Below are 111,007 nucleotides of genomic sequence, written 5' to 3'. Positions count from 1 at the left end.
AACCGGAACGTCCACTGGACGGACAGATCATCCACCAGAGACGCCTTTTCGTCTCTTGTGCGAGACCTGTACATCGGCAACTTGTTGTTGTGCCGTGACGCCATGAGGTCAATCTCTGGAAGAACCCACCTGTCCACCAGAAGTTGAAAGACATCTTGGTGCAGAGACCATTCCCCCGGATGAACGTCCTGGCGACTGAGAAAGTCGGCCTCCCAGTTGAGGACTCCCGGGATGAATACCGGTGATATGGCCGGGAGATTGCGCTCTGCCCAGACCAGGATGCGGGACACCTCTACGAGTGCCGCCCGACTTCGGGTTCCTCCTTGCCGATTTATGTAGGTCACGGTGGTGGCGTTGTCCGACTGGACCTGTACGGGATGACCTTGGAGGACCCGATGGGCCTGCTGGAGAGCATTAATGGTGTTGTCCGACTGGACCTGCACGGGATGACCTTGGAGGACCCGATGGGCCTGCTGGAGAGCATTAAAAACGGCGTGGAGTTCCAAGATGTTTATCGAAGCTCCTTTTCCGCCTGAGTCCATCTGTCCTGCAACAGGTGTGGACCCATGACGGTTCCCCAGCCCCGAAGACTGGTGTCCGTTGTCAACAGGACCCAGTTTGCCACCCAAAATGGATGACCCTTGTTGAGATGGATCGTCTGCAACCACCAGGCAAGGGACAGGCGAACCTCCGGAGTGAGCACCATCATCTGTGATTTGAGACTCTGAGGCAGTCCATTCCATTTGGACAGGATCAATTGCTGCAGAGGTCTGGAGTGAAACTGGGCATATTCCACCATGTAGAATACGGACACCATGGAGCCCAGTAACCTCATTGCCGAGTGAAGACACACACGGCGACTCTGCAGACAACTGCGCACCCTCAACTGCAAGGCAGAGATCTTTTCCCCCGTCACAAAGATCCTCTGTTGACTGGAGTCCAACAAGGCTCCGAGGTGCAGAATCCTCTGAGACGGGATCAGGGTGGACTTTTCCCAGTTTATCAACCAGCCATGCCGTTGCAGTACTGCAATCATCAGATCCAAATGGTGTAGGAGCTCCGGAGATCCTGCTACCAACAGAAGGTTGTCTAGGTACGGCAACATTCGGACTCCCTGCAGCCACAGGGAAGCCGCCATGACCGCCATAACCTTGGTGAACACACGTGGTGCTGTCGCCAGACCAAAAGGTAATGCCCGGAACTGGAAGTGATCGTTGCGGATTGCAAACCTGAGGAACTGTTGATGGCGCGAAAGAATAGGGACATGCAGGTAAGCGTCCTGTATGTCCAACGACACCATGTAATCCCCAGGTTCCAGCGCCAGAATGATGGACCGTAGTGTCTCCATCCGAAACCTCGTCACCTGCAAGGACTTGTTGAGTGCTTTGAGGTTGAGGATCAGACGGTACGACCCATTGGGTTTCTGCTCCAAAAACAGATTGGAATAGAAACCCAGGTCCCTCTGGGAGAAATGAACAGGCACTACAACTCCAGACTGGAGCATAGTGTGCAAAACCTTCCGCAGTTCCGTGGCTTTGTTCCGGTCTGATGGAAGACCCGTGGTGAAGAATCGGGATGGGGGCTGTGCCGAAAGGAGAGGGCATACCCGTGAGAAACCACCTTGTGAACCCAACTGTCTGTCGTGGTTACCGACCAACACTGGGCGAACCATAGCAGGCGGCCTCCCACTTTGGGATCCCCCAAAGGGAGGCCTGGACCGTCAGGCCGCAGGTTTGTCATCGGACTTAGGGGCCGGACGTCTGGTACTCCAGGCCTGCTTCTGGGGCTTGGCCGATTTCTTGGGGCCAGTCTGTCAGGGAAAGGACTGTGCTTTAGGCCTACCCTGGGCCCTGTACGGCCGAAAGGACGACGTACCTGAACTGGAGGGAACTGCAGCAGACGGGAGACATGCCGATTTGGCTGCCGCCAGCAAGGCTACAATTTTGTCCAGATCCGGACCAAATAGGACTTCTCCATTAAAAGGCAAAGCTTCCAAGCTCTTTTTGGAATCAGCGTCCGCCTTCCAAAATCGCAACGATAAGGTGCGACGAGCCGCCACCGCTGCCGAAGAAATCCGAGAAGTCATACTGATATCTAAAGCCGCTTCATTAATGTAAGTGGCTGAATCCCAGAGATTGCCTATCAACTCGGTCTGTTCAGCCGAACAGTCGGAATCGAAAGACGCCTCTAAACTATCTGCCCAGCACTCCATAGCTCTGGCTACCCAACAAATGGCCATAGCCGGCCTGGCTGCCCCCCCACGAGGGAATAAACAGACTTTAGGCAGATTTACACCTTATGGTCCGTGGCACCCTTTAAGGAGGACATGGAGGGCATAGGCAACGTGGCACTTCGGACCAGGCATGTCACATGGGAATCCACCTGTGGTGGGGAATCCCACTTAGCAAAATAATTGTCTGCAAACGGATAAGCCACTGCTAAACGTCTTTGAGGCAGATACCGTTTGCCAAGATGTTTCCACGCCTCCTCTAAGTGGTCCACCAATTGACCCGAAAGAGGAAACACTGTGGCATCACCCTTAACATCCTTCAAAAAGGCATATTTGGATTTTGACACCGGAGGTTCATCATCCTCAATAACTAAAGCTGACTGCACGAATAAGACCAGGTATATAAACCTTAGACTTAGCGTCCGACTCTTTAGTACGGAGAGGTTCTTGGTCCGAAAGATCCAGAATCTCCCCATCATCGGTCGTCCCCTCGTCATCCTCATAAGGAGTGGACAGAGACGCCACCGGCCGCTTATGAGGCCGCAACGCAGACTCCCCTTGTAACACGTCTGACAAATGCTGCACAGAACTTGTCAGGGAATTAACCCACGCAGGCTCCTGAGAGACCTGAGGGGAAATAGGGAGACTGTGGGGTACCATCAGTTTTCTCAGGAACCCCTGCATGGGTGACGACACCACTGACTGCTGAGACAATCCCATCTGAGGGAACACAGGTTGCGGAGCTAACTGGCCCACTAGGGTTGTAAGCGCTTTAGCGAAACAAGCCCATGGTGGTTCCTGAACTGGAGCAGTGACAGTAATTGGCCGGGTTAATAAAAAACACTGCCAACATAGCCCCTCCGCGCTACCCTCCCCCTCCACTATAGGTACCTTACACATAGTACACAGAAGCTGGAGAGGAAAATCACTCTCAGACATGATGGCAAGTATGTGACCCCTCTCACTGATACGCGTTAGTACAGTGGGAGAACCGCCCTGCAATCACCGCACCGCAAGGGCTTTAGCAGAAGAAGAGCAGGGACAGTGAAAAGGCTGACAGTAGAAAGTGAAAGTACAGGCAGCAGACGCTAGCAGCAGTCACATACAATGCAAAGAAATCAATCCCTGCACTATCAGCGCTGATCCTCAACTACGCAGACACAGAGTCTGATAGGACACAGCGCTGCATACACAGACCTGTTCCAATGGAGGAGAGGTATGCCGGGGGGGACCCAGACCACGATGCCACCGATCAGCAGCTTCCAGCAGCGTTCACCATGCTTCAGGAAAGATGGCCACCGAGGAGCAGAGAGGCTGGCCTGGGGGAGGAGCGCTGCCACAGAGCCAATCGGGAAGTACAGAGAGGCTGTGTGCAGCGGGGGAGGCGCCGGCTGTGTACAGGGAAGGCGCGCTCCCCTGGCATGCAATTAACCCCTGGGACGCCGCAGCGCTACCGCTCAGCTGCGGTCTGCTGTCCCAGGGGGGTAGTGGAAGTGCAGGTCCGTAACCTGGCTCCACGCTGGTCAGTCAGTCCCCAGGGAGCCCCCTGCCTGGGGACTCCGGACCATGTTCCAGCGGGGACCCACCGCGTGACCCCGCTGCTTACCTGCTGTCCCCCTTAAATCCGGCCATGGTCCCAAACATCTGAGGTCACCTACCAGCATCCCCGGATCAGTACCGGCGTTCTGGTACCAGTGGGGGTGTAGGGAAGACAGCATGGACGTCAAGAAAGACTGTCCATGCTGTACTTCCAGATGTGCAGCCACAGCTGCCTTGTAGAAAACTTCAGGGGCTGTCCTTAGCCCCCCTCTAAACAGGTGCATCCGACTCCGAGCCGGGCACCAACGAAACTGAGATGCCTTGGCTCGGGGGCGGGGTATAGGAGGGGGACCCTAGTGCATCCTGGGAGGCTGAAAACTTAACTCTATGGTGCCCGATGCCTGACGTCATCACCTATACCCCAAGGTATACTGTGGATACCCTATGGACCCTGAAGTAGAAAATACAATGCAATATACATTAACTATTCTTTTCAGAAGAAAGTAACACTTTTTCTATAAACATAAAAGAGTAATGCTCATAAAAGAGCTCATTATTCTATTCTGAACAATTAGCGCTTACAAACCTATAATATGAAATATTAACTAAAGAAATACTATATATGAATGCATGCTCTGCTGAATTCCTTGATCAGGAGAAGATCTCGGAGAAGTCCCAATTACATTCCACTCGGAGAGGACCTTTTCACCCTCCTCCAGAGTGGTGATAGATACCATGGAGCCGTTGCGTGATATCAGTAACTTCGTAGGAAAACCTCAGCGATATAAGCCAGCTTTCCTTAATGCAGAAGTGATAAGCTGAAGGGAGCGTCTTTTAGTTAAGGTAGCCTGAGAGAGATCACTAAACAGCTGAAGATAGACCAATATCTCCGCATTCCTCTCATTCAAAGGAGCAGCTTTCAGAAGAGCCTCTTTTATATGAAAATAATGTAACTGAATGAACACATCCCTAGGTACGCCCTCTGGCGCCCTTTTGGCTTTGGGGAGTCTGTGTATGCGATCTATAACAATGTCCGAAGAATGTGCTGTAGGCAGGAGTTTCCTAAAAAGGGTAAGTGCAAAGTTATTGAGACTACTGTTTGAAATATTCTCAGACACACCACGTAATTTAAGGTTGTTTCGGCGAGATCTATCTTCCAAATCGCTGATTTTATTCTTAAGAGCTGCCACTTCATTCTGCAGGGCATCATGCACAGTTAATTAGATCATTGTGTGAGCTCACCACCTCGCCCATCTTCATCTCGAGGTGATCAGTCCGACCCCCAAGGTCATCAATAGATTGCTGACAAGCCTAAAAAAAAAGTAGTGCGGATCTCAGCAGCAACATCTACCTTAAATTGAGACAGAAGCGCTTTCATAGTACCCATTGTCAAAATGTCAAAACTTCACTATCACTAACGAGCAGCTGTGAAGTTACAGCGGGTGGAGATGTAGTAGCAGCAGTAGTATTATGAGATACAATAGAACCCGACTTGGCAGCTGAAATTACAGTGCCCCCAGACCTGAACTTGGATATGGGTTTAGTTACTTTCGGCCATTTAGGAGCTATGATACACTATGCACTGATATGTTAAGCTGGAGCAACATAAGTAAATTTATAATCACACAAAGGCTCCAATTTCCGACTGTGAATTAGGCCATTGGTTAGGTAGCTGGAGACATATATAGAACAATCAGCTACATGTCTCTGGGCAGGAAACAGCACCAATCGTGTATGAAAAAAAAAAAAGTAAAACGCACTTGGGTAATGGTGCAGTCAGTTATGATAGGGACCCTTCTTTTTGGCCTCCAATAAGGTTTAAAGAAGTAAATGAATGAAGTGACCTCTTTTTGCTGGTGCTTGAAATATTATCAGACAGGAGATAGTAATCATCAGGGGGATAACTCCAAAGATGGCCGCCGCAGCAGCACTGAAGTGAGGCACACACAGACGGACCTCCTTCGCTCTCCACTCGGTCCCTTCAGACTACCATTTACCCTTATTTATATACTGCATCTGGACCAAAGTTTGTTGATTTTATACTGGTTTAAAAATAGTCCATTCCTGGATGTTCCTTATTAAGTTAGGCAGCTGCCGATTGTATCAGGGAGAGAAGTCGAGATAAATAGGTATATTACCAGTCCATGCCGGTGAATCCGGGGTCTTTTAGCAGAAAAAGTCAATGCAGTTTGTTGTCCCCTCTGCTGCATGTTTCAAGATTCACCGGTATGTACTGGTAATATACCTATTTATCGGGAGATGTATCAAGAGAGATAATGTGGATAAGTTGCCCAAAGCAGTTAATCAGCTTTTATCTAGCACAGTCTATGAAATGATAGTTAGAAGTTGATTGGTTGCTATGAACAACGGGCCTGACTCAGAGTAGTACGTAAACCTGACGGTTTGCATCCTACTTCAATTGTGAGAGACCTGTGCATGTGCAGGTCTCCCTCTGCGAGATCACTCGCAGTTCCCCCAAGCAGAGCAGGGGCAGCGTCTGGGAACGTTCTGCAAAAAAGGGGTGTGTGTCGTATCTGTTAGCACTATGTAAAAGTGTAGTATCTACAAGTTCATACTATGCCACAATGAAGTACCTACCAATTTCCATTTTATACCACACTGTAGCGTCTCCAATTTGTATTATGCCACACTGTAACACCAAAAGTTTGCATTTTGCCAAACTATAGCACCCATTTCCCATTATACCTCCCTGCAGAGACCCCATTTCGTATTATGCCTTACTACAGTGAATACAGATCGCAATATCCTCTCTCCCCACTGATACTCACCTCGTGTGTCAGGGGGCTCATGCTGTTCACTTTCTGCTCGTCAAGAATTCAGATTCATCCTGACAAGGCTGTACGCAGAAAGAGCAGCTCTAGTCTTCCACTGGTGCTGCAGAAGTGACATATCACTTAAGGGACTCGGTAGCCAATCTGAAAGCCACGCCCAAGAAAAGGGGCTGCAGGGCACCTGTTTTTGAAAATTGAGCTAGAAACACAAATACAGTGTGTCCCATCTGGAATCTTCCCGGTTCCCTGATGTGACAGACCAAACTTGTTGGGTGCTTCCAATGTGTGTGGGCCCCATGTTGACTGTCCCACTGGTAATCTGCCATTGTTGAATTTCTCACAGGAGCTGTCCCACAGTGGTAAATAGGGACGACAGTTAGCTAAGTAATTTGGTTAATGTAATTCACTGAATAGGAAACAGTGGCAATGCCATTTTGGCTTTTTACTGCTTCTTAAGTAGACCCCTGTATTATATCTAGTGCCAGTTTTGCTTTGACTAATGACTGCGCCTGTGCTATATATTATTAATATGTAATTGCCTGTCATGCAGATATAAATGCCAGCAAATTGTACAACCTGTGTAAGGGTAAAATATGTTTTTTAAACCAAAGTATGAGAGAGGAAAGTTACTTTTTTCTGTTACTTACAAGAGGTCAGACAAACCATAATCAGTGTTTTCTCTTTTATTACATTTCTGAATGTATTTAAAGTCATCTATTTTTCCACAGGGTCTTATTATCCTCAGCTGCACTGTTACAGGAGCTCTTTATCATGACTTGTACGTCTGGTTTTCCTGTTTTGTCGACAATCATTTTTCTTCTGTCATGCCAGTATGAACATCTGCACTGGCGGAAAGGCTTGTGGCAAGTTCTGCTCAGCTGTAGAATTCCTGTGGGTATTATTCAAAGACGTCTGTAAATGTAACTTCTTTCAAAATGCAGTCCGTGGCTCCAGGTGGCGCTAGTTTTGTACATCCTGCTGGTCTTTATGCTTATTTGTACTTACGTAAGTATTTGTACCCAGAGCATAGGATGATGATAAAATACCTGTCTAATTAGAAAAGACATTGCACTCTACAATGTATTCTAAACACAAATGGTGTTTTAGTTTGGAGCAGGGTTATGGATATAAACGGGGCTAAAGAAACCGTAAGTCGCCGCTGCTGCATAGGGTATGTGTGTAGCATCTCCTATCCGTGAGAAAGTCAGATAAAAGAAGATGTGATTTGTGTGACAGGAGAAAATGAAGGTAGTAACCTACAGTAATTCATCAATGTCTATGAGGACACTGTAATAAATTGCAAGTCATAGGCTTGTAACTCACTGAATCTATTTGATTGCATGAATCACAGACCAATAAATGTTGATGAACATGAATACAGATAACTTCATTAGGTGAGGATCGGCCTTTACATTTATATGCATGAGATATTTTCATGACTCTGCACCCAGAGATGTGAAACAAGAGATGTTTTCACCTGAGAGAGAGAGGGAGAGGGAGATTTACAAAGATTTGTTTTGGTCCCGATTTGTCCCGTTTTTCAACTGATAGGATCGATTGAAAACGGACGTTTTTTTCACTTGAAAGAAAATCGGGAATTTACCATGCTCCCGGTTTTGACTGGATCATTTTGATTGATGGTGTATTTGGTCGATCTTGTCCATTTTGAACCCCCGATTTCCCTGCCTGAATTTCTCTCCCGAACAAGCAGGCTGCACATATCAGTGAAATATGTGCAGACTGCTTGGTTTTTTAAAATATTTTAAATGGTTAATTTTAATAAAAAAATTGACGTGGGATCCCCCCCAAAAGGCTAACCAGTCCCAGACAGGTCAGCCAGTCCTGGTACCTAAAATTACGGGGAACAAAATGAGTAGGGTTCCACCATAATTTAAGAACCAGCAGCTGGCTGCAGGGCCAGTGCTGATTTTAAATATAGGGGAAAAAAAATGTATAGGAGAACAAAATGAGTAGGGTTCCACCATAATTTAAGAACCAGCAGCTGGCTGCAGGGCCAGTGCTGATTTTATATATATATATAGGGGAAAAAAATGCATAGGGGTCCCCCTATATTTAAAACCAGCACCGCACCCAAACTGATCGGGGTGTAATGCTACAGCCCGGAGACCCTATTACCAGGTCTTCAGGGTCAAAGCATTCGCAATCCAAGCCAGTCAGGCCAAGCCGGGGATCTCAGGGGAGGTGGTGACCCCCCCAAAAAAAGGGGTGCCCCCTCTCCCGAACCCCGGGCTTGGTCTGAAGCACGGGGCTCTTCCCCCCACCCCTGGAGCGGTTGGTACGGGGGTAATAAAGTGTTAAAAAGTAATAAACTATTGTACTTTACAGTGGAACTACAGGTGCCAGCATGCCTGCCCTTTGGCACTTGTGGAACTACAAGTGCCAGCAGGCGGCTGGCACCTGTACCCCCACTGTAAAATAAATAGTTAAATAAAGACAGAACACACACACCGTATATAGTACAATTTTAATACATACACATATCCCATTCACACATACTTACCTTCTGCCAGATGTTTCTGTCCACTTGTCCCCGTAGACTCCAATGGGAGGACCTGCAACAAAGATCCTATACTCACCTGATCCTCGTGTTGGTCTCCATAGCATCCAGAAGGGTCTTTGCAAAACAATAACGATTCCCTGAAACCAAATGGACAAATATTGTCCGTTGTGTTGTCACACATACCATTACAACGTGAATGCCAGCTGACGAGAGATCACGGAAATTTCAATGTCCCGCCAGCCAAGCAGAGGCCACTTCACATATAGTGGCCACTCATTGGCTGGAACCCACGTGGGTTCCAGACAATGAGCGGCCACTATATGTGAAGTAGCCTCTGATTGGCTGGCGGGACGTGGGAAATCAGCTGGCATTCGCTTAGTATTGGCATGTGTGGCAACACACATACCAATACTTGTCAGTTTGGTTTTCGGGGAATCGTGTTATTGTTTTGCTGTTCTGATTTTAAATATAGGGGGACCCCTACGCAATTTTTTCTGGCCCTGCAGCCAGGTGCTGGTTCTTAAATTACGGTGGAACCCTACTCGTTTTGTTCCCTGTAATTTTAGGAACCAGGACTGGCTGACCAGTCCGGGGCTGGTTAAGCTTTTGGGGGGGACCCCATGTCAAATTTTTTCAGAAAAATTAACCCTAAAAACACAGGATTCAGTAAACATACACAAATCACACTGATTTGTGTATGTTTGATGGCAAACTCGCAGATCAGGAGGTGGTGCATTTAAAACTTCTATTGACTCCCCAATTTGGTTGTAAAACGGACGAAAATAAATTCCCAATTTTGGCAGACATGAATGTAAAGTACTTCCGATTAAAGCCGATGGTGAATTCATTTCTATTGAGAAAACACGGCTGAATTTGCAGCATTAAATCACCTGATTTCAACCCCAAAAGATGAACAAATCACCCGACTTTAATGATAGGAAATTCCCGATTTGCAAAAAAGTGAAATTTTCACCCGAGATAGCAATCTCTGATCAACACGGATCTAAGTAAATTTACTATATCTATATATCTATATATATATCTATATCTATATATATCTATATAGAGGGGCCAATGGGGTCTATTTACTAAGCAGTGTTAGGTGAAGTGAGAAGTGATATAGTGCCAGCCAATCAGCTCCCAACTGTCATTTTTCAAACACAGCCTATGACATGGCAGTTAGGAGCTGATTGGCTGGCACCTTATCACTTCTTAGTAAATAGACCCCTATGTATCAAAGCTGGGAGATATAAAATTGTAACAAATAAATTAGCAAACAATCAGCTCCTAACTATCATTTTTTTTAAACACAGCCTGCAAAATGTAAATTGGAAACTGATTGGTTTGTAGTAGTACTTTATCTCTCACAATTTTATCTCTCCTAGCTTTGATACATAGGTCCCAGAGAGAGAGAGAGAACTAACCAGCTGTGCTCTCTAAATACAGGTGAGAGGAGTCCTACTGTATGTGCTGATGGAAGTACCAGATGTACTGGTGAAACATGTTTGTGTATATATAGTGATACATAACCAGGAGGAATATTTCACTGAGAGAACAAAAGGAGGAACAGAAGGAACCACCTCTTATTCCCTGTTTCAGGTGTAGCCTGACTACTTCAAGGGTCCTGCAGGATAACTTCAATATGGCTATACTGTAACTGTATGCTCACATTGTCTCACCACGATGAGTGTCTAATATACTGCATATTAAATGTTATATACAGAGAGAATATATTATTATTTTGTGAATGCCAAGTCTCTGAGTAAAGCATTACATGTGTAACTGTTCATTGCTCATTAATGTTATACTCACTTTAGAATACCATGGGCCTGATTCTGATGCCACACGCAGTTGGCCGATGCCTTAAGTCTGCGCGTACGTCCCAGTCACACAGCACGAGACCCGATTGTTAGCGCTCAGAGACGCAGTACCGAGTCGGACCCACGGGGTGTGGAATACAGGAGACCATAATAGGACAGAGAAATGGCACCTACCATACGGCTGGTGCAAGTTATGATGGAGCATCCTATGGTATGTCTAAATACACACAGGGATTGAACTGCACTGCTGCAAGTGGGCATCTCAGTATTAATAAAATCGGCCACAACGTAAGCAGAAAGACACGACTGCGGCAAAAGACAGAGAAGCAACTGTGTCTGTGTGTCCTGATAAGGAAATTTCACAATTCCCAAATTGTCTACAACCCTTTTCCCTTCATGTGATTTCCTTGGAAAGGCACAAGGAATCAATGTTGATGCTGTTTTAAATGACACTGCTATGTTATGTTTTTTTTTTGAGTCAACCATCGTTTAAAAACACCACATAATCCCAGTATAGCTCCCCTTATGTGACTTATGAACTAACTAAATAATTTCACTAAGCTGATGATACATCCTGAAAATGTTCAGCATTAGGAAATCCCAGAGTTTGAACAAGTAAACACTGTCCTACAACAACCTTATATTTGTATAAAGACAGCATATTTTGTCAGATGAACTGTGGCTGTCCTCACAGTAGAAATACTGCTATAAGGCAAATGCATTGTACATCTACTAGATTCTGGGCCTGATTCAGAGGTGCAAAAAGCCGCAGGACGAATTTAGATGCAGAGAGAGGCAATTTCGGTGGGCGGTTATGGGTGGGATCAGGGTTGTGGCTAGTCAGACGCGGGTATGTCGTGGCCATCAAATGTCTTAAGACACAGTTGCACTGATCCCGGCAGCCATGTTCAGAAGTAGAAATTGTACCTGCTATAGGTGCTTAATAAGCAGAGGCGGATTAGCGTCTCTGCAGGTGGGTGTCTCTGTATGAATCCCATTGGCTGCAGCATTAGCATGAAGAAGCAGGTGCACTGCGACACAAGACATAGTCAGGGGTGCAAGCTATTGTAGCCACGACTAAGGCCCTGATATTGCATATTGCTAAACTGTTTATGTGAAAAGGGGATGCAGTTTGCCCAATTAATTAAGGGTCAAAACCATACTTGTACCACCATAAAACCTGTTCTGTAATGCCATCTCAGGATGGAAATAGTAAGAGAAAAATGAACCATTTTTTATTAAACTATTTCCCTGCAGGGAATGTAGTGATGAGACGGCCACCGGTCTCAATGCTGACAGTGGAAACCCGGCAAGGCATGTAACATAGGCGTCGAAATACCGACGCCTATGTTAATCCCAACGCTGGAACACAGAGGTCGCCAGCCCGAAGGTAAGTCTGGGGCGCCCCTAGCGCTAGCCGCGTGGGAGGGAGGGTTAGTATTAGGGAGTCTAGCGGGGTAAGTGTTAGGTTTGGGGGGGAGATTAGGGTTAGGCACCCCTAGGAAGGGAGGGTTAGGCACTACCGGGGGGAGGTTAGGTTTAGGCACCCCCCAGGAGGGTTAGGTTTACGGTGCGGGGAGGGCATGTTCGGTTTAGGCACCCCTGGGGGGAAGGTTAGGGATAGGCACTAAGGGGCGAGGTTAGGTACCACTAAGGGAGGGTTAGGGGGGGGACAGGGTAGGGTTAGTATACTTACCTACCCCAGTCGGAATCTTCTCATATCGGGCATGCGCTGCCGGCATTTTAATCCCATTCCCTTTGCAGTGCAGGGCAACTGAACTGAATGCTATGCGTAAAATGGGCTATTTTGTATTTGAATTTCAAGGATCTAAAATATGATTCTTCCATTTAGTCAACACTGCTTAATGACACTATTCACATTAAGGTTTGGTTCAATATCCAGCAGAAACGTTTGTTAAAGGATTCAGTATATAAACAAATCCAAAAATATGGTTTTTGGAACATCCCTTATTTCATAAAGGGGTGAAAAGTTTAGAATTAACAATAAGCAGTAGCCCTTTGTTTTCGGTCTATTAATGTTATTCCTTCAAGAGTTGGATGATAGCTGGTATTCATTGGGTGCTACAAGCATTCTGGGAATAGACCAAGACTTAAGTATACAATTATTTTTATTTATGAGTGTGAACATTTTAATTATGAAATTTTTGATTAGTTTTTCATTTTTCATTCTACTGCTGTAAATATTATATGTATTTATTTGCTTGTGTGATACATCAAGAGTAAGTATTCCAGGTTTTCCATTCTGTCTCCTCAGAATACTGTACTCCACTTTTAATACAGTCCAATATTATTTGCAATACTGTTAAAATTGTAGAAAGAGACAAGATGACAGATTTGCAGATAGATGCCACTTTGTATAAGATTTTATCTTCACAGATGTGGTGTAATAGGGCAGGTTGGTTTAAACACCCTATGCTTAAGTTTACTATTGGCATATATGCCACTTTCATCTTGCCAGGTATTTCTACCATGCCTCCTGTAGTCTGATGTGTCCGTGAACTGTGAATGACATTTCTTGTAGGCTGAAGAATAGTCTGGTGCGTCTGGAATTTTCTGCATTACACAAACAGAAATACACATATGATTAAACACATAAAATGTATATTAAAGTACATTATAATGGCTAATAAATAAAACATAAATGTAGAGTCCAATGTACTACTAGACATACAATTAAGTTGATAGAAAACTTTAAATCATTGTATATGGAAATGTATTCTTTTCCTAACATATCCCGATAGGGTAGGACAAGAGATCTTTTAATGGATGATTTTGTACAGAAGTAAAATCCAACATCGATGTTACAGTAGAGACCCGATAAAAAAAATATATATTTCCCTTCTGAGCATAATTCACAAATTAAGGGTTTGTAAAGAGAGAAGAATACTGATATTTCAAAGGCTTTATTCTTGCCAAATATGAAGCAACGCTTGTTAGTTTTACAGACTTTATGGCTACACAGCTGCTGACTGGAGTGGGACAAGCTTTGTTAACATACCAATTATACTAGAGGCAGCAAAGGATGGATGTTTAAAAATCTATACAGAGGAAAACATCTACATAAAATGATTCTTGAAGGTTGGTTTATTTGGCACACAATCTAATACCACTTTCAGACATGCGACCCGGGAATTACCTTGCTCAGACCCGGGTTTTTCTCCTCTGCAAAATCCTGGGTTTTTGCTCAAGACCCCCTTTCACACTACACCTGAGACCCGGGAAATTGCCGGGTCAACCCCTTTCAGACATGAGCAGGGTTTTTCATTATTTTACACAGTTTCGTCATTTTAAAGTGGACGCTTTGCTGGCACACTATAATGAGGTCATGAAAAGGTGGGGGCTTGCTATAAAGGGATTGGGTGGGGCTCCCATAATGCATTGCTGTATTCATGGCTGACAAATACCTGTGTAGCATGGAGAGTTTGTTTTGTCTGGTGGATTTGCTGTACTACATAAATATCAATTAAATGCTGCAAGTCACAAAAATTAATGACAAGACACTTGTTGATTCAAAATAAAGTTTTATTTTAATTAACTCCTTTTTTTAAGTTCAAAAACATGTGTGAAAGCCTTAATCCATATTTGTTCCATAGGAAAGAATGACACACAAAATACAACACTATTCAGACTCTCCAACATGACCCGTGCCATGAGGTACAAAATGCTCTGCTCCTGGACTTCCCTTTCAATTTATGATTGCAGCCACCTGTGATGAAAAACCTGTTTCATTACCTAATTCAACACAGGTGACTGCAGTCATTAATTAGGTGGGAAGTCCAGGAACAGAGCATTTTGTACCTGATGGAAAGTGTCATGTTGGAGGGTAGGCACTAGCACTATCAATATAGTTCAAAATAATGAACCTATACTTCTGTGCAAAATTGTCACCGTATTTTGGGATGGCCTTTGATCAAGTAGCTCATAACTCTGAAGCATATAAAGGGGAATGAGGTGGCTCTGAGGAATATATAGTGCATGTAGAGCAGGCTGAATATAAAGAAGCGTGTGTGAGCCTGAAACCCCCTGTCCGAGAATAAAAAAAAATGAAAAAGTGGTAACCCTAGCGGACAGCATGTCTGTACTGTATATATCTCATACATGCTACTTCTATGGGAGGAATGTAATTAGCCGCGGGACTTACCGCAGGGTTTTTGCTCCCGGATTAAGTGCCCTGGGCTATTTCATTATTTCCCACGGTAAACCTGCAGCTAACGTGCAGTAACATATAGCTCCCAAGTTAAGCCACCGGGGTTATGCAATTAACGCCCATGGTAAGACCTGAACTAGCAGTGAAAGCACTAGTTAATATGGGTTTCTATTGGCACTTCAGCAGTGTGTGAGAAGAAAACCACGTTAAGTGCACACTCTGGGCTATTCGCAGGCTTACTGTGGGCAGTAACTGAATAGCTCCTGTCATCTAAACCAGGAGGTTAAAACCGCGCAGCAAGTCCCGTGGCTAACTGAATTCCCCCTATGTATCCGAATCCTTATTACATAGGTTAATGCCAGTGTCATATCTATAATGGGTGCTGGGTGTGCAGTGCACGCCGGTTCCTGGATTCAGGGGGCCCACATCACACACCCTGCACCCATTTAGTATACTTACATCTCTGGAGTCTTGCATTGGCCCAACACAAATCACTGGGAAAAAGGCCATGTTTCCAGAAACCTGCGCATGTGCAGTAGATTCACATCTGAGCTGCAGAGAGAGGAGGGGGCCTGCACGGAGGCTGCACACGGGCACCCCCCTCTCCTAATCCAAGTTAAAGCACACCTAAACATGCGTTTCCACAAAGTGAAACTGAAAGGTACAACATGCTTCCAAAATAAAACTACTGGACAAAACCCAATTGGAAAGTCTTTTTGCACAAAAAAATCTATGCAGCCTCCAACAGGGGAAATGCAACTTTAGAGATTTTAAATAATCTTCAAAATGAAATCTCCATTTTGCATATTGATGCAAATTCTAATCTATACTCAAAAGGGAAGAATCACCACATAGAATGTGCAACCTTTTTTACTGTGACAGACAAACCAGATACAGTTGCGCAATAGTAGATATATGAAGTCACATAAGATTAACTGCATCGCGATTATACACGGGTTTGGTTCGGAAATTACTTTAAATGACTCATGCAGTAATAAAATGGAATTCACTAAAGTAGTTTGGATTATTATTTCTAGAACAATTGCTAATAAAAAAAGCTCAAGGCACAAGTCATACTTTTCCAAGGCAGATGAAAAAAAACAAAAACATTGATCCCAACTTTTTTTGGGGGGGAGGGGGGGGCGGGTTGTTTCTTTTGTGATGAATGGACAAAGGGCCATATTAAGAGATGGACGCAAAGTCAATGATGGACGCACTGTGATGGTTTAGAGACAGTGGGCCTGATTCAGACCCGGTCGCGAGCGCACACTGCTCGCAAGCGGGTCGATGGTCCCCCACTGCGCATGCTGGAGCCGGTGTGCGCATGCGCGAGATCCGGCCAGCGACAGGTGCTCCGTCGCTGCGGGTCTTGCACCAAAGAGGGGCAGCTGTCGATTGTGATTGACAGCTTCCCTGTTTTGGAGGCGGGCAGGGGGGGTGGCTGGCCAAACGGAGGCGTTCCCGAAGGAACGCCTGCCGTTTGGGAGTGGCCCCACTGACATCACGAGTCATGTCAGTGGGTGAGCTTCCGGCTCTATTAGAGCAGAAAGTTCACTGGGGCTTGCGGGAACGAGACCCTACCACAAAGGTCTCGTCGCAAGCCCCAATGGTCGTGACCATCGCGACCATCACCTGGCCGCTTGCTAAAGCTGTGGGTGGTCACTCACAGCTTAGCGAGCGGCCAGGAGACCGTCTTTAAAGAAAAGCAGGGCCGCCCCGATTCAGTGCGAGCGCTCTCAAAGAGCGTCCGACTCTGAATCAGGCCCAGTGTTCGCAGAGAGGATTTTTTCGCAAAGTGAATGACAGGTAGTCAGAGTCTGGGGGAGGTAAAAGGGGGCGCTTAGAAAAATGCAGGTGTCTCAGGACCCAGTGTCCTAGGAGAGCTCTTGCTCTGTCTGAGATAGCATAGGCTTGCTTGGAAGTCCAATGTCCAAACGATGTTTCCGCTTTTGTATAGTGGGATGTGGTCATCTCAGTACACAAGACACCACCTAAGTCATTAGCATATTTCCGCTAGTCCGTTGCATACCGAAACGCAGTTGCAATGGGATTTGCGTCCATCTCTGAATCAGGCCCAAAGTAACGTCAACATTTTCAAAAACTGATGCATACATGTTACTCATAACATGGATTAAATGCTTGAATGAGTTACTGAATCGTATTAATAACAAAAAAAAAAACCCAAAAAAACAGGTTTCGAAGCTTATGTAAATAATGACAAACACTAAGTTGTCCCAGTGTTTGATGTATTATTAACAGGTGTCTCTAAGACCCCATTGAATAATAAAAAATAAAAAAAAATTATGGGCACAGTCTAGCTGATACAGAGTTGAATGTATGCCTGATGCACAACAAATGCAGCAGGAGGTGACTGTACGAAACAGACACCTCCATCACCATCGCAACAATCGGTCGCGATGGTTGCCAGGCTGGTCTGGCCAGGTCCAGATCCTAGCAGCTGCAAGGCCAGGAAATCTGCGTCCACTGACGCAGACCCTGGCCTCGTACCTCCCAGAAAATGGGAGCGGCACATACATTACCTTATTAAATAAAAAAAACAAAAACCTGAAATCTTCTTTTTTGATCTAATGTAAGAAACACCTACATATAGGAACCAACCCAGCACTGACCAGCGTAAGACTGATTGTCACAACAGGAGTATCAGCATAACGCTAGCAGGCATGAAAGTCCTTAGGAGGTGAGGAGCTGAAATAGCAACACACCTATTAGAGAACGCTGTAAAGCAGTTTGGTCCCTAATCAGACTAATATTGAAAAGATGCTCAAATCCTATTAGAAATCCTGTCAGGATGTGGTATGATATGTCGACAATCATAATATCGATATGAGAATTTCAACATAGTCGTAATGACGGCATTAATCATATAGACACTTCTGAAATGTTGACTGAATTTCGACATATTGCGACATATTGTCCCTGGTGGCCCAGTGGTCACTTACCTGCTCCTGACGGCTGCAACGGCTCCAGCACGGCTTTCAGGTTCCTGCGGTCATATGACTGTAACTTCTGGGTCAAACAGCTGATCCTATGGTGTTCAGGGAAGCATTTTTCTCTGTCCCTAACCTTAATACCTACCCCTTCCTCTATTGTCTAACTGTATCCACCCCCCCCCACCCTAACTTCCCCCCACAGCCTAGCCCTAATCAAAATGTCAACATTTTGACAATGTCAACACCAAAACTATCGATATTGTAGTGTCAACATTATAAATATTGACATTTTGATTAGATTCCCTCCGGGTAAGGTGGCTGGTCAAATGCAAGTGCTATGTGGGCATGTTGCAGCCAGCTTCTGCGCCTCTGTTCCCAGTTCACTGGCCTCGGTGGCTTCGTTCTGACGGACTTTCTAAGCAGCCATAGGGTCGCTCAGAAATTCAATGGTGCAACCAATGCGTCTTTGTACACAAGTGGCGGATTAGAAGCGCAGCCAATGGGCGTCTCTGTACAAATTTCACCGGCTGCGGAATCAGCATGAATTATAACTACCGCTGCGTAGAAAGTTACAGCCGTGACGGGATTAGCGTCCACCTCTGATTCACGCCTATATTCCTATAGGCTCCTGTCATTTAGTAACATCACACAGAAATCAATTACTCTTCCACCACCTTCCTCTTTACCATATTTTACTTGTAGAAAGTAACATAATTACATCAACAAAAGTACTTACAGCAGGTGTATACTGGTATGGGAGTTTATAGTCAATTGTATAAGTTGTAGCATCAAGCCTGAAAGGAAAAAAAGTGTTGTGAAATAATCTAGTTAACACACACATGCATAGAAACTTTCCTGCTGTCCTGCTGGATATCATACAGATTATTCATGCTAACTATTTGTATGTGCTGCGTAAATAAGTATTTTCCATTAACATAGGCATATAAACCACTGCAGCACGGGGAGATGTATCAAACCTTCTAAAGAGGACAGGTGGAGAAGTTGCCCATGGCAACCAATCAGCTTTTCAATACCATTTTATATAATGTACTTGATAAATGATAGCTAGAAGCTGATTGGTTGCTATGGGCAACACTCAGTATCGGACTGGGGCATGAAGGGCCCACCGGGGGAATGCAGTGATAGGGGCCCATTATTAGGGGTATGGTCAGCCTCCAGATGGGGTCTGGGCCACTTTAAATAAACATAGTAAATACTGTTAGTGAATGCATGATAATGTACTAGACTAATAACAGCAGTGCGTTTTAGAAAATACACCATAGACGCTCACTTGAGCGACCATGGTCAAGAGAGGAAATCAAATTTGTTATTAAATCCCTCCCATTGGAGAAGGCCCCTGGTCCTGATGGATACACTAATTCATTTTACAAAAATGTCAGATACTTTATCTCCACTTCTAGTTCAGCTGTTTAATGAGGCTTCAAGTGTGGGGTCTTTCCCAAAAGAAATGCTACAGGCAAGAATCGTTGCATTTCCTAAACGGGGGAAAAATCCAGCTTTACTACCTAATTATCGTCCAATAGTGCTCCTTAATACAGATGTCAAAGTCTATGCTAAATGAATTGCAAATCGGATTAATCATTTACTTCCTACACTTATCCATCAGGACCAGGTTGGATTTGTTCCAGGCAGTCAGTCTCCTGACAACACGAGATGAGTGATTGATATAGTGGATGCCTTCTTTGAAATAACCCAGCCCCTTTTGTTGTTAGCATTAGATGCCGAGAAGGCAATTGACAGGCTACACTGGGGGTATCTTCATGCTGTTCTTTACAATTTTTTTTTCAAGGGTCTAACACTTTCATCGATTGCAGCATTATACTCCAACCCTTCAGCCGGAATTTTAGTAAATGGTATTTTGTCATCAGTATTTCCAATCACTAACGGTACGCGGCAGGGATGTCCTTTATCCCCACTGATGTTCGCATTAGCGATTGAACCTTTAGCGGAGACTATTCGATCTCACCAATCTATTAAAGGTCCAGTTTTATTTAATAAGACGTATAAAATCAGTTTGTTTGCGGATGATGCCCTTCTGACCCTTACGAACCCTGCTATATCTCTACCATACTTGCATTCAGTACTAAAAACCTACTCTAAAGTATCTTATTATAAATTAAATGGATCCAAAACCGAAGCTCTGGCTATTAATTTCTCTCCAGCAACACTACAATCCCTAAAATCTGAATATTCATATTCCTGGCAAGAGAATAGTATCAAGTACTTTGGAATCCATTTAACTCCCACTACTAATAATTTAATATTGGCTAATTATTTACCCCTGTTGCGAGGTGTTACTTCATTAACGACTGACTGGATGATGCAAAATATTTCCTGGTTAGGCCGAATATCGGCCATTAAAATGGTGATTCTACCGAAAATTCTATATTTATTTCGGACATGCCTATATTAGTTCCCAAAACAACTCTTAATAGGTTTCACACAGTATTTATTATGTATATATGGAAGGGCAAGAAACCTAGATTAGCTACTGTAGGAAGACTATGTCTTATCCGAAATCGGAGGGAGGGGGGGGATTAGCTTACCCAGATTTACAATGCTATCAACTAGCTACTATGATTTCCCAACTTAACCCATTCCCTCTTACAGACTGCCTTTGGCTTCCTTCTTCGGTATCGGTGAGGACGTTGGGAAGGTCAGTGTCTGTTTCCAACTCCCATAAAGCATGGCTTGAACTAGCCACGATAACATCGGACATTCTCCTTCCCTCTGCTAACTTTTCCCTTGAGGGCATAGCTACCTTGATCCCGAATCTATCTTTTGACACTTGGAGGGCCCAAGGAATCTTTACCTTAGCTGAAGTATTGGCTCCTGACTCCTTTTTGTCATATACCCAGCTTCAATCACTATTTTCTCTCCCTTCCAGAGACTTTTACAAGTACCTACAATTAAGACATTGGCTTTGTAGTATTATTCCCTAACCACATATAGTGCAGAGATTACCCAAATTTCTCATTGATCGATTGTGTAGGATTGGAGGCAGAGATATTACTTGGTGGTATTCATATTTAACTAACCCTCACAAATTTACCAAATTTAAATCTCTACTGCAATGGGAAACAGATCTCTCAAGTATAATACCTGAGGAAGATTGGCATATCATATTTCAAACTTGTTTTAATCTCTCTAAGAGCATTTCCCACTCCGAACAGTTTTATAAACTGTGCCATCGTTTATATTTCACACCGGTACTAATGCATACTCTTTGGCCCTCCCAATCCAACCTGTGTTGGCGTAACTGTGGAAATGTGGGCTCTTTGGTCCATATATTTTGGTCGTGCCCTCGTATCAAGGTTTTATGGTCATCAGTGTTTGACCTAATCTCTAAAATACTGAATGTTTCTATCCCATCTCATCCATTAATAGCATTATTTCATCTATACCAGTAGTTTGTGTGTTGTACATTATTGACGGCATTGCAAAAATGTATCAGAAACTTCTATTAATGATCTCACTCCATGGAATCATCTCTAAGACTACTACATCCTTTACTCTCCCTGCAGCTCATCCTTTTGTACATATGGCTGCCTCAGTACTTTCCTCTTCTCTTACAAACACATATGAGCTTTTAACTTATCTAAACACATTGACAATAACATCCACAACCTCTTGCCATAACAAACATTCAGTCAAATCCCACAAATATATTTATATCTCGCTCCTGTTGCTTCTATTAGCTGGTGACATATCTCCAAATCCAGGCCCAACCCACATGCCACACCCACAACGAACTATAAATCCAGCTAACCTCATAAATATTGCATGCCTCCCTTCACCATCCAAGTCACTAAAATGTGCCTTATGGAATGCACGCTCTGTCTGCAACAAACTAACATCCATCCACGATCTCTCCCAATCTTTCATATTCACAGTTCTCCCACAGGTACCGTCACTCACATTTACATCATTTGAAGTACATTCTATCAGGACTTTCACCCCTTTCTCTCTGCGAGTTGCTGTTATCTATCGCCCGCCTGTGCCACCGCACCAATTTCTGGAACATTTTTCAGCCTGGCTCCCTCACTTCCTATCCTCAGACATCTCCACCATCATTATGGGTGATTTCAATATCCCCATTGACAGTCCACAATCTCCTCATGCCTCCAAACTATTCTCTCTAACCTCCTCTCTTGGCCTCTCCCAATGGACTGACTCCTCTACTCATAAGGAGGGCCACTGCCTTGATCTTGTATTTACCAGACTATGCTCAGTTTCTGATTTCACTAATGCTCCTTTCCCTCTCTCAGATCACAATCTTATCACCTGCACACTTTCCTTCATTACATCAACCTCAATGTCAGTGAAATCAACCAAACCTCCTAAAACCCGCAGAAATATTAATGTGATTAACTTTCAACAACTATCTACCTCTCTACAACAACAACTCTCACCAATTTCTGCACTCACTTCTCCTGAGACTGCTGCATCACAGCTAAACCAGATTTTAGTAAAAGCCCTCGATGAAGTAGCTCCAGCTACCCATCACACTCCGCGTAGACTCAGACGTCAACCATGGCATTCTAACTTAACAAGGCATCTACAAAAACTCTCACGTAAAGTAGAACGTCAGTGGCGAAAGTCTCGCACTCCAAGTGACTTCCTCACATATAAGTCTATCTACAACTCTTATCGTACTGCTCTGGACACTGCCAAGCAAATATATTTCCAATCTCTTATCTCTGCTCAAGCCTCTAACCCCAAGCGAATTTTTAATACATTTAAACTGCTTCTTACCCCTCCCTCACCCAAGCCACCTGCTACTATCTGTGCACAAGATCTTGCTTCCTATTTCAAGGACAAGATTGATAATATCCGAAATGAAATGTTATTCTCTTCCTCAGCTAGTGATCTACTCAATTCCCTACCTGAACCCTCTGGCACATTCTCTTCATTTGACCCCACAAATGAAGATGAAGTATCTACACTCTTCTCATCCTCCTACTCTATTACCTCTCCTCTAGATCCTATACCCTCACAAATTCGTAAAGCTCTGTCTCCTGTGCTCATCCCAACCCTAACTAAAATATGTAATCTCTCTCTTTCTACTGGCATCTTTCCATCACTGTTCAAGCATGCAGTGATTACTCCCATTCTGAAAAAACAAAATTCTGACCCTAACACTCTCTCTAATTACCGTCCTATCTCCCAGCTCCCATGCCCCTCCAAGCTACTGGAGAGACTTGTCTACACCCGCCTCACACACTTTCTTAACACCCACAACTTACTGGACCCACTTCAGTCTGGCTTCCGTTCCCAGCACTCCACAGAGACAGCACTGACTAAGGTAGTAAATGATTTGGTCACTTCCAAGGCTAAAGGCCATTACTCACTTCTAATTCTTCTAGATCTCTCTGCTGCTTTTGACACTGTTGACCACTCTCTTCTCGTACAAACATTACAATCCCTAGGTCTTAAGGACACAGCCCTTTCTTGGTTCTCTTTCTACCTATCTGATCGCTCTTTTTCTGTTCGTTTTTCTGATTCTGCCTCCTCTTCGCTACCTCTATCAGTTGGAGTACCGCAAGGCTCTGTCTTAGGTCCTTTGCTATTCTCAATCTATACCACCTCTCTTGGCAAACTAATCCGCTCTTTTGGATTTCAGTACCATCTGTATGCGGAAGATACTCAAATCTACCTATCCTCTCCAGATTTATCACCATCTGTATTGGTCCGTGTCACTGAATGTATTTCTGCCATTTCATCTTGGATGTCATCTCGCTACCTGAAACTTAATATTTCTAAAACAGAATTAATTATATTTCCACCAGCCAATAACAGTTACCAATCTGATCTCTTTATCACTGTTGATAACTCAACAATCCACCCCACCCCACAAGCTCGCTGCCTTGGTGTCATCCTTGATTCTGAATTGTCCTTTGTTCCCCACATTCAATCTGTCTCAAAATCATGTTACATACATCTAAAAAACATATACAAAATTCGACCATATCTCACACAAGACACTGCAAAAACTCTAATCCATGCACTCATTATTTCCCGCATTGACTATTGCAATAGTCTCCTTACTGGTCTTCCCAAAAACAGGCTATCGCCATTACAATCCATTATGAATGCAGCTGCGAGGCTTATCTTCCTTGCCAAACGTACATCGTCTGCTGCCCCGCTCTGTCAGTCCCTCCATTGGTTGCCGGTTTTCTACCGTATTCAATACAAAATACTGTTACTTACACATAAGGCCATTAACCGAATTACACCAACATACATCTCTTCACTCATCTCAAAATATCTCCCAACCCGACCTCTCCGCTCAGCACAAGAACTGCGTCTCTCATCCCCACGCATTACTTGCTCCCATTTACGGTTACAGGACTTTCTTCGGGCTGCACCCACTCTATGGAATGCCTTACCACATACAATAAGACTTACCTCTACTCTTCAATCCTTCAAGCGCTCCCTGAAAACTCACCTCTTCAGACAAGCTTATCAGATTCCAGAACCGACCACATAACCTTCATAGCTTCCATGTCTTATCACATCCCCTCTCACAGTCCACACATAACCTCACATATTGTCTTTCTTTCACATACTCTTGACATTTTGCCGACATTCCTGTGTGACTGGATCATGCAGCCCACCAAGAAACTCTGCATTCTGGCCAGACCAAATTGCAATATATATAGCACCTATCCTTGTGTATCAATGCCTGTTTCCCTATAGATTGTAAGCTTGCAAGCAGGGCTCTCTTACCTCTATGTCTGTCTGTTATTACCCTGTTTTGTTCTATCAATGTTTCCAATTGTAAAGCGCAACGGAATATGCTGCGCTATATAAGAAACTGTTAATAAATAAATAAATAATCTATATCATGGTGGCCTGACCAATAATGACCGTTATATTATGGGTCATGTTCTCCTAGCCACTAAACTAATGTTGGCACGACACTGACATTCACCTTATATTCCCAGTTTCGATGCTATTGAGAAAGATGTACAATCACATTACAAGTTTGAGACAGCGGGAGTATTTTACTCCTCCTCTGTTTCCAGTCCTCCTATTAGGTGGCTTAGATGGTCGAATTTTTGGGAAGCAAAATCTAGGGTTTAATTACTGTGTTCCCCTGTAATCTTGTGATCCTTCGATGTATTGTTATATACAGGTTGAGTCTCCGATATCCAAAATGCTTGGGACCAGGGGTATTTTGGATAACGGAATATTCCGTATTTTGGAATATTTGCATATCATAATGAAATATCTTGGGAATGGGACCCAAATATACACAGAGAATGCATTTATGTGTTATATACACCTTATACACACAGCCTGCAGGTCATTTTATACAATATTTTCAATAATTTTGTGGCTCAAACAAAGTTTGTGTACAAATATAAAATTCAGTTATGTTTCATTTACACCCTATACACACAGCCTGAAGGTAATTTCATACAATATTTGTAATAATTTGTGCCTTAGACAAAGTTTGTGTACATTGAACCATCAAAAATCAAAGGTTTAATTTTCTCAGTCAAGCCAAAAAAATTCTGTATTTCGGAATATTTGGATATGGGAGACTCAACCTGTATATGCTAGATACTCTATTGTACAATGTATTTTATGCCTTGATATGTGAACATTTTGTAATGATACATTCTATATATGTCCCGATAATGTGTACCCTATGCCTGTGTTTTTTCTTTTGTATCCCTTCCTCTTTATTTTTTGTATCCTACTTTATTTTAAATCTTCTTTAAATTCAATAAAAATGTATTGTTGAAAATACACCATAATCCTGTGCAGTATAATTCAAGTGCTCAGTCTGGAATGTGATCCTTAGAGAAGGGGGCGGGCGCTCAGGCAGTGGGGCCCACCGGGGGTTTGCCCTGTACCCCTGTGGGCCAGTCCGACTCTGGTAACACTTGTCCTCTTTAGAAGGTTTTATACATCTCTCCCTTACTTGACACCAAAAAGACACCCATAGTAATGAACATAACACCAAACAGAGGATATAGCTACAGCCTTTCATTTATTATTCACCATATCTAGGGGCATAACCTGGTAGCCAAGTACCATCAAGAGGGTCATGGCATAAACTCAGTGCCTGCTACTAAGTGTCACAAAAGCTGTGTCAACCCCAACTGGTGACCTGTCCCAGTGACAAAAAATAAAAACACATTATAATAATGCAGAGGAACCCCTCAGTATTGCTACCCAGCCTGTTAATGGAGCCTCCACGAAACTAACAGTAGAGTCCTGTTTTTTCACGGACATCCAATAAGCGACACCCCCTAACCGCAACACAAGGTACGACAATTAACTTAAAGCAAGTATGCATATCTACAATCTTTATCAAATACATTTCTAATTATTTTTTTATTTAAAGACAGTGGTTCCCAAACTGTTTTGAATCACCCTGGAGTTTCAGATTTGTTTTCATGGCACCTCTAAGTTTAAGTTTGTTATTGTGAAATTCAGGAAAAAAATTTAGTAAAATAGTAAAGTGAAGTATATTGTGCTTACTTGTCATCCTTAGGCTCAGTTATGTGATGGGGACAGGTTTGTGCTTCTGTTTGTTGACATATTTACATTACATTGAGCATAAATAATTTGATTTAGTGCTGGACCACAGCTGAGACACCCCTGCAAGTGTCCCAAGGCACCCCAGGATGATACGGCGCACAGTTTGGGAACAGACGGTTTAAGATATTCCTTTTAATTTTCTTTTTTTTTAAAGAATCAAGATACCTCATATCATCTTTTGTTTTTGTTTGAGATCTTAATCTTGTATTCAGTGTTTCTGTCATTATTTAGAGGAGAAAATGAAAAGGGTTGCTGCTAACGGCGTCACTGGGGTTTGGCGTCACCCAGTGCTTGACACTCCCATTTGTGTTCACCTTGTGTGTGCAGAAGAAGTGCGCCCTCACGTAAGAGGGTGTGGTCTCAGACTCGCAAAAGCCAAGCCTCCAGCTTTATGAGCATTTGGGGGTGTGCCTGGGCATCACACCCCCATTCTCGTCACGCTGGGGGCTTCCCCAGAGCTCTGGGAGCTGCTGGGCAGACCCAGCCTCTCCAGGTACAGTGCATACTTACCTACTTTTATTATCTGCTCTCCGGGAGATGCCTGGAGAGCAGACACAGCTGGCCACTTTGGGGGGTGGGGTCGGGTTCCTATGTCATTAGGCTCCGCCCATGTCACAGGAAACTGCTGCGAATCGTGGGACCACAAGGAGGGTGCGGGCTAAATGTATTTTATTATTGAAGGAGGTCCTAAAGATGTCAGAGGCAGGACTGAGTGTTGCATCACATTTGATCGTTTCCATGCAAATCTGTGCTCACTTCTTGTTTATAGAAGTGTCTCCAGACAGCAGAGAGTAGAAGTTTATCTAACTGATCGAACAATCTAGGTGCATTTTGGGTTTTGCATCCAGTGCATTTCATAAATCAAGTCTACTGTATTTGTCACTGAATTTTCAAATTTGGTATTTGTTGAAACATCAAATTAATTAATTCACCCATTATTATTATCCTTTATTTATATGGCGCCACAAGGGTTCTGCAGCGCCTTACATAGTACATAAACAAATGAGCGAACAAGAAAACGGTGACTTAGGGCCCTATTTACTACAATCCGCATTTAGAAGGCATATTGTAGTGTGATATTTCCGACTGAATTCGCATTGCAAACTTAGGAAAGATCACAGGGTTTTGTAAAAAATCCATTGCAGGGACAGAACTTGCGATATCCCAGAACTTGTGATGTCCCAGCAAATCCCCTCCGCAGCCTTATCACTGCATTTTCGGAAAAAATACAGTGACAAGGTGCCGCGCATGTGCCGACCGGCCACCGCTGCACCCCCCCGCGCAATCCCTTAATTTCACTTACCTCCGGTCATCGCTGCTCTGGTGATGTCCTCCCTCCAGGGCTCCGGTCAGCTGTTCTATGCAGCAGCTGACCAGGGTCACAGTACAGGGGCAGAGAGACCAGCTGATCGGAGTTCCAGAGGACATCACAGAGCATCGATCTCCCTGGAATCAGGTAAGTGTTAGATTTTTTTTCTTGCAGAGATTAGCTTGTGGTCTGTTTAGACCACACAGCTGATCACTGGGACCCGGCTCCCGCTCTGCCCTGCCTGTTAGAGCAGAGCAGGAGTCGGGGTACCGGGGGAGACCCTGGATAACGCCTTCTCCAGGTGGCGTTATTATCAAAGGGCTTCCCCCGGTATTTTTTCACATTTTATATTTAGTAAATCTCAGGCAGATCACATTTCCCATTACAATTATGGGAAATGCGATCTGCTTACTAAAAATATGTGATAATTAGGGCTTGGAGTAGAATTTTACAAATTGTACTCCAATTGCCTTTTAGTAAATTTAGGTGAAACTAAAATAATGGAAAATAATTTTAGTAAAAATAATGTTAACAAATAGAGCCCTTACAGTGCAAAACAATGCAGGACAAGGACATGGTTTATAAACCTATTGATCAATCTCATATTCATTTCTCTTTTACAGAACTGCTTCAGTTACAATTATTGCACTGCATTCCCTGATAATCAGTTAGGATCTGGACTCTAAACTGTTAAACTTGTGCTTCTGGCTTTCAGTTGTAGTACATGTGTTTAGGATTATTGTGTTGCGTTAACCATTCCATTAAGTATCATTGTTTTTCGGAACTTGCTGTTAAAATGATTTTACCAAATGCAAGCTATCATTTTCTGCAAGCATACAGTTTCTCACGCATGCCAAAAAATTGCACTTTCATCTTCCTTGTCCTAAAAAAATTCTCCCAACAGCTTAAATGATCATACAAGTGGTGATGGCAAGGTACATTTTCTGTATTTTTATTGATATAGAACCTTAACAATGTACAAACAAGAGAAGCTTACCGATACTTAGATAATACTTGTTTTGTTTGTGGCCTATCAGATCTTAAATTTTTTCGTATTTTGGTGGCCTACTACCACTATCACTGGTATCATTGATACAGACCATCCAACATGGCCCCTTCCATCAGGTACAAACAGGCCCATTAAGACAAAAGGTGGTCCTGGGTGAAGCGGAGGGGACGTGGTCAAATGAGGCAGGTATGGCCACGCCCATCTGACAAAATAAATGGAAAATACTATGTGCATCTGCAAATGGGGGTATTTGTCCCACTAAACAGCTGGCACAGGCCCCTGCTAGGCCACTCTAACAAGCCCAGGTAATTAGTACTTGCTCCCCCCCCCCCTCTCCCTGGGTACAAAATGCCCTGCTCTTTAAACTTTCCTCTTAATTTATGAATGCAGTTACCTGTGTTGAAACAACCTTTCTCATCAATTAACTAATTCAACACAGGTAACAGCAATCATAAATAGGAAGAAGTCCAGGAACAGATCACTTTGTACCTGATGGAAAGGATCACGTTAGACAGTCTGATCTCCTAGGACCTAGGTGTATTTGTTACTGGCTGACACACTCTAAAACAGGGGTTCCCAATCACGGTCCTCAAGGCACACTAACAGTCCAGGTTTTAAGGATAGCCATACTTGAGCACAAGCAACTTAATTAGTACCTCAGTTATTTTGATTGAACCATCTATGCTTTAGCATGGATATCACCAAAACCAGGACTGTTAGTGTGCCTTGAGGACCGAGGTTGGGAATGACTGCTCTAAAAGATCCACAGGTCATGCTAATTATTTCAGTTGTGATACGGAGGAGATCTGTAAAACATGTACTGTTAGGGGTCCTTGAGAACTGGATTTGGGAACCACTTTCCAGCCTAAATGTTTTTTAAGCACATTGAGAGATAAAAGATAAAAACAAATCTTGATTGTGACATGATTCACTTCTGGTAGCAATAATAATAATTGGCACATCAGAATTTGGTCACATTTATAGAGCATACAATGGCAGGTTTTCTCCTACTAAAAAAATGCACAAAAATACACCGAGTGTTGGATCAATGGGATCAAAGATAATTTTTAAAATATAGATATTTTGTGTGCACAATTTGATTAATCAGATTATGTTTATCCATTCGTAGAAGATCAGAATACATTTTAGGTAAAATGAGTGCACAAAAACAGTAAATTCTATTATTGGTAAGCATCAACTTAATGGTGAGCAGGGTCTTCTTATAACTAGAGTGCTATGCTAGGTAATACACTGTATATCGTTCGTATCTCCAACGAATGATATATATCATTCAGTCCATCTGGCAGTGTGTATACACGATATATCTGTGAAAGATGTCAACCGTTCTGCATGGCAGATGCAATGTATATGAAATATATATCTTTCACATCTGCTTGTGTGTACACAAGACCTACCCATATTCTGTTCACAGAAACCAGCGATAATTACATCACAGCTGGTTCCCCTGACCAGACATATCGGGCGGCCGATTGATAATACCCCTTTTCCACTGCCGCAATAACTCAGGTTATTGCTGGATCTACCCCTGTCGCGGCTCAGTGGAAAAGGGTCCCTAAAAAATAACCTAGGTTGAGTGACCTGGGATCTGATCCCGGTTAAGACCAGGGTCGAACCTGGCAATGATCCGGGTAATAGTCCGGTGTAATCGGCGTGACCCGGGTCACGCCTCAAACCAGTAGACTGACTGGCTTCAGAAACGTTTGGCGAATACATGATCTCCAAGCGTCCACCTAAATGGCGGAAGACCCGGGTCCTGTGTGAATGGATGGACCCAAGAATAACCCGGATCCAGCCACTGGTTTCAAAGTGGGTAAAACCCGGCTCCAACCTGTCCTTGACCCGGGCTCAGTCCGTGGTCAATATCATGGGTTGCAGACAGATTTTTGGTGGAAAAGGGATATAAGTGTGTATGCACAAGATCGTTTGTGCTTAACCTTGCCAAATCGTTAGATCATTTGGCGGGTCAGCCGATCTAACAATTTGTTGTTCAAGTGCGTTACAGTGCTGTAGATGACAACAGAGGACTTGGGTAATAGAACACTTACGTGTTGGGTCTGGGATCCAACGGTCAGGATGCGGACAGTCAGAAACCCGAAAGTATTCTGTAAGTATTATAACCCTTACCCTAACCCTTTCCCTAAACCACCCCTCCTGCAGCTTAGCCCTAACCCTCCCCCTAGTGCATAAGTCTATCCCTCCCCCTGACCCTAATACTTACCTCCACAATCTTTTACAATTCTGACAGATGGGATGCCGCTGTCGGTATTGTGACCATCCCACACTTAGGGAATGAAATATACTGATGTTGATACAGGAAAAAAATTCTACATGTTAGTTTTAGTATTTTACCGTGTTTGCTAAAAATAAAAAAGGTAGTCAAACATAACCATTTTCCTTTTAATATAGTCACGATACACACTTTATTAATTTAATAGTGTTTAGTTTACCCATCCAATGCTGTTTATTTATAGTGATTATAATATCTCTATGACAATAGTAATTTGTGTTGACAATTGTGCATTTATAAAGTCTCCAATTAATCTGTCTCGTCCACTGTTTTTTTTCTGTGTGATTCATTTTCTACAATAAGCTGTTTAGTTGAGCAATAATTAGAGACATATAATTTAGTTTCCTTGTTAATATTTATTCAGTTACTTGATGGAGTTTCAATATTACTATCATACTTCATAAAAAAAATTCAAGGACAGTATTTTTACTGTTTGTGTCTATCCAAACAATGAGAATTAATTATACTGTTAGACTAGAACCATTAGCATGTTTAGATCATCAGTTATGACTGGTTCAGGCAACATGTGTCTCTGTGGATGTTTTTGAGCTACAAGTCCCAGCAAGACCTGCCAGTGATCAACTGTTATCAACGGTCAAGATTTTGAGAAAAAAAGTTGTATTTTGACAAAAAGTTGGGTTTGCGAGAACCCTTAGCACAGCAGACTTTCTGTTAGTAATACCAGACAATATAAACATAATTAAAATCTGTAACTCATGCCAATGTATAGGTGTATACAACTTCTACATGTATATGAATGTTAGTATTTTTGTTTATAGAATGCAAAGCATATTTCAGATTGGGAGCTTTACAAAAGTATGGAAATATTATAATTATTAACTCTGGCAACAGGGATGGACAATGCATATCATCTGGAATTTACCAGAGACCTGGTAGCAGATGTATCATCTTTATTGTCCTATATCCCTGAATAAATCAAGGATTTCAGTGTTCTATAGGACACAATTAAATAATATCAGAAATCTCCACTTGTATTTTGGGAAATTTGGAGGCCAAGTCAACACCCAGAAATTTGTTCCTCAAACCACGCAAAAATTTTTGCAGTGAGGCACTATCCTGCTGAAAGAGGCCACTGTCATCAGAGAACACTGTTGCCATGAAGGGATGCAACAATGATTAGGTATGGGGTACGTGTCAAAGTAACATCCACATGAATGCCAGGGCTCATGATTTTCCAACAGAACATTGCCCAGAGCATCACAATGCCTCCGCCGGCTTATCTTCTTCCCATAGTGCATACTGATGCCATCTCTACCCCAGGTAAATGAGACACACACCTGGCCGTCCAATGATATAAAAAAAAATGTGATTCATCAGACCAGGCCACCTTCTTCCATTGCCTATTGCCATGGTCTAGTTCTAATGCTCAGGTGCCCATTGTAGGTGCTGGACAGGGGTCAGCATGGGCACCCTGACCAGTCTGAGGCTGTTATGAACTGCTGCTACGGCTCACAATCTTTGCAGCCACAATCTTTGCGGCTATTACTAGCAGCTAGAATATTTCCTCTGTATGTGTAGCGACTCAGCTGCAGTATAAATAAGGAGCCTGTCGCTGTGTGTACAGTTAGCTGCAGTATAATTTAGGAACCTATCTGTGTGTGTGTGCAGCTAAACAGCTGCAGTGTGATTAATTGCAAGGGGCCTGTCTCTCTTCTGGGTTCTGATGATCTTGAATAGTTAAAGCACAGCCATACACCAGGGCCCTGGTGCCTTGCCTTACAGCTTCAGTTTGTCTGAGGTTATCTGCTCTGCTGTGGTTATTGGTGAATTTCTGCCAGCTTCCTGCCTTTATTCATGCCTTGTCAGTCTTTGCTAAATGCTAGCCTATTCTAGCCTTGCCCAGTCCTGCTACCGGTCTCCAGACCCTGTACACTGCCTGGATACCTGCCATTCATGCTACCTTTCTCCAGGCCTAGGACCCTGCCGTGTCTCCTGTATTGTCAGGGTCCATTTTTCCATTTCAGCTAACTCCCAGCTCGTCTAGTCCCATGCTACTCCTTGTTCTTGCATTAAGTCCAGGTGGCATCCTAGTACCGGCCCCGGTGAACTTACTTCAACTGGGAAGGGTGGCTGTTATAGGTGAAATCCAGTCTAGTCTATGCAGGAGTAGAATGGACTAGGAGAGCGATACAGCGGCATTGCAGCAAGCTGCAATACCATGTGCCTTCTGACACATCTTTATCATAGCCAACATCAACTTTTTGGCCAGTTCCAGTACATCAATATCAGGAACTGAGTGTTGATGTGCTGCCTAATATATCCCACCCCTTGACAGGTGCCAATGTAACAAGATAATGAATGGTATTCACACACATGTCAGTGGTTCTAATGCTATGTCAGATGGTGTATACTGAAATGCCCACGTGGACTGACCTATGTGTGCAAAACCATTAGGACCCTACATAGTTACTCATCTCGCTTATACTAAGCAGACAACTGACTAAACACATTTTAAACACTTTTTTGAATATGGGCACCAAATCTCTACCCTGCTACGATATATATATATAATTATCGATTAGGTAACCACCTGGACAGGGTTGGAGATACAGGTCTGGCACTTCTAATAAAAGAAGCAAAGTGGATTCACTTCTTGGATACTGTGGAACCCCTGTGGACTGAATGATGGTTACCCTCTTAAAATGTTTTGTGAAAAGGGAATAATCTGGACATAGTTTACCTTTTTTCAATCTACATAAATAATGATCTTTTGCCCATTTTCCATTGAATATATAATAGACACACAAATAGTAAGATCCTATTAGTATTTTGTATCATTATTTATATGCTCATTATTATTTAAATATTTTTTGCTTCTGTTGATTAAGTGTATTATTATTATTTTTTCACTGTATGGACATTTGACTATATATGTTTAAATACTTGCCTGCTAGTGGTTCAGACATTATTGTGGTTAGAATGACGCTTTTTTAGTAAGCGGATTAATCTGAATCTATGGGGTAGATTTACTGTCCAGGGGCTTTGACTAATAGTTTTAAAGCGGCAATAGTAGATGAGTAAGACGGCAACAGAAATAAATACTAAACCAGGCTTGTTTGTAATTTATACATATTAATACCTACTGGCTTTGACACCCTAGGTATTTATACAGCCACTAGTAGACAGTTGGCCTCATTCATTGGAATGTTAGACTAGTGGGAGGTTGTGATCAATGTCATATGGGGACCAAAATGTTGTCCATCCTCATTGGATGGTCACACATTTACTAACACTTAAAAAACACAAATTGAAAATTGTCTTTTAGTAAATGCGTGATTTAGCCCCAGAATCACAACTAAATTGACCTTTACTAAATATACCTGATAGAGGGCATTTGTGGGAGGTAAAGGGCAGTGGAGGCAAAGAACGCAGGCGTGTAGTGACCATTTCAGGCGTGTGTCACATATTGCGTCTACGATTCCAAACAGAAGAAAAATGTCTCAGTACACCCGGCCATTCTGTGCGACCATGACTATGCTAGACTAATCCTTACATGACCATGCTAGACTAATCCTTACATGACCATGCTAGACTAATCCTTACATGACCATGCTAGACTAATCCTTAAATGACCATGCTAGACTAATCCTTAAATGACCAAGATAGACTAATCCTTACATGACTATGCTAGACTAATCCTTACATGACCATGCTAGACTAATCCTTACATGACCATGCTAGACTAAATCTTACATGACCATGCTAGACTAAATCTTACATGACCATGCTAGACTAAATCTTACATGACCATGCTAGACTAAATCTTACATGATCATGCTAGACTAATCCTTACATGACTATGCTAGACTACTCCTTACATGACTATGCTAGACTACTCCTTACATGATTATGCAAGACTAATCCCTTACATGACCATGAAAAAATGCAACAAAAACAGCACATAACTTTTGTGTTGGTGCATTCAAAAACATTTAAGATATTGCCCATTGACTACAATGCTACTTTGTATTTGTTGGCACAAAAAAAAATGAAATTTACATTATAAAAGCAATTACTATAAACTATAGTATACTGTGTTCTTTGTACTTACATTTTTCTATGATCTTCACTATGGTGTGGCAGAACAGCTCTAAATCCAGTTGCTGGAAGACCAGTTTGCCTGCAAAGAATGTATTACATAAAATTACACAGTACAAGCTTTACATAAGAAACATGGTGCAACAAGTTAGAGCTGTAAGCAGTAAGCTATAACAGTTTTTGTTCTGGACAATGGTATCCCTGAGCTTTACACTTTCTTTACCTGCAATAATTTGTATATACTAAATTTGGGTTGAGTACAGGATGCCGGCACTCAGGAACCCGGCGGTCAAAACCTAACCCTCCCCCTTAGTGCCTAACACTAACCCCTAACACTAACTCTCCTCATAACCCTTACCTTTGGGATGCCGGCGCCGGGAATCTGAGAGGTATCGGGATTCCGGCGCTGCTATTCTAAGCACCGCCAATCCATGTGCTGGTATATATTGACCGGATCCCACTAAATCTAAAGGGGTTGGGAGTGGATCACACAATCAATCAGAAATAGCTCTTTATAAGCACACTCTCTTTAAAATGTTTCAAAGTTGACCGTCATCAAAGCAGCGAGTAATTTAAAGTAGTGATGAGTGGTTATGTTTTGGCTCAGCCCTTCTTGCTAAGTTCAGATCTCAGAACAAGGCAAAACATCATCTTTCAAGGACATCTCATCTCAGCACAGATGTCCATGAAAAATTAAGTTTTGCATCGTTGAGATCTGAACTTGGCAAGAAGATCTGAGCCAAAACCGAGTAAGGTGAGCGTACAGACCTTCTGAGTGTGAACCAGCTTAAGAGATCTTACAGATGGATAGCAGAGTATTTAATACCAAAAAAGTCATAGAACCAAGCAGGCATAATCTACAATACCTGATCATGCAGTAAACACAACTTGAAAGGTAAGCAAGAAAACCCTTTTTTCGCTAAGATGTAAAGCAGTCAAATAAAACTACCAATTTACTGATTTTTATCATCAATGAGACAGATTATGAAACTGCGCATTTTCTTGTGTTCTAGTCCTTAACTCTCGTATATTGTGCTGACCTATGTGCAGATTTCAATGTTGGCCATGGTAGTTATGTAAACAGTACCAGCAGAAGATATCCATATGTGAGAGTACTCTGGCTTTGAGGGGTGCCACAGTGCTTTTTAACCACATAAATGGACTTAAATCACAATAAACACTGGTCCAATGAGTACTTTTTCAATGATCAAATCAAGTCTCTTACACCATCTAGTCATACATAATCAGGGTTGCCAAGATGAGTGCGGGCACAATGCATCCCAAAAGGCCTGGATTTGCCAAAGAGGAGCAGCCCAACATGGTATGGCCACCACAGCGCAGGATACCACAGAGTGTTATATTTACATGATTGCTATATTACACTACAGTATGTTAAATACATTGTTACAATATTTATTTGACTGCAGTCAGATATATGGTATTTGTTAATAAATAATTTTATTTGAGCTCATGGGATATCAATGATAATAATTTTTTAATACTGTCACTTCTGTTAGCGCAGACTCAGAAATACACTTTTTTCTTTTAACCCTTAACCTCCCCCAAGTGCCTAACCTTAACCCCTAACCTTAAAAATGTTGGAAAAACATAAAAAAAAAACCTGTGTGGATCATTTTTGTGTCGACCATTCGAACCTGTTGACCTCCTGCACAGATGGTGAGACAATGATGACGTAATCCGACCTGGCTGCCACCTCTGGGATTCAAGTATGCCGCACTTTAGGGCTGAGCTAGAACATGGCCTTCTCAACTCAAAATACCCGGGCTATTGCCGTGTCAACCTGGGTAGCGGCTCAGTGGAAAAGGCTCCTAGGATAAAACTCTGGTCAGGCTCAGTGGAAACTGGTAACCCGGGTCTTCCAACTTGGGACCCGTTTACAGCATGCCGATTGGGTGCTATTCAGAAGCTGTCTGTGACAGCTGTCCCCAGGGAGGGAGAGATTACAGCCTCCCCCGTATGGTCCGGACCGTTCTGGTTTTTACCCCATCCCCACTTCATACGGAGAGGCTATAATCTCTCCCTGCCAGTCTCCCCAGTGACTTCACATTCTCCCACAAGGACCACCTCCCCTGGTTGCTGGTCAGCTCCAGTCTGGCATTCAGGGGAGAGATGCAGTTTCCGACGCTTGGTGGTGACATCTCCAAGTGCCGGCACTGCATCAGAGTCTGCACCGCAGTGGGAATGGGGTAAATCCTGGGAGAGATGGCTTTTGGTGGAAAAGAGGTATAAGTTTTTCCTTTTACCCAACACCGCAGAATGCTGTGAAGAATGTGAAGAATGCTGGCCAATACCTATGTGTTTTACTAAACATTTTGGGGCTCATGTAGAGTTGGACATAGGCTAAATGCTTTTGGCTGCTTTTCAGTACACACTCCTTACGTTTTACGTAAAAGGTGTATGTAGCGCAAGATCCGTACTGATGGCGATGGTGAACAACTAAATCTGGGAGACAAAAAAAACATGGCATTGTATCCCCATGCCATACTGCCAACTAATTTGAGGTTGGTCAGCATAGGGCTGTATTCCCTAAGGGGATCGGGGGTGCAAAAAAAAATGCAGGATGCACCTAAGAAAAACAATACTGTGCTGACAGCATTAGGGCTAATCCCAAAACACTTTGGTGTTAAACGTGTAAAACTTGACATCCTGGGACCTATAGTGCACTAATGAGATAAAGTTAAAAAAAAAACAGACACTGGTGCAAACTGCCTAATGCAATTTAAGTCTATGTTTTTGGCATAAATAATTCTCAAATCTGTACTATAGGATTGAGTTTGTGCTTAGTGCTACACCTATGTGTATGATGTACTGAGTATCTAATGCAAGAAATGTGGATCTGCAGAGGTTGAGGAAAACAGTGTACCTATGCAATGTCTAAAAATCAAAACCAGAGTTGTAGTAAAAATATCAAGATAGTTTAATGCTAATATATTTAATAAAAACAAGGGTGATAAAACCTGGCACCCAATAACTCCTTCACAACAATACCAAGTGAAGCGTGCTAAAACTCTCTTATAATATCTTACAATAAATCCCACTCCTTAAACTTATAAGTGGCAGCTAGTAGTCAGAAAAATGTGATGGTAAGTTACACAGGTGAGTAAAAATGAGAAAAGTGGAGACTTCCAGTGCCTACTAGTGGTAATGTAAATATGGTGCAATCAGTGCAAATATCTGACAAATTGAAAAAATAAATATAAATAGAGAGGCTTATCTTATAACTTTTTCTTCAGACCAGCTCTAGATCCATGCAAGTCAGGTATCATATGAAAAGGATATAAGCAGAACAAGATAACTAAGAGCCCGATTCAGACCTGCTCGCGAGCGCATAAATAAAAAAAAAAAACGCCCTGAAACAGAGCGAGCGCTCACAAAGAGCGTCCGGCTCTGAATCAGGGCCTAAGTTGGTTACTCCCTACAAAACACCTATGTATATATATGAGATAGATATTTGAGTAAAGCTAAAATTAAAAGTACTTATCTTGCACTGATTGCACCATATTTACATTACCACTAGTAGGTGCTAAAAGTCTCCACTTTTATCATCGCTAATATATTTCAATTGTCTATTGGAGTCACAGTGCTCTGGTTAAAATATATGAATGAGACAACTCTCCGTATGCCAGTGTTTATATGAGAATGTATCAGGCAGCTTGTGGGGTAGAGAGTTGCCAGGGACATTTGTCGGCTCCTTCAGGGTGCCTCTATTGGTAATTCTTGTGGAACTACATTACTCTTGTTGCACCAGTGGTGCAGGAACAACCTACTCTTCCCTTGAGTCCAATGATACCGGGTGATGAATGAACAGGGTAGTGAGTGGGCTCTTTTAGGGGGCTACTTAACCGTATGGTACTGTGGATCTGATAAAGACCAGCTCGCTAGATGCGGCCGCTCGCTCCCAGCGTATTTACATTTTGCAAAGTGACGTCAAGGCAGCCGCTCGCTTGGTAAGGCATAAGAATGCCCACTATGTCTTGGCGAGCGATCACTTTGTGTTTACAGACGCCCACCAGCCTGTCTTTAGCTGCCCATTAGCGTACGTCATCTCCAGGAAGTATATGCAACCATCGGAACATCGGGAACCATCGGATCTGACCGCAACGCTTGCGGTTGACTGTACCCTAGCGCAAGCACTGCGAGCAGTTCAGTGTACAAGTCAACCAGGTGATGTGTACTATGACACTGCCTGTTAATTATGCACGTCTTAGAAACGGCGTGGAAACACTCTGGCACGCCTGCTTCCGCATCTCCACTCCCCCGTTACTACTGCCCTGCCACAACCCACAAACGGCCTCTCCTGTCACTCATTCCACTGGACTGTCTTTGCAGGGCGAGCGAGCAAAATCCAATCGCTCGTACTAGTTTGAGCACATGCACTGCGAACTACACGCATGCGCACATTAGCGAACATCGTCTGCAACGAGCGGGTCTGAATCAGGTCCAGTGTACCTACGTTACCTGTGACAGTTGCTTAACGGCCCCACAGGGCTTGCTGTGCTGTCTAGGGGGTAATCTGCAGGATTTCCTGAGTGCGATGTGTGTGTCACATGACCAACGTGTTTCGGCCAATCGTGGCCTTTGTCAAGGATGAATGTGTGTCTGGGGGAGTTTAATTTATGCTAGCAGTGACCAATGGGAGTGTCACAGTTGGTGCTAGTGAGTTACCTGTATCAGGTTATGAACTGGAATCACTGGAGGCCGGCTGGATGGGAACCATGGGTAACATGAATAGCTCTTTTAATGTAAGAAGTGGGTAGCAGTGAGAACTGCCTTTGGTGATGACTGACTGGAACTGGAAACTGGAGACGTTGGAATGAGACCAGAAGGAACTTGGAGGGACCGGACTGGGACCGGCAGGTAGGCTGACTGAGCTGGTCAGGGTACCAGCAGATGAGCTTGCAGACGGATGGTAGCGTGGAAGCTACTTGTTGTGGCTTGGGAAGCCGTGGGTAGACGCTGGTAGCTGGGTGGTTACGTGGAGCGGCTGGATAGCCGTGGGTAGACGCTGGTAGCTGGGTGGCTACGTGGAGCGGCTGGATAGCCGTGGGTAGACGCTGGTAGCTTGGTGTCTACGTGTAGCAACTGGATAGCCGTGGGTAGATGCTGGTAGCTGGGTGGCTAGGTGGAGCGACTGGATAGCCATGGGTAGAGGCTGGTAGCTGGGTGGCTACGTGGAGAGGCAGGATAGCTGTGTGGAGAAGCTGGCAGCATGGAAGCTACTTGGAGCGGCCTGGGAGCCGTAGGTGAGAGATGGTAGCGTGGAAGCTACTTGGTGCGGCCTGGGAGCCGTGTTTAGAACCTGGCAGCGTGGAAGCTACTTGGAGCGGCCTGGGAGCCGTAGGTGAGAGATGGTAGCGTGGAAGCTACTTGGTGCGGCCTGGGAGCCGTGTGGAGAAGCTGGTAGTGTGGAAGCTACTTGGTGCGCCCTGGGAGCCGTGTGGAGAAGCTGGTAGCGTGGAAGCTACTTGGTGTGGCCTGGGAGCCGTGTGGAGAAACTGGTAGCGTGGATAGCTGAACGCAGCAGGCTTAAGAATAACACTGGTCTAGAAAACAGCAGGAGCCTGGGACATACTGGTACACAGAGGTACAGCTATATCACAAGTAGTACACAACAGGACGTAACAAGATGTTCAAGCACTGAGTGCTATTAGAGGAGGATCTATATACCTAGAGTCTGGCAGCGATTGGTGGATACAGACAGGTGGTCTGGCAGTGGCATTCAGAGTGGAGCAAGGCACAACATGCAGAGGGAGTAATCATCTCTGCAGCCCTTGAGAATCAGGACCACACCTGTGATTCCAATTAAGACTAGCAATGCTCACAGACAGGGCAGAGTCCAGGTGATTAATCAGTGTGGGGAGGAGAGCAGTCTGCACACATAGGGTTGTCACAGCCAGCATGATTCAGCCAGAGCAGATCTCCCAGGGGAACTACAAACACAGATCCATGGAGCAGCTGGCAGAGGTAAGTCTCAAAAGGTAAAAACTAGCCAGGATTGTGACAGGGAGTCTGGTAGGTGTGATAATGCATTTTAATTATCAACACCAGTTGTGTGTGTAACATATATGTCATTACAAATACGGTTTCTGCTAGTTAGACAGATAGAAATCAGAGTATGTAAATGTAGGTAAAGGACATGTGTCCTACTAATCTTTGTGTGGTTGTTTGTGCAAAGATCAGATGTACTATGGATCTCTCATATTATATCCATATACTACTAATGAATCTAGTCTTGATTAGAGATGCTGCATTCTTATGCTCCTAACATCCTTTCTATCATGATTGTCTTGTGTTGCATTTACACAGCTTGTGATATGCAGATATGGGAAAATATTTGTGCACTGTTTGCTGCCAGTATTGTGTTAGACCCATGATGAAATGTGACATTGTGTACTAAAAGCCAGAAAAATTGCTGTTAGAGTTTATGTGATGAATTGGAATATTTATCTGTTTGATAATTCTATGTATCGAAGCTTATTATCATATAGGGACACTCCATTCATGAAATGTATATATATGCTTATGTCTTATTGTCTGTTTAATCACATGATTGCAATATACCGTAATATGCTTGTTCTTGATATATGTATTGGAGGTCCACTCTATTTGTTTTATCTATTTCCAGATGTAATCATGTTTATAAAAGTTGAATGTACCTGGCAAGAGGATGTGAATGGGCATTATGATATGTGTTGTTCTAAATAGTGTGCTGAATACTGAGTTAGATACCACATACTCTATAAAATCAAATGGATGAAGTTTGTCCACTAAATGAATATCATTATGTTTAGTGAGAACACCCGTTCTTCATTTCCGTCTGTACTGTACAGATCTACTGTTCTGCAATATAGTCTCAAATCTGGACCAGGCCTTTTAAGAGAAAATATGTGATAATAAACCTATATGTCTATTGTGGCAAAGCTAAGGACTCACCAAAAACTTTTGTAGGAGATACAGCTCTCATTGCGGGCAGGCTGCAGGGGGAAGCTGCATCCAAGCCAAAGAGATCACCTGTGCTAATCTGTGGCACAGATGTGCTCACCTGTGTATAATGCTATAAAGGGAAGCAGGGAATGGAAAACATGGGTTTAATGCCTGCCAATTAGGACAGAGCTGGGGTGCAACTTAGCCTTTAAAGAGGTGCTGGCTCTTGTGGAAGATCGATGCTGAGAATCAGTTTGATTATGTTATCTTAGTGCTTAGGATCTAGGAAGAAATCGTTTAATTTATGTGAACATTTTCTATTTTGACAAAGACAGTTAAACCAAAGTTAGTTTCAGTGTCATCTTGAAGGTATCCATATCACACTATCTATAAATAAGTTATTGTTTACCTCATTAACTTTCCTAGTTTATGATCACTTATGGGTCCGTTACACATGCAGAAACATTAATAGGGGCCTGATGTGGCCACCCAGTATTCAGCAAACTCTGAGAACTGAACATTTTTGGAGTTTGCCTGTGTGAACACATACAATCTTCAGGCGGTGTCATTCCCGGAGACTGTCCCCTACAGCCCTGCGTCCCCTCTGGCAGTTCTCATGCGTACTAACACTACCAAATTTGTTGCCGGTAGTGTAAAATTCCACCACTACTAATCAGCAGCGGAATAATTAGTTGTAGGTAGAGCAGGGACATCTGTTTTTCAGAGCCATCCCCGCACTGGAGTAATATTGAATTGCTCTCAAATTTTAGTAACCACCACTGCAACTCGCATCGAGTTGGATACTTATTATTATAATGAATAGACCCCCTAATTTTTGTCCCACTGGAGTTCACCTGAACAACAAATGAGAAATAATAAATAATAATGAATGCTCCAGGCCTAATTGCCTAAAACAGACACTAGAAGCTGTCTTGATACACTAACCCAAATTTGCAGAATAGTCCAGTAGAGAGCCACCCATAACATGTTCGCTGCTGTTGCACGGGTTTAAGGAAACCAAAACTACTGAAAATGTGATGGCTATGCCAAAAGGAGAGGATCCTAGATAAAACTATACCACCACAAAGGTGTATGATATCCAGATATTACTGAAAGAAATTAATGTGTAGAAATCCATCATGAGCTAGTAGCTAATTCATCCTGTGGAACAATCAAAGAAAAATATTGATTTCTTTTCATTATTTTATTGAAGGGAAATAAATTTATTTCAGAGAAGTCACTAATTAAGCAACTGTAAAAAGAACATTTATGTCAGTAGGTTTCTGTAAAAGAATCAAAAGAAAAAAAAGTTACCTTTTAACATTGAGTGTATCAATGTTATCCTCATTGACCATTTTTTTGGGAACATCTCTGAGTTCATAGTAATTTTTTAGATAAATCTGAGACAACTGCTCCTTAGTTGTAGTATTCCAGTCCTAAATAAATACAAACATATGAAAAAAAAAGGTAATTACCAACAATCTACTCTGATTAAATTGACAAATTATACTATATTTAAGAAAGCAACCAGAAATAATCTAGAAATCTACTGTACACTGAAGTCCCAAAAGTCATAGAATAGCAGTATGTAAAAGGTAATGGTAGGTGGCGTCACCAATCTGTGACATTTTGGAAATGCCCACACCTGCATCAGTTGTAATCTGACATCTCGTGGGTCACCGGCTAGGCTGCTCATTGCAAGGCGACGTGAATTTTTAGAGTTCAAACGGGGCATGATAGTGGGTGCCCAATGGATGGGACATTCCATTTCCGAAGTTGTACCGACCTTCAACATTTCCTGACCTATGGTGTCATGTGTGTACCGGGAATACCTGCTGGAAGGCATTGACAGCGCTGTGGCTGACCATGGGTGCTTAATGATCGTGACTGGCCAGAATTGTCCATGATAACAAAGAAGCGATACTGGCTCAAATCACATCTACATTCAAAGCAGGATGTACCAGATGCATATCCAGCAGGTCAGCGCAGCAATGTTTATGGGATATGGGAGCAGAAGACCTACCAGAGTGCACCTATTAACACTACGACATTGAACACAGTGTCTCACCTGAGCTCATGTCGTCGCTAATTGGACCCTGGAGGACTGGCAACATGTGGCGTGGTCCGATGAGTCATGGTTCAAGTTGTTTTGGGCGGATGGTAGGGTTCAGGTGTGGCGCAGACCCCATCAGGCCATGGATCCCAGTTGTCAACAAGGCACTATGCAGGCAGGTGGTGGTTCCATAATGGTGTGGGGTGTGTTCACTTGACATGGGTTGGGTCCACCTGAACAAGTCACTTACTGGTAACCACTATGTTGCATTGCTTGATGACCATTTGCAGTCCTTCATAAACTTCATGTACAATCACAAAGATGGAATATTCCAGCAGGATAATACACCATATCATCAGTCCCAAGTTATCCAGAATTGGTTCGAGGAGCTCTTTGGAAAGTTCAGACGAATGGTGTGGCCACCATGTTCACCCGACATGAACCCAATCGAGCATTTATGGGACATGTGGAGAGGTCCATTTGCACCCAAGATCCTGCACCTACAAATATCAGGTAGCTGTGGGAAGCTATGTAGATGGCATGAGTCAACATCTTTCCAGAGGTCTTCCATCCAGTTGTGGAATCGATGCCACGTGGATGTCGCAACTAGTGGATGCTAGCCTGTACTTCAGTATTGATGAGACCCAGTACTGATGAAGCTTGGATTTAGCAGAGTCCGACACACAGGTCGTAGCCATCAGACTTGGTTCCCTTGTACAGGTTCTGGTGTTCTTTGGATAGAGTGGAGTACAATGCAGGCGTACCACGTAGTCGACAAGCAGGGTCAAATGGACAAGATGGTACCAGGGAGCAGACGAAAATATGTCACAGAGGATAGCCAAGGTCAAAACCGGAATACAAGCACAGTACCAGAGAAGAAACGCAATCAGATCACGAACGAAGCCAAGAAAAAATGGAGTATGGTTTGGGAGCCTATAGCCTGGCACCTTCCTAGTGCCCAAAGACTCCCTTTATAAGGATAAGTTCAATTCTTCACGCAAAACACGACGTCACGTTTTGCACGTCTGTCACTTTAAATCTTATTGCAGGTCTGGGCACGCATCCCTAGGGCGAGCTGCGACTGCCTGCACTTGCAGCCACCTGGGGAGGACAAGAGAAAGAGCAAGGACGGAAGACTAGCAGCAGGTGCCGGGGACTCCCCACCCGCTGCCCTACGCTGAAAAGGACCCCAGCGCTGCCGGACCCAGTAAGTGGGCACCAGATTCGGCTGCGCTGTGACATTACCGGGGGGAGGGGGGGTTTGAACAAATGGCTTGCCAAGTAGCTTCTGATTACATTTTCGGAGAAGTTGAGGTGCATGGATAAAGGTTGTCACTATATGTGTTAAAAGGGAAATGTAGGCATGACGTTGCTATACGGATAAAGAGACACCCTAAAGGAGTCTACTTATATTACCTGCAACCTAAGTGTTGGAAGGACAGTGACTCCAACACCAACTCGAGATACAATAATAAGGTTGTCACTATATGTGTTAACAGGGAGATGTAGACACAGTGTTGCTATACGGATAGACACCCTAAAAGGCGTCTACTTATATTACCTGCAACCAAATATAATAAACTGACTTTTTCTCTACTAATACATTACCTTACATGGAGCACTGTGACTCCAATTAGCTTGAACGGAATAAACTAGTTATTTAAATTTTAAAGGCTTATGTATCAATATTAATGCTATTACATATATATAGGAAGACACATATCTAGACATATATAGGTGTGCGCTGGACACCAAACCTTATTTAACTTTAGAGAACCTGTCAACCACTACCCAGATGTTATTGAAACCTTGACAGAACGGCAGATCGGTGACAAAGCCCATGGAAATATGGGTCCAAGGACGATCAGGCACTGGTAATGGATGCAGAGGACCTGAAGGCGAGTGAGGTGGAACCTTATGTTGAGCACAGGCAGAAAAGGCTGCAACGAAGTCCTCAACGTCTTGATGGACAGTTGGCCACCAATAAATCCTAAGAGCTCTAGGGTTCTTTTCACACCTGTATGACAGGTGAAACGCGAAGCATGTGCCCATTGTAGCAGTTCAGACGCTACGAATTTCTTTCTTGGAGGAATTTTGACCTTTGTAGTTACTGCTACAAAACAGGCCAAATTCAGAATGGGCTTATCCTCTCGAACTTCCTCCTCCTCAGAGGAACTGAATGCCGGGGACAATGTGTTAGCTTTGATGTTTTTGCTGCCCGGTAAGTGATCACCAGATTGAAGTGGTCAAAGAACAGCAACCATCTGGATTGTCGATAGTTCAGACAGTGAGTTGTCTTGAGATAAGTGAGGTTCTTGTGGTCAGGGTAAAAACAGTCACAGGGAATTTCGCCCCTTCAACAGGTATCGCCATTCCTGCAGGGCCAGATTGATAGCCAAAAATTCTTTATCCCTGACGGCGTCGTTTTTCTCTGAGAACTTGCTGGGGAAAAGAAACCACCAGAGTACCACTTCCCCTCTTCATCTGTCTGCGAAAGCTCCACACCAACCCTGACCGTGGAGGCATCAAGAAAGGTTGGGCACAATTGGATTGCCTCAGGATTGGACCAGAGATGAATGGTGGAAAGCTTTTCCGGGTCCATTTGGAGACTAGAGCCCAAAATAATGTAACCTTGGAACACCAGGTTTCTTTTGCTCGAAGGAGCACTTCTCTAATTTGCAGGATAGCGGATTATCCCGAAGTCGTAAAAACACTTCACATACGTGCTTATGATGACTCTCAATGTTGTTAGAGAAGATCAGGATGTCGTCCAGATACACCACTACGAACTTGTTTAACAGGTCTTGAAATATGCTATTCACAATATGCATTCCTCTGGAAAACAGCAGGTGCATTGCTTAAACCAAAAGGCATGACCAAGTACTCATAATGACTGTCTCGTGTGTTGAAGGTAGTCTTCCACTCATCACCTTCTTGGATCCTGATTAGGCTGTAGGCCCCATGGAGATCTAACTTGGCCCCCTTTATGCGGTCAAAGAATTGGGAAATTAGTGGTAGTGGGTACCATGAATAATAAACAAACATGAAAAGTGATATACATGTTTGTACATGATATACTTGTATATCACTTTTCATGTTTGTTTATTATTCATTTATTTTTTCAAATTTTTTACCTTTATTACTATTTCCAACACTTATTAGCTACTTTTACACACCTGATACTTTATAACACTTCACTGTCACTCTTTTTTTCATGTGATGCCCTGGGGAGGTCTTTGGCTGGGGTGTCTTTTGGGATGCCCTGCGTCCCAGATGTAAACCCCAGAATGTTAGGGACCTGCTCAATGAGGTGACCTTGATGCTGGTGGGCAGGCCCGTATCATTGGCCACTGATATGCTAACTACCTCTGAAATTATACTTAATTACAAAATACATTTAAATGTGAACAGTAATGATCGCACAGTGCATCTGCAATTTATTTTTCTTTTCTTGCTTCTCCTGATCGTTTTCCCCATCTGCCAGTCAGAGGAGGGGGGGGGGGGGTCAATGGAAGGAAGGTGTAATACCAATCTGGGATGTGTAAATATAGACTGTCTAATACCTGACAAAATGAATACAGGTCTACCAGATCCTTGAGGGAAGGCAGTCTTAAATGACAGAGCACATGGATGCTCAAAGGGGGACAACATTTTATATTATAGCATCTCAGTTCGCCATTCACTAGTTCAAGAAGTATCCTTTGATAAAATGTACAACAGGATAAGTACTAAAATATTTTAACAGTGTGCTAAATAAAATTTATTCCATCCACTTGTCTGGATTTCTGCAGAACACCTTCTGCCACCATGAACAAGTGATGTCTACAAATAATTGTCCATTGGTTTGCCAGATTGGAAGTCATGGAGCCAAGCTCTTTCAGAAATGATCACTGTGCCCAGGCGTTGTTCAAGAGCTCATTAAAGATCTTTGTCAGTGCATCAATTATACCTGGAGCTCTCTTACGTTTTTTAGTTGTTGGAGTTGAAGAGTCTTGGATTTTTGCTTACATATCTTACAGCATCTGCTTATTCTCTTCCAGGGAGGTCTCTCTGTCTACGATTTGATTGACAAAAGCCCACAACGGAAATGTAACCACTGCCTGGAGCATGTCTTTAAGAAACTGTAAGTCCTGTTTTGTACTGAGTGTTGTTAACTATCTGATGATTTTTCCACCGTCTACAGGTTTCAAAGTGAAGCTGGTGGCATGACTAGGGAAGGAGTCTGCAGAAATTGGAGAACCCATCTGTGGAGCTGCCAGAGGATTGTCTGAAACAGTAGAAGGGGGTGAGCTTGTGATGTAATGCTGGTTGTCAGATTGGGCGCACAGGTCCTAATGTTTCATGGCCTCTTTCTTACGTATCAATTTTATTTTTATCCTCAATAGCAACAAAGAAATACAGAGGGCGCACAGTAAATGGTACATGTGTACCATCACAAACTATCACCCCACAGGAGGAGATCTCAAAAAAAGTGCCAGGTATATAGAAAGCAGAGAAAGAATGATACAGAAAGGTAGGACCTCATATGGCCCTACTGAATCCTATCTGCAGTCTGTCACGGGGTGCCACATGGGAACTAGAAAGACAATAAAATCAAAGTCACGAATCACAGACCCTCCTAGAGTAGTGGGTAGAGCTAGTGATATAGCAAAACATACACAATACAATATAAGTGGTACTCCAATGTGAAAAATAGAGGATGCCAGGGATGAGGAAGTACAGAGAACCGCATATTGGGACAACCGAGGTACACAGGTTTCAGTCTACTGTACTATGTGTTTTAATAAATGTATTTTGTTCACTCAATAGGGTGACTGTTATATTTCAAGGGATTTTAAATAATAATAAATGATGTTCACTTATAGAAGCATAGATGATAATTTTCCATAGCAACAAGAAATGCAGAGTTGAGCTTAATGAAGTCATGGGTAGGCAGGATTTAATGACATGTCACTACGCCATGGTGGGAGAAAGGTGGTGATGTGTACAGCACAATAAGGCTGTGTATACTGTCTTGGGAGACCGGAAGATCACCTGTCATTTTGGGAGTCTACAAGATCTTCCAGGGGATATGGTAAGTACATAAAATATGACACTGAGCAGGAAAAGAATCGGCAGAAAAATATGTTTGTTTAAAATTAAATCTTGTTTAATACTGATATGGCAATTTTGAGTTTCCAATTAGCCTTAGAACCTGCAAATTATTAAAAAAATTTATACATTTATTCCAATAAGAGCATGTTTAAATGTTACATAAGCCACCTCTCCGCCTTTATGGGGCAAATCTAAAACAGAGTGGAGAAAAGTAATCAGAATTCTTGACACAAAGTATCAGTGCACCCTCTAGTGACCAAAAGGATTTGTTAGGAAAAAATATCTTATGCTCTTATTTTTCCTAAGCACCAACATATTCTACAGCAGTGTGTAGAAGGGACATACTTTGATTATAACACAAGAATATGAATTGTAAGGAAATTACACGTGAAGATCTTAGAGAGATTACAATCACAGAATGTGACACAAATACCAATTAACCTTAAGACTCCTACATTTATCCATTTAAAAATATACTGCTAAATCAACCTCTTCAAATTAATATAAAATACTAATGAGTATTTAGTCCTACGAAGGAAATGTGACGTTTGTTCAGATCACAGATGCCACCATATAGTTAGTAATTTAGGCTCCATAAAAAGTTAAATATTTATAGGTACCTGTTCCCAAATATCCTGTTTATTTAGGTGCATTAATTATGGTATGATTATGACAAAAGAGAGTCCTTAACTAAACACTTCAAATTGGAATATTTAATCATTAATACCAAGTTCCCTACATAGAATTAGCTTTACCCAAATTAATGCTCCAATCAATAGGGTGATGTACCATGTAATGATCTCACATCAGTAATAAGTAAGAAATGTGTATTTATTATCCTTAAAGTTTAATGGAGTCACAGTGCTCCTGTAGAGTAGTAATACTCAGTCCATGTGGCTGTATCCCTCTTATTACTGTTAGCATGTATAAGAGTGCTTGACCAGTAGTACATATGCCACAATGAAAAAATGAAGATTAAAAAAAATGAAAAAAAAAATAGAAAAAGATATACGATAGTCCAAAAAAATGTAGAGGGTGTAAAACTCTGGAGGGGCGGCATCCCGTACCCTCTGGCCCTTTAACTTACCCTGGTGTGTCCTAAGGCGCTTGAGTCACTGTCTCTGTGCGCTGCTCAATGTCTTTGGTAGTTGGTTTAAACTCTCTGCCGGGGAGTGTGTGCCTAGTTACACACGCCTAGGTGTTACTGTTGTTAGTGTCGGACTGGGGAATGAAGGGCCCACCAGGGAAATACAATGACAGTGGCCCACTGAAGGGGCGGGACCAGCCATTTGGTAGGAGTTGCCATTAACTGTTTTGTGGTTATAGCTTTGGCATTAATTGTTCTAGAATTGCAACCAAACAGGATTCTACATGTAGTTTTTCGCAAAAATAAATCTTTTTTTATTTTGCTAATTTTTGCCATCCCAATTTAAGTGTTCACTATGTGTAGGTTTAATATTGCAGCCCAACAAAGTCTAATATTTTTAAAACTAGGACAGCTATACCATTAAATGAGGGGACCCCTTTTTTATGCAACACTATATGAGGGTTATCTAGGCTTTAGATCCCCCACGTGTGGAAAATTTTACTTCTTGTGTACTGTTTAAGTCATTGTCTGGTGATCACCAGACAAAAGCCACTAAGGGGCACATTGTTTGAAAGAGGAGACTTCCCTTATTCAAACAAACATACCCCCACGTGTGTAGGACAGTATGGGGGAGGTAGGGCACACTATGCCCTCCCCCCATTTGTGGAAAATTTTATTTTTTTGTAGCATTGGGTCATATCATTTGGTGATCAACAAACAATAGCTGCTAATGGGGCACATCCTTTGAAATAGGAGACACTCCTATTTCAAACAATATACATAGAGGGTCTGACACTAACATAAACAGTGTATCACACACACACATGCAGACTGACAGACACACCTATATACATAGAGGGTCTGACACTCACAGATAGTGTCAGGACTGCGACTATTTCAGTACATAAAGATAGACTACTTTTGCCAAAGTTCCATTGTGGTCGTTTGAGGAGCTATCCTGCTTGCTGGCATGCTTCTCATTCGGGGGATAGAGTGTTAAAGTGATCATCTGTTTCCCAGGTGTCGTCAGGTTGTGGGATTCCTAGATTGATCATTATTTCAAACCTGATTCCATTTGGGTCGCGTGTTCTGAGGCTTCCTATGGGTCACAGACCTCTAGTATAAAGCCTGTTACTAACTGTGTCTCAGTGTCTGTGCAACGTTGCTTTCAGGTCTTTTCTTGGACTCCTGCCAGATCCCTGCTGTGCCTGTGGATGGTTGTGGACTTTATTATATTCCAGATGAACTTCTGATGCCAGTTATCCGCTGCACTACAGAGCCCAGCATTCCTATTGTCTAAGTATTGCTTTATGCTCCATCATTGTGCTTTCATCATTTTGCTGCACTTTACCTGTTGTCTTTTCGTTCCTGTGGATATTGAACTCATCCTTGTTACAGTTGTCAACTGCACCGTTACAGTGTCATCTCCGCATCACGGGGCTCAACCCCGCTCCGTACTCTAGCCACACCACAGGGCTCAACCCTGCTACAATCTTCTCCGCATCAAGGGCTCAACCCCGCTACAATCTTATTCGCATCCCGGGGCTCAACCCTGCTACAATCTTCTCTGCGTCAGGGGGCTCAACCCCGCTACAATCTTCTTCGCATCCCGGGGCTCAACCCTGCTACAATCTTCTCTGCGTCAGGGGGCTCAACCCCACTACAATCTTCTCCGCATCACGGGGCTCAACCCCGCTACAATCTTCTCCACATCACGGGGCTCAACCCCGTTACAACCTTCTCCGCATCACGGGGCTCAACCCCGCTCCATACTGTAGCCACACCACAGGGCTCAACCCTGCTACAATCTTCTCCGCATCACGGGGCTCAACCCCGCTACAATCTTCTCTGCGTCAGGGGGCTCAACCCCGCTACAATCTTCTCCGCATCACGGGGCTCAACCCCGCTACAATCTTCTCTGCGTCAGGGGGCTCAACCCCGCTACAATCTTCTCCGCATCACGGGGCTCAACCCCGCTACAATCCTCTCTGCATCACGGGGCTCAACCCCGCTCCAAACTCTAGCCACGCCGCAGGGCTCAACCCTGTTCTGGAATCTCATCGTCTTACAGGGCTTAACCCTGCTCCGACTTCACTACTCCACAAGGCTCAAGTTTGCTTCATCTCTCACTGCACCGCAGGGCACGGCCCTGTCCCGGAACTATACTATTCTGCAGGGTCCGCTCATGCTACAGATTTCCATTACTACAGGGTTCTACCTTGGCAAAAGTCCTTAATGTCATCCTGAGGTGGTATCCTCATTCTGGACTCGGGGTTCCCTACCACGTTAGTTCTTATATGCTAAAGACTGCTTATATGTATTTGGGGATTCTCTCCTATACATATTATTGCAAATGTGAACCTCTGTGCTGTTTGAGACTTTATTTTGAGACCTTGCTGTTTATAATGCTTATGTGAATAAATTCTATTTTACTTTTATCCTGTGCTACTCAGTTTCATGGAAAGGTCATTCATAAGACCACCCCAGTTTATTGTGCCTAGTAGGCCTGCCTCCATCTAGGAGTTTCAAGTGACAGCAGCCATGACAGATAGTGTATCACACATAACACACACATGCAGACTGACAGACACACCTATATACATAGAGGGTCTGACACTCACAAACAGTGTATCACACACACATGCACATAGAGGGTCTGACACTCAGATAGATAGTGTATCACGCACATACACACACATGCAGACTTACAGACATACCTATATACATAGAGGGTCTGACACTCACAGATAGTGTATCACACATAACACACACACATGCAGACTGACAGACACCTATATACAGAGGGACTGACACTCACAGATAGTGTATCACGCACGCACACACAGGCAGACTGTCAGACACAACTATATACATGGAAGGTTTGACACAAAGACAGTAAACCACATAAACACAGGGACGAAGGAGTGCAAAAACATACAGGGCATACCTCTGGATAAATTCAAAATAGCACATTTCTGTATAATGGGATCAACGCGTTTCAGCTCTCTGGGGAGAAGTGTGCTATTTTGAATTTATCCAGGAGGTATGCCCTGTATGTTTTTGCACTCCTTTTCCATGTCATGATAGTTGAACGTTTTTGTATGCGCTATAGACATTTGACAATATTTGTTCTGGACCGCCTCTTGGAATTTGTTATTTTAATTTTTAATGTTTTAAATCTTTTTCTAGCATATTAAACAACGCTGGATGTATTTTGTTATAATAAATCAACTTTTTTTATATACTTCCTGGACTGGACTGATCTTGACTGAGGATACATTTGGATAGATACCTTTATATGTGGAATTTAGAACATTGAAACCGTAAGTTCGGTACGCATGTCACTTACAGAATTAAAGAAACCTTGATATGACTGCAATACTCTCTGTTTTAGTGAGTGAAGGGTATGCCATACCCCATACTATTTAGAACACTTATGGTGTGGGATGGTCTATGCTCAAGATACCTTTACACGATTATCACGGTGGTTTTCTCTGTGAGTAGGGTACGCTCTCCTGTACCCCTATAGTTGATATCCTCCTGTCGTGCATGATCTATCAAGGGACGTGTTGAAAAATAAGTGTCACAACAATATGTTTTTTTTTTAATCTATTTTTCAACACACAACGAGAGAGACGATTACGAACTTGTAACTACGGAGTCCCTAAGAAAGAAGTATACGAAGATTCTTTTTTCCTGATTCAAGGGACGTTATCTGTACCATTTACATAAGTATTTTTCCTGTCAGAGCGCCTATTGGTGCATCTCCTGTTCCAAATGTTGTGTTTTATTTGATTTATGTGTAGGGATGTGGTCATATTCCTTATAGGATTAGGAGATCCTGTGTGGCTGCTGTTTGTTGCGCAGTTTTGTTGTTACCCACCATATTTTTTACTACCTAACTGTATTGTGTTATGAAGCTTGTAGTATATGTTTCTTTTTTATTCTGATCCTTCAGAAATGAAAGAATAATTCATATCTAAGCACTACAATCCTAGCGAAATAGAGAGAGCCTACCAAACAGCCTTTGAGCTAAATAGAGACTCCTTAGTTGAACATATAGAAATATCACAGAATAAAAAAGAAACATATACTATAAGATGGTATATGTAATGAACGACTTCCGGGAACGCTGGATCAGGCATACACACTATACGATGTGCATGATATTGCGTTCCGATCTGCATCGTAACGATATATTGTACAATACATCATATAGTGCAGGGTTTCCCAATTTCGGTCCTCAAGGCATACTAACAGTCCAGGTTTTATTGATATCCATGCTTGAGCACAGATGGTTAAATCAAAATAACTAAGTACGAATTAACACACTTGTGCTCAAGTATGTCTATCCTTAAAACCTGGACTGTTACTGTAACTTGAGGCCCATGGTTGGGAACCCCTGGTACAGCTTTAGATTAAATACAAAACAGACATGGCTTAGCAATCAACTCCTAGCTCAGAGCACATAGAACAGTATCCTGGGAGAAGTATACCTTATCTTCCACGTTCCAACCTACGGGGTTGAACACTTTTAGTTAAAAAAACAATTTACCCAAGGCAGAGCATCAGCATTACCTTGCAATTTTTCTGCTCTACTGTACAATAATAGAAGATTTTGTACACAATATAGTTATACCGGGTAAGCTCATCTGCCAATGTCAAGGCATCTCCTATAGGTGATTTGTTGCAGAGAGATGGATTTTCTTTTGCACATACAGTATATACTGTGTTTCCAATAGATGATGATTGCGCCTAGATCCTCCCGAGTAATGGCAGTGACAGGGAGGCCGGGCTGGTACAGCGTGCGTGACGTCATGACGTTGTGCCGCTGAATCAGGGAGGAGTAGCCAGGTCTGAGCCACCCACCAGGGAAGACTGGGGAACACAGGCAGTGCAGCAGGTAAGTGTTGGCCGGGGCCGGCTGGGCTAGAGAGTCACGGGGTGAGTGGTGGGGAGCTGCAGATGACCAGGGTGGCAGAAACAGGGGCTGCGGAAGAGGGGTGTGGCTGGCTGGGGAAGAGTGGTGTGTGTAACAGATACAGGGGATGGGAAAGAGGGGTGTGTGTGACAGACACAGGGGATGGGGAAGACGGGTGTGTGTGACTGGCTGGGGAAGAGAGGTGTGTGACAGACACAGGGGCTGGGGAAGAGGGGGAGGTGTGACAGACACAGGGGCTGGGGAAGAGGGGGAGGTGTGACGGGCTAGGATAAGGGTTAGGAGAGGGGATAGGGGCCACAAAAACATGAGTGTACTGGGTCCCAAGATTCCTGTTGCCGGCCCTGATTTCATATGGTATAAAAGATGTTATTATTATGAATCTGACTAGTGGTAATGAGACTCAGTTCAGCTTTGCATTACTCAGCCAGGGGCTCAGAGTCTAATGCGGGTCAGGGGCTCACAATGGACCTCTGCAAGGAGATTCGAACATCGCTTCTCACACCCTACAGATCAAGGGTAAGTACAGAGCCTATACAGAACGGTGAGAGAAGAGCAGCACAAGGGGTTAGGACAAGGAAATCGGAGACGAGCGAACAGTCAGTGCTATCAAAATCCAGAAAACAAACCAGGTCAGTAACAGGAATCAGACAATAAGTATGTACAGTACTGGTTGCATGAAGATAGGCAGGAGAACAAGTACTGTGGGCCCGATTCAGACCCGCTCGCAAGCGGGTTGATTCTTAGGCAGTGCGCACTGCGCGTGCCCCGGAGCGAGCGCAAAAAGCACTCGCTCTGGCGCTCGCATCCAAAAGGGGCGGCTGTCGATGTTGATCGACAGCTCGCCCCGTTTGGAAGGCGGGGAAGGGGGGTGGCTGGGCAAACGGAGGGGTTCCTGCAGGAATGCCTGCGGTTTGTGGACGGCCCTACTGAAATCACTCATGATGTCAGTAGGTGCACTTCTTGCTCTATTAGAGTAGGAAGTCCACTGGGGCTTGCGGCAACGAGACCCTACCGCAAGGGTCTCATCGCAAGCCCGATGGTCGCAATGGTCTTGACCATCGCGACCATCACCTGGCCGCCCGCTAAAGCTGTGGGTGGTCACCCACAGCTTAGCGAGCGGCCAGGAGGCCGGCTCAGAAAAAACAAGTGGACGCCCTGATTCAGAGCGAGCACTTGCTTTTTTCGAGCGCCTATGAATCAGGCCCTAACTGTTGAGTTCCTTACAAGCATACAGCATGCAAGGGCTATGGCCAGGAAGTGGCTAAAGACATTCAGAAGATACAAGGTTAACAGAACAAACGGTAAACTAAACAAAAGCTGCTGTAGCTCAGTTTGCAGAACTGCCAGTCTCAAGATCCCAGAATGAAATACTGTGGAGCACATCAGTGCTTTTTATTGCAGGACAACATGAGTCCAACATCGAAAGAAGCTTGCAATCTAAAGTGAGGCTTGAATTCTTAAGTGAATTGTGACTTTGAAACAGAAAAAGGTGAGTTATTATACACAAACAGTAACACATATTTCTGATACAACTTACATCTGAGACAATGTTTGGTCTAGTGCAGTGCAGGGGATGTAATGCATTTGTTTTGCAGGAAGAATGCTGGAGACTCAGCTGCGGTCCAATCTGTAAGCAATTTTCTCTGCTGCAGGATGAGATAGCAAAACTTCATGCTGAGATATGTAGGATGTCTGTGTCCTTGAGGCCACCACTGCCTCACAGAGCCCCCAGAAGACATAATGTCTGGACTACTGTGGGCTCTGAAAGGCAGAGATTTCCAGAGGGTCCCAGACACCTCCCACAATCTGTGACACTGCAAAACCCATATGCTGCTCTTGCAGGGCTGGAAGGTACAGCTAATATAGGCAATACAGCGCAGGAAGATATGGGGTCTTCCACTGACTATAGAAAAAGGAATAGGAACAGGAAAATGACATCTTCAAAAAGGACTACGCTTCTCTTGGGAGATTCCATTATTGGAGGAGTACATCTTGGAAACACTGGTGAAGTAGAGAGACAAGTAAGGTGTTACCTGGAGCCACAGCTCCAAGGGATAAAGAGCGCATGCTGAGATTGTGAAGGCAGCAAGCAAAGATGGAGAGGTGGATGTCATTGTCCACCTAGGGACATATGACCTGGCCAATGCTGAAGTCATGGCAGTAAAAGATGAATTCAGGAAGTTAGAGACGGTTATAAAGCAGGTGGCAACCACTGTAACATTTTCAGAAGTATTGCCAGTACACAGAGGGGGAGATAGAAATCATTTTATCAGAAACTTCAATGTTTGGCTACAGAAGTGGTGTTATGAGGAGGGATTTGCATTGACAGTCCATAGCCATGCCATCTGGCAAGATAAAAGCTTATACAAATATGATGGCCTGCACCCATCTTCAAAAGGAACTAGAATACTGACTGAACAGTTTGAAAGCTTCACCAAGAACTATTTAAACTAGAAAAGGGGGACAGTGAACCAAACAAGAAAAAAGAAATCTGCTCCCCCAATAAAGAGGTATTATTTCTGCTGGCAAATGGAACAGGAAGCATATCCACAGCAACAGAAGATAATTCAGAACAAAACCAAATAAACATAGGCAGAGAGATGAGCATACCCAGTAAACAGGAGAAATAAGCAAACAAATAAAAGTCTAAGAGCAATGTGTGCAAATGCTAAGAGCTTAGGAAATAAAATCCCCGAACTAATTGCAATCATGACTGGGACATAGCTATATCGGGATATACTTTATTTAGGAAGGATAGAATGGGAAGAATAGGAGGAGGAGTAGCAATGTATGTCAAGGAAAGCATAAATACTACGTTAATACATAGTATTAAAGAAAAAACCAGAGTCCCTTTGGGTGACTATAGAAACAGGGGAGAAAGTGATTCTTCGTATTGTGGTGATCTATAGACCACCAGGTCAGGAAGAGGAACTGGACAATAAACTATTGCAGGACATCACTAAAATGGCATTAAAAGGAGAGGTTATAATCATGGGAGATTTTAATCTACCCGATATAAACTGGGATGTGTCTATGGCAAGTTCCACTAGAAGTAGGGACATCCTGAATTCATTCCACGGAGCCACCTTCCAGCAATTGGTGAGGGAGCCCACTCGGAAAGACACAATACTAGACTTGATACTTACAAATGGAGACAGAATATCTGATGTAAAAGTGGGTGAAAACCTGGGATCCAGTCAGGGCCGGACTGACCATCTGGCAGTTCTGGCAAATGCCAGAAGGGCCGCTGCCAAGATGTGCCGGTCCAGCTGCTGAGATGCCGGAGGCCATTTTGGGGGGGATTTTTCTATCTCTCTCCACACCACATAGAAAAATCCCCCCCAAAATGGCCACCACCACATAGTACAAATGTAATGTAATAGCCAGATGGAGAGGGGGCTCTAGTGTCTGTAAAACATGCTAGGCTGTAGGCGGAGCTATTGCTCCCTTGTGTGCTGCACATGGCAGGTGCACCACTAGAGCACCAACCCCCCTTCCCCCGCGATCACAAGAGCATCCCCCGCGGTGCCCCCCCCCTCCCCGCGATCACAATAGCCCCCCACGGATGCCCCCCGTGATCACAACACCCCCCCCGTGGGTTCCCCCCCGCGATCACAACAGCCCCTCCCCCACCGCGATGTGCCCAAGATCAATACACTGCTGCTTCCCCATGGTCACACGTGCCCGATGATCACAGCAGCTACAACCTGCAGGTAGGTGCTGACACTTTAACCCCCTTACAGTGCTTAGTTATGTGTATGTGTGTGCATAATTATATATATATATATATATATATACATACACACACATACACAGTCAGGTCCATAAATATTGGGACATTGACAGAATTTTCATATTTTGGCCGCTATTCACCACCACAATGGCTTTGAAATGAAACAAACAAGATGTGATTTAACTGCAGACTTTCAGATTTAATTTGAGGGTAATTACATCCAAATCAGGTGAACGGTGTAGGAATTACAACGGTTTCTATATGTGCTTTATGGACCCGAGTGTGTGTGTGTGTGTGTGTGTGTGTGTGTGTGTTATATACATAGATATATATATCTATCTCTAAGTGTGTGTGTGTATATGTGTATATATATATCTATATATATATATCTATATATATCTATCTATCTATCTATCTATCTATCTATCTATATATATACACTGTATATGTATATTATATAAAGCCTGGTGTTTAAACTCTTTAGTTACAATGCCACGATTAAAACTTTTTCACGTTTGCTGGATCATGATGTAAAGAGTTCTGTATTGCCACTAATTTATAATTGGAATAATTTGTTGAGTGGTGAGCTTCAGGCTTTAAAGAATCTGGCTTTATACCCTGATATAATAATTGTTATTCAAGACCTTACAGTCTATAAAGCTGAGATTGAACGCCAGTTACAGGATGTTAATGTGTAGAGATGTTTACCTGAAGGTCCTACAGCAGCGTTTTTCAACCGCTGTGCCGCGGCACACTAGTGTGCCGTTAGCGGTTAAGTGTGTTACGCGGTCAGGTCTGACCGTCAGAGCTGTCGGTCAGATCTGCCGTACTGCAGACCGGGCAGCGCTGAGCTCTTCTGGGAGTCTCAGGCGTGCCCGGGCCACCACCTACAGTATGCAGACGCAGCAGCGTGACATCGAATGTCACGCATGCCGCATTTCCAGTCAACCCACTCGCCCGCCAGCCAGCTCCGCGGCCTGCCCTGCATGAAGGCCACCAGCACCCCCAGGCACTCACCCCCGCAGCCACCAGCACCACCAGCCAGCCCCGCGGCCACCAGCCAGCCTACCTGTGTACCAGTCAGCCCCGCAGCCCCCAGCCAGCCTGCCTCAGCATCCAGCTAGCCCCGAAGCCACCAGCACCGCCAGCCAGCCTGCCTCAGCATCCAGCTAGCCCCGCAGCCACCATCTCTGCCAGCACCCCTAGCCAGCCCCGTGGCCACCAGCCTGCATGCTGCACTCTGCTGACAGGTAGGGGCAGAAAAATGTATATTAATATTTTATGCGGGAGCCATTGTTCTTTGTTTTTTGGGGGGAGCAATGTGGTTTTTTTTTTTTCTTTGAAGACCAGCAATGTCTTTTTTTTTTTGTTTCTGTGGGTTTTATTCCTGTAGGGCCATAGTGTGTGGGTTTTACTCCTGTGGGGCCATAGTGTGTGGGTTTTATTCCTGTGGGGCCATAGTGTGTGGGTTTTTCTATGTGCGAGACAATAGGTTTTTTCATACTGCCAGTGTTTTGGCAGCCCTGCTGGGATAACCCATTACCAAATGTCTAGTTTCACCTATGTGTGTAATGGCCATCATGGTGTACGGCATAATATCTAAGGGCCATTAAGGTGTGTGGCATAATGTGTAAGGGACACTACTGTGCGGTGTAATGTGACTAAGGAGCATTACTGTGTGGCATAATTTGAATTGAGGGTACTATTGTGTGGTCACGCCCTTTCCCAGCGAGACTCTACACCCTGTTTATTTTCGAAGCATGCCTACGGTGAGATTTTCCCCTCCTTAAGGTGTGGAGAGAGGCACCAAGGCTCTTTATGTACACAGAGCACCACAATGTGTAGTTATGGTTCTGCTTTGGTGTGCACAGGTGTGTCCTCTGTGTTCAGCACCCCTTCCCTAAAAATTCCTACAGTGATCACTATCTAATCCTCTACAACTGCTAACCTAGGGATTGGTCAATTGGGAAGATGCTTTCTCTTATTTTTGTGTGTGACCTACACCAATGAAGTGCCAGCTTTACATATCCGAACCAACCAAATGTCTGACTATGACACATGTTTGAATCCCATGCAGGATGAGCTCTGTTGTATGTAAGTGTAAAAGCATAGACTAAGAAGTGGGAGGAGTCAGGAATAGTAAGGGGAGGAGTCTATTCCAGGAGCCAGATGTTGACGCCAAGGTGGGCCTGTGTGTTCTTTAAATGCCAGGGCCTATTATTAGTCCCAGTCCGGCCCTGGATCCAGTGATCATCAAGCAGTATGGTTCAGAATAAAGACAGATACTGACTCAAAAACAAAGGTGTTAGATTTTAGGCAGGCTGATTTTGCAGGGATGGGAAGATGTTTAAGTGAATCTTTGGCAGAGTGGAAGAACTTGAAAGGAGTGCAGGAGAGGTGGAAAAATTTAAAAAGTGCAATTTCTCTTTCATTCACTAGGGGACACTGGAGGTGCTTACGCTGGGGTATAGAGGAGTGGATAACTGGAGTTGGCACTTTAAATAATTTAGAAGTGTGAAGCTTCTCCCCCCTCTATGCCCCACCAGCCCTCAGTTTAGAAAATGTGCCCTTGGAGCTGGTCACAACCTGCTGTGCTCCAGCAAGCCACATAATTTATTTCTTTTATTTCATATATATTTTATTTTTAGTTTTTTTCTTCTTATTTTAAGGTGGGGTCCGGGTTACTGGCACCCTATTAACCTCCTGGGTTACAGGAAGGAGTGTGCAGTGCTTAACCAAAAGCATCTGACAGCTCCTTAATGCCGCACACAGCACACAAACCACAGCTGCCTTCATGTGAGTGCTGTTCAGAACGGAGGAAACAGGGAGCCGTCCGGAGAGGGAGCGCAGTGAGTATGGATCACATGCACATCCCCGTCTCCTGTCCCACGGCCAGCGCTGGCTTCAGAGAGCGCGATAGCGCTGCTCATTAATTACACTATCTCCCCGCTGATGAGCGCGGCTAGCGGTTCCTACACAGCGGGGCTTGCACAGGGGGGAGATGATCCTGCAGGCGGGGGCAGCCATTTTCCGTCCCTTAGGGCATAAAGAAAGGGGGCGGAGCCTAACAGCGCGGGCTCCCTGTCTCAATAGAGCGGGCTCCCTGTCTAGATAACACGGCAGTGGCTGTGTGCACAGCGTGGCTGCCGTGTTAAACCTGTTTTAAAGACTGCATCTCTCCACTACAGGTGTATGCAGTATATACAGAAGGCTGATTCTCCTGACTACATCCCTGGCAAAAGGTTGTGAGTAACATTGGGGTGTTTGGCAGGGAATCTAATCTGTGGGAAAGAGTGGGGAGTGCCTCTTCCTCTGTGTCCCAAACCAGCCTTCTTTTTATTTCTAATTTCACTTCTGTCCCTCTGTGTCTGGGTGACTGTGTGTATCCATGTCAAACAGAACAAAAGCGGCTCAAAAGATGTTTGTCTGTTCTAAGTGTAACAACAAACTATTCATGCCGCATGCTGCTGGGTTCACGTTATGTGATGCTTGTATAGCAATAGATCCACCTATGGCTATTACTGCCTCACCTGCTCCCCCATGGGCCGCTGACATGGTAGGAGTAATGACGGATTTAACATCTGAGATAGCTGAGGCACGTAAGTCTCAACCTCCCTGGGTGGCGGGGCTAACTAAGGGCTTTATTCAGAGGCGGCCGTACGGTCTCCGACCGCACGACCGCCTCGATGTTTGTCTAGTGCGCATGCGCACGAGGGAGCCGGCTCCTTCGTGCGCATGCGTGAGACCTGCTACGACCGACAGCACCGGTCGTAGCGGGTCTCTTTCCAAAGGGGGCGAGCTGTCAATGTTCATTGACAGCTCGCTCCGTTTGGAAGGCGTGCCGGGGGGTGGCAGCCCAAACGGAGGCGTTCCCATGGGAACGCCTGCCGTTTGGGGGAGGCCCCACTGACATCACTAGTGATGTCAGTGGTGAGCTTCCGGCTCTGACAGAGCCAGAAGCTCTCCGGGGCTTACGACAAGTGAGACCTACCCTAGGGTCTCGTCGTAAGCACCGATGGTCGCGATGGTCAATGACCATCGCGACCATCACCCTAGCGGTTGTTAGAGCTGTGGGTGTTAACCCACAGCCTAACGACCGAAACAGAGGCAGCCGGTCAGGATGCAAGCGGCCGCCCAGTTTCTGAGCGACCGCTTGCATCCTCCGACCGCCACTGAATGAGGGTATAAGTCTCCAGACACCCTGGTACAGGTTATGGGTACAGTGGTGCCTGCACCCTCCACCTCCTACCAAAGACCGACACAAAAGCGTACTCTGGCGACTGTTCTCCAATCAGAAGAGTCGGACGAAGAATTCCTCGCTACGGAGGAAACAGAAGAAGGGGCGTTACAGGACGCTTCCCCTCAAGAATTAGAGTACACTTCTGCTGGGGTGGAATCTCTAATTTTGGCGGTAAGAAAAGTTCTGAATCTACCTGAGGATGTAATACCTGCATCCCAGGAGTGTGAATTATTTCATGAACAACCAAAGAGCTCTGCGGTTTTTCCGTTCTCACAGCAACTTCAACAGCAGCTCTCAGTGGCCTGGAAGCAACCGGATAAACGGTTCCAAATTCCGCGCCGGTTTCCGTCTAGCTATCCTTTTCCATCATCCATGATGGAAAAGTGGGAAACACCCCCTCCAATAGATGCATCAGTCTCCCGTCTCTCTAAGAAAACAGCACTCCCAGTACCGGGAGCTACAGTACTAAAAGATCCTTCGGATCGTAAGTTGGAGACAACGCTAAAATCAATTTATACTGCAGCGGGTGCTCAACTTAGACCCACCCTTGTTACCGCTTGGGTTAACAAGATAGTGGTCGGCTGGGCTGACCAGTTGATTACCGGTTTGGACTCTGGTACCTCCAGAGCAGAGTTACGTCTACTAGCAGAACACATCCGTGAGTCTGCAGTTTACCTGGGAGAAGGTTCGAAAGATATCAGTCAGTCAGATTAGTGCTCGCATATCTGCTTCTGCTATTTCGGGCCGCAGAGCCCTCTGGTTGCGCACTTGGCAAGCGGGCGCAGAATCCAAGCGTGCGGTGGAGGGTTTACCTTTCACTGGCGATATGCTGTTTGGCCCGGAACTGGAAAAATGGATATCCCAGGCCACGGGAGGTTAGTCTTCCTTCCTCCCGTCGGTTGCTCCAGCTCCCAGAAGACCTTACAATGGACCTTCGTTTCATTCCTTTCGTGCGCCACATTCCTTTCGTGGTAGAGCCAGAGGTGCTCCCACGCAACATAGAGGTGGCAGAGGTCGTCCACACCCTGTTGCACGTAGACTAGAGCCTAAACCAGTGGAAAAGCAGGTGGCATGACGGTCTTCCATCCCACCTGGGACCTCCTGCAGTGGGAGCCCGCCTGCAAAACTTTCAACAGGTTTGGAACCAGACCTCTACCGAACCGTGGATCCGCAGACTAAATTTCCCTGGGGTACCGAATAGACTTCGAAGTCCCCCCTCCACCTCGGTTCTTCACCACAAGTCTGCCAATTCCTGCAAGCAAGGCCAAGGTTTTACAGGAGGCTATCCAGTCTCTAGTAGTATCATCTGTACTAGTTCCGGTTCCGGAGCATCAGAGATGTTTGGGGTTTTATTCGAACCTGTTTGTAGTACCAAAACCAGATGGCTCGGTCAGGCCCATCTTAAACCTCAAGTCTTTGAACCTGTATCTGAAGATTTATCGCTTCAAAATGGAGTCTCTGCAGTCAGTCATAGCGAGCTTGGAACCAGGGGAGTTCCTATTATCCCTGGATATCAAGGATGCCTATCTCCATGTCCCCATTTGGGAACCTCACCAGGCTTTTCTGCGTTTCGCCATATTGAAGGATCATTATCAGTTTCGGGCATTGCCGTTCGGGTTATCCTCGGCTCCCCGCGTCTTCACCAAACTCATGTCAGTCATGATCGCTCTCCTTCGGTCATCAGGAGTGAACATAATCCCTTATTTGGACGACCTGTTACTCAAGGCTCCATCGGTATCTCTTCTATTAAATCAGGCCTTACTGACATATCAGACCCTAATCCAACACGGTTGGATAATCAACTTCAAGAAATCAAATCTCAATCTGTCCCAGAAACTTCTGTTTCTGGGCATGATCTTGGATACGGCCTCACAACGGGTTTTTCTTCCAATAGACAAGGCTCGGGATATCCGGTTGTTAGTTCAGCTGGTCCTCAGAACAAGGAAGGTGTCCCTGCTTCTTTGTCTGCGTCTCTTGGGGAAGATGGTAGCAGCTTTCGAGGCACTACAGTTCGGCCGGTTCCACTCCAGGGTGTTTCAGCTGGACCTGCTATCACAGGGGTCAGGGTCTCATCTGCTTCTTCATCGACAGATCCGTCTGAGCCCGGTTACCAGAGTGGCCCTTCTTTGGTGGACACAATCCAACAATCTGTTAGCGGGCAGAAGATTCGGAGTGTGGGACTGGATCATCGTAACAACGGATGCCAGCCTTCGAGGATGGGGAGCAGTAGTCCTCGATTATCACTTTCATGGTCGATGGTCCCCTCTAGAACTGAAGTGGCCCATAAATGTGCTGGAACTCGATTTACAATGACAGAGGCAACAGACTTTCTAAAGGCTCGTCCGGTAAGAGTTCAGTCCGACAACGCGACGGCCGTCGCTTACATCAACCGCCAAGGAGGGACTCGGAGTCGCATGGCTATGCGGGAAGTAACTCAGATCCTTCAGTGGGCCGAAAAACAGTCAGTAATCCTGTCGCCAGTATTCATCCCGGGTGTGGACAACTGGGAAGCAGATTACCTGAGTCGACAGGATATGCATCCCGGGGAATGGAAGCTTCATCCAGAGGTGTTCAACGCGCTGATACGTCAATGGGGATGTCCTCAGGTAGAACTCATGGCGTCGCGATTGAATCGTCAGCTCCCAGTATACGTCTCAAGAACTCGGGATCCGCAGGTGGAAGCGGTAGACGCCCTGACAAGTCCGTGGATCTACGACTTCGTTTACCTTTTTCCTCCGATTCCGCTTCTTCCTCGTCTTCTAAAAAGGATAAAACAAGAATCAGCCTCTGTAATTCTCGTAGCTCCGAACTGGCCTCGGAGAAGTTGGTTCTCGGACCTTCGGTCCCTATTGTCAGACGATCCGCGGCCCCTTCCTCTACGCCCGTATCTTCTACAGCAGGGTCCATTCGTACACCCCGACTTAGCGCAACTGTGTTTAACGGGGTGGCTCTTGAAACCGATATCCTAAGACGCAGGGGCATCCCAGACGCGGTTATTCCCACCATGCTACGCGCCAAGAAGCCAGTTTCGGCTGCGCATTATCATCGCATCTGGCGTGCTTATATCTCATGGTGTTCCAGTCGGGGTCTTCGGTCTAGAATTTTTCGGTTGTCCCGGTTTCTGCTTTTCCTTCAGACGGGTCTGGATTCTGGCCTTCGGCTGGGAACTCTAAGGTGCAGGTTTCTGCCCTCTCCATTTTCTTTCAAAGAAAATTGGCCCTCATTCCTGAGGTGCAGACGTTTCTTCAAGGGGTCTTGCACGTGCAGCCTCCTTTTGTACCTCCGATAGCTCCCTGGGACCTAAACTTAGTGCTTCTATTTCTTCAGTCGCCCATGTTTGAACCTTTGGAGGAGGTCGATCTTAAGTACATGTCTTGGAAGACTGTCCTCCTCTTGGCTCTCGCTTCAGCTCGTAGAGTTTCGGAATTGGGTGCTCTGTCCTGTAAGCCACCTTACCTTGTGTTTCATGCTGATAGGGCAGAACTCTGGACGGTAGCCACCTTCCTTCCCAAGGTTGTGTCGGCTTTTCATATCAATCAGCCTATTGTGATATCGTCGTTGCTGGAGGACTCTGGTGGATCTTCTACCTTGGATGTGGTTAGGGCTCTCCGCATCTATGTTGCCAGGACAGCGTCCCTCCGTAAGTCTGAGTCACTTTTTGTCCTCTATGATGCTGTTCGGAGGGGTTGGCCAGCGTCTAAGCAGACTTTGGCACGTTGGATCCGGCTGACTATTCATCAGGCTTATGATAGTGCTGATCGTCGGCCTCCTTCGTCCATTTTGGTTCATTGCACACGTTCTGTGGGTGCGTCATGGGTGGCCGGTAGAGGAGCCTCCACGTCACAATTGTGCCGTGCGGCTACTTGGTCTTCAGTTCACACGTTTGTCAGGTTTTACAAATTTGATACGTTTGCTACTTCGGCATCCCGTTTTGGCAGCCTTGTTCTGCAGGCGCCGCAGAGCGCTCCCGCCCGTGGGGAAAACTTTGAGACATCCCCAGCTTAAGCACCTCCAGTGTCCCCTAGTGGATGAAAGAGAAAATGGGATTTTGGTACCTACCGGTAAATCCTTTTCTCTGATTCCACAGGGGACACTGGACGCCCACCTCTGCGCTCTTAGCCTGCCTGTTCGGCTCATTCCGTATGTTGGATGCTTCTGTCATGTGTGTTCTTCTCTCCTTTTTTTTTTTGTTTACTCCGTTTGTTCTCCATCTCCTCTCGGTTTTCATTTTCTAAACTGAGGGCTTGTGGGGCATAGAGGGGGAGGAGCTTCACACTTCTAAATTATTTAAAGTGCCAGCTCCAGTTATCCACGCCTCTATACCCCAGCGTAAGCACCTCCAGTGTCCTCTGTGGAATCAGAGAAAATGATTTACCGGTAGGTACCAAAATCCCATTATTAAAGGCAACAGACCTTTGTATCAAAAGGGTTAGGAAAACCACATGGAAAAGAAAGCCAGTATGGATTGGGAAAGAGGTAGCAAGTATTGTGAATGCAAAAAAGATGGCCTTTAGGAAATACAAGCAGATGCAAAATAATGAAGACAAAGAGGAGTATCTTGTAAAACAGAAGGAAGCTAAGAAAGTAATCAGATGTGCAAAGGCAAAAGCTGAGGAGTAAATGGCACAGTCAGTGGGTAAAGGGGGCAAAACTTTTTTTAAATATATAAGCGAAAGGAGAAAAACAAAAATGTGGAATAAAAAGACTAAAGACAGAAAGAGGGAGTCTTGTTGAGGGAGACAATGTAATAGCTGATCATCTTAATAATTATTTTTGTTCAGTACTCACTAGTGAGAGAGAGAGAGAGCAAGAGACCACAGTTAAGTTGCAGGTATGATCAGAAAAAGGAGGTAGGAACAAGCACATTTACAGAGGAGAAGATCATAACAGAACTCTCAAAACTGAAAGTGGATAAATCAAAGGGGCCTGATGGGATACATCCAAGGATACTAAAAAAGAGCTTAAAGGGGTGCTGGTAATAAAATTAACAGAATTATTCAACCAGTCACTAGCTACTGGAGTCATTCCAGAGGACTGGAAAAGAGCAAACGTTGTCCCACTGCACAAAAGTGGAAGCAAGGAAGAGGCAAGCAACTACCGACCAGTGAGCCTTACATCAGTAGTAGGGAAATTGATGAAAACACTCTTAAAAGAAAGTCGTAGATTATCTCCAATCCAACAATTTGCAGGATCCCAAACAGCATGGATTTACTGGGGGGAGATCATGTCAAACAAATCTTATGGACTTTTTTGACTGTGTGACTAAGGAAATAGATAAAGGAGGGGCCAAAGATATAGCTTATCTAGACTTTAGTAAGGCTTTTGACACTATTACAAATCGCAGACTGTTAAATAAACTGGAAAGCATGGGATTGGATACAAAGATAGTTTAATGGATAAGATCATGGCTGCAGGATAGGAAACAGAGAGTTATAGTAAACGGAGTGCAGTCTCAAGAGGGAAATGTTACCAGTGGAGTACCTCAGGGATCTGTACTTGGACCAGAGCTTTATAATATCTTTATTTGTGACATTGTAAATCGTATTGAAGGGAAACTATGCCTTTTTGCAGATGACACAAAGGTATGCAACAGGGTAGACACACCAGGAGGGGTAAAACAAATGATTGATGATCTAGGTAGACTAGAGGAATGGTCAAGAACGTGGCAACTACAGTTTAATGCCAAAAAATGCAAGATCATGGACTTGGGTCTCAAAAATCCAAAGGCTAAATATAGTATTAATGGCACTATACTGGAAACTACTGAATAGGAAAGGGATCTAGGAGTCACTATTTCAGGTGACTTAAAGGTAAGTAAACATTGTAACAAAGCAATGAGGAAGGCAAGTCAGATGCTTGATTGATAGGGAGAGGAATCAGTAGTAGAGAGAAAGAAGTGATAATAGCACTGTATAGGTCATTGGTACGTCCTCATCTTGAATACGGAGTTCAGTTCTGGAGGCCATATCTCCAGAAGGATATTAATACATTAGAGACTGTACAAAGAAGGGCAACTAAAATGGTGCAAAACCACGTACCAGGAAAGACTAAAAGATCTTAATATGTATAGTTTGGAGCAGAGAAGGGTTAGGGGGGACATGATAGAAAAGTTCAAATACATAAAGGGTTTTAACAAGGTAAAGGAAGGAGACATTCTTCAAAGAAAGACAAGTATTAGAACAAGAGGACATGTTCTGAAACTGGAGGGTGGTAGGTTCAGGGGAAATTTGAGGAAAAATTACTTGACAGAAAGGGTAGTGGACAAGTGGAATAGCCTCCCATCAGAGGTGGTAGAGGCTAACACAGTAGAGCATTTTAAACATGCATGGGATAGACATAAGGATATCCTTCAGAAGTAGTAAGGATCAATAAGGGTTGAGGTAATAATATGTTTAAAAATGGGGCAGACTAGATGGGCCAAGTGGTTCTAATCTGCCGTCAAATTCTATGTTTCTATATGATATTGCAGATTTTTAATGATATATAAACTATTATAAATACACCATCTGTGGTCAACATCAGGGCGTCTTTTGATCCGCTGGATGGACTGGATATCTCCAATTTGGTTAGGACCAGTGGCCACTGGCATCTTAACAGGTAACTGTTACTGAGGGGTTATCTATTGCTAAAAGGTTTTTTTGCATACTGTGAGTAAACTGGACCTTGGAGTCACGTGCAATTAGGAACCAGCCTGGGACTGTGTGAATGAAACGCGGTACTCACTGCTAACGGATCCCTTTACTAAGGGCTGGAAATACTATCTCTGAAAGGAGGGACATTCCTTCAGAATCCGGGACACTAATTAGTATTTATTTCTGCCGTTTAACAACTTTGTCATACCTTCCATATTATATTCCATTACAGTGTGACGTTTAATCAGCTGCAACAAGGTGTTTGGAACTTTAATTTGATTCTGTACTGTTATGAACTATACTCCCCACTGTGCAATGTGTTAGGAGTCTAAGGGGTATATTTATTAATGTGAGATTCTACTTAACATTTAACTAGCACCTTCTAGAAGATAATAGCTAGAATCTGATTGGTTTCTATGTGCAACATCTCCACTTCTAAAACTCTCACTTTAGTAAATATATCCCTATTAGTTCATTTAACTGCACATCAGCACATTTCAACTTTGCCATTTTTCTATATGTTATTTCATGTTGATTGTTTTTATCAGTGTTACTGTTACAGTGTTTTGGGGCTATTAAATGTTTTTAATACTACTTGTTCAGCTCACTTTTATCATTTAATACATGTGGTGTGCTTTGCACTGCTCTTTATTTGTTAACTCATATTAAGGGCACAAAGATTCTAACCTGAAAACATGTAGGACCTGTTTGAGCAACACTGTAGCTGTGAAGAATCATTATGATGTAACTCTGAGTAAATGTGGGGTAGTGGTGCAGAGGTGGGGTGAGGGATTAATATTAAAGGATAACATAATGTTTGAGATAGCTAATGATATCGTGGTAGCTTACTGAGAAAAGGTTAATAATGCACAATGAAAGGGGTTACAAATATGTAGATTGGAGGGGTTAATGATGATTGATACAAGGGTTAATTAATAAGAATGAAGGAAGGCATAATGATGACTGAGGATAAAAGGGGTAATGATGAATACGAGGATTGGGGCGGTAATTATTATGCTTATAATGATGAAAGGGAGATGATGGGGGTAGTTGATTATGAGGTGGAAAGGATGGCGATATTGATTAAAGGGTCATGTTATGATAAGAGGAGGAGTTTGCAAAACTGATGCTGATGAGGGGTTGAATGGCTTTGAGGAGTGAAAGAGAACAGAGAGAATTGACTTGAAGATGGGTTAGAATATGGAGATGAAGAAGAAGAAATGGATTCGGAGATAGAGATAGAATGAGATAGAGAAGGGTTATGATGTGTTGAAGGGGGGAGTGTAGTGTCTGTAAAATGTGTGAGGTGTGTGTAAAGAGGGTGGGGGCTATGTATATGGTTAGCAATTTATAAGTGGCTGTCATGTAAAAATAATCTTACATTTTGCCTGGCTAATACATGTGTATGCTAGCTTCAAGAGTATAACATATTTGCAGAGTCCTGACCTATGCAAAATCTGGTACATTGAGACATAGGCTCAGTACTATAAGTTTCCCATTTAAACCAGAACATCAGTGTGGTACATTTACCTACACCTTGCTCTAACTAACCACATTAAAAAGCCATGGTTTTTAAAATACTGTAAGGCCAGGTATATGGCAAAGTAATGGCTGAAATCTACTTTATTTAGATTTCAGCCATTACTTTTATTATTTCTTTTCCCCCAAAGTGGAACTGCTTAGAAACAAAGAAAAATACTAAAATAAGATACAGAAAATGATGAGCTTAAATACGTTGTGATAGATAAAATGATGTCAATGAATACAAAAAAAAATCAATATAAAGTTAAAATAATTAAATCACAAAGGCTAAAACACAAGATTCTTACCTTAATATCTGAAGTTCCAAGTCTTCTATAGGTAGAGTGACGGAAATTCCCTTTGAGTAGAGGAGACTTGTTCACATCGTAATCTTTAGGTTCACTCTCACGCTCCTCATGCCTAAAGAGAAACAAATATTTATTTATTCTTGTTTGTTTTGATAAAGACAGAAGCCATGTTAGCATATCAGACACCATTTTGTGTGTGTTCAATTCCTAGATTCAGACAAAGACATGTCACAAAGACCCTTGTTATAATTCACTTTAACAAATTATATTCCCCAGCTGCACCTTGTTACATTTATGTGATCCAAGGCCGAAGATATCTATACAGATAATGAAAGCTACCATTTATAAGCTTATTCATTCTAGTTATTTTACTTAGTGTAATACTGTCCTCTAGTGACAATATATTATGTTTGAGAATTATTAATATGTATGCAAATTTTATTAGATAAGTAAATACATACAAATTAAGAGTGCTATAAAGTAGTGAATTGTTCAGAATAAATTCAGAGTGTTTTGGAAGCACAAACCTGTTGACTCCAATCACTTCCCGGTCGGAAACTATATTTGAACTCATTCTAACTTGGAGACTGACTACTTGCTGTAATTCGGAGGTGATCTTATATTCTGCTTTATAAATGCTACCTGAAAGCTATCAAACTTATGGCATAGCAACAAATTTCCCATATACACTACCGTTCAAAAGTTTGGAGTCACTTAGAAATTTCCTTATTTTTGAAAGAAAAGCACTGTGTTTTTCAATGAAGATAACATTAAATTAATCAGAAATACACTCTAAACATTGTTAATGTGGTAAATGGCTATACTAGCTGGAAACGTCTGGTTTTTGAAAGGAATATCTACATAGGTGTATAGAGGCCCATTTCCAGCAACCATCACTCCAGTGTTCTAATGTTACATTGTGTTTGCTAAGCGCGTTAGAAGACTAATGGATGATTAGAAAACCCTTGAAAACCCTTGTGCAATTATGTTAGCACAGCTGAAAATGGGTTTGCTCATTAGAGAAGCTATAAAACTGGCCTTCATTTGAGCTAGTTGAGTATCTGGAGCATCACATTTGTGGGTTCAATTATACTCTCCAAATGGCCAGAAAAAGAGAACTTTCAGATGAAACTTGACAGTCTATTCTTGTTCTTAGAAATGAAGGCTATTCCATGCGAGAAGTTGTCAAGAAACTGAACATTTCCTTCAACAGTGTATACTACTCCCTTCAGAGAACAGCACAAAAAGGCTCTACCCAGAGTAGAAAGAGAAGTGGTAGGCCACAGTGCATAACTGTGCAAGAAGACAAGTACATTAGAGTATCTAGTTTGAGAAATAGATGCCTCACAAGTCCTCAACTGGCAGCTTAATTAGATGGTACCCGCAAAACGCCAGTGTCAACGTCTACAGGCGACTCCGGGATGCTGGCCTTCTAGGCAGAGTGTCAAAGAAAAAGTCATATCTGAGACTGGATAATAAAAGGAAAAGATTAATATGGGCAAAAGAACATTGGACAGAGGAGGATTGGAAAAAAATGTTATGGACAGACGAATCAAAGTTTGAGGTGTTTGAATCACACAGAAGAACATTTGTGAGACGCAGAACAAGTGAAAAGATGCTGGAAGAGTGCCTGATGCCATCTGTCAAGCATGGTGGAGGTAATGTGATGGTCTGGGGCTTCTTTAGTGCTGGTAAAGTGGGAGATATGTACAAGGTAAAAGGGATTATGAATAAGGAAGGCTATCAACTCCATTTTGCAACGCCATGCCATACCATGTGGACAGCCCTTGATTTGAGCCAATTTTCTCCGTCAACAGGACAATGACCCAAAGCACACCTCCAAACTATGCAAGAACTATTTAGGGAAGAAGCAGGCAGCTGGTATTTTGTCTGTAATGGAGTGGCCAGCGCAGTCACCAGATCTCAACCCCATTGAGCTGTTGTGGGAGCAGCTTGACCGTATGGTACGCAAGAAGTGCCCATCAAGCCAATCCAACTTGTGGGAGGTGCTTCAGGAAGCGTGGGGTGAAATTTCTTCAGGATTACCTCAACAAATTAACAGCTAGAATGCCAAAGGTCTGCAATGCTGTAATTGCTGCAAAAGGAGCATTCTATGACGAAAACAAAGTTTGAAGGACAAAATTATTATCTCAAATAAAAATCATTATTTCTAACCTTACCAATGTCTTGACTATATGTTCTATTCATTTTGCAACTCATTTGATAGATAAAAGTCAGTTTACATGTAAACAGAAAATGGTCTGGGTGACCCCAAACTTTTGAACGGTAGTGTAAATTAATACATTGTATCTACAGTATTTATTTAAAAAATTGAAGAAACAAGATGGGTGCTAGAGGTAAACATACATAAAAGTATTTGAAACCGTGGTGCTCCACAAGTATTTCAAACACAGAAAACTGTTTATTTAAGCATAATAACAGCAAAATTCCGGGCAGGAGGTAGCAATTTACATGCTTGATAAAGGGCTAAAGACTGCCCGAAATGTTGCTGTTGCTATTATGCTTAAATTATTATTATTATTATTATCCTTTATTTATATTGCGCCACAAGTGTTCCGCAGCGCCTTACATAGTACATAGAACTAATAAGTGAACAAGAAACAAGTAACTTACAGTACATTACAGTGCAGGACAGGGACACAACTTATATACATTGCTGAAATAGTGATTAAAGCACTCACAATAAGCTGCCGGGAGTTGGCGGTCCCGTGTTAGGTGCCCTAATGGGGAGTAGAGAGTAGAAGAAAATGTAAAGAGAAGCACATGAGGGAAGAGGTCCCTGCTCATGAGAGCTTACATTCTAAGGGGAGGGGCAGACAGACAGGCGTGACACAGAAGGGGAAGATAGGAAGGAAAGAGCATGAGGTGGGTTAGGAGGAGTGCTGGAAGGCCTTGATGAAGTAGTGGGTCTTGAGAGCCCGTTTGAAGATTTGTAGAGAGGTGGAGAGTCTGATAGGGAGAGGGAGAGCATTCCAAAGGTAGGGAGCAGCACGGGCAAAATCTCGGATGCGGGAGTGGGAGGAAGTAATCAGTTGGCAAGAGAGGCGCATGCATTAGTTGAGCGAAGTGGGCGGGTGGGAGTGTGAAGGGAGAGAAGGTCAGAAATGTATGCGGGAGAGGATTTGGTGAGGGCTTTGTAGGTGAATGTAAGAACCTTGAATTGGCATCTGAAGGGGAAGGGGAGCCAGTGTAGGGCTTGAAGGAGAGGGGAAGCAGATATAGAACGTCTGGAGAGGAAGATGAGCCGAGCAGCAGCATTGAGAACAGATTGTAGTGGAGAGAGGTGAGAGACTGGGAGGCCAGCTAGGAGAAGGTTACAGTAGTCCAATCTGGATATGACCAGTGAGTGGATGAGGGTTTTAAATAAACAGTTTTCTGTGTTTGAAATGCTTTCAAATACTTTTACATTTTCAGAACCACTTTGCTGTACTTTATTGAGAGTAGAGTAGTCAAGATGGCAAAGACAGCAACAGCAAGTTCACATCCAGCAGTTCTAAAGAGAATCCTGCGATCCTGTCACTGACTATACAAAGGTCACCTATCTAGTGACCGGCCAAGTAGTTCAGCGCTGATTGCCCCACCCACAACAAACCCCTATTTATACTTCTCTCTAAGCACTAATTAATCAACTAGTGAAGGGAAATCTAGTTCATTTTGGTGATTAGGTCATTATGATCTAGTTCACTCAAAAGAGTAGTTCAAAAGAACAGTTCATTTAGGTAATTGCATCACTGGCTCCAATACATTGCTGATAGAAGTGATTGGAAACAGAACTAGTCTAGTACACATACAGTACAGCATTTCTACTAGATGATTCTTGTTCAAATGATCAGATATGTTTAATATGTCTGATCTTTTAATATTTTAAAAAAGCAAATCACTTATACAGCAAGGTAGTAGTGACATGTTTAGCTCTATAATGTTAATTATTTTTGAGAAAGACCCAAATTAAGACTATTGTGACATGTCACTTTTTTTTGCTTTTAAAACACAGTAATTGGGAAGAAAAACAGTAATCGGGAAAAACATACCTTTACCCCATCTCATTTTTTAATTGCACCCATTAATGTCACTAAATGCACACCCGGGCTAGATTAAAAATGGGGTGGATGGGACTACAGCTCTAGGCCTCCACATAAACATAGGCCCTTCATTACAGCATTATGATACCCAGCACCCTTGATGGCACATGGTTTGCTATAAATCATAAGTATTATAATTGCATTTCTGTTTTCCTCTCAAATATACACAATTTTTTATTTTTCAGAATTAAGGGAGATAATGGGTCTGATAGTGTAGGGGTTGTATATGCCAGCTTCTGTAATTTATCTAGCACTTTCTATAAAATGACAGAAGCTGATTGGTTGCTATGGGCAAATTTTCCAATTGATCAAATCACCCCCTATGTCTTGTGGAATAAACATAACTACAGTATATGGCAAGCAGCACTCAGCACTGTGTCTTGAGCTGATGGGGAATGTATCATGTGACTTTCCACTCACTAGCCTAAACGAACTACTGACCTATATGCCGGGAGAATAATGACTCATGAGCTATACAGAATCCTCACAATGTCTGAGCACAGCAGTGCCACCTGTTGTAGTTTAGCAGTACGGACACATGATGAATGTATGAGAAAGAGCTGATGGGGAATGTATCATGTGACTTACAAGAGTCAATGACCTAATTGAACTGGTGAACTAGATAATAACTCATGAATCATCATGACAATCAGTTCAATGAGTGGCACACAGCCCTCATAAAGTCACATAGTAGTGCCACCTGTGGTCGTTTAGCAGTACCGACTCATGCCTAATGGAGCTACTGTGCTCTCTCTGTCACTGTGTCTAACTCCTCCCACTTGTTTTAGCTCCTGATGAACTGATCTTTGCCAGAGCTGTGAACTGAGTGAACTAGTTCATTTTGAACATAATTAGTGAAATGAAGTGCACCTGTGTGAAATCTAAGTGTCACATGATCAGTCAGTATAAACACACCTTTTCTGAAAGGCCCCAGAGGCTGCAACCCCACTGATACCCCTTTCAGACAGAGAAAAGAACCCAGTAATTTTCCGGCTCTGTCTGAAAGGGTCAACACGGGACCTAATTGCCGGTACTTCGACCCAGGTATTTACCAGGGTTTTACCCGGGTCTTACACGGGTTGGCGGCTGTCTGAAAGGCGCCGACCCGGGTTTTTCAACTCCGGGCATAGTAAACAGCACTTATTGGCTGAGATGGCGGTGCACAGGCTGATTGGCTGAGCGGGCGGGGCAGTGGCGCTGGCGTCTGATGTCACAATTGTGCTGCAGAAAAGGAGAGAGAGAAGCATGGCGCACTGGAAGGATGAGGAGATCCGTGAGCTACTGGCAGTCAGAGGGGAGGAGGAGATCTGCAAACAGATCAGTGGCACAGTGAAGGACGCGATAGTCTACACAAACATAGCTAAGGTCCTCACCTCAAGGGGCATTGTGCAGACCCAGCAGCAGGTAGTGAACAAACTGAAAGCTCTACGCAAATACTACAACAAAGTTCACAACCATAACAGGCGGAAAAGTGGTGCTGCCAGAATGGAATGGGTGTACTACGATCAGTGTAATGAAGTCTTTGGCAATTCTGCACTGGTTAATCCCATTGCCATATCATCATCTAGTTGTGCATCTTCACGAAGTGTTACCCCGGAGAACAGCCAATCCTGCCCAATGACACTACCAATACTCTTTGATGACATCACCGAGATAAGTGACACAGATCCGATGGCTGCCATGGGGGTCCCAGACACCAATACACTGGAGGGTGTGGTTGAGGCGAATGGAAGCAGTAAGAGTGGGATGCCAACTGCTGCACAGACTGAGACTCCGACATTGCGCAGGAACAGTAAGTTACTATACATCCACTATTTTTGGGATGTTAACATTGTCCTGTATTGACTTGTCATTATAGTATGACTATGCTGATTTTACTATGCTGAAATCTAAACTCAATGTATCTGTTGCAATGTGAAGCTAGTGTGCAGTAGGCCGCAAGCACATATATATGTTTACTACTGCTTTGAATTCATTTGTAAATGTATTTTTTCTTTTCTTCTATTCCTAGTCTTTGAAGTACCAGAGCAGAAGAAAAAACTTCCAAGATGGAGCTAGCAACGCACACAATGACCAGAATCCTGGTAAATCAGCTGCGAGATTCTGATGCTGAATCCCAAGCACAGGAGGATGCCCGACTCCAGCGCTTCTTTGACAATGAAAGAGAGTTACAAAATTAATTTGTCAGTCAGCTTGTTGGTCTACACGAACAAATTTCACGTGAAAACAGAGAGGAACAGATGTCCTTCCTTAATGGTCTAGTGTCTAGGTTACACACTCCACAACCTTATGTAATGTATCCTCCTCAGTACTCAGAGGGTCTGGTTAGAAATGACCAACAGCATAGCAGAGGGCTACCATTTCTGCAAAGTAACCCCTCCAATCCACCTCATGCTACTCCACATGGCACAGTGCATAGTTATCCAGATGGTACAGGGAATAGTAATCCACATGTCACTGTACAGAGCAGTCCACATGCCAATACCAGTCCAGAGGGCACAGTGGCTAGCACTCCACATGTCACTGTGCATAATAGTCCTGACGGCACAGGAAATACTAATCAATATGGCACTGTGCATACTTATGCAGATGGCATGGGGATTAAATACACAGGATGGCAGAGTGCATAGTTATTCAGATGACACTCATCATAACACTCCACTTAGCACTATTGTCAGCACTGCCTACAGACAGTTGTAGACTTGTATGATGTTTTACATGTTTGCTGTCTACTTTTTCTACTTTATATTTCTTTTTTGTTGAAGCTTGATGTTTTTGACAATATTATTTATCCTGCTGTTAACAGGCCTAGCAAGAGCTTAGGGCAATGTGTGGGTGCCCTTTAAGTCAGCTACGTGTATATATGGGGGTGTACATAATTTAGAATGTACACACACTACCTCCATTTCTTTTGTATTTAAAATTTGTATACTGCACTTAACAGGCCAGTCGTGAGCTTTCTCCCAAGTGTGGCCGCTGTTTTACAAAATGTATACTGTATATGTGTCGTTTCTAAGGCTGGCCCTGACACACAGTTCTAATAGTAGGGGTGCCTCCCCTATTATATTTTTCAGTTCCATGACAGCACAACCTATTTTTCTATTGTCTTTATATATAGATATAATTATTTTAATTATTGAATGCATTAAGGCCATGTTTTTAAAGGCTAATGCATATTGGTTGAAAAATAAAAGAAGCACTTTAAAAAATTGAATACAGCAGGTGTTACATGTGACATAAAATGTACATAACATGAGGCTTTGAAATAAAAAAAATTTGATTGCAAAACAAGACTTGTGTCGTCTATACTATGTCAATGTATGTATGCAGTGAGCAGACACCACCCACTTTTCATGAACTCATCTCTGTGTGCCATAAAAGCAGTCCATTTATTATGACACACTGTATATTGCAGGGATAATCTGGGTTCTGTGTGAAAGGGGTCTACCCAGGAATTTCCCGGGAATTATGTGCTGTGAAAGGGGGTTAGGAGCAAATTCCCGGGTCCTTCCCGGGTTGAACGGGATTTTTCTGTCTGAAAGTGGTATAAGCAAGAGGCATCACACCATGAAGACCAAGGAGCTCTCCAAACAAGTCAGGGACAAAGTTGTTGAGAAGTACAATTCTGGGTTGAATTATAAAAAAATATCCAAATCTTTGATGATCCCCCGGAGCACCATCAAATCCATCATCATCAAATGGAAAGAACATGGTACCACAACAAACCTGCCAAGAGAGGGCCACCCACCAAAACCCACAGACCGGGCAAGGAGGGCATTAATCAGAGGCAGCACAGAGACCAAAGGTAACCCTGAAGGCGCTGCAGCGTTCCACAGCAGAGACTGGTGTATCTGTGCATGTGACCACAATTAGCTGTACACTCCATAGAGCTGGGCTTTATGGAAGAGTGGCCAGAAAAAAGCCATTACTTAGTGATAAAAATAAGAAGACATGATTTGAGTTTGCCAAAAGGCATGTGGGCAGCTTCCCTAATATGTGGAGGAAGGTGATCTGGTCAGATGAGACTAAAATTTAACTTTTCGGCCACCTAGCAAAACGCTATGTCTAGCGCAAACCCAACTCATCCCATCACCCCAAGAACACCATCTCCACAGTAAAACATGGTGGTGGCAGCATCATGCTAAGGGGATGTTTTTCAGCAGCAGGGACTGGGAAACTGATTTGAGTCGAGGGAAAGATGGATGGTGCTAAATACAGGGATATTCTTGAGCAAAACCTGTTTCAGTCTGCCTGTGATTTGAGACTGGGACAGAGGTTCACCTTCCAGCAGGACAATGACCCAAAGCATACTGATAAAGCAGCACTCAAGTGGTTTAAGGGGAAACATTTAAATGTGTTGGAATGGCCTAGACAAAGCCCATATCTCAATCCAATTGAGAATCTGTGGTCAGACTTGAAGATTGCTGTTCACAAGCGGAAACCATCCAACATGAAGGAGCTGGAGCAGTTTTGCCTTGAGGAATGGGCAAAAATCCCAGGGGCAAGATGTGGCAAGCTCATAGAGACTTATCCAAAGCGACTTGCAGCTGTAATTGCCGCAAAAGGTGGCTCAACAAAGTACTGACTTTATGGGGGTGAATAGTTATGCACGCTGAAGTTTTCTGTTATGTTGTCCTAAATGTTGATTGATTCACAATATAAAAAAAAAACTTCACAGTTGTAGGGATGTTCTGTGAATGAAATGGTGCATACCTTCAAACAATCCATTTTAATTCCAGGTTGTGAGTCAACAAAACATTAAAAATGCAAAGGGGGGGTGAATATTTTTGCAAGGCACTGTATATAGATACATATATATTCTTGTAATACAATTATATTGATAGGGGCCCCCACAAGTTTGTTGCCCAGGGGCCCCCACAAGCCTTAATCTGGCCATGGCGTACAGAGTCGCAGATGCAGGCTGTGAAACTCCCCGAAAACGGTCACAACACGCCTGTGGTATTTACTGTCACTCCCTGTTGCCTCCCCCAAATGCTCCCTGACTGTCAAACATACTGCAAGTAAATCGAGTTTATCGTTCAGCTGCGTAAACATCGGAATAGTGTACCTCTCTGAATCAGGCTCTAGATTAGTATATCTGGACAAGCTTTCTTAGGTAGTTTGGTGAGAGAAGCAGCCTGACTTGGATACCTCTCAATGAATCAGTGGCAGTCAGGGTCGGACTGGTCCACAGGGGAAACCTCCGATGGGGCCCACTGCCTGAGCGCCCGCCCCCTCCTCTAAGGATCACATTCCAGACTTAGTGTTCACTCTAGCTCCGGCGGCAGGCAGGGTGCCGGAGCTAGAGAGGGGGTGTGGCCATTGAAAAGGAGGCGTGTCTATAAGACGTGTCCCCTTTTCGGCACTATTGGGGGCGTGCCCGGAACTTACGGACACGCCGGGAAACCCGCAAGCGCTTCCGACAGGGAGAATTGATGTCGGGCGCATGCGCCCGATGCCTATTCTCCGGCGGTGACCGGGTCACCGCACATTTCCCCACCCGCGGGATGCTGCGACCCACAGGCTGTGAAGGCAGGGTGCTTTTTGCCCTCCAGAAGGAGGGCAGGGCGCCGTGCCCCGCTAAAACAGCCGAGCGGGAACGCTACAGACTGGACACATATTATACTGCACAGGACTATGGTGTATTTTCTACAATACATTTGTCACAAGCAGCCGCACGGACAATGCTGTGCAAGCTGAATGCCGGGCTAGCGTTCAGCTAGCGTTCGTTGAGACTCCACCTACCTCCCGTCTGTCATTCTGGGGCTGCTCCGGATTGGCTCTGGAATCCATATCCTGCTGCTGTCAGCGCTGCTCCGATGCTGGCGATAGCATCACTCGTGTTTACGATTGTGCCAGACTCCTGATTTTCAGTCAAGTTCCCTGTGTCCAGTTTGATTGTAGTTCTCTGCTGTTTGTTCCAACCAGGCGGTACGGTCCGCATTCCATCTGCCGTGTGCTGTTTGTACCATCTAGGCAGCACGGTGTGTAAATCTGCCCTCAGCCGCATGTGTCATCCCAGCGTTCACTACCATCCAGGGCACATGCCAGCGTCCGGCGGCTTGTGTCAACCCGGTGAAATTGGCAGCATCCCAGCGCTGAGTACGCAGCTTTGCATAGCACCGCCAGTGTCAACCCGGCGGCACTGGTCGCAACAAGGGCGTCCCAAGTGCGCAATCCGGCGTACCTCCGCCAGTGTCAACCCGGCGGCATTGGTAACATTTCCTCGTCTTGTGCACACTCCATCAAAGACTCATCAGCCCAAAGGCTGCATCTCACCCTCGGCCCTCAGGCCACAACTAGCCAAGGCAGACCAGCCCTCAAGGCTGCCTTAACACCCCAAAAGCTGCATTACATCCTTAGCCCCTTGGCCATAACTAGTCAATGCATACCAGCCCTCAAGGCTGCCTCTACAGCTGAAAAGCTGCATCATACCCTTAGCCAGTTTCCACGACTAGTCAATGCATACCATCCCTCAAGGCTGTCACCAGACTTATCTTGCCTGATTAACCATCCGTTTCTAACAGCATTGCTGTTATTAGTCTAGTATATTATCATGCATTCACTAACAGTATTTACTATGTTTATTTAAAGTGGTCCAGACCCCATCTGGAGGCTTGCCACGACCAAAAAAATGGGCCCCTATCACTGCATTCCCCCGGTGGGCCCTTCATGCCCCAGTCCGACACTGGTGGCAGTACCCTACCAAAAGAAAAATATATTAAATCAATTTGCGCCAATCAAAAGTGAATGAAAATGTGTACAAAAAATATACATATATAATCAGGAGGAAGCATACGTGAATAAAAAATATATAAATTCAATTATCTAATATACAATGCATACACAAGATGATATCTATCTAAAATACAACAGTCTGTAACCTAATATATCAATCCCAAATAAATGAGTATAACATAAAATGTTTAGTACGTTATCTGCATAAAAATGAACAACTCTTGTAAATACACAACTTAGATTACAATAATAGCCCCATGATATTGTTTCTGATAAGACTAGAAAATTATACCAAATATAAAAGTCTTAGTCCAGATCAAGATACCAGCTTATCGCTCCTGGTACAATGTGGCAAGTAAAGTGGAACAAATCAATAGTCACCGCTCTCAGGATATGACGACCACCAAAGTCCTGTGCGATGCACATGTAAAGTCATCCTGGATGTCCACCATAATGTGGTTTGTGGTTTTTCTCCACATGGGCTCCTCAGGAGAACATGTGGAGAAAAATACGGGACTATCAAGATCACCATTTTCTTGAAAGCTATCACCTCATGATAGGTGTATTATCCTGCACGAGTGCGTTACTATTCTTTTATACGGTGATTTCAGCCAACAGGTTTTGATATAATGTTTCTCAGCACTTAAAGTGGATGTTAGTGCTTACAATCCAAGCAGCATTCGGCAGTGGGAGATACAAGGGCTGGTCACAGATTACAGCTATCTATCCACAAACCACATTACGGTGGAAATCCAGGATTACTTTACCTGTGCACAGGACTTTGGCGGTCATCATATCCTGAGAGCAGTGACTATTGATTTGTTCCACTTTCCTTGCCACATTGTATCTTTCTCTGGACTAAGACTTTTATATTTAGTATCATTTTCTAGTCTTATCAGAAACAATATAATGGGGCTATTATTGTAATCTAAGTTGTGTATTTACACGAGTTGTTTATTTTTATGCAGATAAGGTACTAAGCATTTTATGTTATACTCATGTGTTTGATATATTAGGATACAGCAAGTTGTATTTTAGATAGATATCATCTTGTGTATGCATTGTATATTAGATAATTAAATTATATATTTTTTATTCACGTATACGTCCTCCTGATTATACAGAGCATCCGGAAAGTATTCACAGTGCTTCACTTTTTCCACATTTTGTTATGTTACAGCCTTATTTCATAATGGAATAAATTCATTTTTGTTCTCAAAATTCTACACACAATACCCCAGGGTAATGACAATGTGTAAAAAGTCTTTTGCTATTTTTGCAAATTTAATTTAAAAAAAAAACCTAAGAAATCACATGTACATAAGTATTCACAACCTTTGCTCAATACTTTGAGATGCACCTTTGGCAGCAATTACAGCCTCAAATCTTTTTGAATATGATGCCAGTTTCGCCCATTTCTCTTTGCAGCACCTCTCAAGCTCCATCAGGTTGGATGGGAAGCGTCGGTGCAAAGCCATTTTCAGATCTCTCCAGAGATGTTCAATTGGATTCAAGTCTGGGCTCTGGCTGGGCCACTCAAGGACATTCACAGAGTTGTCCTGAAGCCACTCCTTTGATATCTTGGCTGTGTGCTTAGGGTCGTTGTCCTGCTGAAAGATGAACAGTCGCCCCAGTCTGAGGTCAAGAGCGCTCTGGAGCAGGTTTTCATCCAGGATGTCTCTGTACATTGCGGCATTCATCTTTCCCTCTATTCTGTCACCTGGTTTCTGCCGCTGAAAAACATCCCCACAGCATGATGCCGCCACCACCATGCTTCACTGTAGGGATGGTATTTGGCCTGGTGATTAGCGGTGCCTTGTTTCCTCCAAACATAACGCCTGGCATTCACGATCTTTGTCTCTCATGGTCTGAGAGTCCTTCAGGTGCATTTTGGCAAACTCCAGGTGGGCTGCCATGTGCTTTTTACTAAGGAGTGGCTTCCGTCTGGCCACTCTACCATACAGGCCTGATTGGTGGATTGCTGCCGAGATGGTTGTCCTTCTGGAAGGTTCTCCTCTCTCCACAGAGAAATGCTGTAGCTCTGACAGAGTGACCATCGGGTTCTTGGTCACCTACCTGACTAGGGCCCTTCTACCCCTATCGCTCAGTTTAGACGGCTGGCCAACTCTAGGAAGAGTCCTGGTGGTTCCGAACTTCTTCCATTTACGGATGATGGAGGCCACTGTGCTCATTGGGACCTTCAAAGCAGCAGATATTTTTCTATACACTTCCCCAGATTTGTGCCTCGAGACAATTCTGTCTCGGAGGTCTACAGACAATTCCTTGGACTTCATGTTTGGTTTGTGCTCTGGCATGCAGTGTCAAGTGTGGGACCTTATAAAGACAGGTATATGCCTTTCAAAAGCATGTCCAATCAACTGAATTTACCACAGGTGGACTCCAATTAAGCTGTAGGAACATCTCAAGGATAATCTGTGGAAACAGGATGCACCTGAGCTCAATTTTGAGCTTCATGGCAAAGGCTGTGAATACTTATGTACACGTGATTTCTAAATGAACGATTTTAGTAAACGCTTTTTGTTCATTTTTTCAAAGGGAAAAATGAATAAATATCGTTTACTAAAATCATTAATTTACTAAATGTAATGAACGATTTTTTTGAACTACAAACGATTTTTGCATATTCCCTTACTGAAAATAGTTGAGTTGGTCAGTCTGACTGAACTACAAACGTGAATGCGCATGAACGATAATCGTTAATCGTTTTAACTCAGAAAGTGAACGATTTTTTCAACGATTGAACGATATCGTTATCGATAATCGCTCAAAAAATCATTGTGTGTGTGTATGCACCTTCAGTGATTATTTTTTTTACATTTGCAATAAGCTCATAAAAACTTTTTACACGTTGTTATTATGGGGTATTGTGTGTAGAATTTTGAGGACAAAAATTAATTTACTCCATTTTGGAATAAGGCTGTAACATAACAAAATGTGGAAAAAGTGAAGTGTTGTGAATACTATTCGGATGCACTGTATATGTATATTTTTTGTACATATTTTCATTCACTTTTGATTAGCGCAAATTGATTTAATATATTTTTCTTTTGGTTACACCATATATATTGGTGGCAGATGTGTGTCCTCACAAACACACGTCTTTTTGCTGCTGACTAGTAACAATTTATTCTGTTTGATAGTATTTTACATCTCATTGGTAATATTTAACGCCTGTACTCTGTTGTTGTATTTAGTACCCTACCAAGCATAGGAAGGTCCTTAGTTGAGTCTTCCTCTCTGGTTTGGGCTAGTTCTTTATGGCCTCCACCTTGTCTACTTGAGGCTTAACCTTCCCACATCCAACTACATATCCCAGTTATTTTGTCCCTTGCATGTCCAAGGCACACTTATAATTGTCAGTAAGGCCATATGTCATCAAAGATGTCAAGACAGTCTCTACCTTGGGAAGATGCGATTCCCTGTTCTGAGGATAGATATGCAGCAGCATATACATTGTGGGGATTCAGGAGTTTATCCATGACCCTTTGAACTGTAGTGTGTGCTCTATGTAGAACAAATGGTAACACTTTTAGTGGAACAAGCCATCAGGCGTCAGTGAAATTCCAGGATTTTCTTTGTGCCTAGACTTTAGCAAATTTATATGATGCATTTGTTCATCCTGTCTTTTCGTATCTGGTGGACTCTGTAGTTCATTGGTCCAACCAACTCAACCATCTCATAAGGTTCCTGCCAGTGTGCAAATAACTAATTTTTGTGGGTGAACACAAGAACGAGAACTTTATTACCTGGGTTAAAAGAATGAACCACTGCCCGAGTGTCGTAATGCTTTTTCTGATGCTCCTCTGCGTGTTCGAAGTGTTGTTTTACTAACGGGTCTATCTGTCTCAGCCAACTGTGACAGAAACTGAACTACGGGCCTGATTCAGACCCGGTCGCAAGCGCTGAGCGCTCACAACCGGGTCGATGGTGACCCACAGCGCATGAAGGAGCCGGCTCTGTAGTGCACATGCGCGAGACCCGGCTAGCGACGGGCACTCCGTCGCTCCGGGTCTTCCACCAAAGGTGGCGAGCTGTCGATGTTGAGTGACAGCTAGCCCCGTTTGGTGGGCAGGCCGGGAGGGTGGCTGCCCAAACGGAGGCGTTCCCATGAGAACGCCTGCCGTTTGGGGGCGGCCCACTGACATCACCAGTGATGTCAGTGGGAGAGCTTCCGGCTCAATTTGAGCCAGAAGCTCTCTGGGGCTTGTGGCCACGAGACCCTACCACAAGGGTCTCGTCGCAAGCCCGATGGTCGCGATGGTCTTGACCATAGCGACCATCATCATGGCCGCTCGCTATAGCTGTGGGTGGTCACCCACAGCTATGCAAGCGGCCAGGAGGCCGCTCCAAAAAAAAAAAAAAAGCCTGGCCCTGATTCAGAGCGAGCGGCTCTGAATCAGGCCCTACATACCTTTTGAGGCACTGTGCCTAAAATATATTCAAAGACCCATGAATTTCACAATTTTACACCATCTTTGTAGCAATTTATTCTGATTCAGGGTTGGAAAAAATTAAAATAAAAAACAGTTTTTTGGTTTAAACCAGTTTGTTTGCATTAATGTTTAAATTTAAAAAAAAAGCAAATGTCCGGTGATTTGATTTTTCTCCAGGAAACGCATTTCTGAGGTTCTTCCCACCCAGAACTCCGTTCCTCAAGGTATCCTGTTGTATTTCATGCTTGTGATCATTCACAGAAAAAAAGGGGAGTGGCGATTCTAGTTGCAAGTCATTTACAATTGGAACCGGAGACGGTGTTCAGAGATAGGAGGGGTAGGTTCATTATTATACTGGGTATGTTAAATAACACATTGGTTACATTGGTGAATGTTTATGCCCCGAATATAAATCAATCTTCTTTTTTTGTTGCTCTAGATTCAAAAATCTCACATCACCGTAAGGGGGAGGTTATATTAGCAGGGGATTTTAATACAGTTCTTCATCAAAAATATGATAGATCCCATCCTCTGCCTCCTTCATTGACCTATGTTGGAGAGTGCAATTCTAAAGCCTTATTATCCCTACTTAAAAACCACTTATTGTTTGACACTTGGCGGGTGCAGGACCCTTTTGCCAAAGACTATACATTTTTTTCCCAAGTGCATAAGATATATACCAGAATCGATATGATATTTATTGGTCAGGCCATGACTCCTCATATTGATGAGGTTAATATACACTCCATTACATGGTCGGACCATGCCCCGGCTTCCTTCACTTTGTCTTGTCTTTCTCCTATTTCTCTGTCTCCTTCCTGGTGCCTAAATGACTCTCTTTTACAAAATAATGATGTTATAAACACAGATTTTCCACTTACTCAAGGATTACTTTTCCATAAATCAGACCCCTGATATCAAAGATATGACTTTTACGTGGCCATTTTATTCAAATGGCTTCTAGAATGAAACGAAATCGTACCCAAGCCATTTTGGATTTAACTACACAGCTACACCAACTAGAATTAAAACATAAATCTTCTCTTATTCAATCTGACTTAGATCAGCTTATTAAAAGTTAGAGGAGAACTTAATGTGTTACTATCCCATAAGACAGAACTCTGTCTCCGTCGTTTAAATCAGAGGTATTATGAAAAGGGGGGTAAAGCCGATAAGCTACTGGCTCGAAAATTACGAGCTAAAATCTCATCTAAAAATATTTTGTCAATCAAAACTAGAATGGGTGCTCTAATGCATGACCCTGAGAGGATAGTGAAGGAATTCGAATCCTTTTATCAAAATTTGTATAACTCTAACCACAATTCTGTTCCTTCTCTCTCTTTAGACAGGGATATCGATTATTTTCGGGCAAGGTGTCATCTCCCTAGATTAAGTAATTCTAAGGTCGCCCAATTAAGCTCAGATATTTCATTAGAAGAGTTGGAAGAGACGTTAAAATCTCAAAAATCTGGTAAAGCCCCTGGTCCAGACGGCTTCTCCCTACTGTACTATAAGAAATTTAAACCTATTCTATTACCCCATTTGTGCAGACTTTTTAATGGGTTTCTTAAGGGTGAGACTATCTCCTAGTACTTTGGAGGCTAGAATAGTTGTTATACACAAACCAGGGAAGGACCCTAATGTATCCTCAAGTTATAGGCCTATATCCCTTCTTAATAACGATATTAAGCTGTTCTCCAGAGCGGGTCTGAATCAGGCCCTCTGATCTCTTTGGAATTAGTAATGGCACCAGGCAGTGCTGTCCCCTTTCCCCTTTAATCTGTGCTTTAACTATAGAACCTCTTGCTTCTTTAATACAGTCTTCCCCTGATATTAAAGGGATTCAAGTTGGTGAGAGGGAATATAAATTGTCACTCTTTGCGGATGATGTATTACTTACACTTTCTTCCCCTCACACCTCTGTCCCTATCCTTTTTCAAACTCTATCCTCTTATTCTACAATTGCTGGATATCGGATTAACTATTCTAAATCGGAGGCCCTTCCGTTACATATTTCCCCAGATACCCGTAATTTACTAGAACATAATTTTCAATTTACTTGGCGTTCCAAAAAGATAAAATATCTTGGGATCCATATCACTAGTTGCTATAGTTCTTTGTATAAGGAAAATTTCCCATCTCTTTTTGCTAATGTGGAATCAGATTTTAAAACTTGGAGGAGCCAGATAATCTCTAGGTTTGGCAGGATGTCTGCAGTTAAAATGAATGTGCTGCCCAGAATTCTTTATTTTATGCAGACTATACCAGTAAGAATTCCTAGTGAGGTTTTGAGACGGGTGCAAGGGGCAATAATTAAATTTATTTGGCTAGGTAAACCACCTAGAGTGAAACTCTCTACTCTTATTAGAAGTCCTATAGATGGTGGACGTGGACTTCCTGATGTGCGAAAGTATTATTACGTTACTCATTTAAGCCAAGCACTCACCTGGTTTACACCTACAATCAATCTACAGTGGGTACAAATTGAAACTGCTGAATCCTCATTGTATTCTCTGTCCTCCATCCTCACTTCCTCTATCCCTAGGGGGAGTGCTTCGGGGCTTGGTCCGACTACTAAACTGACTCATTCTTATATGGCTTTTATGCACTAGGCGATTTAATCTTTCATCCTATCCCTCCCCCTTGACTCCCATTTGGGACAACCTGGATTTTCTTCCTGGATTATATACCACTCGGTCACATTCATGGTTTAAATTACCATCACGTCCTAGATTCCTGTATGATTTTATACAGGGCACTACTTGGTATTCATTGGAGGATTTGGTACAAAAATATCAAATTTCTCGTCCAATTCTCTATGAATACTTTCAAATTAGGTCATTTCTTAACTCTCTCCCTAAAGATTCTATTTGTAGACCATTTACGCCTGTTGAGTGACTTTGTTATTATACACCTATGAGACAGGGTATTATTTCCATTTTATATCGCTTACTCTGCTCCTCGGTTTCTGCAAATATACTTTCCCATGAAGTGGCATGGGAGGCTGATTTGGGTCCTCCTCCTAGTGAGGAATCATGGGAAATAATCAGAAGTAATGTAGCAAAATATTCCATTTCCACTCTGATAAAAGAAAATTCTTATAAAATCTATACGAGATGGTACTTGGTTCCCACTAGACTGTGTAGGATTTTTCCATCCTCTTCCCCACTGTGCTGGCGGAATTGCGGTCAGCGGGGTGATTTTATACATATCCGGTGGACGTGTCCCAAAATCACTAATTTGTGGAATGAGATAAAATCCTTATTGAACAATGTACTTCATTACTCGATTCCTTTAAGCCCTTGGACTGCCCTATTGGGGCTATATCTGGGCTGAATTCCCCCTCAAATAAATTAGTTCTCCAAATATTACATGCTGCAAGGTGTACTTTGGCCAAGTCTTGGAAACAACTATCCGCCTCTGCATTACACTTAGTGTACTCTAAGATTTGGTTTATTGCTATTATGGAGAAAATCACATTTGCTCTTAGGGATCAGTCAGATAAATTTAATAAGTTATGGGACCCATGGCTTAATTATTCAACTACTACTATCACTAGGATTTGATGCCTTGTCTGTCCAAATATGACAGTTTTGAAATGTGACGGTGGTACCATTTACATAGAATGAGTTCTAATATGATTAATATGATATTATCATATGTTGCCCCCCCCCCTCTATTTTTGTTTTCTTGTGGGGTCTTTTTTGTTTGTTTTCTTTTGATTTATTTTAGCTATTTTATTAATTGAAAAAAATTTACACGAAAATGTAAGGTTAATGTTTATGTAGTCTTAGATGATATGGCTATGGCATCAATTGTATTGATGTTCTTATATATTTCACAAGTTGTTATGAATGTCATTGTATTCTCCTTTTCCTTGAATAAAAATTATGGTTAAAAAAATATATATATATTAATCTTGCTAAGTATTGGAAACCCTGATCAATCACGTTTAATGCTTTCTAACATTAACAAACCAAAGTTATTAGGGTTTGATATGATTTATGGCATCTTTCAATAAAACTAATTTTAGACTAAACATAATTAAAACATGCAAAAGCACTTTTCAGAGAAACACACAAACACAAAATAAAGGAATTAAGCATTAGTACTGGAAATGTCACTGGCATTAAAACATTTTGAATAAAAAAAAAACACTAGTTTAGAGGCCTTTTCAGTTCCCAGTCTGTTTTGAAACTTCGAATGAACTAAACAGAAAGAAGAAAAAAATCTTTCTACACTAGCTGAAGATGCTTGAACAGTCAGAAGTTGTTAAATAATGGGAAATACATTGGGGTTAACTTTTTTTGCTTGTCCACCATTCATAAGATGATACTTGTGACACCACAGAGACTTACGGCAAAATTTGCTAAGCGGCGGGTTCTAAACCCTGGCGGTTTGGTGGTGGTTTGGCTTTCTGCAGATTTACTAAGGCCAAAATCACTGAAAAACCACCGTCAAAACAAATTTTAGAATAGAGTAGAACAGGGCTGTCATTTAGAAACCGCCACCAGCCCCCGATGTTTAGAACCCGCCGTCAAACTGCCGTGGGTTTAGAACCTGCCGCTTAGTAAATTTTGCCCTATGTCTTTCTTTCTAGCACTTATCTCAATATGACTGAAGGTTTTGAATCGAAATACAAAGGTAAGCATGGAGATGACACTATGTGGTGTTTCTCTGTATATTGCCTGTTTTATGTGTTGGTGGTTACTCTTTAAGATTGAGAATGTTAGCTGTGGGTTTTATTCCTGCCCTATGGGACTGATGGGGGAGAAGTCTTAAGGTGCCTACACACTAGGCGATTTTTAACACGATCTGCCCGATTCTGATGCATCGGAACGACAGATTGTGTAAAATATGCCCTAATCGTGAGTGTCCACTCACGATCACGATGCGCATACCCGCTAGTCGCACATCGTATCTTGCTGCAGGCAAGATCTGAAAATCTCAGATACGATGCACTGGAATAGTTAGGACGCACGATAGATCATGGGTCAATTTGGATAGTTTTTACACCAAATTGTGCCCCCGACTGCCGGGGAGCTACTGGGGGGAGAAATTGAACACGATATTGGATCGTTACCAGATCGCCTAGTGTGTAGGCACCTTTAGCTTGATGCAAGGCAGATTTAGCACCTCTCTTATCTGGATCACACTCCCTATATCTTTGTAGTGTGTGTGATTTACTGCATTGGTTCAGCTCACTCAGATAAAGACCACAAGCAACAAGAATGTGAAATAATACCAGTCACGGTGTTGTGCCTGTATTCACAGCATAATAAAAAAAACAGAGTGTTTTTTTACAAAAAAAAAAATTTGGTTTAAACTGAAGTGGTTTAAACCAGCCAACCCTGTTCTGAATACTTATTTTTTACATTCAAGGTATCAAGGTTTTCAAAGTACAATACTTCAACGTAATACATTTTACACAAATGCTAGTATAAAACTGTACTGATATCAATAAATGCATGAAAGAGCACTTACAATGTAAGAAATCTGGCCCCTCAGAACATATGATATTTTGTGACACCATGCGCCCATAACTCAGGACAGTCTCGATTTAAGGTAAGGGCCTCCCACCTTGACAGTCAAAACCTTTGTCCCGATTGCCAAAATTGTTGGGAGGTATAAGTTTCCACAACCAGTAGTGCCAGCACAGATTACTTACACCCTCAGTGACCCAAACATTGATGACAACTGTAGCATCCCATTTGTCTTCAAAGGTCACGATTCTATTCTATGCGATGTGAATAGTGCCGGGAGTGAGCTCCCGCAGCTATTCAATACACCACGCTGCCAAGTGCGACTAGGATTTCTTCTCGCATCCCCCCGGGCATGAGAGCAGAAATCCGACAAAAGTCCCGGCGCGAGGCTGTTTTCTGCCCTTAGCGCCAGGATAACAGCATGGCGCCGGGAAGTTAGGTCGGGGAATGCCCGTTATCACACCTTAAACAGGGTGTTTATTCGCGAGAACGGGCATTCTCCGACTAAACACCGCGCACAATTGAATAGCTCCGGGAGCTATCTCCCGGCACCATTCACATTGCATAGAGTAGAATCGTGCCCAAAGTGTAGTTGTGCACCCAAATACTGTACTATATCAGCTTTCATAGGGCCACTCACATTTTATAACTAGATACAGTGCCCCTGAAACATTATATTCTCCCTGTGCTTCCTCCGGGTACTCCGGTTTCCTCCCACACTCCAAAAATATACTGGTAAGTTAATTGTCTCCCCACAAAAAAGTTACCATAGTGTGTATGTTTGTGAGCATGTGGTAGGGAATAGAGATTGTAAGCTCCACTGGGGCGGAATTGGTATGAAATACCGTCGGCCGCATGGCCGGCAGTTCGATTCCCGTCAGCCCGACAGAAGCAGAGTGCGACGCAGCGGAAGCCCGACAGCGCTGGAAATCCCGATCGTGGATAGGCAAGTATCCACTAACCTAACCCCCCTAACCCTCCTTAGGGGTGCCTAACCCTAACCACCCCCTTCCCCGCTGCCTAACCCTAAGTCCCCCCCGGGGGTGCCTAACCCTAACCCTCCCTCCCCCTATCCTGACCCTGACCCTCCCGGGGGGGTGCCTAACCCTAAGTCCCCCCCCCCGGGAGCCCTAAACCTAACCCTCCCCCCCCCGTGGCTGTCCGCTCGCGGCGCCCGGCATCACTACGATCATGATGCCGGGCGCCAGTCTCCCGGCGTCGGGGGATTTCGGGCATCTATATCTAGACGCCCGGCATTTCACCCATGCCGGGATAAGACAGTCGGGAAGCCGGCTGCCGGTATTTAGGCAGTCGGCTTCCCGATTGCCTCCCACTGGGGCAGAGATTGATGTGAATGGTAAGATATTCTCTGTAAAGCGCTGCGGAATATGTGTGCGCTATATAAATAACTGGTAATAATCAATAAATAAAATAAATTATACTGCATGTTCCCGAAATTATTATGCTAGCAGTTACAGTATACTCCATTCTCAAACAAGACTTTTTATAGTGCATTCCAAATATTATGTCGACAGTCACAGTACCCAAAAATATTATGTCACAAGTAATAAAGTTACTAAATATCATGCTAGTTGTCATAATGCCCCTAAACCTCCTGCCAGCAGTCACCGTACCTACAAATATTGCAATACGTGCTTTTTTCTTTTTGTATTTTTTTTTTAAGATATCCTTCTCCAGCGATTCTGTAGCAGCTACAGTGGCATTAACTAACTGGGCCAAGATGTGAAAGTTTGATAAATTGGGCCATACTGCAGTCAGGGCAGGTGCTACCATTAGACAGCGTTAGGCAGCCGCCTAGGGGCATCGGCAACTGGATGGGGCCGCTGAATCCACACAAAATAAATGAATGGCGTAATTCATGGCTGAGTGGCATATTATGAATTTGCAGCAGTGTTATGAGGTACATTATGATTTTGGCGCTCTGCTGTTTGCATTATTCTATATAGTATATTATGAATTTGGGACACTGTTGTGTGGCATGTTATTTAACTAGGGAAACTAATAATTCTGCAAATTATTATGGCATATTATGAATTGGAGGGAGCAGGGGCGGTAGGTGAAATGTTGCCTAGGCCGCCCGGAAACCTTCCACCGGCCCTGATTGCAGTCCCCTTTAAAAAAAATGGGAGCAGCGATCTGTAGCGTCAGCTTACTAATGTAAAAGATATCTGTTTTATCTCCAGCGTTCAGGCTTTGTTACATAGGTAATCTATTTCAATAATAATGCCAAAACTACTGTTATTGCATACTTGTTGGGGACATTTAGGTCAATATAAATAGGCCTCCTTGTCTGCCACCCAGTAGGAGCATGGTTGGACTCTTGAGGGACAAAGCAAACTTTATGTGACATTGTTGCCCTGTCACTTTGTATACAACACTCACATTGCATTAATCACAAAGCTAAACACTGTCTCCCCAGAAACAGCATGCACTTCCCCCATTTATCTGGCTAAAGTGAATGGTCTGGAGGGGGCCAAAGACGCGATTCGCACTGAATTGCATCATTGTATCCCCACCCTCTTCTTTACGTCAGTAATCTCGGCATTGTATAGTGGTGGCGGGACAACAATAGCACCGATAAGCCGACGCACAGCCCACCTATGCTGTTGCCACGCCCCCTGCTGCGCCTACCAGGAGGAGGCAGCCAGTAAGTCAGCAACTATGCCCATACATGTACGACGGATTGCCACAATTCCCCGTTCTGCTGACATCGGGGCCGAAACATCGGAATATTCATTATTTTGAAAAATCTCAATTACTTGATCCGACCAGAAGTCTGGGATTTTTAACATGTTAAATATCCCCGATCTGCCGACGAATCATCACAATGTCCGTGGATCAGCAGTTTTGAAAGCACTGCAGATCTGTGGATGGGGTCGGCGTTGCCTGAACGGGGAAACACGGCTCAGGTGTATGGGTCCCTTTACTTTATAACTAATTAGATTTAACAAATAGTGTTACAATTACCAATGATTTCAGACTACTGCTCTATTCAACAGGGCTCAAAGCCAATGCTGGCACAAAGTATATTTTCATTCATGAACATGTGTTTTACATTAAACTAAATGTGTGACAATGCTCCTACTCTCCGTTGTGTTAATGTACAGGGCAATGCTATCTGCCTTACCAGCCTGACACCAGGGTGGGCTTATCATAGTGCATGTGGTCTGAGCGCAGGTACAGGGAGCCTTTCCTTTCTAGCTGGGCTCTTTTGCAGGAGACGTCCATCACATACACCGCCATGGCTGCAGGTAAGTTGTTACTTCTCTAGCAGTAACTTATCCCCTCACAGCAGTCGCTCCGCCTCCGTCATAGACTTGTAATGATGCCACAATACATTCTAAAGACTAGAGAACTATAGCACACTCAAGTATGCATTCGCGGTTCTATAAAGTAGTTCCACAATGCATTTCCTTTTCACACAACAATTATGCACTGTATACCTCAGGGACCACTAATACAAAATATAACAGCCGCCAGCATCTTCAGCACTTGCCGGGCGGGCTATATACGCTGCAGGTTGGCATTGGCACAATATATGTGTCCATGGTAACGCCGACGCTAAGCGGCGATTGCAGAATCACTCCGCGGTGTCAATTCTCCTGCTAGCGTCCCTATTGTATGGTACTGTCCCGACCCGCCCTGGTCGGCTTTCACATATAGGTCCTAGTAGTAACATAGTAGGACGTGCCCCTAACTAATATATATTCTCATTTATTGTTTCTGTACGGCCACTGTGGGCAAGTCACTATCACCGAGTACATTGCAATGCACCCAGAAGGCTGCAGCACTAAAACTTTAGAATGATGCTGCAGCCTGCTGGGCGCATAAACCAAGTGAAACATGGAAGTGAGACGTGAAGAAGTCCTGAAAAATCCCATGGACACGTGACGATTTAACCGTAAATATCAACCCATAAATATCACAATGGATGGCAAATGCACGTAATCAGTACCAGGTAAACTGTCTTATGGATTTTGTCAAAATACATAGGATGCCTTACCTGTTATAGTTTTCTGTACAGAGACAGATATTATCGAGCACCCCCCTCTCCTTCACAACTGCCGTCAGCCCATGGGCAGTTAAGCATAGCTGCAGTGCCGCCCAGCAGCAACGATAGTGATAAGCAGCTCGGAAAGGTATATTTCCCCTTCAGTTTCTGTACTTGCCCATACAGTCCACCAAAAAACAAGAAAGTTGTCCCTTCGCAAGCTCGCCGCGCTTCAGGCACGGTGATTCAATACGCTCGACACAAGGATATATTCCCCCTTATATTCCCCCTCTATGCCCAAGTGGATGGTAGGGAATGACGTTGGACAGTAGCTGATGACGTCAGCGTACAAAAACTGAAGGGGATCTATCCACTTCATAGGCCGTTCTGCATAGATATAATAGTGTTAATGCCAGCCAGGCCCGGTTCTCCCATTACGCATGGTACGCAGCTGTGTAGGGGGCTACATAGTGGAGGGCGCCTCAGCTCCATACTATGCGGGCCGCGGGCAGTCTGTGTCTCTGACACAGCTGCACCTCGTGTGTAGCGCTGACAGGACGGAATTCGGTCAGCACTACACAGTGCCAAACACACATCCGCCGGCGCCGGCAGCTGTGCGTTTGCTTTAGCAGCTGATGAGAGTCAGACAGACTCTCATCGGCTGCTGCTCCCACTGCCGGAGCCGGGCATCTTCCGGCTTCCGCAGTGGGTAATGGGAGAGACGTCATGACATCTCTCCCATAGTGCAAAGTGGCCCGGAGGACTGACGGAGGAGCTGATAGCAGCGGCGGAACCAGGAGCAGGAGCGGGGTTTCAGGTAAATGTTTTTACTTTTATTACGTCTCTGCTGCCGGAGGGGTAAGCGCCAAAAAATATACTCGCTTACCCAAAATTTGGGCTAGGGCCAGCTCTGATGCCAGCTGAAGCTCCTCCCCCTTCATGACTGCTAGAGCTGGCTGGTCCCGAAGCTGAAGCATCCTGGCAGACAGCATTTAGACAGGTAGCCCCAACCTTTCCTGCAAGAAAATTGCCGCCTGCGCCCCTCCCTCCCCCCCCCCCCCCTCCTCTGGCGCTACATTAAAAACAAGAATCAACAGCTCTGATGGGATGGTGGGGCATCCTGCTGTGCATCCTCAGAAGGTGGCGCCCCTAGGCACATGCCTCATATGCAGGGCTGGTGCTAGGTGTCTCGGCACCCAGCGCCGTCTCGTGCTCCCCTTCCCTTCCCTCACTGCGCCCTCCCCCAGAGCATAAAATAATAACAGAAGCAGATGGGTGGAGGGAAGCAGATGGGTGGATGGCAGGGATCTTCTACAGTGCCTGGAGCCGGCCCTGCTCATGTGCATAGGGGGAAATCTGCCACTGCTTCTACATATTTGTCAGTCTTGATTTGTGTTATTCTCAGAGTGAAGTTCCTCTAGTTGTTAATGATCCCTGTGTAGCACACAATTCTCCCCTCCATTTCCCTTCCTAGAATGGACAAAAGCCATACCAGTAGACTCAAGTTTTATATCTTACCCACTCTAATAAAATGTGTTTATCTATACCTGTAACTTTAACAAATACTTCTTCAGTAATGACTATAAGGAGGACTATTTATCAAGCTGAATAGGTCTGTTATACAGGCGTAAACAGTAGTTTCCACATGTTTTTAGTAATAGACCCATACAGCATTGCTGCAATAGGATACGCATATATCATTGACATCTCTTGCGCACAGCACAGTCCCATTGTACTTCACGTCCCGGGGAACAAAATTCATCAAGTTCTGAGAATTGGAAGTTTTCTGATTTTGATTTCGGGAACGGACTCCTTCAGATGGCATTAGTTCCCGGAGCCCACTCCTTCCTATTGGAAGGTGGTTTGGGTTGCAAAGAGAGATCCATCTGGATCCCTAGGGCCCTCTCCATGCGCATGCCTGAACTCAATTCAAGCATGCGCAGTAACAAAGATGCCATCAGATCATTCTATGGATTTTTCCAATATCTATGTCATTTTGTTATGACTGCAGTGCTCATGATACCCTGGTGTTGCCCTATAAATAATAGTTAATAAAAAAAAAGAATCAGATTATTCTTGGGGTGGTGAAAATCACACATCTTGAAAAAGCGTTTGGTGAGTTTAAACAGTTAAAAAATTTTTTTATATATATATATATATATTTATGTATATGCCAATTTCAGCTTCTGCTGAGGACTCATTAGGTGGGTACTCACAATGTGATTGTGTACCCAGCTGACGGGACGACACGATGGAACGATACATTGCGCCGTCCATACACACTGCTTGATGCGGTATACAACAGCATATTATATAATATAGAATATAATATAGAATATGTATGTTATGGTAAGAATCACCAACTACATTAATGCATCTGTCTCTTCAGATACCATCATTTTGCCTCACATACCCCAAATAGTTATTATGCCAAGCTATATTAAATATACCCCCATTTGCACCCAGATAGCTCATAAGCTCTCTATACATTTACAACATACTTGCCCACTTTTCAGTGGTCCCCTCAGTGAGATCCTGGAGGAGATGTCAAGTCGAGAGACGTGAGGCAACCATTGTAGCGGAGGACAGTGCTTTATTAATGCTTTCGCTGTAAATTGTGTGGTCAAATCTCCTAAACACTCACTTCACTGGGAAAGTGGGCAGGCTCCATGGAGGCTGGTCTACTTTCCAAGAAGTGCAGTTAGACTCAGTGAAATTTGTGATCCTCCTGGACAATCTGGGAGAGGAGGCAAGCATGCGTCACATATGGGCAGTACGTCAAATTGGGAATTGAAAATAGAGTGCCTTATTTAGTATATGTCTATTGATATAAAAAAAAAAGCTTTGAGTATGATTATAACAAATTTATTAAACAAATATGTACAAATTCATTGTTGTGTCTGCAGGCAACAGTGAAGCATGGTGGAGGTTTCTTGCAAGTTTGGGGCTGCATTTCAGCAAATGGAGTTGGGAATTTGGTCAGGATTAATGGTATCCTAAATGCTGAGAAATACATGAAGAAACAGAAGGATTTGAGCAAGCCTACATCCACATCTGTGGTTAGTTCTCCAAGATGTTTGGAACAACCTCCATGCCGAAATTCCTTCAAAAACTGTGTGCAAGTTTTCTAGAAGAATTGATGCTGTTTTGAAGGCAAAGGGTGGTCACACCAAATATATTGATTTGAATTAGATTTCTCTTTTGTTCATTCGCTTTGCATTTTGTTTATTGATAAAAAAATAAACTATTAACACTTTTTGAAAGCATTCTTATGCTGCAGCATTTTTTCCACACCTTGAAATAGGCTACCGTAGTTGGCTGTAACGTATTGGACAACACAGCTTGCTGCACAAGGAAACAGGTATTACCCAGGCCAGATGGAAGGTGGTCTTCAAGCGGCAACTGCCATCAACATCTAAGCCACAGGTGAAGGTAAGCCACGGACGTGTGCTGTACTGAGGAACACAGTCGGTGTCCGGTATGTAACGGTTTGCACAGTGACAGCGGCGGACCCGTTGCTTGTGCATCTGGTCAGGACTCAGGTACTTTTATCCTAAGAGGTGTTTTTTAATACCATTCTAACTTCCAGATCTATTGTGTATTTTTTATTTTCATGTCTTTTACCAAATTGATTTTTATGAATGTCTGTTTTTTTGGTATCTTAATTTTACGGGTTCTTTAAGTATTTGGAATCTATTTTGCATCTCTTTTTTATTCCTTAATCTCCCCTCCCCCCGAACAGTTTCCACTACTCTTGCACCTTCCCACCACCCTCTCCTAATGTATTCATGTCAGTCTGTTTTGTCTCTCATATTCACATGATTTTTTTATAAAATCATTTAAACTTTTATCTGTAGTCGTAATCATTTAGAAATTGTACACACCACCCAGCTACATTATCCCCAGAAGGTGAGCGCAAGCTAGTATATTTTTAATTTTTTTCTATTTAGGAGATTGGTGACCTCTTTAGCATTTGCAGCTCCCGTTTAGGCTCGTATGTTCTGGATAAGCGCACTGCTAACTTTTTTCTTTTTTTCTACACCTGCCTAAAACTTTTGCACAGTACTGTATATATACGGATATTGCACATACCGAACGCAAACCATTATATATGTATGCATATAGAAATACATAGATATACAGTCAGGTGCATAAATATTGGGACATTGACAGAATTTTCATATTTTGGCCTCTATTCACCACCAAAATGGCTTTGAAATAAAACAAACAAGATGTACTTTAACTGCAGACTTTCAGATTTAATTTGAGGGTCCCATTACTTTTGGCCCATTACTTTGGCCCCTTAAAAAGTGGGAGGCACATATAGAAACCGTTGTAATTCCTACACCGTTCACCTGATTTGGATGTAATTACCCTCAAATTAAATCTGAAAGTCTGCAGTTAAAGCACATCTTCTTTGTTTCATGTCAAAGCCATTGTGGTGGTGAATAGAGGCCAAAATATGAAAATTCTGTCAATGTCCAAATATTTATGCACCTGACTGTATATACGTATATATCTCAAGATCTATTTCGCAGGAAAATCCAATGATATATTAAGCACTAATCAAGCAGCTTACCTTGACTCATGAAGTTGCAGTATACATGTCAATCCAGTAGATGGCGCACCAAGACAAATACTACATATCATAGAGTTGCTGCCCATGTTACTAGTAACCCCTCAGTGAAACTGTTAGTTAAGTAGCAACAGATTTGGGATCTACAAGATAAGATTTGTTTGACATGGGCAGCTTTACATGGCTTGCTCACGAGTTAGAAGCCCCAAGCATCTTTTTGTGTTAATCCCTGAAGGAAAAATTGCAAGTATTACAAAGACATTTTATGATTATTGTCTACAATATAAAATACACATCACAATATTAGATGTCACTATTGTCTTTGTAAAACTACTTCCGCGGCAAACGCTAGTTTCAGATGAACTTTAAAGATTTTTTTAATCATTATTTTGAGATTTATTCCTCTGAAAATTCTAGTTTCCTAGATCCGTTGCTGGATTGGATCGTACAGGATGGGCGCTAATTGTTCAATATGTATATCTTATATTATAACATAAATATATTATATATTAGCTATAATATTGTCTTATTTATTGTTTTCAGCGAGAGGTTGTATACGGCAATTACCAGCTTATATGTTTTTGCTTTGTTTTATAAAGTTTTTTTTACAAGGATTTAACAATGGTCTGATAATATTTTTATTGTGTTGTAATCCTGCAATCCTTCACAGTAGGGAGTTTAGCTTCCGTTGTTTTCTGCTTGTTATTTTTTTATTCGAAAAAGGGCACAATACTGTGGGAAAAAGTGTGGAGTGCATCTCTGGATTACCTCACTCCTGCAGGTCCTGTTCTTCTAGTAAATTATATGGTGTGTCACACTCCAAATTAATCTTTCTATGTACATAATTTTCAGCTGTCTACTTTTTGGGCACTCCTTTATTTGAATAACTCTGGATGGCTTGAGGGAGGGTAGATGAGAGAACCATGTTAGCATTAAATGATGTGATAGTGAGTTCCCATTGCAATGAGGCTTCCTCACAGTTTAGATAATATAATAGGATACCAGTAGCGTCACAAGGGGGGTGCGGGCCGCACCTGAGTGTCACCCAGGTGACAGGAGCCAGGTGCTGCACTGTAGCTGAGGGAGCCACAGTGAGGCACTGCACACAGATTGACTAAAATGGAGGTTCGGGCCACGGCCCCTGCCCACGATACCGCAACCCTTTTTTTACGGCGCGTGGCTTCGCCACGGACACAACCCTTCCCGCACCGGGTGTCACTGCGGGGAGGGATGCCACTGTAGGATACTACTACACATGTGTCCAGGCTATAGGAGCAAGAAAAAAAGAACAGACTTGGATAGAAATAAATGGGATTGGTAGATGTATGAGCAGAATAACAGATGCAGGTATATGCAGATATTCTTATGTCTATGTAAAAGGCTCTACATTATTAACTAGCTGCATCACAAAACCAATAGATCCATGAATCATAGCTAGGAAAGGAAAAGAAACATGAGACTGGTTCATATAAGACAGATGGATAGAATCTGAATATTTTGATTATATAAAAATGTTTCATATTAACTGGAAAAGGATTCTGGTGAACTTCATAATGTCGTTTATACCAAACTATTTAAATTGACATATGAGGTAATGGTCATTGATAGAGTAAGGTCACTGACCTCAGATGAACATCCCCATTGTTATGCTCATTAACAAGTGGAGTCTAAGGAGTACATTCCATTATAAGGTTTTGGATATTTTAAAGGTGGATGTCCAAAGCTTAAACTCTGTAATTCCCATGATACAGTTATGAGAATTGCCAGCCTTCGCTGAGAGCTTAGTGCTGCAGTGTTGGAAGGTGGACATCCCAACTAATTATGGACTTGTGTTATCCAAAGACCCCTAGATAAATAATCCCATCATAATTGACATCCCAACTAATTCTGGACTTGTGTTATCCAAAGACCCCTAGATACTTAATCCCATCATAATTGTTTCTTCATTCAATCAGGATGTAAAAAAAAAAATCTATGTGTTCCAATATTCCAAAACTGTGATAATTGTACATGAAATTACTTTCTCCTAAATTCCCAAGCAACTAAGAGGGTATGAGCTGTTTTATCAGGCTGGTTCAGGCTGACATAAGGAACAGACTAAAGAAAGGTATTGGGATATGTGCAACAGAAAAAGCCAAGACAAAAATAAAACCAAGAAAAAATCATTCAAAAATCAAGGAGAACTACGTAAGTTGCTGTATGTACTGATTCCAAAGTTCCATCCCATTCAAGACAGTTTGGCTCCCTGAACAGTTCTGTAGTAGCTGCTTGGTGCTTAGTTTAGCTGGAGCTCAGATAGTGAAGTAGTGTATCTATGTTGGTTTAATTAGGGATGTGCGCCGACCCCCGTGTTTTGGTTTTGGATCTGTATGTCCTCGTGTTTTGGATCTGGAGTTGGTTTTGCCAAAACCATCCTTGCTTGTGTTTTGGTTTTGGATCTGTATTTTTTCTAAAAAAATAATAAAAACAGCTGAAATCACATACTTTGGGCCTGTTTTTGTTTCTACCGTATTATTAACCTCAATAACATGTATTTCCAGTCATTCCAGTCAATTTTGACCACCTCACAATATTGATTTCATCTAGTTTAGGCCAAAAGGCTGCATCCAGCTAGCTGGCTCACTAAGTTAAGTGACAGCAGTGGGCGGCACTAATATGTGACAGTTCAGCTTCCAACATCGCACATTAATTTAATGTTATCTTCAATGAAAAAACAGTGCTTTTCTTTCAAAAATAAGGAAATTTCTAAGTGACCCCAAACAGTAGTATATATATTTGTGGATAGATGTTTTTTAATTGGTTTGGTAACCTAGGATTTGGAAACCCCCATTTCAAAATCTTGCATTTGCCACTAATGACAGGAGGAATTCATGCAGATAACTGGGGAATGGAAACACACCAGGGGTGTAGGCACTTAATAGGTAGATGTAAAAATAAATCTGTTGTACTTACAAAATAATTTCTACTTCACACATAGCGATATTTTACACGATCTGGCCGATTCCGACGCATTGGAACGACAGATCATATAAAATATGGCCAAATCGTGAGAAAATCGTGAGTCCCCACTCACGATCACAATGCACGTCCCCGCTGGTCGTACATCGCATCGTCAGGTCTGCCCTGCTGTAGGGCAGATCTGCCAATCTGGGATACAAATGCACTGGAAAAAGTCTGGATGCACGATAGATTGTTTGAAGATTGGACACTGCAAACACCTAGGGCTGGATTAAGGTCTGTGGGGGCCCCTGGGCAACAAACTTGTGGGGGCCCCTATATATCACCATCCCCTGTAGTAATGTCCCTTATGCAGTGCCCCCAGTAGTGGTCCCCCTATGCAGTGCTCCTTATATAGTGTCCTCCAGACCCAGTAGTGGTCCCCCTATGCAGTGCCCCCATTAGTGCACCTTATATAGTGCCCCCAGACCCAATAGTGGTCCCCCCCTATGCAGTGCCCCTTATATAACTCCCCAGTAGTGGTCCCCCTATACAGTGCCCTCAGTAGTGCCCTCAGACCCAGTAGTGGTCCCCCCATGCAGTGCCCCTTATATAGTGCCCCCAGTAGTCCCCCCCTTATGTATTGTCCCCAGAAGTAGTCCCCCCTATACACTGCCCCCAGTAGTAGCCCACCTCTATTCAGTGCCGCCAGTAGTTGTCCTATGCATTGCCCCCATGAAGCGGCCCCCCCTATGCAGTGCCCCTTACACACACCAAAAAAAAAAACCACAACTTACCTGAAACCCCACTCCTGACGTGACCGCCGCTGTCCGCTCCGGCTCCTCTTCTCCTGCAGTATGGGAGAGACGTCAGCGTCATGACGTCACTCCCATCATCACCTGGGAAGACGGAGCTCATAAGTGAGCTCTAGCCGGCTCCCTCCTTTGAAGCAGCAGCCAATGAGAGTCTGTGTGACTCTCATCGGCTGCTGTAACAAACACACAGCTGCCGCCGGCGGCTGTGTGTTTGTCACTGTGTAGTGTGGCCGCGCTCCCTGCGCGGTCCACTCTACACTAGTAGTGGGGACACTAGCGGCGGGTGAAGCCACCGGCTGCACCGCTGCTAGTGGGTGCCCCTCTGTGTGTGGGGGCCCAGGGACGACTGCCCCTGGCGCCCACCTCTTAATCCGGCCCTGCAAATACCAAATCGTGTGCAGAGCTGCCGAGGAGAGTTTTCAAGGGAAATCGTGCACGATGTCGGATCGTGAGCACATTGCTATGTGTGTAGGCACCTTAAGTGAGCCTCCATTTTAACCCATCTACAATACCTGGAGCTGCTGTTTTATGAAAGTTTGAATTTGATGGGCTTGCGACTTTTCTCAGTTTTACTCTCTCTGCAACTACTTAGCTGTAATTTGAAGGAGATAAAATATTAATTAAACTGAGCTATAGCCCACAATGCTCATACCTGGCCAAAGCAATTACTACTGCTGATGCTAAAATAATTATGGTTTGAAGTGCTCCACTGCTATCATCAACACTATTTGGTATGATTTTGTTTTACAAGCACTCCTATTACTTAAGTTGGGCATCCACTATACAATTTTCTGTCAGATATCTGTCCAATCTGGCTGGTTGGAATGAAAAACTGGTTATGTATGGGAGCAAATGACAGTCGATCATATGGTTTTAAACACTGAAAAAGGGACAAAAAAATTGTTCAAATTGGTTACATTTGTGTGTTTTAACCAATTTGTCTGAACAACCATTTTTGGCTATTTTCCAGTATTTGTGAGCAAATAGACGATTGTCATTTGCTCCCTCCCATACATTACCAGGTTTTCATTCCAAACAGCCAGATTGGACAGATATCTGACAGAAAATTGTATAGTGGATGGCCAGCTTAACTCTTGGTTTCCCATTGTCCAAGCAATGTCATTACCTACTTTATTAGAAATGAAATTGTGAACAGCACTCAGCAAGATATAATGTTTATTGTTTCAGGAGCAGCTTAGTACTGGAGATGTCCTGTCTCCAAAAGAATTATACAAATGGAAAGAAGTATTGTACCATGCGCTCACCTGTGTCTAGGAGTTATAGTACATAGGGCATGTCAGTGTGACAATGTGAAATGCAAATATGACGAAAGGTCTTATGTATGTTTAAAAAAAGGTATTTATTTGTATATAGACACAATGAGCAAATGTATCTAATAACCTATATGCGCCCCTGTTGATAAAATAGGTTACCTACTTTAGCTATCTAAATTTCACTCTTTTTCAAGATCATTTAAAAAAACATTCAGGTTCCACCGAGATTTGAACTCGGATTGCTGGATTCAAAGTCCAGAGTGCTAACCATTACACCATGGAACCACTTATGTGTACATGAGTCGGTAATGGGTGGACTATGACAAAGCAAAATGTGAAATCATTAGACATTTACATATACATTAAATGCACAATAAGCTTTTTAACTCTTCTTCATGCAGTGAATATTTGGTCCCATCACAAAACCATCCCGAATATCTCTGGGGATCCACCACAAACCCATCCCGAATAAACCTAGGGTCCCACCACCAAATCATCCCAAATATCCCTAAGGTCCCACCACAAAACCATCTCGAATATCCCTAAGGTCCAACCACAAAACCATCTCGAATATCCCTAAGGTCCAACCACAAACCCATCCCAAATATCCCTAAGGTCCCACCACAAAACCATCCCGATGTGTACTCAGCCAAACATCTTCAGCAACGGGATCCGGCGGGGGGTATACGCACTTTCTGATGCCGGCAGCGACGGAGCTAACGACATCCCCCGTTGGTCCTGCATGTAGGGCCGACGGAGGATGTCGCTGACAACATAGCAGGTACACACTAGACGATGTGCCAGATATGTTGCTCCGATCCACCGGATTGGACGAGATATGGTCTAGTGCAGTGGTTCTCAAACTTTGTCCTCAGTTCACGTTTTCCAGGTCACCCAGCAAGTGCACAGGTGTATTCATTACTCACTGACACATTTTAAAAGATCCACAGGTGGAACTAATTATTTCACTTGTGATTCTGTGAGACCTGGAAAACATGCACTGTTTGGGGTCCTGAGAACCGAGTTTGAGAACCTGTGGTCTAGTGTGTACCCAGCATAAAGCAACAAATGAATGCCCTAGTTCAGTGGTTCTCAAACTCGGTCCTAAGGACCACACACAGGTCACGTTTTCCAGGTCACCCAGCAGGTGCACAGGTGTAATCATTACTCACTGACACATTTTAAAAGATTCACAGGTGGTTATAATTATTTCAATTTTGATTCTGTTAAGAGACCTGGAAAACATGCACTGTGTGGGGTCCTGAGGATCGAGCTTGAGAACCTGTGCCCTAGTTGCTCACAGCTGATACAAAGATGTCATTAAATAATCAAGTCACCAAATGATTGGAAGAAGATATCATGAAGGGACTGTAAATGATCAGGTGCTAATTTAAGTATCATTTTGTGTTTGTATTTTTTCTCATGTCTTCATGGGGAAGGGTCAAGATAGTTTTAGAATTCTTGATAATAGCATCAACTTACCCTTGGTATAACAAAAATACTCGACCAGTCACAAGTTTAGAACACTTTACTTTTTCCTGTTTCTATTGAAATTAGCGCAGTTTAATGTCTCAGTGCAATTTAAAATTAAATCGTAGAACAAATAAACAATTGGAGATAAAAAAAATTATAGAAACATTTTGCTTAATAACATGTAATCAATATTTTTGACTTATCAAAGTAGAAACCTTTTACAGATATATGGCCGTATTCAATTTGAGGCAAAATGTCGGAATTGGCGATAATTTTTCGCCGATGATGTCATCTTCTCCTCTTTGAATTATCCCCGTGTTCAATTACATTGACTTTTCGCCGGTGCGAAAAGTCAATGATAAAAAAACAGGGATAAGTTTTCACCAGCATTTTGCTTGCGAAAAAAAGTGCAGAATTGGTGTTTAGGGGTGCAGGCTTACAAAAAATAGCCTGCACCCCTGGGAGTGTCATTTAAAATAAATGCGTCAAAAAAAGTTGAAAAATAATCGGGACACCCTAAAAAAATTAAGTTTAATTTTGGGGGTTAAAAAAAAACAACAAAGTGCCATACTATCGAAATTAATTCCGGTCGGGTCCCCATGTATGCGGCAGGTGTTTTCTTCATTGCGGGGACAAGCGGCAGGTGCATTTTTGCAGAATTTTAAAAACAACTTTAGGGACTTAAAAAAATGCTTACCCCCATTTTCATGTACCCCAAATTTGATAGTAGTTATTTCCCCCCCCCAAAAAAAAATCTAAGTGCTATTCTTCACCACTTCTTCATAGCCGCAAAAATGCACCTGCCGCGGCTATTACAAACCCCGACTTCCTTCAGCATGCAAAAATGGGGGTACCCATAGTAATCCCCATGTCTGGAAATCTTTAGAGGGGGGACCCAAAAATTCCATTTTTTTTTCGTAGATGGTGCAATAAGTCAATTGAAAAAAACGGTGATAAATTTTCACTTCCCTTTAGCAGGTGAAAAAAAGTGCAGAATTGGAGTTTAGGGGTGCAGGCTTTAAAAAAAATAGCCTTCACTCTTCGGAATGGCCCATTAAAACGAAATGTGCAAAGAAAATAAAAAAAAAAATATTGGGTGATAAAAAAACTAAAAAACACTTCTAAAATAGACAAATTAAATCCACAGGGGTTCCCTTATATGCCGCAGGTGTTTTCTTCATTGCACAGACTAGCGGCAGGTGCAGTTTTGCAGAATTTTTTAAAAATTAGTTTAGGGACTTAAAAATATGCTAGTACCCATTTTCAAGTACCCCAAATTTGATGGGACCACTTTTAAAAACGAAAAAAAAAAAGCTAAGTGCTCTTTTGCATCACTTCTTCAATGTCGGGAAAAAAGCACCTGCCGCGGCTATTAAAAAACCCGACTTTCTTCTGCAGGCAATAACGGGGGTACCCATAGTGATCTCCCAGGTCTGGACATCTTTAGGGGGGTCCTACAATTATTTCCCAAAATTCCCGTATTTTTTTGCTGATCCAAGTTTCGCCTGTTCCCTTTTCGCCTACTTTGGAATTGAATACAGGGAATAGCAGGCACACGCGCGATACTTTTCCGCCTGGAAAACAGACGAAAGAGGCGAAAAGTCCAGCAGGTGAAAAGTCTGGACTTTTCGCCTCAAATTGAATACGGGCCATAGGGGCATATCCAATTAGGTGCGAGTTTACAAAAAAATTTTGTTTTTTTTAGCGCTTCCAGAGCAGGTCCAATTTTTCCTAAAATCTATATTTTAAGGAAAAATTGTAGGCATTTACCTTGAAACCCTTTGGACAGCCCTGAATGCCTAATTAAGCAATGGGAAGTTTCCATTTAGTCCTTAATTACTCATCTTCTGCATTGCTGTCCTCATCCTCTGTCTCTTCTCCAGTGTCGCAGACAACTTCCATGGACCGGGCACAGGACAGGTACTACTAACCCTGTGTCCCACCACACCTAACCCTGCACCCCACTACCCGCACACACTACCCATAACCCTGCTCCCCACTCCCCGCACACACTACACTGCATCTAACCCTGCTCCCTGTACACACTACACTGCCCCTAACCCTACTCCCCACACACACTACCCCTAGCCCTGCTCCCCGCACACACTACACTACCCCTAACCCTGATCCCCACATACACTACACTGCCCCTATACCTGCTCCCTGCACACACTATACTGCCCCTAACTCTGTTCCCCGCACACACTTCACTGCCACTAACCTTGCTCCCAAGACACTACCCCTAACCCTGATCCCCACAAACACTACACTGCCCCTAAACCTGCTCCCTGCACACACTATACTGCCTCTAGCTCTGTTCCCCGCACATACTACACTGCCACTAACCCTGCTCCACAGACACACTACACTTCCCCTAACCCTGATCCTGCTCCCTACACGCAGCCTCTGCAGTTGTCTGTGTGAGTGGAAAAAAATAATTCCCCTCTCACAAAAAAACTACAACAATTTTTTTTTAAATTGGATAACGAGTGGGCTTCGGGAGCATGCATACCCACGGTAATACAAAATTGGTTCCGATTTTGGCTGGCAAATCCTCGCGGCCAATTGGATATGCCCCATAACTGACATTTTTAGAATGGTAGCTCTTACGAGCAGATACTCTCTTGTGCTTCTCCCTACTTTAGTTTCATCTACTTTTTACCACTAGGGCACCTAACACTTGGTTGCTTATGCTCTGTTGCTTATCTGGGTGTTATGGTCGCTAATGTAGAAATATATATTATCCATGTCCTGGTCCTGTATTGTATTGTTCTGTAAGTCGCTTGTCTACAACTTGTTTATGTACTTTGTAAGGCGCTGCGGAACATTTGTGCCGCCATATAAATAAATTATATTATTAATAATAATAATAAATACACTCATGGCATTATTTCTGTAATGGAATTCAAATATTGTTCAGGAAGTTCTTCTACTACTGTTGCAGCAGTTTAAACTAATATATTGCATTTGTACATTGCTTTACTTTCACCTTTCTGTCCAGCTCAATCCAAAACAGCTCAATGGAGACTGAGCTGCCCATTACATGAATTGAAGCCTACAGTTTTGTTTTTTTTTCCTCAGTGGTAGTTCTGACATAGCCTGGGGTATGTTTTGGGTCATTATTGATGATCAACTAGGTGTAACCTTTTATCTATTGCATAATGCTGCAAATGCTGTGGTAACCCTTTTGATTCAGGGTGCCAGTCACTCTGTGCAGACACAAGATCCAGCATAAGATCCCTAGACCATTAAACTAAGCCCTCTATGCCCTGAGGAGTTAGATCCTTACACAGATGTTTATTGC

At 43.4% G+C, this 111,007-nt stretch overlaps 1 protein-coding gene and 1 non-coding gene across 2 annotated transcripts; both read right to left on the bottom strand.

Moving 5' to 3' along the window:
• Positions 1-13,047: 13,047 nt before the first annotated feature.
• CFAP95 (cilia and flagella associated protein 95) lies at positions 13,048-95,959 on the bottom strand. Its single transcript, XM_088475715.1, has 6 exons — positions 95,765-95,959; positions 71,839-71,950; positions 43,543-43,664; positions 35,297-35,365; positions 18,758-18,815; positions 13,048-13,476 (listed from the first exon to the last, which is right to left on the bottom strand). Exons 1-6 carry the CDS (start codon positions 95,878-95,880, stop codon positions 13,294-13,296), a joined length of 660 nt encoding a protein of 219 aa, XP_088331841.1. The 5' UTR covers positions 95,881-95,959; the 3' UTR covers positions 13,048-13,293.
• Positions 95,960-106,443: 10,484 nt separating this feature from the next.
• TRNAQ-UUG (transfer RNA glutamine (anticodon UUG)) lies at positions 106,444-106,515 on the bottom strand. Its single transcript has one exon. It is a non-coding gene; the product is annotated as a tRNA-Gln (tRNA).
• Between the last annotated feature and the right edge of the window lie 4,492 nt (positions 106,516-111,007).

Source organism: Taudactylus pleione, unplaced genomic scaffold (genome assembly GCF_031769625.1).
Source record: "Taudactylus pleione unplaced genomic scaffold, aTauple2 ptg000177l, whole genome shotgun sequence".
Classification (NCBI taxonomy): domain Eukaryota; kingdom Metazoa; phylum Chordata; class Amphibia; order Anura; family Myobatrachidae; genus Taudactylus; species Taudactylus pleione.
Note: the sequence above shows the minus strand (reverse complement) of the source record. Positions and strands in the feature narration are given on the sequence as shown.

Excerpts from the sequence above, each read along its gene's own strand:
- CFAP95 (XM_088475715.1), bottom strand. The coding sequence starts at position 95,880 with ATGGCGGTGTATGTGATGGACGTCTCCTGCAAAAGAGCCCAGCTAGAA. Across the intron at positions 43,665-71,838 it reads TTGGAACTTCAGATATTAAG|GACTGGAATACTACAACTAA; the intron begins GTAAGAATCTTG and ends GTATTTATTTAG. Across the intron at positions 18,816-35,296 it reads AGTGAAGATCATAGAAAAAT|GCTTGATGCTACAACTTATA; the intron begins GTAAGTACAAAG and ends TTTTCCTTTCAG.